General features: G+C 33.9%; 4 protein-coding genes across 4 annotated transcripts; 2 read left to right on the top strand and 2 right to left on the bottom strand.

Annotated features, from left to right (window-relative positions):
• Positions 1 to 32,647: 32,647 nt before the first annotated feature.
• Positions 32,648 to 35,800, top strand: LOC132547999 (NXPE family member 3-like). Its single transcript, XM_060211812.1, has 3 exons — positions 32,648 to 33,132; positions 33,860 to 33,912; positions 35,013 to 35,800. Exons 1-3 carry the CDS (start codon positions 32,648 to 32,650, stop codon positions 35,798 to 35,800), a joined length of 1,326 nt encoding a protein of 441 aa, XP_060067795.1.
• Positions 35,801 to 40,666: 4,866 nt separating this feature from the next.
• Positions 40,667 to 45,065, bottom strand: LOC132547989 (protein phosphatase 1 regulatory subunit 16A-like). Its single transcript, XM_060211805.1, has 7 exons — positions 45,015 to 45,065; positions 43,874 to 43,998; positions 42,955 to 43,089; positions 42,097 to 42,149; positions 41,624 to 41,682; positions 40,996 to 41,139; positions 40,667 to 40,768 (listed from the first exon to the last, which is right to left on the bottom strand). Exons 1-7 carry the CDS (start codon positions 45,063 to 45,065, stop codon positions 40,667 to 40,669), a joined length of 669 nt encoding a protein of 222 aa, XP_060067788.1.
• A 165-nt stretch (positions 45,066 to 45,230) lies between these two features.
• On the top strand, positions 45,231 to 105,256 carry LOC132547984 (protein O-mannosyl-transferase TMTC1-like). Its single transcript, XM_060211799.1, has 18 exons — positions 45,231 to 45,532; positions 51,647 to 51,824; positions 54,553 to 54,626; positions 57,312 to 57,494; positions 60,699 to 60,771; positions 66,094 to 66,197; positions 86,123 to 86,312; positions 86,572 to 86,702; positions 97,915 to 98,079; positions 98,529 to 98,642; positions 99,168 to 99,311; positions 99,501 to 99,712; positions 100,403 to 100,538; positions 101,873 to 102,017; positions 102,333 to 102,470; positions 103,666 to 103,794; positions 104,727 to 104,804; positions 105,046 to 105,256. Exons 1-18 carry the CDS (start codon positions 45,231 to 45,233, stop codon positions 105,169 to 105,171), a joined length of 2,622 nt encoding a protein of 873 aa, XP_060067782.1. The 3' UTR covers positions 105,172 to 105,256.
• Positions 105,257 to 110,384: 5,128 nt separating this feature from the next.
• LOC132547985 (calcineurin subunit B type 1-like) lies at positions 110,385 to 116,107 on the bottom strand. Its single transcript, XM_060211800.1, has 6 exons — positions 116,063 to 116,107; positions 114,548 to 114,642; positions 114,148 to 114,220; positions 113,253 to 113,489; positions 112,599 to 112,783; positions 110,385 to 110,781 (listed from the first exon to the last, which is right to left on the bottom strand). The coding sequence occupies exons 2-6, from the start codon at positions 114,548 to 114,550 to the stop codon at positions 110,731 to 110,733; spliced, it is 549 nt and encodes a 182-aa protein (XP_060067783.1). The 5' UTR covers positions 114,551 to 114,642; positions 116,063 to 116,107; the 3' UTR covers positions 110,385 to 110,730.
• Positions 116,108 to 119,041: the final 2,934 nt, after the last annotated feature.

A 119,041-nucleotide genomic window follows, 5' to 3' on the forward strand; every position in this document is an offset into this window, starting at 1 on the left:
CTTTTTCTTTAAGGTATAATGAATGCATCCAAATAATTGTCGTTGCAACTAGATACAAAATGCAGAGAGCAGAAACTTGATAGATATTCATCAGGTTCTTTATCATGACAAAAGCTCAAAGATTCTTAATGTTAAATTGAGATAAAAAGAACCATGAAGGTAAAATAATTGCATTTGTAGTGATTTCTCACAACCATGGAAGAAGGTACAGAAACTGCTAGTTTTTTTTTTACATATTTATCAACTGGACAGGTTATTACTCACAAATTAAGTTCACCAGATATACTGGTACTATTTATCCCAGTGTCATTTCCTATTTTGACAGCTGTTAAAGAGATATAATGATAAATGGACCAAAATGATGGGAACTAACATATATTATGGTATACATTTTTGGTCCATAGATATAAAACAGTAGCCCAAATATGTTCCAGAAAGTTACAAATATACATACTCTACTTCATATCTAAGTCAAGGTCAAATGTCGTATTGAGATCATATCATCTAACTGTACAATAAACTTTGTGCCCAGAATATACCTATAGGGAAGACCTCAATTTTCTAAAAAAAAAAAAAAAAAAAACACTCAACGAAATAATACTAAAACCTTTCAGAGGGATTCAATTTCTACATTCTACCCCTCAGTTACCTCTTACTTTCTTATGTTTTTCATTTATGCACAACTTTGAATTACTATCATCCCTATTGGATATTGTCAAATTCTAAAGAGAAATCTTATAGCAATCAACGAAATATTAAAACGCAATTGCGGCCATTTTTTTTATATAAAATTGTGTTTGTTGAAGACCTTTATAAGTGGTAGTAATCAAAGAAAGGGGAGGGAGTTCATAAGTTTGTGTTAGTCGAAATTAAAAACGTAACTCTGTTGTTTATTTTACAATAAACACTATCGTAGGAACACAATAAGAACACTAATTTTGTCGAATCTAAAATGTTTCTTTTTGCCTTTAAAGTGCAGTACATGCTGAGAAATATTTATTTCTTTACAACACACCACATGAAGAAATTTAACACGGAAATTAGCTACAGTACATTGTTATCATCTGGTTTTTTATTTGCAATTTCATAAAAAATTTTAGTTACCTATGGACAGTGACAGGCGTGTCCGTTCACCTTGACCGCCATTTCCATCATCACGTATCTAAATTTGATTCTGGCCATCATCAGTGCAGCTTGAAATTGATTGCTAACAAACACAGAAATGAAATTGATATGTGGGGGTCAAATTAGCAAACTTTTATGGTATTAATGAATGGAAACCATGTACTTCTAATTGCGGTCATAACCATACATGGAATATGCTTATATACATGAATGGCCATCTCAACACATATTTTAGATTCTAATTTTCACCTACAGGTGACTGAAAAAGATGTGATTCTAATCGCTTTACTAAATTTTAAGTAAAAACACAATATTTTCTTATGACGAGTTCATTCAAAGAGATAACATCCATACTGATTTTCTGAAATATATGAATGAATAGTCTCAGCAATTAGGGAATCTATACAAAACTATGCTATTACTGAGCATGAACTTTACCTGCTCTGCTCTACAATAATCAGTCAACCATGATTTAATAAAAACGACTATAGGTTCAAAAGTATTTTATTACTTGTTAAACAGCCAGAAATTCAAATAATAGCTCAGGAAATTAAAACGACAGGGAAAACTTTCTGGTCTTAATGACTTTGATCATTTCCAAAATCTAATTCAAAGACTTGATATGTTGTGGATTTATTCATGCATTTAACTAAGTAAACAAACATTCCATTTAGTACATGTAATTAACAACAACATTCCAAAGTAAAAAGTTGACATTACATATTCATTCATTCCTATATCTATACATCTATCTATTTACTGAATGGGTTTACCATCCGCTATAACGCCCTTTCCGCCTTTCGTCCAGTCTTTCAGTAGACGAGATAGAGTTGACAACTATGTTATTTTGCGTAAAAGTCCAAAGTTGTAGTAAAGGGGAGATGTCCACAGTCAAATTTGTATACGAATGGGAGAAACCGGAGGAAAACTAATACAACGTACATAGTAATACATAGTATTTATATAGATAGTAAGTTATATTACCTACGAATATATAATGATAAAACACAGGCAACAGATTTGTTTATTTCAACTTAAATTCATCACTCTTGATATAAGCGCGCGGGAGATCTTACTGTGGGAGGAAACTAGAGCACTTAGGGAAAACTTCAAATCGAAATTGAACCCAGGATGGCTAGGTGAAAATGGTTGCGTTACCAATACGTCATCCGACCAGACCTGATGATGCAGAAAAAGAGAAAGAAGAAAAAGCTGGATGATGATGATGATGATGATGATGATGATGATGATGATGATGATGATGTTTTCAACAGAGCTTTCCTTCTGTACACATATATAGTTGTACCTATACTATTAGGATGACATTTCGACAACAATTCAACTGACCATTTCGGTCTACGTTTCCACTGAAGTTTTGAAATTTTAGTGTTATCAGCGAATAGGTATGCTGATGATTTGTATTGATGTTGTAAATCGTTGATATAAATTTTTAAAAAGACGGCTGACCATAGACACTGCCACAAGGAACGCCACTAGATGCATCCATCAATTTTTGATACAGCGTTATTACTTAATTTTTAATTGCTCCATTTTTATTGTCTTTCATAGTTTTCAATTGTACGTATACAATGATAAATGTTTCTTCATTCTGATTTTGCTATTGTTTGATAGGTTTCTTGTATTGTAGGTAAAAAAGAAATGTTTGAAGCTCCATGGAGAGAGAGCATCCCTTCGTCGGAAAGATGTCCAAAACTGGAGGATCGTTCTGATTGGACATTCAAGTGTAAATACGTGTGTCCAGTAATGAATACCAACTTCATACTCTCGCTTCCCCGTCGTCTTCAGTTTGTACCGGTTTGCCCGCCATCTGGCGATGGTTATCTACGATGGGAGGTAACAAGTATGAACAATATCCCAGTGTTAGAGTTTAGAGATCCTTGTGTCGAGTCATTTATACATAAGAATTGTTCTGGTCTGCTGCCGGTACCAAATATTGTGCACTATGTTTGGTACGGTTTACACCACATGAAATTCGAACATTTTCTAAGTGTCTATAGCACGTACACTATTCAGACACCATGTTTGATATTTATACACGGAGATTTCCTACCGACAGGACTCTACTGGAGAATGATTCTAAGACTTGTTCCGAATATTATCTTCCTTCAACAAACGCCACCGGTCACTATTTCGGGGAAAGCGATTCATTTTATTGAGCACAAATCGGACATCACACGAATTGTTGTTCTCATAGGTAAATATTCTGATACTATTGTAATAATAGAAATACTACATTCAGTTCAGTGATAAAGAAATCATTCAAATTGAAATACATTGTATGATATATTCACATTTATTACGTTTTCTTACATAACTATGCTTTGATCACGAACAAAATACCCCGCACATATTTACATATTTCATAAATTAAAAAAAACCCACAGAAGGTAGGTAGAAAAGGCCCCTATCGCAACTTAATCAATTAATAACAATATTACTTTGCCATAGCAACAATGATAGTCTGCATGTATTGCAATAATAACGTATTCAAAGCGATGCAATTTTAAATCCATAGAGTCTTGTTACCAATTCATGCAAAATCATCTACTTAACCATTCTAAGTTAGACATTAAACGCAGTGAACATTATCTAATGTTAAACCAAAGATTGATGACAGTTAAAGCATATAAAAAACACATAACCTATTATTTACATAGTCGTGTATATTTATCTAACATTGTTTTTTCCATGGTTCGATATCAAAGCTTTCCCTGTATAAAAAAGGAATGTAGTCCAAGATTAAAGTAATATCTTCGTTTCCTTTGTTAGAGTATGGTGGAATATACTTGGATTTCGATGCAATACAGTTGGCCCCCCTCAACCCACTCAGACAGTATGCGTTCACCATGGGCACTGAGAGCGATAATGCCTTATTTAGTGGTATACTCCTAGCTGAACGGAATACCTCGTTTCTTCTTTTGTGGCTAAAAGGATACGATGTATATTATCCTAACAGATGGGGTTACAACGCTTTAAACGTGCCTTCAAAGTTGTCCAGAGAACACCCGGAACTGATTCACATAGAACGAAATAGGCTAGTGAATCCTACGTATGAGAACCGCCGTCAGATCTTCCAGGAAAACTTTAACTGGACCGATAATTACACGATCCATTTATATATTCGTCGTTTTAAGTTTCCTTTTGATATCGTTTCGTTTAGGACCATGAACAACACTCTTGGTGCAGTGGCACGATACGTTTTGTTTGGTCATAAGGAAATGTGTATATTTTGATTACGTCATTTCATATCAAAGGGAACTGTGTTTATAGTGAGATAGGAAAACGTCATCTCTGGGGACATAGAACTGTGTTTATAGTGAGATAGGAAACGTCATCTCTGGGGACATAGAACTGTTTAACTGGAATTAAGCCTATGGATCCATACTGAACAAATCATAACGTTTCTTATTGATGTTTTTTTTTTTTTTTTTTTTGTTATTTTTAATTGATTTTTGTTACAATTAGGAGATTGCCAATGTGTTATTTGATTATACGAGTATTACAGATGATCACTTGTCTCATCGGATCAGAAAACAAAGGTGTACGGACTTAGATTTGTTGTTTAAAGTTGCATTGATTTTTATACAGGCATATATATGATACAAATGAAGTTCAATTCGCATTTTGTTTGTAATAACACAATGACAAATTGCTTGTAGTCTGATGCCATATTTCCACGGGCTGTGGCGTCATGTGGTATATACAGAATCCTAATATATTTCTTGGGCATCAAAAAGCTTCTGCCCGAAAGAAACAGGTCAAGTTGTGTTTTCGCTTGCTTTAGACACTGACCTATGATGTAGTGTGTATTTACATTGTATTAGTGTTAAATGTGTGTTTTATGAGGTGTTTATCAAGCTGAATATTTCAATCTGTCAGAACATTTATTTTTTATTTTTGAAGTCTTTACAGTACTGTCATGTGAAGAGTGTCTTGCGGACAGATGAACAAAATACATAGTACACAGTAGACACACCTGACTAGTGCCCGAACACAAAACAGAATTTTTGTTTTAATCCGAATACTTGTCCAGGACTTGAATTATTGTTATATAACTTTAGGAGAGACATGTCATCAACATTTCTATCTATATTAAAATCACACACGGCTATTCTTACGTTTTCGGCAGTAGGGTAGATGTCACCGGTAATGTAATAGTAATTAAGCGAAACTCAAAACTTACACAAAAAAAAAAAAAAAATCAAATATCTATAATGTTGGTATGGTATCCTTCTGTATAATAATTTTTTCGAGTCACTTCTACACAAAATCATCGATAGACTAGGTCGTGGCATATTTCTTCATTGATCGGCCACAGAAATCACGATAGAAGCATGCGTTTCGAGGGTGGGGGCATGTGAATCAACATATTTGGTTGTGCTGTATTTGATGCAATTCTTTACTGTTAAGTAACATATTTAACTAGGATTACTTCTGAATAAAAGAAAAAGCAAGATGCATTGATAGTTTTCGCCAATGAAGGGTCGGCTGCGCAGAATACTCTGCTTGTTTGAGAGCTTGTTTGATCAGAGGTAGAAACTTGCCTACATCTAATAGTTATGGCTTATGAGTGGACAAATCGGTTGATTTGTGAAATGTGAACTAAAAATAAAATACGTTTTCGGGCACTGGTCAGGTCAGTCTAATAATCAAATACAAACTCGGGTTTTAGTGTCGACTTGTTCATCTGAATTTATGGTTAAATTGTATCACACTCAAGATATGCATTCGATAGTTGTTGACAACTTCACAAATATAACGATTTTTTTTTTACTCCAACCATAATAACAAAACTGAGCTAAAGTCCCAGTTACATTAATGGTCATCCTCCCGGAAAGGCGTCAAGAGAATGTTTGATATCGGTTTGTATATAAGTATATGTCAAGCTTCTAAGTGAATCTGTATGTCGATCGTGTTGGACTCGACTTTGTGTGAGATGTCTTGTCGTACCAGACTTAATTTGTTCCACGTGTATTACCATAAGTATGTGGCAATATGAATATAGTTGTTACCATCAGTACCTAAAATGATCGAACGTCAATCATGCGAGAAAAGTTTAAGTTTACGATTGGTTTACCGAACTCATCTTTGATTATTTTTCTCATATTCTTCAAAACATAACAAATTGTAAGTTGTTGTGCAACATTTTCAATGCGCTATCATCAATTCTCCTTGAAATGTCCACCTAATGTTTTTAGTACGTTCCTCTTCACGACTGGCGAAGATGAATAAAATGACGAAGTTGTCACATTTGTCTTTTCCATACATTGGAAAGGGACCGAATAGTCTTTTCTCTGCCAAAAATCTGAAGGCACCTGTAGAGTATGGCTGAAACTAATCAACTCTATAACATTTAGATCGCAAAAAATTCTCAAAATAGATAATGTAGCACAACTCCATATTGAAATGAAACTTACCACATACGAAGAAAGACAACTCTATTTTACATTATAAAAATTGTCGGGATAATAGTTCTCTTTTTTATTTTTATTTATTTATTTTTTTTTTTTTTTTCAATTTCGCCCAATTTTGCGCTAACTTTATTAAGCCTAGCTGTCTGCATCAATGGACTCACTTTTTGTTTCCACTACAAAGAAATGGCGGGAACATAATTGCTTTATAATTACATGATATGTTGTAAATTCAGAACGATAACTGGAGGCTCACAGCATGATTTGTAAATATGGATGTAGTCATGTTGTTCTGTAAACACGTGCTTTGGCAGTGACTTATCACAAGGGAATATGACGGACTCTATACTTATGTTTTATTCCTCTCAGATCTCAGACAGTAATAGTTAGGAAAGTACCAGGGTTTCTAGCACACGCACTCTCCATCTACACATTTCGTTGAGGTTTTATCGTAGACGTAGGCCTGCATACAGTTTGGATTTTAATCCTACGAAGACATATCTGGTGTTTCCGTGTGTATTATCCTTCGTCTTTGAATTAATATAATTGAATTGAATTAAACATATTTTATTGTAAATTATTTAAAAAAGGATCAGGCACAAGTTATTTCAACTTATAGTTGTCCTTTCCTCAATACATTACAAAACAAAAACACAAAAGACTATACATGTATGCTTTTTTTCTTCAAGAGATAAACAAATATTATGATTCATTTCAATAAGCTGAAACAATGTAGAATGGCCAGGTAAAACATCCTGATTGATATTTATAGAACAATGAATTTTCAATAAAATAATTGTGGATATGTTTGAATATGACACGTTCAAAAACCTTGCCAACAGTAGAAAGGAGAGATATTGGACGATAATTTGAGAGAATGTCTATCACCCTTTTTGAATAGTGGCATAACTTTTGCTGATTTAGGATAAATACAAGTAGACAATGACATATTAAATAATAACTCAAGAGGTTTACAAACTGAATTACAGACATTCTTTAACATATAATGACCGATTTCATCATGGCCCGAGGCTTTGCCAAGTTTCAATATTTCTAAGACATCTTTAATTTCGGCATAATTCACGCTGATAGAATTAAACTTTTTATTAATTTTTGGGGCTATAATGGGATCTGGGACATTATCCTCATCAATACGACTTATACTACAAAAATAATCATTAAATACATCAGCTTTATCCTTATCACTCATAATTATTTCATCCGTCATTGAATGAATCACTAGATTTCATTAGGCGTTTAATTAATCTCAAATATGCTTTTTGGTCGGACGAAGAATAGTTATCTATTAGCCCAAGGACATTTTCATAAAATATTTGTCTCTAGTACTTCTTATTGTTGACCTTATTTCTCTGAGTTTTAAACTGATTGATATCATGTTGTGTTTCTGTTTTTCTAGCTCTTATTCCTATATGTTTTCTCAATTCTGTTGTCATCCATGGCTTATCATTTGGTCTGATTGTTACAACTTTCGAAGGTATTGATAATTCTGCAAATTTCATAAAAACATTATTAGAAGTTTCACAAAGTTTGACAAAATGAAGTATTAAGACTCTTAAAAGTATGTATATACATGCATAACGCTCCAGTCAAGCTTAATAGATTAAATACAATCGTTTTATCGAAAACGAGAAATGCACAAATTTGGATTTTTTATCAGAATAATGAGATATTCATTACAGCTATTAAGTGGTGAAAATTAGACAGGCAAATAAACCAAGACAGGCGGAAAGGCTTGGAATGTTTAGTTTCATAAAAAGTTTTTAGAGGAAACAGTCTGGTATATTGAGTCAGTTTTTGATGACGCAATAGAACTTGATTGGCTTGCAATAGGGCTCTATATTGGGGAATGATTTTCTTGGAACTGACTGGACAGATGGATCAGTGAATATTTCTTCGAGTAACCGTTTTCTGGCTTCGGCGTCCAGAATCGGTGATGAATACGTCACTGTTTGTTCACGTGTACTTGAATTCGGGTTATCGGAGGTCATTAGGTTTAAAAGGGATGGCTGTGTATACAACGGCTGAGCACCAGTTACCTGGTCACGGCTGATTTCATTTACCTATGTGATCGAGATGTCTGGAATGTTGTCCATGCCAGGTTTACCTTTGTCCCCCACACTGAAGATTTCACAAAAAAAAAAAAAAAAATGCTGAATACGGCCAAATTACAATCTTCTAAGTCAAATTGTTCACATCAGTCGAAACAGCAGCACCTTCATATATCAATTGTCCAAACAGAAACTGTCCCAATTGCACACAAAATTATAAAAAGGGAAAAGTAGGGAGCCCGATCTAAACACGTCCTACACCATCGATAGTTAACACGAACCTTCATCTTTCCCAATGCCTTTTTATTCATCAAGCTGTATAGGGGAGGTTCTCTGTCATATTCTCACGGAGCAAAAAAGGTGATCATCCTGTAACATGTCTCCGAGGGACGAGTTTTTGTTTCTCTTCGGTTTCGAAATACTAATATAAACAGCCTGGCTGACCGTGTCTCGAACTAAAGCCTGTACCGTTACACCAGAATATCAAGGTTTTCAAGGTTTCAAGGTTTCTTTATTAACTCAGACACATGTATGTGTAACAAGAGGTTATTACAATTCAATTTTACAAAATTTAAGGAGCGATGATAGACATAATATATTGTATACAGTTCATTGGGTTAATGGACAATTGTTCCAAATCGATACAAAAAAACTATTACAATCAATATTGGCTAATATACCAAGTATGCTTAATATTACTTAATTTTTACAGAACGAAATTATAAAGTTTGATAATTTTTGTACAAATATGCTTATATTAATTAACAATTTTTTGTTAAATATTGTAAACATTCTATTCATTTTATAATAGTTTGGATTCGTATAGAAGTAGGACGGGATGAATTTACGTCTTAACTGTAGTACATTATCATTATTACAAATAAACAAAAAAAAAAGGAATTCATCACCTATACCAGTTACATAATGGACAAATTTTGTTCTCTCGCTGGACTTCTGTCCATTTTCCTGTTTCAACAGGAAGTTTTATATTGGAAGTTCTGAATTTACATATCACTTTCCACTCTTTTTCATTTAGACGTTTTAAATAATCTTCAATTTCGAAATGATTTTAAAATATACTGTATGATTGTCCTCGTGTTGAAGTTTACAACTGCTGAAACCAATTTTAAATAAACTGATCGTGTAATGTTTGTTTAACTTTATTCTTTAAATAGTTAACATTGGGTATGCATGATTTCTGATGTACCCAGACAAAACGAAGTCCGACACTGTCTAAAATACCTTTAACATAATTGATCCATTTGAACTGAATTTTTCCAGCTTCATGAAGAGAATACATTAGTCTGTACATATGACTAGATGACTTATTTGCATTTGTGATTAAATTATACAAAATAGGAATAACTAATGAGTTAATTGGTAACTTAATGTTTCTTATTTTTCGGTAAACAGAAAATAGGGCCTTTTTGCTTTCTTGCCAACGTAAAGTTCCCATTGTAATTAAAGACTACTCCAAGATATGAAAAAGAGTCTTGTACTTCCAGTTTTTGATTATATAATAAAACTGTTCTTTTTATTCTTGTCTTTCTTTTGGAAAATATGACAATTTTGGATTTAGTAGGACAGTATTCATGAAACTTATTTAACATAAATTGCAACCCTTCTGCTGTTTCCGACAAAAGAACAGTATCGTCAGCGTATAAAATAACGAACATTCTGAAATACATATCAATGTTATCACGACATAACCTTAAGTAAACATTCAACATCTTTCTCAGCGAAAAAAGTTTCAAGATCGTTAAGATATAAAGCAAATAAAAAAGGCGAACAATTTTCTCCTTGTTTCAACCCGATATTTGATGTAAACATTTGAGACATTTCCTTGCCTTTTTTTCACACATGATTTAGTGTCAGAGTACATGTTATACAAACTTGAAATATTTTTCCAGTAATGTTACTTTTTAGAATCTTTTTCCACAAACCGATACGCCACACCGAGTCAAACGCTTTTCTAAAATCAATAAAAGCACAATGTAGTTTCTTGCCTAAATGCAAATATAGAGATATTAATACATGTAAAATAAAGATATTGTCAGTGGTAGAATGACCTTTTTTAAAATCCGCCTGGGCTTTGCTGATAAGGTCGGTTTCATCAGATAGTTTATATAACCTGGTATTCAGTATCGATGTAAAAACTTTACCCAAGCATGAAACAGGCGTTATAGCTCTATAATTATCCAAATTCTTAGGATCGCCTTTATTTTTGTAAATGGGTTTGATTATCCCAGTACTCCAGCTTTCAGGTATTAGACCAGTGTCTAATATAATGTTAAATAGTTTAACATAAATTGGTAACATAGTGTCAAGTGTACTCTTCATGTACTCATTATATATATCATCTATACCACATGCTTTATTATTTTTCAAATTCTTAACAGAGTAGACAATCTCTTCAGTAGTGACTGGACCGTTTAATATGTTATCATACCGATTTCCCGCATTCAATTCTGGAACTTCAAAATCTTCATCTTCTCCATCTTGAAGATTCAAATTTTTAAAATATTCGTACAGATCGTCAATAGGCATGTCAACTTCATGTGAATTATTCCGTTTATCAATTATCTTAAGGATATCCCAGAATGCCTTTGGATCATGCATAGAAATTTTTCTCATTTCACTCTCAGTTTTTTCCTGAAACTTTATATAGCTTGCCTTAATCCGTTTCCTATATTCTCTACCCTTGTTAGTCATTTTGTTACGATTAACATTAGTTTTTGCCATCTTGTACATTTTCTTAGCGTCGGTTGTTTTGTTTTAGTTTTTTTAAAGAGCCAGATCCGCTCATCGACCGACATTATTTTATATAAAGAAATGTATGATTTTCTATTTTTCTCTGGTAGAAATGTTCTTACTAACCCCGTAATACCGCAATTTTAAAGAAAATCGCTACCAATCTATCGTAATAAATAGATTTAAAAAGAATTCGAAACGACCCGATGCTAAGTCATAATTATGCGGGAAGTCCTGCTCTCTGACGCAGAAGAAAGCGTGTTTTGACGGACTCTGAGGCGAAAAGAAGGAAGATGGCTGGTTCATACACTGTATCGCTCTCTGTTTGGCTCTCTCTTGTAGTATCACTCTAAAATCATATTCATGAATACTCTTATCATCGAATAATCGCTTTAGATAGATCCATTGCGCCGTGTTCTATATGTTCGTTACCGTATCGTAGCCCCCATTTGAGGGCCTCTTTGCAATTAATCGTATTTTGTCTCGTAATCTGCACGTTTTTGTGTCATATCTAAGCATTGAGAGATGTGATCAATAGATACGCTAGATGATTTCAGGATATATAGTGTTGATTACGTGGACGTACATGTACTACTCACCTCTTCCTCCATTTTCGTTGTGGTTCTGACCGCGTCTGAACGTATCGCGTGATTTTTCCTCATCAGTAGTCATATCCTGGTGTTGATTAATGAGACCGAGTCGGGCACCGATATCTCCGGTACCCTTTCAATTTCAAGTTCGAAACTTTATACAAGTCTTTATTTAAATATTATCTATTAGTAAACAACAACATTTCCAGTCAATAAAACATGAAAAAAATATCTATAACGGTGTGGGTCTGGCTCTTTAATCGTTCAAGCTTTTATTGTACCAATCAAAGGGCTACAGGGGTGCGGGGCCCCAAGAGATTCCTCACAAAGCATCTAATATATTAGGTTACAAATCTAGCAATGAAATGTGTAAAAAGATGTATTACCGCTCGGCTGTTACGAAGATATATAAAACTTATCCGAGTTTCTTTAAATAGAGTCGCTTACTGTACTACTTAATTTTGTATTGTAAAAAATCTTAAGTAGTTCATCGGATTAATAGCATAGATGTAAATACGTGAATGGGGGTACATTTGGCGTATAAAACCTTATGTATGTTTTGTTAGACACAGGTGTATGGTTGTATGTAAGTTATCCTACAGAGCAAGTCCGCTTTGTTGTCGTTATTGTACAATACGTATAGGGGTTTATTATTGTCTGAAATATGTTAAACATATATCAGACACGTTAAAATTTTGTTCATGTTTTTTTACGTAATATCGATAAAAACGATTGGAGAAATACAGTGTTGTACTGTTAATAATGTCGTAGTGATCTAAATATAGAAATAGGAGCTGCTATCTAAATATAGACCGTACGAAAGAATGGTGATTATTTTAACTTATCCCTTTCTTTACTTGCGCTGAATTCTGCATGTAATAAAACAGCGTCTTTTTTTTGTAAATTTTATTGTTTAATCTCTACAGATATTCGAGTAATATTATATCAGAACATTGCGCAAGAAACTCAGGACTATCAATAGATGTTATCCTCAATGGTTGTAAAAGTTGCAACGTAAATGATGATAAAAATCTTCTTTCCAGTTTCAATTTTATCGACAGTTCAAACACATTTATATATCTGTAAAATGAGTATGGATAAATGCTGAATGTAATTCATAACATGTGACTGTAAACTGTGTATAACTTATGATATTCCGATTTAAAAATGATAAATAACTTGAAATGTTAAGAGTAAACTTTATGTTATTTGATGTTGAAACTGTTATGATTTGCTTTCATTCAATGTTTACCGATTTATTAAGTAACACTAAATTATATTTATCCTTGATACTGTCACTGGGAGTGTGGAGAAAAGATCAAATTAGCTCTTTCTTAAATGTTTAATTCCGAATGGAAGGCACAACTTTTTTATACTGTTGGTCAAGACATCCGGTATCCATTACGAAATCGATCCAACTTTTCAATTCCCAACTATAGACTTTCTAGTACAATTTTGGAGACAGGAAGCTAAATATAGTTCACACTAAATTGAGTCAAAAATGTAGTTAATTGAACCATGATTTAATTTTATTTCGTGCTCATCTCACAGAAAGCTCAGAGTGTGGTTGTGATCATCCATGTGAGAATGCTTATCACTTCTTTTCTAGCTGTGTAAATTATAGTAATCAGCGGCAAATTCTATTTCAAAGCTTAACACACTGGACACAAACATCGATTTTAATCTAAATATCCTCCTTTGTGGAGATCAACACTTACCCGTTGACTTTAATGTGGAAATATTTAGAAATGTACACATCTTCATCAAAACCAGCAATAGATTTTAATTTAAGTGAATAATTTAATGTTCATTTTGAATGAACGAGGAGAGCGACCTTAGGTCAGGACTTGAAATATGTATGTTTTGTGTCTTCTTATTTGCCTTCATTTTTACTTGTTATAATGTGTGGAGAGGGCTTAAATAATGTTGTAATAACTTGTGCCCGATTGTAACGGGATGAGCATATTGTCCACTCTGATGACGGTAAAGCAACACAACACAGAGTATTTACATTATTTACAATATTTAATTACACTATACACTATTAACAATGGTTGCACTTCATACACACTCTCTCTCGTACATTCAACAAGGTCATAGATTAAAGGCATAAGATATATACAAAGTAACAGTCACACTCTATAAATGGGCAGTATTCCATTATTTCCCAAATGTTCCTGCTACAGTGACACCGTATACTGATGGGCTGATATCCACCACGGAGTAAGTGTCAGTACACATGTGATGTGGTCACCGTCACATAAAGACTGCCGGAACACAACAACCAGAAAAGTTCCAGAGCTATACATTAGCCAAATGCTGAACACAAGGTGGACAGTCTATCCTCATCATAAGTGCTGGCTGTGTCCCTCAACAGGCAACCCAGTACCCCAGACCACTTAGTAAGACATGCGTGCACCTCTGGCAGTTATCCCTCTCTACTGGGTTAAACTACAATAGATATAAATATAACCCTACATCGGTATTAAATCATCCCCAACAATTTACAGCAATAATATGGACATATATGAATATATATAATATGGTATAATACATATTTACAGCTAAATCAACTTCAATGTAAAGTTCACTAAAGTATGCCACACGACGCCTTAATATCTGTCATGCTGGCATGCACCCGTGCATACACGTGAGTGATATAACTGTATATAGCCAAATACAACCCTTTATTATATATTATATCTATATTTACAACTACATATATGATAATAAATAATTATAATACAACCAATGTAACCTACAGGTCATGTAATGCCCTATACACCCTAAACAATACAACACGTGCACCTGTACACACCTGTGCCACGTATCGGGTGGATATCTATAAATAGACAATAATATGAAACCTCGCTGTTTAACTACACAGCAGTTGAACAACATATATAAACATATCCACATATGGGGTTGTGTGGTCGGTACTCACCGCAAGCTGCAGTTTGCGTATATTGGTCCCATAAAGGTAATATATGCCCCGGTGAGATACCGCTACCCTCACATGCTGTTTACACCGGTAGTGTCCATTGTCTCTCCCCTCTAGTATACCATGTCGCACATCCCGTGCGCGTACAACAGTCTATGCGCGCGAAATACAAATAGGGTAGTACAAAGCTATGTAACACCGATCCATTTCCCTTTTTGTTGGCAATAAAACATGTTTAAACTAAAATCTTTTTTATAGTGTAAGATATAAGGGTATAATTATTTTTTTTCTTTTTTTATTACAAAATGCTGCAATCTAATTGATCTAAAAAATCATACCTCTATGAAAAAAATAAGCCACGTCCCCTCTTCGCAGGAACTAATCTTCCCCGGCAACATCAAAGGCTCATAGAAACCTTTGATCTTCACCTTCAACTTCCGGTTTGTGTCAAACTAACTGTCCTTAAAATTGTTTTAAAAGGAACCAAAATATACACCGTGCTACTGAAAACAAAAAAAAAAAAAAAAACAATAAAAACATTAAAGGAAATAATAATAATAATAAACAAAAATTTTATTCTGGCGTCGTCTGCCAAGCCTAACTGCCGTCTGCTACCTGAGCTTTAAAAGATGGCACACATAAATTTTAACCTGGGTGACGCAGGACTTCTTTCCCACTCTTCCGTTTCAAACTGTTTAACTTCGGCCAAAAACAGTTTTAAGTAAAACAATTAAAATTTCCATCCAGCATTCATCGCTTAGGTAAGCTATGAAAGATGGCCGACGTCTTCCCGCTGATCCGATGAGCTGACACGCGGGCGCTCATATGCATATCGTTCAGTTCATGGTTATTTCGCATATATAAAGTGCCACCATCAAATTCGTTTAAATTACTTCCTGATATGTTTTATTTTAAACTCAGTGGATTTAAAATCAATTATAAGCGTTGATGTATTATTTTTTAGTTTCATAGGGGTATGAAAAAAAAATTTGTTTGCAACTTTTGAATGAATCCGCTACGCGTATTGAGTAGATTCCTTTCGCGAGTATCTGATTACATCTAGTTCTTTGTCACACTGCACCACGTAAATATCTGGGACCTTTTCAAGTATGGGGTAAGGTGCAGTCAAATCTAGTCCGGAGTCATCTTATATGCACCGTAACTTCCTCGTCCGACTGTATGTTAACAATAGCCAGATCATTTGCTGATTCACGTTTGGTTTCTCACAGTATGACGATTATTTCAAGTTTCGAGATCTTTTCCTAAATATACTGCAGCATAAAAAGTAATGGAATAAAAACTATGCACACTATGATTAATTCTATTTTAAAATACAAAAATAAATAACACAATACATAAATTTTATTTCATGATGTTACAACACTTTGACGTCATAAAATATTCTTCTGCATTAACTGAAACAACAGACACTGACTCACTACTAATAAAAGACCGGTGTCATCAACGTAAACGCCAATGTAGTTATGACACGTTTGAAAAAAAAAATGCAGCTTTGGGTAATATTCCAAAATAATATCATTTACAGAGGAGTTTATTTAAACTTAAGCTTTCAACAAAAATTGCCCAGTCTTTTCCAAATTTTATTACTCAGACTCCCAATCTAACGTCCTGATTTTTGATCCGTGAAATATCATACAAAAGAAACAGCTCCTTATTTCAGGAAACAATTTCGTTCTCAGTTTGCTGTGATACATTATGTCCCTATAATCCAATATATATATGAATTGTGTATCCAGTCATTATGTGTATTCCTAATTACTGTGAAAGTCTTTCATTTATCGCTAGATAATAAACATTCCTTCGTTTTGTAGTAACATTCCAAGAGTGATAGGTGCCTTGTATTGAGTAGGCCTATACGATACCTACTCATGCGTGCAGGGTAATGTGTTCGACACCAATAAACCCGGATTTTCATTTTCATTCTATTTTTCCTTGAGCCATCCGACTCACAGGTTAAATAGCAAAAACATAATGTGGTACAAATATGAAAGAATGTGCTGTGATTTACTAGAGTGGAATGACGGTTGTAGGTCGGATATTCTCTGTCTACTAGCACTAATTAAACGTTACATTGAAGATACGCAATATACGTAGGACTCGAGAAATTCCCAAAACAATCTGGAATGTAATTCGTATTTCTTAAAACGCAATATGTTTCGTCTTACTCAGAACGACAGAAGGGTATTGTTTTCTCTGTGTACTTAAGCCAATCTTTGTTTAACACACTAACAATTCATTACACGGATATTCCAATGTATTCAGGATTAGCTAGCTTTACATGTCAGGACAATACACACGAGGAGTAAAATAGAGACAAAATCAGTATTAAACGTTTATACTGACAATTATAGAAATGCTTAAGATCGTATATTATCATAAGCATAAATACTTGTAAATATTTCAAGCAATCGTGATATTGAATGCTTCCAACGTCAATACATCTATATCAAATGTGTCAGATATTACACTTCCAACGAAGCGTCACTACATCTATATCAAAAGTGTCTGAGTTTACACTTTCAAAAGTAAAGAATAACAAGTATCCCTATCAAATTGAAAAAAATGTGAAAGTATGGCTCAGGAGAGAAAGCAATGTTGTAAAAATATCAAAATCATCCTTTCGAACGTGTGATGTTGATAATTCACAAGCATGTAAATGTAATTTACAAATCTCAAAGTATGCAATGTTATCCACTTCCGCCATAATGAACAATGGCGAACTGATTTGAGGGAGCGAGAACTGTGCGCTTACTCGGGATATTAAAAAAACTCTTATTTTACATCCACTGTGGCAAGTTGGTGAAAAATATCCATCGTACATTTGGAAGTTGGCAGAAATGATCAAATTATCATTTATGTATGTCAATGATAAAGTTACTTGTAAATTATGCGGACAACAAGGTAGCAATGTAACAGCCCACTTTCTGACACAATGTAATAGCCCACTTTCTGACACAATGTAACAGCCCACTTTCTGACACAATGTAATCAGTTAAACGAACGAGACTTATTATTTGACAGTGTTGTTAATATCCTTGGAACTACAAACTGTGTTGTTTTCGTAGAATTGGACGAAACAAGTATGGCAAAAGTAATACTGGGCAGTCGTGAACTTATTAATGTTGAAGATGATATCTGGGAACAGTTCATGATTATGAATAGTATCAGCATAGCAGCTATGGTTAAATCCCTACTTGAACACATATAATGTATTAAAGGACAATGATAACGGCTGAATAGCAATATATTTTGTATATAGTGTCTATTTTCTCAGTACTTTCTTGATCTATATATGTTTGTAATCTTCATATTTATGGAGGAAATAAAGATATCCATCTTTACATGTAGTGACGCTTCGTTGGAAGTGTAAACTCTGACACATTTGATATAGATGTATTGACGTTGGAAGCATTCAATATCACGATTGCTTGAAATATTTTCAAGTATTTATGCTGATGATAATATACGATCTTAAGCATTTCTATAATTTTCAGTATAAACGTTTAATATTGATTTTGTCTCCTCGTGTGTATTGTCCTGACATGTAAAGTTAGCTAATCCTGAATACATTCGAATATCCGTGTAATGAATTGCTAGTGTGTTAAACAAAGGTTGGCTTAAGTACACAGAGAAAACAATAAACTTCTGTCGTTCTGAGTAAGACGAAACATATTGCGTTTTAAGAAATACGAATTACATTCCGGATTGTTTTGGGAATTTCTCGAGTCCTACGTATATTGCGTATCTTCAATGTAACGTTTAATTAGTGCTAGTAGACAGAGAATATCCGACCTACAACCGTCATTCCACTCTAGTAAATCACAGCACATTCTTTCATATTTGTACCACATTATGTTTTTGCTATTTAACCTGTGAGTCGGATGGCTCAAGGAAAAATAGAATGAAAATGAAAATCCGGATTTATTGGTGTCGAACACATTTCCCTGCACGCATGAGTAGGTATCGTATAGGCCTACTCAATACAAGACACCTATCACTCTTGGAATGTTACTACAAAACGAAGGAATGTTTATTATCTAGCGATAAATGAAAGACTTTCACAATAATAAGGAATACACATAATGACTGGATACACAATTCATATATATATTGGATTATAGGGACATAATGTATCACAGCAAACTGAGAACGAAATTGTTTCCTGAAATAAGGAGCTGTTTCTTTTGTATGATATTTCACGGATCAAAAATCAGGACGTTAGATTGTGAGTCTGAGTAATAAAATTTGGAAAAGACTGGGCAATTTTTGTTGAAAGCTTAAGTTTAAATAAACTCCTCTGTAAATGATATTATTTTGGAATATTACCCAAAGCTGCATTTTTTTTTCAAACGTGTCATAATTACATTGGCGTTTACGTTGATGACACCGGTCTTTTATTAGTAGTGAGTCAGTGTCTGTTGTTTCAGTTAATGCAGAAAAAAAATTTATGTATTGTGTTATTTATTTTTATATTTTAAAATAGAATTAATCATAGTGTCCATAGTTTTTATTCCATTACTTTTTATGCTGCAGTATATTTAGGAAAAGATCTCGAAACTTGAAATAATCGTCATACTGTGAGAAACCAAACGTGAATCAGCAAATGATCTGGCTATTGTTAACATACGGTCGGACGAGGAAGTTACGGTGCATATAAGATGACCCCGGACTAGATTTGACTGCACCTTACCCCATACTTGAAAAGTCCCAGATATTTACGTGGTGCAGTGTGACAAAGAACGAGATGTAATCAGATAATCGCGAAAGGAATCTAATGTGTGTACTTGTAGGAGTATAAGAATATAAATTGGGTGGATTTTCATAATCTGTGTATCATTGCCTAGCTACACTTGAGCGACAACAGGGGTAGAAATGAAGATGAAATTTATTTTAGTCGTTACCATACTCATCGTTCTATCAAGCGGACAAGCTGAATCTAAAAAAGGTAAGGGCTTTTATACTCATTTAGTACACGGGGAGGGGGGGAGCGGGGGGGGGCTTGTAAATTTTTTGTAGATTTCAGATGGTTTTAGTTTCATTATAGTGGTTCACCACTGGTTGAAACAAACATTATTCTTTACAGGAAACTCACAACTGAACAGGACACGTTTGTCTTTTTTCCCGACTGTTCAAATTGAATTTTGAGTAGTATAATGTTGAACTAAATTCATAGTTGGTGTAAGATTGTGTGATATCATTCTTTTTTAAAATCTTATATAAAATGCTAACAAAATATCTATCAACCCAGATGGATAAATGACTTTCAGCAACAACCGTAAAACGATCTAGCATTTTAACATTTATTGATATATGTGATGATGTGATAAATAAATTTCACCTATTTTGGTACATTGACAGATAACTCCCCTTCTGACCGTAAGATGATAGCTGAACTGGGATGTCTATTGGAAAGCGTAAGTCAATTTCTATAATTTGATTTAGTGGCAGTCAACAAAATCTCTATACACAAGAAGAAACTTGAAATGATGTAACTGTACCAAGCAAGTTATACAAGTGAATTATTGTCTTTGATATGTCAGTCTGGCCTAATACAGATTAGTCTCAGTATGTTTGTTCGCTCGCTAGTTCGTAAGCCTGCAAAATGGTTGATGTCGATCGTAAGCTTAATTGCCTGAAAGTCTACGAAAAAAGTTGTGTAGGCTATGTCAGGTACAATTTGTTGTCTGTCAGCTTCCACATTTTAGTGTTCTTTTGGTTTTAAGGATTTATCCTGCTTTTAAAAGTTAGATTGCTTAAAATTAATATCACATGTAGGCTTTCGCACCATTAAGACATGGTGTCGTTTACGCCACCTTTTACTAAAAAAATGTCGCCAAAACACTGTCATTCACAAGGCTATGATGGCATTAAAAAAGTTATGTACCTAACTGCATTTATTCCAGAATTAACGACATTGAAATAATGTGTGTCTGAGATAAATATTACTGTATATAAATTCACTGTATGTTCTCTTTTTTCGTATCCTTTTTGTTCAAATAGGTCTCATCGTCTTTTATTTCCAAACTATATGTAATTAATGTACTTATATTCCGTTGGTGTAGTGAATTTCTCATCAGGAGGTTTCTAAAATATCATTATACAGTCAAGCACCCACACTCACCACCACCACCACACCACACACAAATATTGGATTTTCAAAATTATAAAATGTTTTTCGTCCAATGCGTTACAGGATATATAACATTATTTATTTCCCCTTCTTGAAAATTGCAGCGTGGAACCGTTTAAGTGTATGAAATGTTTGTGGGATAATCACAAGTTTCTGGACAGAAACCGCAGGATTTTGAGTATAAATTACAACACTAGTACTCTAATTTCTTATCTAACAACTCATATAATCCACACTCCCGACGTCTACTAATAATTTATTTATTTATTTATTTTTAGATTCCAACGATGTCAAAGGAACTATTTATCAGTGACTTGATGTTATACTTTAGCTTTAACACCACAGCAAGTGTATGTGACGTGTAGGACCGCAAGCGGAACTTATTTCATGTCACACACATACATTGTTTCGTCTGAAATCTTGTGCTACCTCAAAAGTGAAAATCCTGTGTGATCATCGAGATTGAAAGTCATCATAATCTACAATTCATTATTTAAAATGTATGTAAGATATCAAGAGTATCATTTTATTTGACGTTTTATCATTATATTATGTGAAGATTAAATTAAGTCGTGAAACTTGATAGGCCGTGTACATGTTTTTGTTTACACACATTACGTTACGCATTCGGACAAGGAAAACGGGGTAGAAGGGAAATAATTCTCCACTCCCTTTAGGGTAAGAAAGGCTCAACCTGCGGGTCGATTTATCAGCTGTCAAACACAATGCTTGCTGAGTATTTGACAACCAAGTAATCCCTCTTGAGATCCGCGGGGCCCTGTCTCACCCTCAAAGGGAGGAAATATTCCAGGAATCTCGACCCGAGGGGAAAGATGCTTTATATGGCAGACATGAGGCTTGCCAAACACATGCAACTTTATAAAATTTTTCGAGGTTTGAGATCCCCCATCTCACCACTAGGGGGTTAATGATTAGTTTGCATTATATTAGGTACTATACGTGTATATTTTTTTGTTTACAAAATGAATGAAAAATGATAGTGATACAGACGTTTTGAATATATTTTTTTTGACGATACGAGATTTTAAATGATTCAGTGCAAGACAAACAGAGACGTCCATTTATTTTTTTACATATACATTGTATATATAATGTGTGTCCGTACACTAAGGCTGGTCACGTGTGGCTCTTTGTATACAAAACACTTATAACTACGAATGTATCTAACAGTTCAGTGTGTATATATACACGTGTCTAACCTATATATCAATAGCTTAATTGGGAAGTATACTTAACTGTATTCTTATATGTGTACAAAATGAATAAACCCTATCCCACACTTATTTATAAGTCATTTCTAATTGTATATTAACCACGATAGAATCGCACTTTTTTTACTATAGAACAGCTCAACGTGAGCACAAATGTGCGATAGCTTATTTCGTCCAAGTTTCCGATCGTGCGCACATCGTGCAGACATCGTGCGCACATCATGTAAGGTTGTGCGATCCCACAACTGTAACTTCTCAATCGGTTCCTAGAGACTGACCCGCAGACAATGCCAACCAAATCACTGGAATAGTGTTTAAACGTTTCATTTACATGGACCTATATATGTGTTTTTATAATAATAATAATAATAATAATAATAATAATAATAATTGGTTTATTGTACAAATTGGCCTCCAGCCCACAGTACCATTCAATATTACAATATTTGACATCATATCATAGCATATATTTCATATATACAGAGTAGGATAAACATGTGTTTCCCAAGATGGCATTATTTCCATCAGTAACAAGCTATGTATATATAGTGACATAAGTAAATCGATCATGAACAAGTATATAAGCTATGGTAGTAATCAGGTTATTTCAGTCGATGACAACTAAACTGGTCAATAGTGCAACTAGTTAAGTCATAGTGGTCATATAGTCCACAGTTTAATAGATTTATGATCATAATTTTCACCTACTACACAGTATATAGGTACCAGGTAGGTAAATCGATTTCTCTGTTATTAAAATCAGTACAACAGTATCTCTTCTGTATATTATACACAAGCTGATTACTAGTTTAACCGTTGATACATAGTACCTACATAAATTTCTATACCTTCTAACACAAGTCAAGTAGATAATTTATACTGTAAACAGTTCAACTTTCCTCCTGATTGATCCAACAATTTCACTTTCTAGTAATAATTGTACAATTGAAATAGTACCAGTTTGTAATAACTTTTAAGTAAACTGCAGTATTTCTGACCTTACATCATTTGCTTTTTTAATAAAAATTGCAACATTCCTCATTAAGCCAATAATACGTGTTTTTATCTGTAATATATTCCAACATTCTGGTCGCCACAACATGACAATATCCCGTAAAGAACTGCCATCACTGGCAGATAATTTCAAGAAGACTGCGGATACCTAACCAACACTTGAGCACTATAGAGCAATGTCTGACATGTAAATGAACGATTCCTTTCCACATGGAGTAACAGGTTACCGATAAAATAAACAAGTTATTTCATAGTGCAAGACATGAGTGCGTTAAGCACTGGGCATATCTACTGTGATCACGTGACTGCCTTTTTATTCAGTGAATATACTTATGTCATATTTTTGCGTACATCCCAGGTATGATATAGCTTGACGTCATTTAAAATAATCAAATGACATCACACATTCAGTAATTGCAGATACAGAGCGAACATGGCTTCAGGGTTGACAAAGAAATGTCTCATTTTCAACCATATATTCTTGAAAAATCAATCATGTGATAAAACGGATTTTAAACTCGTTTCCATTTCATTTCTGATTCCTGGAACTCGTCACGTGTTTTTCATAAATTCACATAAAAAAGGAAATTCATTTAAGCATATTTGCTGTGCCGTGTTTCGAGTGTGATACTGATGACATAGGTGATGCATTTCATTATTATTTAAAGTTCCCATTTTTCTTAATATGTCAAAACTGTAAGGAATCTATGTAGTAAAATGAATAAAGTTGAAAGTTGAAAGTTGAAAAGCCGAGTGTGTATCAACCTTAGGTCGTTTCTTCCTAATAGTACATTCGATCAAAGCAAGGCATTTCTTCTAGGCAATAAACTTGACATGCTAAATATCTGTTCTGATGAGAAAAGAACTACTGGTTATTAATTGTTTTACATGTAGCTTGATTTCAGCTCCGTCGTCTGACAAAGTTGTTAGTATGATAAATTTATGCTAACTTTATACGTCGCACTGAGCAAAGCGATTCAGTGCATGTCAAGGTCACTATTTTTTTAACTGGTTCAAAAATTAGTTGATAGTTGATCGATAGACACTGAACATCATTCAAACTTAGATTCAATGGAGAATTTTAACGTAAATGTTGTTAATTGCATATGTGAAAATAATGTGTGTCTTTCCAGTTTCCTGACCATTCCAACTTTTAAATGTAGCTACCGACCCTAACTTTAGCTAGTGGTCTGAATCGAAGGAACGATGAAGATATGCTATACCGCGGTGTTCCTTCAAATAAAAATCATTAATTTAGATGATCTTTCGAACTACAAATGAAAACGCGACCGTTAAATTCTTGTCAGGGCCTGTTTCGATCCGGCTCTTATCATAGTTGGTCCTTTTCATCTCAACCATACCAAGATGGCTGCTCCCATTGCAAGTCGTATCGCGCCAGAGAGGGTGTATTCATTGGATGATAAATTCTATCCAGGTCTGGTCTGAAGAATTTTTGGATAATAATATTTTTGCATAAATGGTTTCGCTGACCGTATGGGGACGGGAGGACATGGCCAATAGGAAAACAAATATGAACAATGAGAAGACTTTTTCCTTTCATTTGGACAAAGCGATTTCAGTCAAAGCCACGTGAGTGATACATGCCCTATGGGGAAACTTGTTTTCAACATAACAGCAAGAAAAAAAAGCAAGAAAAAAAAAAAAAAAAAACAGAAAAAAGTAAAAAATCACCGTGTTGATTTTGTGTGTGTTTCTTTTTCTGTTTGTTTTGTTTTTGTTTGTTGGCGATCCCCAAAAGTATCGGTAAAATGAATGAGGCAAATTTACTAAGACGCTTGGCATATCTTTATACAGATTGACGTCAAACAATCTCTCGATACCTGTTTCTGGAAAGATAGCGACAGTCATACCATCAAGAGTTACTTTGGTACAGCTTTTTTTCACTGCAGTTAGTGAAAACTTCTACTTCTCCTTAAAGATTTGATGTTGAAAATCGCTGTATAAAATCCACAGCCATGGAGTATCATAGTGCCAATACATCAGACACAATGAGTAGAAAATAAAAAATTGGACACCAGACAAATAAAATAAATACGTTTAAGGAACATAAACAGAAAACATCATGAACGAGTAAACGGCAAATATAAATATCAGACAACAGGATCAAAGGCCTACTGTATCATATGTTGTATATATAGGTTTGATATACGGGAGATAGATTGTATAAAGAGTAGATCTTGGCCTAAGGGAGACAACTTTTGTTATAGAAAGTGATTATTATTTATTCGTACGAACTTCAGGTTAAGAAATGCAGAGTTGATTCCCGATTAGGAGAATCACAAAATATTCCTTGCCTAACATTCACCCTCATCACATGATATCAGTCGAAACCCGCCAACTTCTGCCCGAGTTCCAGATCGTGTCTTCGCTTCCATCAAATACTATTAATTCTTATTGTCATATATAACAGAATTTTGTATAATGCTTTAAATCAGTGGAAATCCGTGAACTAAACAACGTCCGGTAAGTGTGTAATGGACACCATCAGGTATGGATATAAAAGTCACTTAACCCTGCTCTTCTGACTTTGCTGAAGACTCTGGTTGTCTGTACACTAAGGTATTTCACAACCATGCAGAATTTGTACAAGCGTGCGCTAATAACTAAAAACGGGAGGGGGGATAAATAAGGATGGAAAATGTAATTATGAGCTAATGCTTTATCTTATATTTCCAGTAAAAATGATGGCTGATATCAGTGTTTATACAAGAGGTAAGATGTTCACACATAAGTCGAGTGTCGTTTGATTGAATCATTCACGTACATGTGCGTTGCCGCGTGACCGATTACTGGCCAAAATCCGAACGATTACCTCAGGTGATGACGAAGTATTAGTGACAATCTGTTGATACGGCAATTGAATTTCTTTTTGACCAATTTACAACTTAATGTAATGTCGTCAGCGACCATGATGGTATGTTTAGACATGCTAACACGCCGGCACGGAAAAGGCCTTACTTATCAAATAGTATCAACAATAATAAAATCGGTTTATGCAATAAATGAAAAGCAATATTTTTTCTTTTGGATACCTCTTTTTGCAACACGCTGAACTACAAGTACCTGTATCATTCGAAGCTCAGGACATTTAACAATACATTTCGTAATTCAAATGATTATTAACCTTACACGTATATGAATGTCAGCGTGTTAAGTTAGCCCTTTATGGTATTATTAACAATTGAACGTCGGTCAGATTGTATCTATTGTCTACATAAATGCAGTCTTGGTGCCAGAAAAATATTCATGACGTCCTTTAAAGCAAATGACATCCGCTGTTAAATTACAATGCCTGAAAGCAACATTGCTCACATTAGAAACCTGGTCAAGGAAATAGCTATACCTCAGTTTATGGTTAAATATATATACCATATTTCAATGCTATTTTGTGTAACAAAAAATCGTGTAAATTTGGACTTTCAGCGGCAAATCTATCGAAATCGTTGATAAGTTTTGATAACTCGGATGGGGTTTATATATATAACGAAAGAATTACATGATACACAAGCGTGCCATGGCAGAAATTCATATCATCACCTAAAAAGAAAAACGAAAGATATTCGATACATACGTGGGATATATATTGAATTATGGTTGTGAAATTTGGGGACATAATGTATTGCCACAAAGTGAGAAGGTCCATCTTCGTTTTCTCAAAGACTTGTTAAGTTAATGTAAAGAAAAAGTTTAATACCTCTATGGTTTCTTTGAATCAGGGAGATATTTATTATAAGTACAAAGTAAAATAACCAATGACGTATACAATGTTCTGGTACCTTTAAACTGTATTGTATTGGGATATAATAAATCTTGAAACTTGTAATGTTTTCAACGTTATATCAACGGTACAAACTTTCAGTGTTATTATAACGATATTATGCCCCCGCGATTGAAAGATCAAGTTCATTTTGTTTTTATGCTGTCTGTCTGTTTGTTGTCAACTTTAACCATGCCCATAACCATTGCACCGTAAGAGGTAGGGCTTTCATATTTGGCATGTGTTACATGTGACCAGACCCTTCCTGTAGTACCAAAAGGTTTGACCATATGATTTTAATTTTGTTGCAACCGGGGGCACAGTGTTTAATCAACACATCTTGTTTTAACGTTAAAAATGGTTATCTAACGTTAACTAATGTTAAATGTTAACGTTTTTAACGTATGTGCTCGTTTCACGTGAGTTCAATGTTAAAAATTCCAAGTTTATTAAAAATTGGTAGCGTAACTAATCCAGGTCCCAACTTAGCTCTATCTTATGGCGCTAACTTACATTGTAGAAAACTATGGTCCCAACTTAGCTCTATCTCATGGCTCTAACTTACAATGTAGAAAACTATGGTCCCAACTTAGCTCTATCTCATGGCTCTAACTTACATTGTAGAAAACTATGGTCCCAACTTAGCTCTATCTTAATACCCTAAATTAGCAGCCCGGGATCCTTACTTAACTTTATCTTAAAGCCCTTACGTAATAACCTTGGCCTTGACGTAGCTCTATCTTTCGGCCCTAATCAAATAACCTAGGGTCCTAACCATGCTTTGTCTTGGGGTTGTAATTTAATAATCTGGATTCTAAATCTAGCTGTGTCTCGGACTCTAATTCAATAACCTAGGGTCCTAGGGCCAAAATATAGTAACCAACGTCCTTACTTAGCTCTTATTTAAGGCCCTAACTTACAATGTAGTGTCTTAGGGTCCTAACTTAGCTCTATCCTAGATCCCTAACTTAGGTCCCTAACTGTCGTGTGGCTTGAAAAATGTCGACACAGCAGTAAGAACCAATCATTCGACCTGATGCGAAATTAATATACCTGTTCACTGCAAATAAATAAATGATACTGAAACTTTAATTAGAATAATTTATAACAATATTTGTCCGTCCTGCACTGATTTTCTAAACGGACATGTGTTAGTTTTGTATTCCTGGAAATTGATATTCCACAATTATCGGTAGGTCGATATTCTCCTTCTTAAATCGTCCTATAATACAGGGTTTTCATCATGCAATTTAAATAGTATGTAAAACTACAATAGCCGAATATACTTGTCCAGAATATAACAACCTAAACAGTCTGGTAAATCAATGTTAATGAACGAATTCAATTAGCTTCATGTTTGAGCACATATAGTTCACATAGAATGTGATTTTCTATAAATTATATCTATGTTTTTTTAGCTTGTACGGTATATGATATAAAGTGTCTTGTAAGCCTTAATGGACTGGGTGACAATTTTACTAAAAGTTGTGCATGTACTTGTTAGAATATTTTGATACCTGTATTACATTTTTATGTAAAAATTGACAAGTGACACTTTCAATGATATTTATTGAATCGAACTGTATAATTGTAAATACTGTATATATATATGTGTGTGTGTGTGGTGTGTGTGTGTGTGTGTGTGTGTGTGTGTGTGTGGGTGTGTGTGTGTGTGTGTGTGTGTGCGCGCGCGCGTGTGTGTTTTAAACCGTTTAGTAAACTGGAACTTCGTGAAAACTGAACAACTATTCACGTAGAAAGAACAGAGAGAACGAATATGACGGCGCCATCATTTTTGATTTCTGTTCCCTTACTAGCCTAATGATGGTCTATAGCAGAAATTTACATATCTAAGTGAAAACTGTTATAAGCAGAGGATTAATATTTTACTAGGAAGCACGTTAAACATCTAGACTGGAATTAATTATGAACACCATCTGTCGAAAGGTAAATACGATAGGATCGATGATTTACCAAACTGTTTAATTCGTCCATTCAATTTGTCAAGTTTACACTAACGATATATTTATTAATACCATTGATCACAAATAATGTTTTAACAGACCTGGCCCCACTTGTATAAAATCTCAATTTCAGATTTTCTCAAGCCCAGATTTTCCTCAGCTAATATCTCCTTGAAAATATCTTGTATGAAAATTCCTCAAGGAATTTCAGGACATCCTAGCCGATGACTTCCTCCTGTTCCTTGAGAAAATTTTATACAAGCCGTTTTTGAGGAGATATCAGCTGAGGAAAATCTCGACTTGAGGAAATCTCAAGTTGAGATGTTTTATACAAGTGGGGCCTGATACTGACTACAGGGTCAGTAAAACTACTTTGCCAGTTGGTGGTAGAATCACACCATATAATGAAGATTTACAGTTGTAGCAAAGTAAAATAAGAAATAAATTATTGGAACCCGAATTTCACCACAGAATATACATTGTAATGTCATTCTGCAGAATGCAATGTTCTGATGTCATTCTGCCGAATGTAACGTTCTAACTTTCTGTAACAGAGTTTAGTTTTGGTGTTATTTTGCTTATTTTACATGTAACAAAAAATCCGAGCATTTGTAGTTGTTTGTTGTCGGATAATAAACTATATTGTAAGACTGAAGTTTTTTGAGCTATCGCCAGAAATCATTATTTAAGAATTATTATTTAAATGCTACTCTTTCATCAAAACATGATTTCAAAACACAATTGTTTGTTGCCTTAAGCTTTGGTCAATATAAAAGCATGATTGACAGCCTTTAAGATAAAAGTGATAGTTACCCTTAATCAAGATCTGCTAGACAATTACATTTCTTTTGTTTATGATATTGACGTGTTCATTTTTCCTTTTACGAAAGTGACATTCTGCAGCTATGAATATTTCAGTCAGCTTTTAGTATTATTTTCTAGTTTCCTATTTCTACTGCGACTGAGCATTTCAATTACTTCCGGTTGCAAAAATGATTTGCCCGCCAATATTTTTAACCCAATGCTGTTAAATATTACAACAATGAATTCTCCGTTGGTGACCGTAGTAATGCGTTATCTACAAAGCTATTTTCAAATTAAAGGTTTGTCTAATTTTATACAACTAATACGGTGTCTGATATTTTTCCATAAATGAAACATGACCACATTTGGTTGAATCTTCGCTGGCCATTAACAAGTCGTAGTTATAATTTTCACCACAGTTTGATTTCAAGACGTTGTGACATAAATTTAGTCATAATTTTACTGTTTGACACCACTGAAAATATATAGTATTTGGTTTCCATGAAAGGTCTTCTGACCTAAAAGTAAGGGTATACCACACTGTAATTCAAGACGTAGCATGCCATTCCCGCAATTTCCTACGAAGTTGATTATTATCTGCTTTAGCAGGTCGTTATTTTTTTCAGAATCTGATATATCAAAAAGTCAGTGGTATAGTATGCAAATAAGTGACTCGATCTTTATAGTAAAATGTAATCCTATTCAAGGTACCCTTGTAAGATCAATACGTGTGCTTAAAAATAACAAGAGAATGCATTCCTTCAATGTACCTATTTTATTTTTACTAGCCCTTGTTTTAGTTATCCATTGTGTTTTTCCTACCTGGAAATGTCACGAGCTTGGAAGACTATTCTAATTCTGTGGTAATTTGAAAAAATAGTTCATAATGGAAACAACCTAGTAATAGTGTTATATCACCGTGAAAAGTGAGCTGACTGGTACCATTCGCATGGCTAAATTTATTAGAAATTCTACATGGATAGCGTGAATGTGTGTGTTTTATATTTCTGTGTCATATATATACTAATATAGAGGAACCCTACATCATTACAATGGTATGTTTATTATATTCATATTATTTTATACCCCTCTATGACGTGTACATTATATTGCGGTATAAGGACAGATTAATTATATTCTCATTACTTGTGTCAAATCCTTTTTATCTTTTGGAAATGAAATATTTAAACTGGAAAAAGGAGAAGTCCTTTGGGTAAAACTAAGATAGCGGAGAATGTCCTAATTGCATTTTGTTAATGCATAACAATCTCATATAATCCATGTACATGTATATTGAATTGATAATAACACATAAACATCCTTATAAGTCCCATATTACTGACCAGAGGTGGTGACAAAGCTTATAGGACTTGCTCTCATCAAATGTTTGTGGACATTTGCATGTTTTTGCAAAAAGGTTTACATTTACAATGTACTTTCCCTATAGTATTGGACCCTGCCCCTCTGACTATTGATGGGTGGACGGATGGATGATTGACAGTATACCCTGGGACCAGATACATATACTGTTACAACAGAAAATCTATTTGTAGGTGTTCCGATTGTAGCTGCATATGTCGGCGCCATATTGGATACTGAATCAAAGCGTCGAGCCTCCTTTCCCTGCGTATATACTACGTTGATGAAGGGAGATTTTGTTAAGATTGGGTGGAAACAACTAACTGAAATAAAGTTTTACAGATGTGTTATTTACTTTAAGTAAATAGTGAACGACGGATTGTGACCACATCTCGTGTTACCTTTGTGTTAAACTCCCAGCGTGCAGACAAGGCTATGGAACACTTCATCAAGAAAATAATATTAATAGGTATATTGTATTTGTTTGGCATAGCATGGATATCAAGGTACGTATATATATGTAAATATATCAATATGCCATGATATGCAGTTCACTGGATCTATTTACATGTTTCTCGTAGAATTATACGATGTATTTTAATTTAAACTTTATTATACATATTTTGTCCGTTTTAGTGACATGCCATTCGTACCAAAATAATCGTTTTTAATGTTTGATATTATAAAATTGATTTGAATATATACTGAAAATTTTAAAATACACATAGGTTAGATTTATCAAGATCTATTTACCAATTAATACGTGTTAGTCATTTTAGTATAAAACAAAACAATTATGCCATTTGTAGCCTTTGACAGGTATTTTTCTATTATTCTAGACAGTTGTTTCTTGTGTTGAACTTCAAATATGAATGCTATTAGCATATTAGCAAAGTAATAACATATAATGTTTGGTTTAGTTGCGCGAGTCCTGAAACTTTGAAGCAGAACCCTCTTACAATATACAAGTGTACTATATGTCCCAACTGATGAATACAAATTAATTATTGTAAGCGAAATAAGCTTGCCTTTACGAATTTTCATGGTGAAATTTATACGAGAAGAAGAAAGCGTGACTGGTCCCTGTTTTCAGATTTTTTTTTTTTTTTACATAAATCGGAAATAATGGTCTTTATCGATGAAAAGTTAAAAGTAAAGGTTACATGTATATACTAGAAGGCGGATGCAGTTGGATTATTCTTTCAAGAAATTAGCGTGAAACTACTTCTTGTTTACAGGCATTACCAGGTAGCACGAGTCACCGAACCAGACCACGTGAAACTGGTCGCCTTTGTTGATAACACAGTCACATCTCCTCTAGACAACTTTAATTATTACTTGCAAATACGTAATGTTACAAATATACTTCAAACAGCAAATGAAAAATTATCGGTTCTTAGCATCACCCAGAACCGAACTTCGTTTTATTTAGGAGAGATGATATCTGTACGTATTGACTTGTACAACGGCTATGGTGAACGCTTACATACAGATGGGGATCTTCTTCGTATATGGATGACGGACACGTCCAATAACGCCAATGTTAACGGCTACGTCACCGCCATCGGTAATGGTTCCTACATAGGTCAAGTGATGGCTGTGTGGAAGGGAAAATCAGTGATTAAAATATCCATTGCTAATACAAAGGAACAAATAGGCCTGGTGTTACAGTATGTAGAGAAATACGGACTACTTCGAAATATAGAAGCCACTTTTAGATCGGCGGATACGAACATATCAGAGAACACACAATGTAGTGTTAAACCAGTTTACGGAGAGATATGTAACTTTACAGAGGAGAACCATGGTCTGCATTGGTACTGCGGTCGCCCACGAGACACACAACTGACATGTCGAGATTGGAGGGCAACGACTGGCACCAATTGTAATAGCCTGAGCCCTATTGCTCTCAAACTATCAAGGTGATTATTTTGACCGCCAAATTAATATCAAAGGATTGAATGGAAATGAACAAATTTAATTTCCTATATGTGTCTATTGCTTGCTTCCAGAAATTTGCCTAATCAATCAATCCGTGACTTCCATAAAGATAAGGTCGTCATTCGCAAATGCGAAAGTTTCTTATTGATAAGGCAGTATAACAATCTGCTTTTATGCCTCGTCCACTACTATATCAATGTCTTCAACCAGATTTGGTATGAAACATCATTTGGAATGGGGAGTTCTTTCTTAAATTCAGGAAGTTGATTTGTCTGTAGGGATGAGGTCCAAAAAGGGTAGCTAGAAAATACTATGCTTCAAACTGTTACTCTTTTTATGCTTGAATGAATTTCAGTCAAATTTGACCTGAAATATTGCTGCATGTGAATTATCGTTTCTTAAATTAAGAAGTTGATTTGACTCCTTTGGATCTGGGGCGGGCCCCAAATGGGAAAGTTAGGCAATGATTTTGCTTCAAAACGCTACTCTTCCTTAATACTTAAGTGGAATTAAACCAACTGTGGTATGCAATATCACCGTGAGGATTAATCAGATTTGCCAGACAACCATCTGCAAATTCTGTGGTTTGTCCATCCATCTATGGATTGCCAGATGACCGCTAAGGGCCATGACCCTCTTGTTTGAAAGAATCTACTTGCTGATTTTCATCAAAACAAGATCTTCTAACTTCTATATGTTTTTTTTCAGATTTCACAAGAATATGATTCTGAATGACCTGCCGGCAATCAGAGTGATAGGAGGTAGGCTTTTAAATACTTCAATCAAAGTTGGTATTTTTAAACCATTTCAAACGAACGGTTAGTATGTGTGTTTCTTCTGAACCATACCACTATTCATATGTATAAAAAGCGGCATACTAGGTACCTTTAGTTCAACAACAAGTATACCCTGTTAGTTCAGTTTCAGACTCGAATCTACAAATAATGATGCACATTTTCTTTACTCGAGAAATGTTCCGCACTTTCGAACCATAATTTTCTCACTGTATTGCCACATGCACATTCCTAGCCATTCTCGGCCCCATTGGTCGTAAAGCTTATCGCTAAACCATCTGACAGAGTGAAACGAAAGTCAGTAACTCTGGGAGATCAGAATGATTTTCAGCTGGAGAGCCGGTAGCTCCGATAGTGAAACTTGTCAATCTGCACTATACATGTGTAAGTGCATGTATTCCGGAAAGTATTGGCGTGTGGCGTCTGTACTAACGACAAACTTGACTTGATTACATAATCTATTATGACAGTATTTATATAAAAGTGAAATTCTAAAACATTAATTTGAATGTTAATTTCCATCGCTGTTTACGTTGAGGGTGTCGTTAAGGAAACGGATGACGCTTACCTTTTCGGGGCACTTGGCCCTATTCTCCTTGTTCATTAAGTACCTTTTCTAGGATGTTTGTGTATTGTTTATATCCCTGGACCGAAAGATCTGGGACGTTTTGATTTTGTGCTGCATGTCTGTTTGTTTGTTTGTCTGTTGTCAACTTTAACCTTGTCCATAACTTTTGCACCTTAAGAGGCAGGGCTTTCATTTTTGACCAATATATTTGTTCGTTTTTTTTATTATAGTTTCTTCGAATTTGAGTTTGAAATACGATTCTGTTGTCAAGTCGGTTTTGTCTTCTTGTCATAAATACGTCTATCGCATTGTTTTTTTGTTTTTGTTTCTGTGAACTTTGTTACAAATGTTTATTACATATGTCTTTGTACAATATTTTTATACAGATTTTTTTTTTTGCAAATTGTCAAGTTTTACTAGAAATCATTCGATATAACAGTCAATGTGATATCAGTAAGTAGCTTCCCGAATTGTATTGAGCTAGCTGTATTCCTTTCAGATGACATGTTTGTACAATCCGATAAGTCTCCGTGCCACAAGCGACCGAAGAAGGACACATGGGTGGAGGCTTCCCCTTCTGGATTCTACTATAACAGCCGCTGGCGCGCTTTGGGATGCTCAAACAGACTGGATCACCCCCTTTCTACATCGTATGTTAGCTGTCTCAGTGGTTACCATGTGTTACTGATTGGAGATTCTAATCTCCGTTCATGGTTTAAACACATTAAAACTATGCTTAATATGACCATAACGACGAGACATTTGAATCGAAAATGGTATACGACATACGAAGCAGAAAATGTAAAGCTTAATACGTCTCTGGCTTTAGCTGTACACGCTAATCCGTTTTACGGCGGTTCCACAGCTCTACCGAAATCTTCCATCCAATCAGTGGCTTGGCAAATAGACCGAGTGCGCACGACAAAGAATATTGCTATCGTGATTCACATGTATCTGCATTTGGCTAGGACCGTTTCAGAAGAGTATCGGGCACATGTTAAAGAAGCTAAAAGAGGCATTGACAGGCTTTTAAAACGTGCACCCAATGCCGCCGTTTTTGTCAAAGGACCTCACGCCGTCACAGCACCGGCTTTCCAAGCACCTGTAGATTATATCAGACAGGTTCAGGAACAAATACTTCATGAGGAATTCAAAGATATCATTGATAAGGTAGTGTTTTTGAATCAATGGGACATGACAGCTGGAAGTGCAAGTGTACCTATCCATCCAAATAAGGAAATTTTGTGTAGCATGGTTGATCTTTTTATATCTTATTTGTGCAATTAGAGGTATTGATCATTTGTAAAAATTCTAATAAACTTTCAATTTTATCGATGAAAAATGTCCAAAGCCATTAATCAGAAAATAAGAAGCCGTCCCATAGACTGCTCACATATAACAACAAAGGTTGATTTGTTGCTCCAAGACATTACATCCAAACTTGTAGCTGAAACTGATGTCTTGGGGACGTGTGAGAAGTATTCGATGGGCAAAACATAATCAAATTCTGACACTGACAATCACTTGTATTGGTTAAGCATTACTGTACTCATCTCGTAATAGTGTAGCTATGAAAATGACGTCAGTTCTACATGTAGATTTTAGTTAGTTGCAGGAGCTGCACATAATAAATTAAAACCACACAGTCTCTCTTAAAGCATATTCATCCATGTGTCCTATAAAAATTATATCATACAAGCATGAAATTATTTATGATTTAATGCGTCACAGCGCAGTGGTCTGAAGTTATCATCAATGAGCATTTGTTAATGTAGAAAGTGGTAGTATACAACATTGAGGTTACAGGACGTAATTATGATACTGAGACCATCCTTCTGGATATTTTCATAGTCAAATGCGTTTATTTTATGTACAAATACCGAGATAGTTTTCCAAAAATATCTTTTAATTGAATAGTCAAATTTGCATGGGTTTCTTATCGTGATTAGCAATATAACCGTTTATATATACATACAGTTTAAAAAGTTCAATAAAAAATAATAAAACTTGTAATGGTTTCGTCTTACTTCTTACTTCAGTGTTTAGCCTATCATTATCCGTGGGTCCGTCCGTAAACAACTTTTGTTATCGCTATTTCTTGAGAAATACTGGATGGATCTCTTCCAAAAACCTATGTAGGTTTCCCTTTGTCCATAGTTGTGCCCATTTGATTTTGGGACTTTTCAGAAAAACAAAATGGCCGATGGGTGGCCATCAAAGAATCGTATCTGAAAGGTTTGTTATCGCTATTTTTGGAGAAATACTGCATAGATGTTTCTCAGATTTCATGTATATGTTTCTCTTGGTCCTTAGTTATGCCTGTTAGATTTTGGGATTGATAAAAAAATGAAATTGCCAACAGGCAGCCATCTTGGATTTCGCGGAGTAAACGTTTGTTTTCCTATTTCTAAAGAAGTACTGAATAAATCCCTAGGTCCCTAGTTTTGGTTTTGGGTCTGATGAAAAACGACAAAATGACCGACAGGTGGCCATCTTGAATTTCGCCAAGTTAAGATTGTTATTGCTATTTCTTGATAAATACAGCATAAGTCTTTCTGAAATTTCATCGTTCGGTTTCCCTTTGTCCCTAGTTGTGCCTATTTGATTTAGGGAATGATCAGAAAAACAAAATGACTGACATGTGGCCATCTTGGATTTTCACTTTGAAATATTGTTATCACTATTTCTAGAGAATTAATGCATTAATGCATTGCACCGTTGCAAGGCTACTGGTATCCCCATGGGCAAAAACTATGTGCCCCTCTCCTGTTCTAGGCTAATTGTATATGTTCTCATGTGTATACAAGAATTGAGTTTACCAGAGATCTTATCAGATAAAAGTTGCAAAGATCTTACCAATACTTCAATTCTGCATTCAGATACATTGGGGATGTGAAGTATTTGAATCACAACTATTTGACCATGTCCATGTATAATACTCATTGTACTCCAAGATCTTGAAATCGTTTAACGCAACATCAGGACTTATGAAGTGTCAAGTGGAAGCTTAATACTAAATTGTGTGATAGGGTGATCATTTCACTTTCTCTGTGCTAATTTTTGCTCTTCCAACATATGGTGTTTATATGCTGCGATTGAATCTAGATTTCCGTACCTTGCAGATTCAGTATCAATTTGTAATTCATTTGAGCAGACCTAGTTGTAAAATGATGAGAAATTTAAAGATCACTCCTTTGCTACCTACACATACCATCATAATTCATTTTTGTGTGGGTTGGTTGTTTTACACACAACATACAGAACACAACCCAACAAAAAAACATTGTGAGCAGTACCTCTTTGGGTGTCTAAAATAATTCTTTTGTTGGATACATTGCCTTATGAATAGCCAGGGTCATTTTGAGGCAGAGTTTCCTTAGCTGGTGGCTAACTTACTGAGTAACATAATGGAGGTCCGTCATTTGGACATAACTATGTCAGCACTGACTGGTCTGTTTCTCATCTTTCTGAGAAACACAAATTACCACAGGTAGTGAGATTGAACAATGCTTTATCTGCGGTTACATCGCCAATACTCTGAGATTGACCTGTCATGGCCTCCCTATCCTCTAACCTCCATCCTTACATTGAAGAGAAAATCTGTATAGACGTTTTACATCATAGAACTGATAAGCAAACTGATACATCTGTTGTTTTTAAAACTTTTAATATTGAATTCTAGACATTTTATATTTGTTTAAACATATCATCAGCCAGTGTTATCAATATGATCAGTGATAATACATTAGAATGAATCCCTACACCCATATATACTTAAACACACAACATTTACTGATGAAATCAGATACACACAATCCCTTTGACTGATGACATTAACAATATTATGGTACGCAAACACATACAGCTCTACTGTACACTCTGTCTCTCAGGTACTTGAAAAAATACCTTGTGTATCTAAAAATGTTAAAAAATACCTTGTGTACCTAAAAATGTTAAAAAAAATATTTTGTGTACCTAAAAAGTTCAAAAAGGCTTAAAGACAAACTCTACAACAGGTAATAAATTAAGGCATCCTATGTGACCAATATTTATAATACCAACTTTTGATTGATAGGTTTGGTTTGAAGATTTAGGCACATAAACACTGTAACACATGGTTGTGATAATGGACAGGACTATAAAACATGTATCAGAGGTAACATCAATGTGATTAAGGAATGTTACTTGATTTCTATAGTAATAACAGAGGTATAAATACCACAAAAAAAAAAAAAAAAAAAATGTGTCATCATTTATGTTGATTTACTTGTCAAATTGTGAATTCATTGCATTCCTATAAACTATATATCTGACTTACTACCTATTGACAAGACCATGTACTGTATACAGATATGATTTCTGACCTGGTATGTTACAGTCAATGTCATTCACCAGGGTCCACTTACACAATTCTAGTAGTCATAAAGACAAATACACATAGATACAGAAATCAGAGTTAAATTTACACTGAAATAATAAAAATTGCACTGGAGGTTGATTGATCCATCTAGAACACAAGATCAGAAATAAGTGGTAGATAACAACAGTAGTGAGGCAATGGTACTTTTCTGGTGAGTATTAAATGTAATACTTGTAATATAGATGACTTGGTAATTACATGATGCATAATGATTTTCCTATATCGTCACATGATCAACAAAATCTGGAGAGTGTAATCCTGTCCTAACAAACAGTAAACTTGAGGAGGATTTCTTTACACAACTAAAGTTTACATCCAGCTACTGTTCAAGTTACTTTGGGCAGGTAAAGGAGCTTGCACCTTGTAGACATTGGAACAGTGACATGGACTTACAGTTTGAATCACTCATTCATCAAATTACATATACTGGAGTTTTTTCTCCATATCAGAAAAGTTAAATAGTTACAGGAACAATTCAGCCTGTCTCATGTGATGGAAAAAAACTGATTGTCAACCCTCAAGTACAGGATTGACGGTTTCAGTGAAGGACTGAAAGAAGAATACTTCATGAACTAAGGGTTCAAGGTCATTTAACTCTATCCTGTAGTAGTCAATGACATAGGGGTACACTATATCACAGTCCTTGACCTAAAAGTTGCTAAAACTCTATACTGAAGTAGTCTACAAGGTGTTCAAAGGTCAAATGAACTTCTATGTAAATTTTATTACTCCTTGAGTAAAGGTTTTTATGGTTAGTGAAGATCTCTATACTGAGGTAATCAATGACACGGGGTTCAAAAGTAACTGAATCTTATATAAAATTTCTTTTTGAGGTAAGCATTCAAAGTTGCTTTTAAACTTTATTCCTTAGTAGTCGATGAAGTTGAGCTCCAAATGTCATTGAATTCATAAGTGTGATAGTCAATGACTTACATGTTAGGGGTTCAAAGGTCATCTATATTCATAGACCTTGAATAAAAGGTTCAGAGTCAATGAATATATACTATAGTAGTCAACACTCTTGGGTTTCAAAGTTAGTGAATTCTTGTAGATTTGACATCAGAAAGGCTCATATTCTTGAATTCTAAGCTCTGGTTACCCTTCAGGGATCAAAATCCCTGAAATCTAAGCTATGCTCATCCTTCAGGGCTTAAATCCTTGAATTCTAAGCTTTAATCATCCATAAGCAAATGGTTCAAAAGCAATGAGGTCTGTAATACAGCACAGTCATTCATCTGGTAGCTCCAAATATACAAAATCTTAAAATATTGATTAGAAGATGCATAAGTCTGACAGATCAAAGCCCACATATATTGATCCTTGTTAAATCAATCTGAACTGCTAGTTAGGCCTCTATCTTCATAAAACAAACTCTTGAAGTCCTAACTTACAGAAAGCTCTCAGTAATTCAATGAAACTTGTGACCTCTACTTCAGATATCACAATTCCTTCACTTCAAAATACTGTATATAGGGCTAAAAAACAGTGTTTTGCTTCAGGACAACTTAGCTATATACCATCCTCTAGAGATGTATCGGTCTTGTAAAAGTGTTTGGTCCAATATTCTTGATCCAAATCAACAGTGACCAGTAGCATTTCTCCATGACTCCATTGGCACCATTTACAGAATGTCAAAGTATAACCCCTAGAAAAGGTACCATGACATGGAAATCTGGTTATTTACTTTTTACATCAATTGTTTTTGACCCCGAACTAGGGTCCATACAACAGGGTCAGTGCTGCCACAATGAGAAGGAAGGGATGGTCGCGCGGCTGTTGCTCTGTGGTAATTCTGGTGTACCTGCCAGCACATCTCCGGTCACAGAGGCCATAGCCTGCAGAAGACACATTTTTCACAAATAAAACATGACAGTTTCTGTAACATTATGAAAGGCTGTTAAAAAGCTAACACTGTTAGGATAGTGTAGTTTATGATAGAATATATAAAACATCAATTTGCATTACACTTCCTACTGTATATTATAGACATCAAATCCATATACCTTGGTATTACTTTCATGTTGATAGCATGCATGTATGCACGATATTAATGTTTCCCTACCATGTTGGAGTCTGTGTAACTTGTTTGTCCTCGGTAAGGCTGAGCTTTCATTACATATGCTGACCCAGGTCGTGAAAAGTGAGCAAAATCAGACTGTTGTATACTATGTATAGATGGGTTAACATTAGCTGGATCTTCAGACACCTGCAATAAAAAGTGAAAACAAACATTTTCAAATTCGTTTAATAGTTACAATAAATTGTTAAACTTTCAAACAGTTTGCATGTACATTGTAGCTATAATACAAGTTTGTACATTGCTACAACAGTACAGGTTTGTAAACTGCAGTAATAATACAAGGGAAAAGGGGCAAGGTAATTATCATCATCTTTAGAAAATTATGAGGAAATTTGCAAACAACTATTATATAATGGACAAGTTTGAGTTTCTGGGTTGTTTGGTCAATATCAAGATCACTGTTATCAATATTATAAAAATAATTGTCAGCAATCTAACAGCTTCCATGAGGGATTATCATCAAACTTTGATGCAATAAAATGTGTAACAGCCTCCTGGGGCTGGTAGAGGTCATGTTTTGCTTTATTGCTTTGTCAATACTCAGGATGCTTGTTCAGTCAATTTAAAACATGACATAATAGTATGGCTACATTTTGCTATACAAACTTACCTTTTTTACAATATCCATTCGAATGAGGTCTCCTTTAGTTGTTCTTTTACATCCAGCAGCTTCAAAGTAATTAAATCATGATTTAAAGAGAAAAAGAAAACAAATTTATCTGAAAGCTTAAATATTTTTATAGAATACTTTAATTTCCAACTGTCCTGATAGAGAACATTACCAGTGAATAAATAGGATAGCAAAAATATTATTTCACACCTGCCAAAACTTTTATTTTAAAAGTGAATGATACCTAAAATACCTCAGTTTAGTGGAACACAATTTATGAACCAATACATAAATATTATATGCAAAATAAACCATTGATAGACAGAAAGATAATCTCACAGACTGTTCACAGTGACAAATGCAGTGTATAGAGCCTGCTCTAGTCGTACAGATAAGGAATATTAATCAACATACTTGCAACTGTATCAGTAGAGAACAATAGCTTCATGAAGGATAACTGTTCTAAATCTTACCTGCAAAAAATGGCCAAATTGCATCCAGTGCTGAAGCAAAGTCAACAGCTGTCCTAGAATGAAAAGAAAACAACATTTCCTTGACTGAATCATTGCTTAAGATAAAAATTCCCTTACAAGTTTTATATATAACAAGAAAACCATACAATTAAAAAGATCAAATCAACAAGGTATATATATATATATAATAGGTTTGTTGTTTGATACTAGAATATAAACAGAGAATTTCTGCTCAGACTAAGTTAAATGACGAAAATAAGAAAACAACTTGATAAAATACTACAACAGCAATTTATATATATATACAAATGCAAGTTATTAAGCATCGTGAAGAATCAGAAATGAAATGCTAACGCTTAATGTAACATATTACTTGAAGTTATTTGATGTATATATCCACATATACAGTAATTTAACCTGTAATTTTAACCAGTAATTTTTCTGACATTTCCACCAACATGAAGGGGTCATGATGGCTCAGTCACTTACAGCTTTGGCCCACGTAACTTCAGGTGAAGACCCAAGTTATGTGGTTTGACACTCCCTAACCGCTTATGTTTTTCAGGAAGCTGAGAAACAGACTTGTTAGTACTGATGTGGTTTTGTTTTTGGGCAAGACATTGTCTTTTGCTCTGAATGGCATGCAACAGGCCTCTAAGTGATATAGCCCCAAGCTGCTACAAGGAGGCTCAGGCTCAAATTGTCCCCGGCTTTTCACGGGGCAATAAACCCAGCAAATAACCATAGTAACATTCATACCAATTACATTTCAGTTGTCTGGCATATATGTACTAATATTTTTACACAATCTAAAAAGCTCTGCTCTGTACTGAAATTCTTGAGTAACATTCTGCTTACCTCCCTTGATTGTCTTTCAAATAGAGGTCAGGTTTATAATCCATTAATTTCATGATGACCTTTCCATGACCTTGGAAGGCAGCACAATGTAAAGCTGTCCAAAAGGTGTTGTTGTTACATACATTTATATCTGCTCTGAAACAAAAATACATTGATAGTTTTATAATAGAGAAATGCAAAATTGTAAGTAGGAATTATTTGATTGAAAACCAACTAATACAGTGACTAGGAAGTACTGCTCTGTAAATACATGTACTATGAGAGATATATTATCACTTGAAAAGTTAAATCACTGGCATTGATAAAAAATTTTATCAAATTGATAAATTCTTATATTTCACTGGCAAAAATGTAATAAAAACATCAACAATTACCCTGAAAAAATACATTAGTATTATGCTGTCAGGATGATATATCAATGATTCCCATTCAATAATCAGTATACAAATGTAAATTAATGATTTCATGTTCTAGAATACAGTTATATACAACAATCAAAATTAATTAATATTAATGATGAATGGTCTGATAGGATCGTGACACTTCATAGTATACTGACCTGGTGTGTGAATCCTTCAATATTTATGAACAATGCAACATCTCATCAGTATATATACATATAGCAACAGGTCATAGTATGTATCAATTAGTTCATAAGTGCATTAGTCCGTAAAGAACATCAGCAAGATATACATATCTAAATGAAAATTCCATATATGGCAATTTCTGATTATGACAGCAACAAAAACAAAATAAAATCAACAACATCAACATTGTTCATACTGATTCTATATAGCTCTAATGTACTGAAAAATCACCACCTCTCTTTGAATAACAGAAAACAAGAGACAATTGAGTTTGATAGTGATCATTATGTATAAAACATTGTGCCCTGTATCATAATGATAGCCATATATACCTGCACTCAAGCAGAACTTCCACGATTTCTGCATATCCCCAGAAAGCAGCTACAGCTAATGGAGTCATTCCATCCTTGGAGCGTTCATTGGGAGAGCAACCTTTTCTTAGTAGTTCCTTTACCAACTGTTATCAAGACAAAACACTCATTTTTGTATGACATACAATGTATTATAAATCAAATTTACAGATTAAATACAAAAAAAAACCGAGAAAAAGCAAAAACACAATCACACGTTGTTCATCTGGATAATTCACTGAGACCAAATCAAAATACATGTATGTTTCTTCACACAGTAAAGTAATCACGAAAGATAGTGTATACGTCCCAAACGGAAACAGAAAAACACAGGATCTCCTTTTTCAGGTACACCCCCTCTCTGATATGAATTTATGTTCCTTTCTCCCAAGGATGCTCAACACTTAAATTTTATCAAAATCCCTTGATTGAAAGTATATTTAAACAAAATGAAGCAAACTCATTTAGTGTAGTTTCATTTATCCTAATTGAATGACCCTGCTTGCCCCTTGGACCGAAAATGTTTGTCTCTAAAACGATAATTTAATGTCAATATTCACATATATTATGTTGTTATTGAACGCTCATAATTTTAGGAAACAATGTTTTAGAGTTTAAGACAGGTAGGTGATGGTAACTTTCCTTTGTAATAAGGGACACGGGCTAACATGAAAGTCAGGTAAGTAAAAAATATACGTCTTCTGACGTCGTGCGTATATTGCCTTTGATAGCTATTTTCATAGTTTAACCTTCTTTCTTATCGAGTTACCTCCCTTCAACAACAGCGTTTCATTTAACATATTTTAAAAACAAAACACGTTCATCACTTCATATATGAACAATTATACATTAATTACATGCACAGTCAAAACCATGCATCGACATCGGTGATTACATAAACGATCGTAAGATATCCATGCTTGTCCACAAAGACCAGCAATCGGATACTGTTAGTAGGCCTACAAGGTAACAAGTGGGTTAAGTTGACAATAGCAACGACTAATATTTGTCTCTCGTGGTGTCTTTTGTGAGTTATTGACAACTTACAATGAAGTCATGAAACCCAATCATTAATTGATACTATAACAAATAGTATCAAAGGCTGAGAACGACGCAAACTTACTGTCAGATCTCCGCTAGCGGCGGCGTTGGCAACACTCATGGAAGCCGCCATATTGTTTACCTGTGATACGTCAGTGTCACGTGACAATAACTTACCATGTGCTTGGCAAGTCAAAATACTATGCTGTCACAAACACATGGTCGCTTTAACTGTCGTGTGCTAAGCAGACGACATTGATGAAGTTGTGTTCAGAATGAATGTGCGTTCATAACCAAAATGGAGTTAAACAATAATATCAGTAAGCCGACAAAACGCTGTGAAAATAATTGGAAAGTGAGATTTAAATATTCTAACATAGCAGTTGTCATCGGCATTCCTGTTGCAGCAGCCATCGTGTGCTACATCAATTCTTTGGAGGGTGACTTTGTTCATGATGATATGTTTGCTATAAAATCGAATCGGGATGCTAGAGGTGAATCTTCCTTTTCTGAGATATTTTATAATGACTTCTGGGGAAAACCTATGAGTGATAAAACCAGCCACAAATCCTACAGACCTATAACAGTATTAACATTCAGGTAAGCTATACCGGTATAATAACCGTATAACACCACTGATACCATCGAGATAAACTTCACTGAACCGCGCGCTTTTGTATGGACTCGTGATTTTTCTTTTTTTTTTTTTTTTCAATTTCATCATCATCATCATATCATCATCATCATCATCATCATCATCATCATCATCATCATTTCTTTTACATCCGCATTATAATTGACATAGAAAAATATATATTAGGCCTAAATTCTAGCCATGTAGTAATAATGTGTCATCTGGTTATAACACACATTATTCTTATGTGATACATATTCCTCAACTACATATTGATGTTATCAAATTGGTATGATTTTGATATATGTGTTCAATATGTTTTCAGCTATGTAAATTTAACAACATCAACTGAACAAGTGCACCATTCTTTGTCACTGAAGTTAGCACATTAAAGTGTATTGTGCCATGAAGAAAGTGTTATGTCACATATTTAGTATTATCTGCCAGCTTTGAACAACTTTTTCAGGAGTTCCATGAACAGAACCTTACAACCTGCAAGTTAAGAAAAAAAAACATTTAACATCTTTTTTGTATCTCATATGGCATTAACATAAATCTTGCATAACAGACATTTTTGTCTGTCTATTACCAACAGTAATGAGAATTTTTATACATTAAGACTATAAATAAAATACAGGTACAAATGTATAATGTTATCCTTAATGTTTATTGTATACATTATATAAGATTGTTTACATTCTGAAAAAAATGCAGTAAATGGATGTTTTAAATGATGTTAGTTGCTGCATGCTGGCTAGCACAGGCCAAAACTGAGAAATACAGGTGTAGTTTGATCTCTCTGTAGGACAGCTTAATGGTCAAAATTGATTGAAAATGACACCCCACTGTGGTAATATGTATCACTAAATCCACATATATACCATTTAAGGTTGTTACTTTTTCATTGAAAATTTTCCTATGATTATTCCTGTGCAACAAACTCGTATATATATATATATTTTTTTTATTGCGTTAGGACATGTCCAAATATGTATAATAACAGTATGTTCTCAGGTCCCTTTGGCTACTGGTACTGGTGCAATAGTTAGATAATTTTTGTTGAGTATTTCTGTGGCCATTTTGTGTAGGTTATTTGCATTGATCACTGCAGATTTACTTTGCATAAGAGTAGGTCTTGAGACTGTGATGGATTTGTCTTTGTATGCATTTTAATCTAATTTTGATATGATTTCTATAATAGCTGCAATATGTTAATTTAGACAATGTATCACAGAATTGTTTAAGTTCAGTGTAGTATGTCTTGATTGCATTTTAACGATAAAAGTAAATATCTAATTTCCTCTATACAACATATTGACTGTGGAGATTATCTCGGGACCTCTTGAACAAACAAGGAAGTACACAAATGTAGTGACAGATTTCAAGTACATGTATAGACATCTCTATATGTTTATGTTTAATTCTAGTCGATACAGTTTGTCTAAGGCAGTAATTCTGTTCAATGTATTAAATCCCTTTAGGAAATGCTTATCTAGCTAGTGAAACCAACATTATGATGAAGGGATACACCTGTCACAGATATAATTAAGATAGTGTTGGTGTTTTTATAACAAATTAGATATTGATATATCTTGTACTTAAAATTGTATCAGTTAATCTTGTCAAAAATAATGTTTAGATACACATGTACACAGATTATATGCTAGCTAATATATGAATCTTATATTTTCCCTCCATTTTTACCCTTTAAGAAATCTTGTCAGTAATAGATTTAGACAAGACAGTATAAAATGGATGGGCTGTCATACATGTTTAAGCCTTGCAACATGTACCTTAGTTTCCTCAATACTGCATTGTGTTTGAGGTGAGGGTGCTAGGCTTGGGCTTCTCCCCTGTGTATTAAGGATGGAGGTCTGAGGGTCTTCTCCCAGGAACAAAGATGCATTTAAATGGCATTACAAGTAACATGTTTCCCATTTCTATTTGGTGTCAATTTCCTGGCATATTTTCAGCACAAATCATGTGGTTCAGAATCATTTCTCTCTTGGCACTGTGGAAGGAGTTGCTTTTTTTGGTGTAATTCAGTTCATTGACTTATTAAGTTGATAATTTTAATACACATTGAGGTAATTTCAGTATCAATTTAAATGTCAATATCATTTTTTTAAATATCCAAGAAAAAACAATCACTCCACAAAATCTCCTCAAAATAAAAATACATGCAATGATATAATGTACTTGAGTTGACTCTTTACAGCAGAAGATGATGCTTCTGCCTTGAATTTGACACTCGTAATATCAACCGCTCTATTTTTGTGGCTGTGGAGTATTGCCAACCAAGGAAGACTCTCTGTTTGATTAAACATGCTTGCCTACAATTGTACTTATACATGACAGTATCATCGTCTGTGTGAATTCCATAAATTTCAGATTGTAAACAACTGTAGATGTACATTGTTTGTAGGCATTTTACTATTTTTCTTGATTGTGAAATGATCATAATTCATAAAAAAAAATGTTAAGAAAAAAATTCCGAAATGAAATTTAACAGGGACTTTTACATATATAGATTGTTTTGTGCCTGTAAAACATCATTATTATTGTTTTATAGCAGTACCCAGGTCTTCCTTTTCTTCAACAAATGCAGATTAATTAACTGTCCATAATAAATTTTCAAAATCCAAGATTTCTGCATTCTTGAAACACAATCTTGTACACACAATATCATCACCTAACATGCAGATGATCCTTGAAGTTGAATTTGGCAGATCCCATTTTTTTAAGATATATATGTATCATGGCTGAAGGTTTGTTTACTATACATGTAGTTAAAGTCCGTATACAAGTTTTGATGTTTCAGCTGTGTTAATGCAATTGTTCACTGAGAGCATAAGCCTTAGATTTTGGAGGTAACCCTTATCCTTTATAGTCCCCCACCACTGACCATATATGGTAATAGGATGTTAAGCAAACATATGTCCATTAAGCATCTGGGATATTTTGATTGGAGAAATATTTTCGAGCTAACAAGTTGTCATGAACGTTTTTTTGCAGTAGAAAAACCAAACTTTAAACATGCCAATTTGACATGCACCTTGGTATACAGGTTCATGTTTACGGTCTGATCATTCCCTTTACAGTGCTCAGATTACATGACTCATGATAATAACAAGGAGTAAGGTTAGCATGTACATTTCAAAGGTGTTAAAACAGTATAGTTATTTCCATATTTGTACCCGTCAGAGAAGCCTGTATGTAACTTGTAATATGTCCTTATCAGTAACCCAACCTGTCTAATATATTACGCTTAACAGCACAAAATCAATGCTCTATTGTGTGACATGAAATTTGTAAATTTTCTAAAGAAGGACATTTTTTAAGGGATACTTTTTAAACGGTTAATCTTATTACAAGTTAGCATTTATTCTCTATATCATAAATACATAATTTTTGTTGGACAAATATAATGTAAATTTTCCAAAGAGGGACTTTTATGTTTTATGTGATACTGTTTAAACGAAAAAGGTTAATCTTATCACAAGTTAACAATAATACCCTATATCATGAATACCTGATTTTTATTGGACAAATACGATGTAAATGCAAACAGCTGAATTAAGAACAAGTGTTATTCAAATTGTGCACAGTGAATATTGATCTACTGTGTAGATGCAACTGTGTATTGTAGATGACCTCATTTAAAGTGTCTCTAATAATTTTACTGAAATACTAATAAAAACATTGGTGAGAATTCCTTATAGGTAAAAAACAATTGTCTTGAATTATACCACTTGTAGTTATAGATACATTGAATAGTTTTTCTTTATCCTTCTGAAACAGAAAAAAAAATATAAACATTTCATCATGGATGATAAAGTTGACATTATTGACCAAATGGTATTTAGCTTTACAAATATTTTACGAAATTACTTGAATTGCAACAAACATTAGTCATCAGTGTAGTTTATTGTTATATGTGTGCCTAACTTCCTATTTTCTAGTGAGTCTTTGTGTTGTTGGTACACCTTAGCTGTCTCAATTGTTACTCTGTATATAGTCTACTGTAAATTGTACCTGATACCAGGATATAATTCAAAGTGACCATTTAATTTACCTCGCCTACATTGCTGTAAGCTATAACGTATAATAGCTTTAAACACTATGGAAACTTCCCAAATTAGTCCAAAATTGTGTTCCTTATCTAAATTAAAATCTTTTGGCATGGCAAACGTATGTGGTATATATTGGACCATGGAAGTTCAGGGAGCATGGTTTACTAAACATATCATTTCTGAAAATAAAAAACTTATATGAGTAGAAAGTTTTCCTTATCTTTAAATATTGATTCCTGCCCAGTTTAATTAAGCACATGCACTTACAATTCTTTTGTGATGAACAGATCAAATGATAATGACATTTTCAACCCACCCACCCACCCCCAAAGAAAGAGAATGATAGACAATGATATATTTTTATCATGGATGCATAACTATTGAAAATATAAACTTGAAATAAGTTACCATCATACTTTAAATCTCTCTTTTATAAATAAAATATCATACAGTACTGCAGGACTTAATTATCCAGGTTACTTTCAGAATATTTATGGAAGTAGTGGATGCCCATTTGTGCCTGATAAATATCAGAAGCTTCACTGGTTATCAGTAAACTGTATAGTGAAGTGGTAAATGTAGCCGTGAAGTGATAACATTTTTTGATAAATTTGTACCCCCAGGACCATTCTTTTGTGCCAAAATGTCAACCATATCAATAGCCCAATATCCCTATACCAGACACTGGGTAGTGCAAAGATAGTTGTATCCATGTAAACAGAAATGAAATGCTTGAATAGGGATTTAACACAAATGGGTATGGTACATGTATGTAAACCAAGCAAGAAGTATACTAACAAGTACCTGTTGCTCTTTCCTGAATAACTTTTAAATGGTACTTAAAATTTAGCCATTTAATTGACTGCAATAAACCATACTTTCAATCACTTTGAATTGTACTTATATGTTTTTTTTTGGCAACAAAATAACAAGATAACTTAAGATAGGGGTTTGAAATTAGAAAGTTCAATATTGGTCCATCTAACAATATAGCAGCTGATGGTTTTACACAAAAGTTTGAAACCTAATTAATAAAATTGAATCATCAAAACTGCTTATGAATAACACCAGGAGAAAACTTTCTTGACATGAACAGGCATTTAATACAGTCTACTTAACTTCAAAAGGAATATTGCCCTTAGGAAAATTGAAATGTAAATCTATGTACAGAATTCCAAGTAACATTATATTTATACAGCTGTAGTATAATATTGATTGCTGCAAATTTCTGTGCAAAATATGATATAGCCTATATATAGAATTCACAAAATATATACCTGTCATAAACGACCATAAAGAGGATCTCACAGGAATCATGATAAATGGAAAGGATTTGAACTCAATTTGTTTAAAGTTCATGTAGTAGGAAAAAATATATTCTGAAAGTTCTTCAAAACATCGCTGAAGAAAACTAATAATTGTTGTCTGCAGAGTGTTGTATGCTTTTATGGACACATTCTCAAACGTTTTTTTGATGATGTGTATGGCCATTATATAAGTGATGGATATGATTAAAACTTTCTGTGTACAATGTACATGTATATTCAAATAATAGATATATTAAAGTACAAGAATAAATGCCTTTAATTCATTAATGTGATGGGTCAACTAGCATGTACACAATAACACATTAATGGTTGTGACATCTTAAAGTAATAATTAAGACTTATTATGAATGAGTATGTATCTGTAGTGTGTATCATCTGTAAAATTCTAGTAAAAACACAAAATTTTTATTTTCAATTGCAAAAATTGTGTTTCTTGAAGTAACATTCATTTGCATGATTATCATAAGGTCAGAACATATATCTATAATATATATTTTACATGTATATCTACCTTTTTAATTTTTGATAATGCATTTCAGTTAAATTTGATTATATGTTTTCACATATTTTCCCGGCTGTTTAAGTTTTGAAAATGTTGACTAATTGGTGTCTCCAATCTATAAAAACAGTTTGTTTATTATAAATATCTATATTTTACGTTCATAAACTTTTTTTTCAGGTGGAATTACTACGCCAGTGATGGTGATCCTTACATCTTCCATATGACAAACATTTTTCTCCATTCCATTATGACGGGACTTCTTGTCTATACGTGTTTGGATATTTTTCTTCTCCACCCTCGAGTTTGTCTAATGGCGGGGATCCTGTTCGCAGTTCATCCCATACATACTGAGGCAGTAAGCAATTGATAGGATGTTATTTAGAAGATATCAACAACTAAAACAAATCCATCCTATAGGACTCTATGTACTGATATCACACTTTAAACTCCCTATGCTTTATATAATTCCTATATGCAAATTGATTTCAGTCAAAATATTTTATAAAAGAATGAGTATACAAAGGCTTTAAAGCAGCTATGAAACCATCTCCTTGATTTCTTTAAGTGTAAAGGGGTTCTGAGTACCTGTCAAGGAAAAGAGTTATCCCAAGTAGTCAGGTAAGCGATTACACATTGACTTTTGTTGCCAGTGAGGGAATCAACCTGTGCTACTTCCTGTGTTGTTGGATCATCCTATGACTTGTTAGATTGTTTAGAGTTGATATGTCCTTCAAATCACTATAGACAATTAGATGTAGCAACAGGACAAAATAGAGGTGTCAGTCCCCTTCTACTGGATATGTGATGAAAATTAAGACTATAGGTTTAGGAAAGCAGTATCATGGGGCAAAGATCAATATAATGAGATTATTTAACAAATCCCTCCATTCTGTATATAATGTCTGAGGTAGGTGCAGTGAATACAAACCCTGCGATGATCATTACCAATTTTGTAGTGACAGTGGCATGATTGTTTAGGAAATTGTTTCTAAAGTACAAAATTGATATGACCTTTCAATAGTTGGTAATGGATATAACATAATTATCAGTAATTAGATCTAATTTTAAACTGATAAACTTTCAAAGTTTCCTGTTGGATTTTGATGAGTTAATAATAAGAGAAAGACTTCTCAGTGACTGTGTGTGTTGTCAATCCGACAGTGATGGTTACGTGTGCTGTCTTTCTGAATTCCAAGTCAGACACGATAGTTGTACCTCTTCAGTCTTAATTGTTATGCTGGTATTCAGATTATCCTGGTTATAAATACCTACGAGAATTAAATCATACTAAAAAAGATAATATAAAAATTAATTTACATAATTAACAAACCTGTTCTGTTTTATTTAATGTATTATAGAATTAAATCTACATAACACTGTGGTCATGAAAAAACTGACAACAGTGTCAGTAGTATAATTAATTAAAAACCTACTTATTTAACTGTTATGTACTTCTTCTGATAAATATGTAATTTTAAAAGTGGATGTGAAACCTTTTATACAAGTTCATTTACACTTTAGGATGACTCTTTTTTACCATAAAAGATCGAAAATCTACATGTACTTCGTTTTAAACGGAGGCTTAGACTCGGTCTAGGTAGTATTGGATTGTGACAGATTTATTGTCCTAGCTGTCTGACTGATACAGCAGCCAAATTAATGAACACACTCCTCTTAATAGTTTGTCTATATGAACCTACTCATCCCCAAACTACTCTATCATCTGTACAATACCTGTTAGAAAATATTGAATGAGTTTGCTGTACAACTGTTAATTTTTGCAAATACATTATATTTAAATTTGTAGGTGAAAGGATATTTAATAGGATGACTGCTGATCAAGATATGAAAATATCAATAAATTTAAAATTATGCTAACTATATGGCACCGTTTTTATGTTCAATATACAGATTATTTCTCCAAATCAGACACTTTAAGAAAAAAGTAAAGTTAAACCCATCATTTAAAATGCATTTTGATATTCACTTTAATGAATGTCAAATATGGTATTACTGAGTGTTGAATGGAAGCCTGATGTTTTGTCACTGTGCACAAATAATGGGGTCCAATAGTAAATAAATTTCCTTTGATTTGTTTCGAATAAAATGTTACTATTAGAATAAATATGCATTGATATCTTTGAATGTAAGTAAATAGTTTGGTAATTATGGTAAGGTATCTCTATTGATTTACAGAAAGGATGTTGTGTAGAAATAATTTGTTAATTATAGTAAATAAATCTGTATTCGCTAAAATGTCATTTAAAGGTTATGTCTACAAAGAAAATTGTTCCAAAGTTCAGTATGAGACAATGAAGTACTAATAGGTTAGGTATTGATTAAAAGTTCAATATAACATGGCTCTGATTTTAGGGTGACATTTAGTTAATGTTTTACTTATCCCTTGAAAAGGCTTATATTTTTTATTCACACATCTGATTTTCTATCGTATACTTGGATTAATGTCACTCTGTTGGCAACTCTTCACTTTATGGAGTTTGGGGATGAGAAGGTTCATATAGGACTTCACTGTAGAAGTAGTGGTTGTTTTGTTTTTTCTCACTTCACGCTGTACACCATTGTTAGATTAATACAATAGACGTAGTCTGTGTGTACTAAGTTTGTGGTCTAAACTGGAAATAAGTATGTATAATTCTACTTTATATATGGTTTAAGAGGACTATCATATAAAAGTACATGTGTACTGACATCTAGAAACCAAACTAAAAAAGTGCTGGAACTGCATTATGTATAGTATTGAACTATTGCAGTTATTATGAGTTATAAATGATTAAACTTGCCCTTAATGAGAATGTGAGCAAATCTACGATGTTTACATCTCATGCTGATTATCAACCATTTTACAGGTTTCTTGAGAGGTCCACTTATATGTTTTAACTACATTTCAGGTTTGCTTGTTGATGAAATATTTCTTAACAAATATCACAATCATATGTGTTTTGCATTGTGTATGTTCCATTTGAAAGCAAATGAAAGTATAAGGAAATTAAAAGCAACATACAAACCCTACGACTGGTCATTGTGGAAACAATTTTTGAACAACTGTTCTTTATGTATTCCAGGTATCAGGAATTGTTGGAAGAGCAGATATCTTGGCTGGGGTTTTCTTTTTGATATCATTGATTTTATATATCAAGTAAGTTATCAACTTAAATTGAAATTACAGAGAAAAAGATGTTGATCAAACATGGTGTTTAATGATCCTCACAAACAATCTGAAATTTATTGTTCTAATTGTTGTAAAAACATTATATCATTTTTTGGTAATGTATATTTTCTGAAACATAATCAACATATATATTCCTCCATCCAGGAACAGTACAGATTCATTAAGCTTTGTACAAATGTTTTCATGACACATCTCATGACTGTTAAAGCCATTATGAAAACAGAAAAAAAACAAGGTCTTTTGAAATGATTTATGATGTAGCACACCTATTTTACAGTGATATCACCATTTTACACCTGGTTGTAAAATGATGAATTCGTTTGATGCTGATGTAAGCAACATCTTTGTATTTAGCTTGAAGTAGTTGAGAATACTTTCAGAAAATGTATAATACATCTAAATGGTGTTTCCTGTCATTAAATTTTGAATAAAGATTTTAACGGTAAGTTTAACTTCAAAGAGATACATGAACAGGGACAACACTTAAAATAGTGGGAATTATAATACCTCGACAAAAGTTCAGGACTGTAATCATTATGTAATAAGGTGACAAAAGTACCACTACACTAACATTTCTCATCAAACGTTTTGTAACAACTAACACCTCTGTCAAAAATTGGCTCCACACAATAAGTGGTGTCTGTAGATTAATTGTATCTTACAACAGATGGTCACTATAGACAGGTAGCCTCTCACAACAGATGGTCTCTTTAGACAAGTAGCATCCTACTTTCAATGGCTTCATTTATAAAGTAGTCCCTCACATCAGATAGTCTCTATATACAGGTAGACTCACACATCAAGTGATATTTATAGATAAGAAGACTCTCGCATCAGATAGTCTCTATATACAGGTAGGCTCTCACAAGTGATATTTATAGATAAGAAGAATCTGACATCAGATTGTCTTTATATACAGGTAGGCTTTCACAACTATGGTTTTTTTTGACAAGCATCCTCTCAAGTATTCTGTCATATGGAATGGCCTTTATAGACAGGTAATACCCTTCAACTGGTAGTACATTTATCGACAAAAGTTTCCTAGATCAGATTGTCCCTGTGGACATGTAGCCTGTCAATACAGGTGGTTTCTCTAGACAGGTAGCCGCTCACAAAAGATTGTCACTATAAACAGGTAACCTCCCACAAAAGATAGTGACAAGTAGCCTCTTACTACAGGTCTTTTACACAGGTAGCCTGTCAGGAGAGGTTACTAAGTCTCTATAGACAAGTGTTAATTCTCACCAAACTCTGTGTGCCATCAAAATTATGAAGTTTTCTCTCCACTGACAAAGAGTACTGTTGGCAGTTAATTTTTGAACACAGCATTAAATTATGATTTACGAACCTCCATAAATATGACATTACACTGTATATGTATGAGGTCTTAGGTCTTTTTTCATCATCGTTGAAAGTAATCAGTTGACACTGTTGATATTTGTTATATCACTGTGTCTAGATATGTATATATTCTTGTCCCAAACCAGTCAGTCATCACACATATACAGTCACAGTATGGATGTGTTGTACAGCAGATATTGTCAGATACACACAGCTTTCTTATGCTGAATGTGTCATGCTAATGATATAGAAAGCCATTAAAATCATGTCTTGTGTAGAAACATCAAAACAGAAAACTAATTTGCTTCCCACTGCACAATGGTGTGATCAGAAATCTGATTGTCATTCACAAACATTTTAATTTGTTTAGGTCATCAACTCTTCCATATGGAGTTGGATTTCGGGGACAAATAATTGCCATGTTTGTGAAACTGGCATAGAAGCGTCTAGATTAATAGTGTTTGCTGTGACAGAAAGATTGGATGTATAAATGAAAAATGATGATTGGTTCATAGAATGTAGAAATATATCATTGGTATGATGCATAAAATCAATGGAAATGTTTTGAACTTGGAAACAAATTTTACACAGATTTGTGGAAGGCCCCTTGCATTATGTCTAAAGCAACTGGGGTAAAGGTATCTGCCTAAAGACACAACTTTGATAGGACTTTTCTGTGATTTCAGCTTCCTGATATATAAAATTCTCCATGGACGGAACTGAATCATACACCTCACATCAAGTCAATGAAGTTACATGAACATATGACATAATGACTGAATGACATTGAGTATTCGTAGCTAAGTCACTCATGGTTATAATTGAACTAAAATGTGATGGCATGGCATCTTTGATCAATTTTTCTTTTCAAACAATATTTTCTAAATCACAAAAAGGACTCGTGTCATGTTATTCGACCAATAATATGCATAGATATAGGGATACCAAATTTGTTCAAATGAATTACTTTGAATCTCTTTAAAGGTCACAGGGGTCAATTATTATACAACTTCTCAATAACCAAGGGGCTGTGGCCCATTATATTGGGCTGTATCATGTTGGGATGAAGGGCTACATTTTGACTTTAAGAAAGATTTCAAATGAATGACATTGGCCCACACCTAAGATAATTGCTGAATAGGTGAGCAATGCAGGCCCGTTAGACCTCTTGTTAAAGAGAATATTATGCTGTTTTTCAAATGTTATTTTCTTAGGTCTTCATGAAATATTCAGTTGAAGTTGGTGAAGGTAAAATAAAGGACATTAAATTTGTAATTTAAAATTAGAAAACAATTGCTTTGTGTTTGTCAGGAGTCTAGACATAAGATGGCAGAAGAGTAGTGTCCTGGTCCCAAAAGTACACAGTAAAAGTTTCCTGTGTGGAAGTCTGGTGTCTGCAGGAGTGGCTATGCTGTGTAAAGAACAAGGCATTACAGTCTTGGGGATGGTTGCTCTCTATGATATTCTAGTCTGCTCCAGGCCAGGACTGATGAGGTCAGTAAATAAAAATAGTGGGAAATATGTGGATATTGCAGATAAAAATTGATGTCTTCAAAGTATTTCTATCACTGACATGAAGGCCAATTAAAAGAAAAAAAATGTTCCAACTGCAAATATTCTGTTACACACTTTGAATAGAGGTGTTTCTATGCAGGAATGTTCACCTCCCAGTGGCATTAGATATTTCCCCATTGCATGTTAGGCAGATATCAGGTACAGTATATATCATATATCAAAATACTTGAGTGGGCGTTAGGTAACAGTAGATCCAGTGGAATATTGATATCATTCTGTTACATCCTATTTTTCAGACCACCAAGAATTAGATTAGTATTTTTTACAAAATTTTAAGTGATGATGATCACTGTAGATTTTGTTTTAATTTAATCATCTCACAATGCAGACACGAAAGGGGCATGTTTTACATTTGAGCTAGCTCAGTTTCAAAATGTGCTTTAATGTAAAATATTAGAAAGTCTCGGGGGCCTTAATAACAGACAGTCTTCCACTTCAATGTCCTTTACATATAGATTTTACTGATCCACATATTATCTCTGTATTACCAAATACTATGTCTTATTTTTCTTAATAAAGGAGTACAGTTTGATTACTGATATAGTTATATAACAAAAGTCGCTGAATTTTTTACCTATCACAACAATGAAAGTCTCAATTTAAGGAAGCTCAGCACAGTCCAGGAGCTGATATGAATTACAGTTTAGCAGAATGATATGATAGCATTATAGTATCTGATCACAATCCCCTTTAGCTATCCTTATCCTAGAATCAACACACACAGGTGTATATCACTGATAATCCTGTTAACTTATTTTAATGGTTTACTAAATGCGACGTTAAATCTATGATGATTTCTGTTTACTTTGAATTTTTAAACTCATACATATATCCCCTACCTGAATATTTACTCACCAGTAATCTGCAAGTGTTGAGGTCACTTAAAAGACAGGTCATAATTATATATGTCGTATCGACAAACCAAAGTGACCTGTTGCATTGACCTTTACATGGAATGATGTTTAATGAATAACTTGTATTTTTGGGTTTGGCCACCTGATTGTTGTTCAGAATATTTAATGCATTACTCACACCCAAGGTTGTTACAACTGTATCACCTGTATGAGCTTGTAATTCACTCTCTTTGAAAATTAAATCTACCCATATACTGCCTTTATGAACAGTCTCAATCACATGTAACTATTCTTGTTCGGATGTCAACATGGCACTCACTCTGTTCATTCTGCCAGATTTCTGATATCTGGTATGATTCAAATTTTTCATAGATTTGTTTTTCTTCCCATGACTTCCCCTGATGTATAAAATAAGACGTTTGAGGAATTTCAAATCATTAGCTAAATAAGTTTTGACACTTAAAACATAAATCATCTAATTTACAGAAATTACTTTATTCAAGGTGACAAAAATAAATCATTCTTTATTATTGCAAAATGATGGCTACCTTGACATCGAGATACTGTATTGTATAGAATATTTTAAGGAGATTGCTTTGTAGGTTAATCATGTAGCCAATTTTACCCTTATGTACAGGTGTGATGTAGAAAATTGGATATACATAATGCCTACAGAACTAAATGTATGTGCAGAAAATATGTATGTATATAATGTACTTTATGTAGATTTCTAAATTACTGCTAGCTCCATCTTTTACTAAATTGGTTTTAGGTGAAAAATTTATGAACCAGTACAACTTTAAATTAAATATGTGACTTTTTTCTTTAAAATAACTTTTCATGTTGTTCATTTTTTAACTTTGCAGTCTTATTTATCAATTTATAAATTTCAAAATCATAACACATGAAACTAAATATGTATTTTTTGTGATTGTAAAGAAATTATAATTCAGAATATGATTTGTACAATATATCAAATTACCTGCTTGATAAGATCTGATCATGGTGCTGTTTCAAATTAATTATATTGCTAGTAAAAAAATGATGTTTTACTTTCTGTATCACAACAGATATTGTAATATTTACACAATTGATGAAGGAAGACAATTTTTTAGTTTTGCCCTGTATGTGAGTCTAACTCATGATCTACGGCACCAAATGACCAAGCCAAGAAATTGCGAACTGCCTAGCTAGCCTCACACTACTAAGACAAATCCAAAATGAATGTTTGAAAGTTTTACTGATAGACAGCTGGAAAGTCTTGACATAATCATAGAGGCAAATTGTCTAAATACATGATAAGAACACCTAGATGACAATGTATATACATACGTAGATACTAATTTTACAAATAACAGATTTGAATGACCTATTGTTGTTGTACCTGAGTTTGATACAGATATTTTTGTATTTACACATTAATATCTATAATTTCCCATTGTTTACATCCTTCAGTAAACAATTTCATACCTTGTATGTTACACTGAAACAAAATCAAATTGAAATAATTGTTAAATGTTATAATAATTGATACAATAGGGAAGTTGTGGTGGGGATGAAATGAGGGATTGATGATTATATGGAAGGATGAAGTCCCTCAATATTCAAAACAGTGAGTTGGCTTTATGTAACATACCGATATATAGGTATATATATGTAAGTCTATGTACTTCCTTGTCCCTTTCAAAATCTTTCCATTTGAAGTTCTACAATTGTGTATGGTGTGTGAGAGGGGTGTGTGTAGCTGACACATTTTTTAACAAAGTCTTCCTAATTAGTAATGGATTGCAAATAATTGAAATTAGTTTAACTGCTAGGAGTGTACCTTGATTAAAATTCAGTTAATATGTATCGGTAATTAAGATTCCTTGGAGTTCATAATGAATATATATTACATCAAACCTCAAATAAAATCTAGAATATTAAAGTAATCATGTTATACTGATGACAACATTAACATCCTAATTAAACTTTATCTAATTACCATAAAGATTTAATTGAACCCATGTTTTATAGTTATCTCGTTATCTTAGAAACTATTCTGTTTCATTAACCATATAGCAGTAGTATGTAACATATAAATACAAGGTCATAGTATAGATGTCAAGACTATGTACTGGATCAGTGAACAGTGCTGTAGGCTTTTTGTTATTCCTTACATCTCTGTGATCTACTGCATTTAAAGCTTCTCTTTCTTCCTTGAAGAAAATGTCATTTTAAGTTACTAATTCATCACACTTGTAATAAAACCTCTGTATGTTTATTGTAGGATTTTAGAAGAAAGGAAGTTATATGATGGATGTGTACCGCTTGTAAAAAGGATGGGAATTTTATGTTCAGTGGTAAGTTACAACTCAGTTACAGATATGCAGAGTTACAGATATGCAGAATTAGGTATTTTATCAAATGAATAGATGCATTATATGTTATTTTTAGGTTTCCTCTATACAGCATGTGTTTGTATATAGCATGGCTAGGTATCTTGGCTGCTTCTGTAGCGTTATAACATAATTATATACCTTGTCATTTCCATTTTGATTCTAAGAAGGCAAAGTCCCAAGACACATAAAAATCCGGAAAAAGATGATAAGAAAAATTGATTCAAGAAAATCTAGTCATTGTCAAACAGTTCCTGCCAATTCCTAAACACCATAAAAATGGTATATTCAAAATTTATTTGAAAGATTTTTCAAAATCTGGTATTCTGTCATGCATCCTAAGATCTGATGTTTGGAAAAATAATGTTGACGAAAGCCTTTTCTGAGAAGTGAGCTAAATGGGGTACATTTGTGTATCCACAGACAACACAAAATCATAAAGAATCCTTTGTTTTCTATGTTACTAGGGTTTGTTGTTCATTCTCAATGAATTTTATATTTACTTACAACACTTCACTAAGTTTTGCTTGTTGCTTCATACTTCAGATACATTGACTTAAATGTAAAAGGAGTATAAAAAGGAGAGATATATTTGGTGATGTTTTACTGTTTATTTTTTTGAGTGGTCCAGAAGTAAGGTATCATTATACGTACCATCAACCAAGGTGGTCCTCTTCCTTTGTTATCTCTTTTTCATTGATTCTAAAGTAGGAAATGATGATGACTTACACAGATAATATGTGTAAATAGAAAATAAGTGTCACCTCAACATATTGACTGAAAGTACTAGAAATGATAAAGCTTGTTGAAAAATTACGTAGGTTTGTTCAACAGGGTACTGCTACATCAGTCTACTTTTTTCACAAATCACTATGAGTAAATAACAACTGAGCAGATTTTGACTAAATTTTGTCAGAAGCATCATTGGAGGAAGAGGAATGTATTTTGTATCCCCCTCCCCCCCCCCTAGGGTTGGAGTAGCAGGGCCCAAAAGGGGAAATTGAACAATTTCTTTAAAATCCTCCTCCTCTTATAAGAATGATTGGATTTTGACCAAACTCATTCTGAAGCATTATTGGAGGAACTGGAATTGAATTTTTTGTAAAAGCGATGGGTCTCTGTCCCTTTGGGCAATAGGGGCGAGGCTAAATAGGGGAAATAGAGCAAATTCTTTAAAATCTTACCTTGGAATAATTGGATTTTGACCAAATTCAGACTGAAGTATTGTTGGGGAAAGGGTATTTTGTATAAACACTGGGTCTCAGCCCCTGGGGGCAGGAGAGGTGGCTGGGACCAAACAGGAGAAATTGAGCAAATTCTTTATAGTCCTACTTCTTCTGTAAGAATAGATGGACATTGCCCAAATTTGGGTTGAAGCATGCTTGGGTAAACAGGAATCAATGTTGTAAAGACATCAGGTCTTGGCACCGTGGGGCAGGAGAGATGGGACTAAATAGAGGAAATAGAGTAAATTCTTTAAAATTCTACTCCTTCTATAGGGATGAATGGGTATTGCCCATATTTGGTCTGAAGCAGTCTTGGGTGAAGGGAAATCAATGTTGTATAGACATAAGGTCTTGGTACCTTGGGGAAGGAGGGGTGGAACCAAATAGGGGAAATAAAGTAAATTCTTTAAAATCCTACTCTTTTTGTAGGAATGAATGGATATTGCCCAAATTTGGTCTAAAGTATTTCTAGGTGAAGGGAACCATTTCTGTATAGATGGTTAGTACATCCCAGTAGGGATGAGGGGATGAGGGCCTATTTGGGGAAATTGAAACTCTTAAAATTCCTTCTTCAGTTTGTTCTGAAGCAATCTTTCTTATTAGTGAATGTGACTTCTGTTTGACTACAAAGCTAGGAGCTAAGAGGGAAATTATATCAGAAATTATTTTTCATGTTTGAAATTCTGTAATAAAAGGCTGAAGAGCTTAATTAGCCAGGCAAGAGATACAGGCCCCAAGGGCCTCTTGCTTTTTATAAAAAAAAATGTTTTCTATTCTTGATAGATATAACAATATGATCAAAGAATTTTGCATACTGCTATCTACAGTATATGTATGACACTTTCAAACTTGCACAATAGTAGTCCCTTTAAACAAATAAAAACCTGAGTATATATAAGGAACCTATACAAAGCATGTTTTGATGAAGGGATACCAAATTGGTTCAAATGAATAACCTTGGCCTACTGTCAAAGTCACAGGGGTCAAAGGTGTTAAGAACTGAAAACTTGTCTTTCAGTGTACTGAGCAAACAGGCAAGCAATTCAGTCCCATGGCACCACTGGTATTGATAGATAGTATTACGTAATGTACAAGAAAATTCAGACAAATATAGTTTTATTGTTCCCATAAACTGAGAAGAAATCAAATGCACTTGTTCATTCTGGACAGCACTTATCACCAAGCAGATAATTTACCCAATATTGCAAGCGTTTTATTCGCAGCAATTATTTAGTTTTTTATCAAGATCTTGTCAACCTCCCATTCCTTTGCAATATAAGACACGCAATGTATATTGCAATGTAAATATCTATTGCACTTAAGGATAGGACAGTACGTGACAGATCTATGAAAATTTAAGACTTCCCTTCATATCAAATTGTCCTAACTACATGGAAATCAGAAGATTTATGCATTCAGAGTTAACTGTGGTGCTATACTTACTTAAAATGTTTATATATATGTTCAAACAGGCTTTATCATTCATCTAGACTGTTATGAGAATTGGAATCCATTTCTCTCTGTTTCATTAGTTGGCATAGATTTTTATTATTGTTTAGGAATAATGATAAGGTTGTACATAACATATATATTTGATGAACAATGTTAAAGTAAATAGTTATTACACCATGAAAGGTATGTCATACTGTATTAGTCGACTAATTATTGATATTTTGAATGGATAACTTGATGTTTTTAGTACACCAAGCCTTCATGACTCAGTCAATAAAAATGCAGACATGACATTTGCAAAAGTAATTATTTGAGACAAATTGTACTTTTATTGCACCATGTACTATACTGGACCAAAATAATTGTACCAAACACCATATTAGGGAATAGAAAAGAGCAATGAAGGTTATATAATCATGTTAAACTATGTCCCTTTATCTTATTGACTTAACAATCATGTAGTCTAGACCTAAAGAGGGTAAGAAAATCTATATAAATACGACCCAGTTATCTTAAAGACCATTTGTTATAGCAAATGTCAAAATTCACAAACAAAGTACATACATTGTAAGACTGATGTCATTTCTACCCAGGATTGTAGCTTAGTATGAGCAAGTCTTCCGAGGTATGATATTTGCTCAGTATGAGTCAATTAATCCATCAAACTTGAAGTTTGAAATACAGATTAATTTGAAGTTAAGCATGCTAAGTACACAATATAAATCTCAGTACATCAATGCACGGTTAGAGAATCAATAGTGTTGCTTTTTATCAAGTGTCAGCCTATATACCCAATGTAGATTTGAGTCATAAAGTCTTACTTAGTGTCTGTGGTAGGTCAGGCGGTGCATTGGTCTTACTTAGTGTCTGTGGTAGGTCAGGCGGTGAATTGGTCTTACTTAGTGTCTGTGGTAGGTCAGGCAGTGAATTGGTCTTACTTAGTGTCTGTGGTAGGTCAGGCAGTGAATTGGTCTTACTTAGTGTCTGTGGTAGGTCAGGCGGTGAATTGGTCTTACTTAGTGTCTGTGGTAGGTCAGGCGGTGCATTGGTCTTACTTAGTGTCTGTGGTTGGTCAGGCGGTGCATTGGTCTTACTTAGTGTCTGTGGTAGGTCAGGCGGTGAATTGGTCTTACTTAGTGTCTGTGGTTGGTCAGGCGGTGAATTGGTCTTACTTAGTGTCTGTGGTAGGTCAGGCAGTGAATTGGTCTTACTTAGTGTCTGTGGTAGGTCAGGCGGTGAATTGGTCTTACTTAGTGTCTGTGGTTGGTCAGGCGGTGAATTGGTCTTACTTAGTGTCTGTGGTTGGTCAGGCGGTGCATTGGTCTTACTTAGTGTCTGTGGTAGGTCAGGCGGTGAATTGGTCTTACTTAGTGTCTGTGGTTGGTCAGGCGGTGAATTGGTCTTACTTAGTGTCTGTGGTAGGTCAGGCAGTGAATTGGTCTTACTTAGTGTCTGTGGTAGGTCAGGCGGTGCATTGGTCTTACTTAGTGTCTGTGGTAGGTCAGGCAGTGCATTGGTCTTACTTAGTGTCTGTGGTAGGTCAGGCAGTGAATTGGTCTTACTTAGTGTCTGTGGTAGGTCAGGCGGTGCATTGGTCTTACTTAGTGTCTGTGGTAGGTCAGGCGGTGAATTGGTCTTACTTAGTGTCTGTGGTAGGTCAGGCGGTGCATTGGTCTTACTTAGTGTCTGTGGTAGGTCAGGCGGTGCATTGGTCTTACTTAGTGTCTGTGGTAGGTCAGGCGGTGAATTGGTCTTACTTAGTGTCTGTGGTAGGTCAGGCGGTGCATTGGTCTTACTTAGTGTCTGTGGTTGGTCAGGCAGTGAATTGGTCTTACTTAGTGTCTGTGGTAGGTCAGGCGGTGAATTGGTCTTACTTAGTGTCTGTGGTAGGTCAGGCGGTGAATTGGTCTTACTTAGTGTCTGTGGTAGGTCAGGCAGTGAATTGGTCTTACTTAGTGTCTGTGGTAGGTCAGGCAGTGAATTGGTCTTACTTAGTGTCTGTGGTAGGTCAGGCGGTGAATTGGTCTTACTTAGTGTCTGTGGTAGGTCAGGCGGTGAATTGGTCTTACTTAGTGTCTGTGGTTGGTCAGGCGGTGCATTGGTATTACAATCACCTTTCATCTAGGTGTCCTGGATTTGATTCTCAGAATGATAATATATGGAGTCACTTGTCCAACCATTTAAGTCTCCCATGAGTACTCAGGTTCTCTCCCACAGTTAGACCCTTCACACACATCTGGTCCAACAGTAGTGATTAATGTACATTGGGAATACATAGTCTCACTATTGTTGTAAATAAATATTACATGTAAGAAATTTAGGTCTTGTTTAGTGTAATCATTTGAATTGGACTTGGTTTTTAGATATGATTTTAGTTGTTTCTATGTGCAAAGTTTGAGTTCTGCTCATTATGTGGTTTGAGTCTTGCTCAGTGTCAGGTTTTGAATTATATTGTTTTGCTCAGTTAATTGATAGATTTGTCAAGATAAATACATCATCATAAAATTTCTTAATATTGTGATTTAAGTTTGGTCCATCAATCTAAAATGAAATATTTAATATTGGTGAACACAATGGCAGGCTACAATTTTGTTTTCTTTGTCCCTAGGGAATATGTCTCCTTATGTTCCGTGTATGGATAATGGATGGACAGATGCCATTATTCCAGCACCAGGACAATCCAGCCTCATTTTCACCACAACTCTTAACAAGGTATGTTTAAGTAGAACACCTGAACATTCCTGAGAGGTTCAAATTGTCTGCTAACTTACAATCACTAGAAAAGGCATATTGTTTTGGTTTTTTTTTTCAATTTCTTTTATAACATTTTTGTATCAAAAATATGATCATTTGAATGTATGAATGGTAAAATTAAATCTGTGTTTACAGGTCTTTTTCATTCCTGGAGTGAAATTTTCAGAGGATGTGATTCAATATCTAAATGAAGTAAAGTGCAAGATCATCTAAAACAGTTTCTCATGTCAGCTCGACTTTTCAAACAAAATATAATAAGTCAGTATCTAATATTGGTTTGTATAAACAGTCTGATGCATCACTAATTAGAATGAAAATGATAACATAAGACCATTTGTTGAGAATTCCTTTCTTTACATATAATTTCATCCATACAAAATCATATTTCCTTCTGTCACCATTTTATAGTCATTGTGTAACTCCATGTAATTAGAGATGTGTAGATAATCAACAGGTTCACATGAGTTTAACAGTCTGTTCAGTGTCACGGTGGTAGAGCACATGATTCAAAGAAGAGTGTGACATTAATTGACCACAAATTACATGAAGCATAAAAAGAAATATGTTGTAATCACATAAGAAATAAATAAGATGGTAGGATAATGGCTTTTTGTCAGACATTCACATTTGTTAGAATTACATGGTCTGGCTCCAACAAAAGTTTTTATTAGATAATTTTGCCTGTATGCTATTCACTGATGACAGAATGATAAAAGACAACAGTAAAATTTGTATTGATGTGTCACCCACATAATGTTCTTTCAGCTTCAAGTCTGCATTATCTTAACAGCTTTTGTGCAGGTTTTATTGCCTGCTTTTCATTGATAAACAACTGTTAAAATTCACTGTTTCTCACTTTGTAGTAGGAACCATTGTCACAGGGAAAAGAGAACTTTCATCTTCTCTCCTATTTTTCTGCATTTTTTGTATGACTGATGTCAACCTGTAGAGTAGATAAGTTCAGTTTTCGTGTTCAGTAAACTGTACATTCCTCTAGAAACAGACACAAAATTTTGAAAGCAAAAGTGAAAAAACAACATTTATTTTGGCCGCCTATAGCTGAAAAGTACTGATCTGTATAAAGTGCTTAAAATCAGGTGTGTTCTTACACAAACAACTGATTGTCTCTATAGATACAGTTGCACTTGATACCTTTATAACTTCAGTGTACTGGTATACACCTGACCAATTAGTGAGTTTATGCTATGGTGCAAGATTCATTGTTCAAGGTCACAGAGGTCAATCTAATGTGTTAAAGCCTTTAAACAACTCCTAACACTATTTAATATATTCAAATGAATGATCATGAACCACTTCAAAGGTCACAATTAAAGGTGAAATGTGTTTAAATTTCAAAACAATTTTTCCTCAATAATCAAGAGATTTCAGAAAGTGATAAGGGAAAACAGTTCACAAACTTGCAGGAAGGTCTGTCACTTTTACTGAATGACCTTAACCTATATTTTACTGGGGTCAAATGATCAAACATTTTCTAAACACCAAAAAAAGACATAGAAATAGGATACATTCCTTCTTTGGAAGTCCAATAACTTTGCAGACCTAAAGATGTTCGTAATTCTCAATAGTAGAATGATTTTACAAGCAACATTGAGTAATAGGTGAATGCTGCAAGCCTGCTGGGCCTTTTGTAAGTTAATACAAGCAGATCCAAGTAGCTATTTCAGATAATAAATTCAGATAAATATAGAGAGGTACATTTGTTTGCTTGCTTTAAGAAAATCAGTTTATTTTTTACCTCTCTGTATGATTGTTGTTAAAAGATGGCAACTTTCAGCATACACATTTTTGATGGAATCTACTAATTCAACATTTTTATCATTTGTTTATCATATTTATGTAAATTATCACTGCTTTATGGAAAGAAACATACATCTGTTTGTTTTTTAGGTAATCAAAGTATCATTTCATTCTTAACTAGATGTGATTAGATAATCTATTGAACACTTTGTATGTTTCAGAAGTAAGAACAAATAAAAGATATGTCTCGGTGTAACAAAATTATCTTAGCTGTGTTTTATGTTTGTTCACACGCTTTTACTTTCACGATGAAATGAAACATCACTAATTCAATGCTGAATATGCTTTGTTAGTATTTCAACAATCATTTATTTATTCATTTATTCAGGACCACAAAAAGGCTATGGCAAAAGGAGATTAGTGTAAATGTATAACAGTGTACATTTTATCAGATCAAAATGACAAATTAAGGTTAAAGGTCACAAAAGAAAATCCCCTGTGGCTGAATCACATGATATGCACTGGTGTGGGCCCATAAACAAGATTTATACAAGATTAGGTATTGTCACTGTCTGGGTAATGCTATGGAAACACTTGAAGAGGAATGTCATTTAGATATTTTAAAAACCAAGTCATAAGGATTATAATGTTTACTAAACTCTCCTCACTTTCACTGACTATCTGATAATGACTTAGGACAAATATTTGACAAGATTTAACCAGTTGATCTCTAATGAGGCCACTTAAACTGCAATTTTCTAAATCAAAGATTAGACTAAGGCATCTAAGTTGACATAAAAAGAACAAAAAAGTCTTGTGTGTGGCTCTTTTCTCACAGTTTTTTTCTTATTTCAGTTAATTTGTTTTTTACATAAGCATACACGTACATACATGGATTAACAATGAAATTTCATCACTGATAACTGTACTGCAGTTCCATTCAACTCTTTGTGGATTCATGTCAGTTATGTATCCATTAAACAAAGTACACATGTATTGATCAATGAGTTTATAACTGTGAAGACACTGGTTGAATTGTCTAAGGGATTAACCAACAGCTATGGCCCTACCTGAGCTGTGAGACTGGAATATTTCAAAATAGTCATGCCTGAAAAAAATGGAGAATAGAAGCAATTATTTAACAAATTTTGAAATCTCTCTTTGGGAATTGGGGATCTGCAGTTGCACGTTTTAATTGATTAAAGTCCAAGATGTAGTTTCAAGGATAGTAATGGAATAAAATATATTTGTGAAATAAAATGTAGGAGATCCTGCTGATCCTAAAGGTAAACAAATTAGTGAAAGTAATTGACCTAACCTTTTAAGTGGAGAATATGATACAATATTAAAATTTGAATTCAGCCTGAGGATCAAGCTGGTTTCATTTAATTTCAAGTTATATACAAAGCTTTCAAGCTCAGTGAGACCCCAGTTGTACAAAATTGTGTTTTGCAGACCAGTTGATTCATAGTCACTGCATATTTCAAAATTCATTAAAAAAATGATCATATGCTAGATCAATTGTGCTCCTCAGTAGTCAAATTGGTATAATGTTTTGGGTATAGATTATTTTGCTTTGAATTTCTTTTCAGTGACAGCAAATCAGGTTTATCTACTAACCAATGGTTAATCTCTATATTTAAGCTTTGGCCAATCAGGGTCTGGTTGTTAGATTTCAAGCCCAGAGTTCTGAGGTTCCTGGTTCAAATCCTTGAGTCTGACAAGGTTGCATTTTCCTTTTGAGGCTGTCTCAATATTTGGTGTAGTTACTGATGTCATCTAAGCGGAATCAATGATTATATTTCTAAGGCACTTTCAAACTTGATCTCTGCAGACTACTGTAGCTGATTTTTTTTCAATCTCTTACCAAGTAAGTGTTACATTTCACCAAGGAGCTTTTCCAGAGAAGTCAAATTGATTTTCAATTATACTCAATTGACAACATTTTAAGATATAAAAGCTGAAGAAGCCACTTAATTGTAGGAAATTTCTCTTTAACCTACAAACTGCAAGGTACTGTACCAATCCAGTATACACGATAGATGAAATAGGCAAAACAAAAGCGTGCTTGCCATAGGATGTCTTCTTTTATTCCTTCATCATCCTTGAAGCAGGGTTTATCATGCATATATTCATATTTCACCATATTGCTGTTCTACATTATTGACTTTTTATATATAAATTACATGGTAATATCAATTATCCAATAATTCTGAGATGAAATAATTATAGTTCTACAGTTTCTTGGAGTTCAGAAGGCTTTCTGTTGAGAACATAGAGACCTCAGTAGATGACATTTCTGGCACTGTTTCAGTTTCAATATCTCCTGTAACATCACAAAGCTGATGTCTCAGTTGGTGAGGGTACACGTCCAGTCTCAGTTGGTGAGGGTACACGTCCAGTCTCAGTTGGTGAGGGTACACGTCCAGTCTCTGTTGGTCAGGGTACACGTCCAGTCTCTGTTGGTCAGGGTACAGGTCCAGTCTCTGTTGGTCAGGGTAACCGTCCAGTCTCTGTTTGTCAGGGTAACCGTAAAAGTCTCTGTTGGTCAGGGTACACGTCCAGTCTCTGTTGGTCAGGGTACACGTCCAGTCTCAGTTGGTCAGGGTACACGTCCAGTCTCAGTTGGTCAGGGTACACGTCCAGTCTCTGTTGGTCAGGGTAACCGTCCAGTCTCTGTTGGTCAGGGTACACGTCCAATCTCAGTTGTTCAGGGTACATGTCCAGTCTCTGTTGGTGAGGGTACATGTCCAGTCTCAGTTCGTCAGCGTACACGTCCAGTCTCTGTTGGTCAGGGTACACGTCCAGTCTCAGTTGGTCAGGGTACACGTCCAGTCTCTGTTGGTCAGGGTACACGTCCAGTCTTAGTTGGTCAGGGTACACGTCCAGTCTCAGTTCTGAGCTTCCAGGTTGTCTACTGTCTCTGTGTTACCCACAGATGAGACAGATCACCAAGCTTCTTATATTATACTTGTCCTTGTATATGTCTCAGTCTTATGCTGGATAGGATTCAGCAAAGATCACAGCGTCTGTAAATTTAAAGGCTATGAATTCAAACTGTGTCCTTGTGTATGTCCCAGTTATAGGTTGGAATGGATTCAGTCAGCTGTAAATTTTAAGATTGTTAGCTGTGTCCCTGTGTTTGGATAATTTAGCTGTCTTGTGTCCTGTGGATGTACAGCAGCCTTAGATTGGACGAACGTCTGTAGATTTAATTGGTCACTATTGATTCACTAATGACAGAAGGCAGTGCTGTGTGATTTAGTTCATCAATCTATAATAGTGCTATTATATTGTAACTTGTGAATCAATAAAACAATTTTGTAAATATGCTCCAACAGAAATAGGAAATGTTAGCATTCCACAAACTAGGTTCAAAATCACGTCCTTGTTCTTATATTCATGAATGACAAGATAATTCTTTTCTCATGTTTGGTTTATTGTTGTTGTTTGTTTGTTTTGTTATCATAAAAGGTACTCAAGTTTTTTTTTTTATATTAAAATCAGCTTAATAGAAATCATCATTAAAAATGATAAACAAAGTAAGATGTGATGGTAAGTGATTATTACGATGCTGTGTGATGATTTACGATGGTCTTTATTGGTGTCTCATTCATTTCCCAGCCATTAAACTGCCGTGATCTATGATGGATGGAGTGAGCTGATTGTTTTTCTATGGGTTTAAAGCTCTCAGGGAATACACAATATATCAGTATACAAGTACATCTTCAAGATGTCAGTTTTACTGGTCATTTCATTGCCAGCCTTCCACAAAGGATATCGATTTGTGTAAATACATAATGTATTTGGACACATTGGTTTAAATTTAAACCAGTTATCTAACTTTGTAATATACATTGTATATGAATTATCTATGGGTTATGTTTGTAAAAAGGAAAATGTTAATTGCCTGTAATGTTATGACCTCTTTCAGATTATTGTCGTCTAAATGTCACTTTATTCTGTTTATAGAAACGAAAAACATCAGACAAATTTTATGTGATTGTGAAAAACACTGGGGTTAGGGGGAATACCTGCAATCCACACCAGTCCTTCTGATAAAAATGGTAATTATATGATATATCTGAGTGTAGAAGTGGAAATTCATTGTCTGTAAATCAGATGATGTTATGTTAATCAAATGATTAATAAAAGCATTTATGGTGTTGATGTTTATCAGAACAGCTTGACCATTTTGGATGGTCTGTAGTCTGTATCAATGATTATAGATTATCACTGACATTATGTGTTTAACAGAAATTGAAAGATGCAAGGCTGATAATGTATTGTACCCTTGTATAACAGATCAGTGCCTGAAATACACTGATACACTCTAAGAATTACTTATGAGTCTGATTGTAAAGATAAGTGACTAGAAAGTTTGGCTAGATTCCAGTCCAACGTCTTGAGAGTGCTTCCAAGCATTCAATAAGATATCTTTGTTCTGGTTAGTACAGTGTCATCCCAGCATTACAGGGTTAGGTGCCACAGCATAGTACTTACACCTATTATGGTTGTCAAAGTCATCTTTTTCTACCTGGTTTGTACATTAAGCTTCTGTTGGTATATGCTTGTTGAAATCAGAATGCATCAAACCATGGCTAGGAAAAATGCCAATCCTAGCTTAAAGTTGTACATATGACTTTATTGAAAGGAAGGATCTTGAAAGTTACTGAAAAGTGTATTATGCAGTTGGTATATACACTGCATGAATTTGATATTACAACCATTATCTAGAAAGCACACTGTGAATTTGAAGACTGTCAGATGTGATCCTTCTGTACTTTACATGATTGTTGTATTTTTCGGAACGGTACTGTCAGAATCCTTACAGATGAATCAATACACTGAGAAATATTCTATTCTCTATTGCATGTATTTTATTTTTCTCATGAAGAAATCTATAAAATGTTAATAAGAAATTCATGAAACAATTTAATTTCTGCTTTCATCCAGTGAACCTGTTAGAATATGTGGATTTAATGTGACTTGAGGAATCATTACAGAGCCTCTTCAAGTTAAGTCCTTGCATTTCTGCTACAGACAGTGCACCACAAAGCCATATTGTATCATAAATGTTACCATACCACAGGAACTGTAGACAAAACTATAACCTCTGGTTATGTCACTAGAGTCTTATCATTCAGTGATAATGTACTTTTAATGTAAATTCTGGGTGATCGAAGAATCATATATCCCTATACCTTAACTTTAATTATATACAGACTCTTTTTTTTTTTTTAAGTCTTAACTGGGATTTTGCTAAATAACTTTCTTATCAATTACTTCAAGTTCTGATCTGGGAAGAATTTTTGCTAAGCAATTCTTTTCCCATATGGAAAATATGTACATTAAGTAGAAAAAAATACTTATGATAATAACAAGTTTTGCATATACTCTGGTGATATTAAGTTAACAATGCCAGAAGTCATATTTTGGAAGAGTCAATAACTTGTAATATAACAAAACATGATATTTGTGAATACTTTACCTAAAAAGATGCCACATTAAACATCTTTATTAAAGACGTATTAACATGAATGACCGCAAGTATGAATTTTTGTCAAAATCAAATTATTTGTGGTTCTGTGGCTTACATTGTGTTGTGTAGAAAAAGTGTAGTAATGGACATTTAATTAGAGCATTGATACAGAGAATGAAAGAAAATGTATGAGGCTTGTATCACTAAACTCCAGCGTTTAATCAGACTAAAATGTAAAAAGGAGTGTGTTCATCAAGTTGTAGAAACTAGCACCTATTTTAGAGAAACATAGCATTGTATAGGTTATGTTAACATAGATACAGATTGCAGAGATGGAGGAAAGAAAGTATCACAAAAACTATGTAGTAATTATAGTCAGGATAGCAGGAAAATGGAAATGGAAAAACTCATGGAGTTATACCGACTTCAAGATATCAATGGTCACTAAGAATCAAGAAAATCACAAGAGCCAGGGCAAGCAGCAACTTCTCAAGGCCTAACCCTGTAGCTTTAGACTGTCTGGATACAAAGAAAGTGGTAGTTAGAAACATTTGAAAAACGGCCAATTTTCTAACGTTCATGTCAGGGATGATTTAACACAACACAAAAAAGAGAATGATAAAAGGAAACAAAATGAAGACAGGACTAAAAAACAGATGATGGATTTATCTGCAGGGTTTGTAGCCCACCCAGTCAGAAAAGACAGATTATAAGTGTAGAAACAAAGTGATATCACAAAATAGAATCATACTTGTACTGTGATACATAAACTTTAAATAACTTTAATTTAGCAGAGTTCATAGAAAACATTCTCATGTTATAATAGTTTTAGTATTTTCACTATGAACAGTCATAGGGGATACTCCTTTGCATGCTCACATAAACAGCTTAATATGCATAGCACTTAAGTTTCAGTGACATTGAGCATCATGAAAAAACGCATGTCATGTGGTGGAAAATATTTCTTTTTGAGAAATATGGAGGTTGTTACTTTTCAAATGCATATCTTTCTCACAGTATTCAGTCTCAGTGATAAAAAGATTTAGTTCTTTTATACAAGTGGTGACTAATAAGAGATATTATGCATGCTGAACTAATAAGGAAATATAATACACAAAAAATTGGTCTTAAAATCGAGTTCATATGCAGCAACATTATATACTTTGAGTATGGATGACTGCCAATACCTTCCGAGCAATAAATGATCTGTGGGTGTTAATGGCCATTGGAAGTTCCTTTTCAGTCATCCAGTGGATTTAAGGTAGGAACATGGGGGTATTTTGAGGTAAAGGATTAGTGAAGTATGCCAGGGAGCAAAAGGAGCATGCATGAGTTCACTTCTACAGCTGTGTATAAGTATAGAAATTATCGGCTTATGATGAGAGGAAGCACCTTTACAACTCTAGATAATATGGACGATATAGAAATGAAATGAAATAAGTTATCAGATTCACCAAACCAAAATAATTTACACGCATGTGATTTTTGTTGTATGGGAGAGGAGCATATTAGAATATTTGGATCGTCATAAAAATCAATTTATTAGTTTTGAACACTTTCCAAGGACACCATATTTCCCTCTGACGGATGATTCTGTGATGTTATCTAGAATGCAAATAAATACCTAAAAAGTCTCGATAATTATAGTAGTTATCAATATTGGTGATGAGGAGATCTGAGTTTTAATCTAAGTGTTGATATATATATAGGTTTTTAAATGTCTGCTGTTTAGGGCTTGAATGGAGAAATTGTAACACATTTTTTTCAACCAGTCCATCTCCAAATCTTTTCTGTTTAATGATACCAATTAAATATTAATTGAACTTCACGAAGTGCATACTTCCCTTTATCATTAGTAGTTACTTAAGATTGCTCTAAAGGTGTAAAAGTCAAAGGTCAATAAATAAGGCTACTATTACTAATAGCAGAACATCAGATTCCTCACAATGAGTTAAGTTCTGTTTAAGTGAGTGTGGTTCTTTAGCAGACCGTGTTTGCTAGGTATCTTTTTCTGGTCCCTGAGGTATAGGCAAAGATCAGTGGCAGACTGTTCTGGTATATTCTGTTATATATTTTTCAGCTTCTGGTATGATGTGATTTGGAAATAGTCGGTGTGGCTTGTATATACATGAAGTGTTAAATATGATCCCTGTCATTCTTGTTTGGCTTAGTTGGAAGAGCAGGTTGATTATCACACTGGAGACCTGGGTTGGATTCCTGGTAGTAGCAATCAATAGGAGTGTATATTTTTCCGGTTTTATTTCCACATGGGTACTCACTGTGGTGAAAATGAACAGGGAAAATTATGTTTCCTTAATTTTGTTGTAATTCTTCCTGCTAAAGTCGGACAACTTTGGACACTTGTTAGTTTTTTATAGTGAAAATGACTATAGGCCATATTTGTTTACCTGGAAGACATATAGCTGTATTTCTTCATGGACCAAATCACTGCAGACACTCTTATGTAAATGTATTACAATTTTTTGTACTTATGACAAATAGGCAAATGCATCTTAGAATATAAATATTCTAATTATCTTATGTGCTTTCTTCTTGTTGATATTGAATTTGTGTTGGTGAGTCATGCCTGTATTTTCTTGTGATATTTGCATTAAATTGAAAGATTAACAAGTCATTATAATTACCAAATAGATACAGTGTCTAATCACTATAAACCTGCAAATCCAGTCACCGCTGCAGTTTTAAAGCCAAAGCTGCCAGGTTCAGACCAGCTACACTCCCTGTTCACAAAAGATTGATCATTAGTAGTGTGGGCACTACTCAGTTCCTGTGGGAGGTGCAGTTGAATTAGCCTGGCAAACTATTACTGGCTCTGTCTTATCCCTCACAAAGTGAAGGCGGAATAATATTGTTTAACTGAAGAAAAAATTCACACCATATTGTTTAGTCAGTGCTTCAGTAGGGGTTTAGCAGTGAAGATGTTATGAGCTAGATTTCCTTGGAGGGTCTCAGGATTTATCGGCAAAATCCTCCATCATAGGAGGAATCAGCAATTAAATTGTAGAATGTTTTTAGCAATTGTTTATTGGCAATTACTGGTGTATAAGACTTTAGCAGTGTGACAATCTTATGGATTATGATTTTTGTCTCTGTGGATTCTGACACATGATGTGTCAAAATTCTGTTTCAAGCAAAATCCTTCATTCTGTAGACCAATGAAATATTCTAGATGTAAAACTTACAATGTAAAAAGTTTATTAAAACAATAACACAAAAAATAGAGTATTGTTCTGTGCTCTGAGAAATTTTAAAGGCTAGACACACATACAATACTATTATTACCATAGTGATTCTGCAATAAGCACTCTTCTCGGGGGGAAACACATTATTTCTTGAAATCAAATTTAGAGAATGGGCCTAGTACAAGGTAATGAGATTCATTTATTTGGTTTTAGATGAACTGATTTTCGGAACAACGGTATCCAATGTAATTGAGCTTATTATCATGCATAAATTGGCTTACTGCCATATAAATAGTAATGTTGTTTTATTTTTGTTATACATGTAATTGATAATGGTTCAAATAATTGCGAACTCTAGAATTCAAAATTAATTAAATCCTTAGATCTTAACCATGAAATCAAATTTTTTACAGTGTGTGCTTTTTCTGATCTTTCTCAAGTGCAAACTGTCTGTAATAAGATGATTATAGGATTTATTAAAGTATTAGTTCTATCTAATAACAGATTGAATTTATTCATGGAACATCCACCAGTCATATGAAAAGTATGAGATAATGCTTAAAAGGATTGGTTTTCCTATTGAACAGTTTTTAAGAATTAGCTGCTTACTATGAAGTCATTAGTAACTTGTCTAATTTTTTGGGAACATGAAATTGTTTCCTTGTATCCAGATTTAAATGATGAACATGTGTAGAGGGATAAGCAGCTACAAAATTTTGATATCCCACAACATCTGATTTCATAATTTCATGTAAGGTATTATAGTAGTTTCATATTTTCCTTTGTTTTATTGATAATGTTAGAATAATAGTTTTGTTGGAATACATCAATACTGTCTTGTTGTTTAAGGTAACTAAAAGGAAGAACATTTTTAGTGCACTGTCTATGATGAATGAATTCATGACCTTCCCAATTGGTTTAAATTGCTTTAGCTAAACAATATCATGATGCAGATACAAAATTTATAATTGACTGAAGGTCTATCGTCATCTTTTGTTTAAGATGTATTTATTCTCATTAGGATCAGGGGAAAAGGCATGTTTTCTTTATATTTAAACACCCATTCTTCCCAAGCATGTAATATAACAGGAGGACAAGTTGACAGCTGCCTCTGACAGACTGTAGAGAATCAATACTATCTCAGTTAGCAACTCTTGTAAAGATGCTAATTGAGGATGAAGCCAGCAGTTGAAGACTATTCTGTCTGAGTGTTCTCTTGACCATTTCAATACACAGCTGCTTCCCTTGTCCATCTTAATTGCAGCTGAAACTGTTTGGTATTTGCTATCATATATATAAATTGTCAATCCCAGACAGACCCAGGGGAAATGTGTGATATTGCAGTTACCCTGATGATCAGCCTGCATTATGAACAGGAACCCCAAAACTTTATAGACAGCGTATATAAAATGCTCGGAAAGAATTTTAGCTATTTTATATGTTGTGATGTTGGCCAATAATGAGAAATATTGCTACACCCATTGACAATTACTTTCCTGTTTATGTGACTGACTAGCTATATAGTGGAAAGACACACTGTCTATGAGGCTCTACAAACACAGAAAGATTATAGAATCCCAGGAGGTCTCTGTTTGTGGAAGATATATCAATCTGAACCATTATATGTCTGTGTAGGGAGTCATACCCCAGTATTCAGCCCAGCACTTGTCTGGTGGTACCAATACCAGATTTATCAGCTTCTGCATTAACTTATGTAAATTCTGTTGTGGTGAATGCAAGAGCTGTGGTGTTTTGTACTTATTTACTAAATGAAATTTGTTGTTGCAATCTAATTGTTAGCTGACAAAGACATGCGTCCAATTTGAATGTTTGTGGGGTTTATTGACAATGATTAACCAAGGTCATTTTGAGGCGGTGTTTGCTTTTAGTAGCTGGTGTCTATCCTACTGAACAACATACAGGAGGCCAGTCACATGTCATCCAGAGCAATTAGAGTGTCTTGTCCAAGGACACAATCATATTGACACAGACCAGTCCATTTCTCAGCTTCCTAAGAAACACAAACCACAATGGGTAGTGAGTGTCAAACCATTCAACTCAGATCTTCATCTGAGGTTATATTCAATTTGAAGTATTAGAGAATGAATCAATGAATATAGTAAAACTCTATTGAAAATGTTTTTGCTTCAGTATCTTTATTTTGTGTGTGTATTATCTTTTAAGTGTAAATACATGTAACAAAACATTTAAGAAGGTAGAGGATAGGTGTTATATAGCATTATATAGAGGATAGGTGTTATATAGCATTATAGTTTCTGTTCACTTACAAATAACAGAAATAGTTCATCAGTGATTAAACATGTCACTTAACAAACAAAATGTTGTTCAGTATTATTTTTTTGTATACAACATTTGAAGTGGGATGATTGTCTTCTTGACACTTCTGGTATGAGCATTCAAAATTAGTCCTTTCACATTGATTTCCAGACAAAGGTAATTTTCCACCTTCAGTCAAATAATAACTGACAGCAGCAATTCACAAACTTTTCATCAACAAAATATTAATTTTGGAACAAAATGGATATTCACATAGGAAATGTGCTTTATCAAATATATTCTTGTATTAAATCTTTTGATGGTTTGGATTAGATGAAGCAGAAACAGCTACTATAGGTTTCAGGGATTTGTTGTTATGGCATTCCTGGGGGATTACTCTTCCTAGCTAGATTAGGTCCAATCAATAGTGATTCAAAACGTACAATTCTCTATTTGAGTTAATACAGGTACCTTCATTGAATGCAGATGACAGTCAAAAGAACTGTCCTTGCAAAAGGATGAGAGATGTTTATCATTGGTATGGACGGTATTATGCTTACACAACACAGCAGGGATACAGACAGGACTTTGTGTGACTGACAAGCATAATATAAATAGGAATATGTTTGCTCTGACTGTAAGTTAATCCCGAAGGACATGGTTTGTAATAGTGAAAGCTAAGAGCTATTGGGAAAACTGTCCTTCTGCAGTGACATATAAATCAAATTTATTTGAGGCCCAGTTTTATAGGTATATCAGATTTTGAGGTAGATTGTGCTCTGCCTATATCAATTGGACTGGATAAAGTTAATCTTAATATTCATTGACAACGTTATTGCTGTAGAAATAGTGAAATCAAATTGTTACTAATATGGCCAAGAGACTCCATAGTGATTTGAACGGATGAGAAAGAAACCCAAATAGCAAATCATTTCCTCACAGCAGGAATATAGACACAAATTGAATAGACCATTCAGGCGATGCCCCTGCCGTATCTGACATAGATACAATATACATACTTCAGGCGGAAATGACAGATGGAATTATGAAAGCAAAAAGATTTGATTTCCAGGTTTCACCCTGTTACTATATTGATTCCATAATAACAAGGTCAAGGTCAAACTATCAAATGATCAATTTCGTATTTATAGGTTTTATTTTCAACTTTACGGAGCAAAGTGGATAGAAAAAAATAGACATATTACCGAGCTATTCCTCTGGAAAGCTCTTTTGGGGAAATTCAGGGTAACCTTTAAGTTCTGCTCAGGAAGTTTGGGAATATTGACAGATTTAATCTGGCACAACTCATGCAAAATCTAGGCCACGATTGAATTCTAGTGATGTCGCTTCCTACCAGTGGGGATCTGACAACAACATTACCATAAAGTATCACCAGTGGACATAATAGAAATATCAACCTTCATGTCATTTATGAAAAATAATAATTTTTCAATGAGACCTTTCTGGCAGTCTTTAAACTTGCTCATGCTTATTAAATCTTCACCATTCTATCTTTATCAGAATTATGTCCAGCATGGATGTCATGATGTTGGATTGTACAATGTCAGCTTTCATATAGCTGGGGTAGTAGGGAGATTTGGAACACCGAACTTGTCAGGCTTAAAATCATACTGCTTTACAGTGGTCAAAGAGCTGTTCTTTCTTGTATATGTAAAGATTGATCGGTAAGTGGCTAATGTAGAGAATATCTGTAAGGTCCTCAGATGCAAGGACAGGAATGTGTATTGTTCAATAAATTTTGTGACTTTATTGTAGTATCGTAACAACAATGCTACATCTGGAGGTGAAACTAATAAACTTAATTGGCTGGTTTTGTTTCCAGCAGTTTGCCCTTCAAGGTTGAAAATGATTTAGTTATTCCTCGTGAAAACAAAAGCAAGTTAACCTAGAGATGGGCCCTGGATATCCCCATGGGTATAAGGAAGAGACGTTTAAGACTGATAAAAGCTTTGATTATTGGAAACAATATGATATGATGGAATGGTTTTAATAAAAGCTATATTTTCAGTTCTGTATACCACAAAGCGAATCATCTTTAGAGTCATATGAGGTGTTCAATCTTTGTATGTTTTTATCTAAAGAGAGTCTTTAGTCCAGGTTTGCTGTAACAAGTGCTACCATGTTTAAATTCATTGGAATTGACATATTCAAAACTTATCTGATATATGAAAATAACAAAATTTCTTAAAATATGATGTTAATGTGCCTCCCCATCTAGACTTATGTGGTTTTTTCCATCACCTTGGATTTTCCAAGGCCACCTCTTAGGCTCCAAAATTGATAGGCCTATAGCATCACTGACAACTCCACGAAAGAAGAAGAACACATGTTAATACAGTTTATATCATTGTTCTGCTCTACTGTATCTAAATCTAAATTTGTATTAATAGGTGCTATTCACTTGTGTTTCTTTTGTACAATCTCAAACAGTCATACAGATATAAAATGGTCTAGCTGCCTCCTTCTTTTTTTCACATCTCAATCAGCTTCAGAGTCACTTGGGACATATCCTAGCTTTTATGCTGATTTAGCATACAGTCTCACTTGTTTCTCTCTCTAACAGATTCATATCTTCATAAATCTCAATATGAAGAAGTATATATAGGATTGGCATGGTGCTGTCAAGATTTTAAGTTGTTGTTGGCTGAGATGAGGATTAAATTCACAATACTGAAACATCAGCATGACAAACTGTGGCAGTGTTTATCGTAGCTTGAACATTTTGAAAATGAAAAGACATGAAATTGATACTAATAAGATTAGATGTTGATAGGCGTAGTCTGTTTATCAATAGGGTTATTATCTTCTTGTGAATAATTCTGATTATTCACAGTGTCTGGGCTATCTTAACAGTTCTCAACATGTCTCATAATTTGATCCCTGTAGGAAACTGCTACAATAGTTTGTTGTCGGGAATGATATGGAATATTTCTGCACTGTGACCTTATACTGTTTCCTACTGTGGACAAGGTGTTAGGTATATGACTGTAATTAATTTCTGAATGTGGTCCCTACACCATCAATAAAAACATCAAGACAACATTATAGTTTGCTATTGTTCACTTCACGATCATATCATCACCTATAGGTCTATAGTAGTAAACAGAAAACCCTAACAGATTGGAAAGTTAAGATCTCACATGACTGATTTAGTATTACACCTCCCCCTCCTCCTGTAAAGTATCCTCAAATGTCTAACAATTTCCTTAACATCCACCGAACATCAAAATACAAACCTTGTATTTTATACAAAGTTTTATTGACCATATATTTTGAAAATGAAGAATGAAACACATTGACTGAGTGGACTTTGCAGATGATTGGTCATAACGTCAATATTTTATAACATGTTTAGAAATTAAATCACCCACACTTACATATGTAAAGCCGGTGACATCAAGTGAAACATAAAACATTTATGCTAATCAGCAGAATGGCCAAAATACTGTTATAGTAGACTGTAAAGCCCTCTTACTGACATTTCACAAAGAGGAAAAGCTCTGTGTTTAAATTACAGCTAGACTCTAGTTCAGGTTTATGTTTTCATCCCAATCATTATAGATTGATGCCTTTGATTACAGAATTTAATATTTATATCAGTATGGTGAGAAAATAGTGTTTCCAGATCAGTACGTGTAAAATGGTTCATAAGCCCACATACTGCCACAGGCAGACAGTGTGCACTTACAATTGTAGTTAAAGGATTTAAATTTCAATTCAACTTCAACAAATTCTATCAACTTTTGAAATGTTAATGGGATCGGACAACAGGTTAAGACTTTTGTAAGTCCAACAATACTTGAAGCTTGAAATTATTGCTGTGACCTAGTAACAGATAGCATATTTTTGTACTCCGTTCATTACGAGACATGAAGCAGGTGCTTGAGTTCATGTTATCCAGAGTTGGCAAGTTTCCCTGATCATATCTGGCTACAAATTTTGTTAGCAAAATTAAATGGACTTTTGATAATTCCTAATTTAGGTAGATTTATAAAACTTTATGTTTAAAACCATTTCTAATTTCATTAGATTGTGGATTTCATAAATGGTAGAATGAAACACTTCACTAAAGAAGATGTTGAAGAGGTTTTATTATAAGGGACTAGAATTATGTTGCAAATTCTCTAGTTCAAAACACTAAAGCTGAAGGTTGAAAGCCCCAAATTTTCTATGTGGTGATAAGAGATCACTACAGAGATGGTTCTTCTTACTTGGCTATTCTCAATGGTTCTCACCTGTTGAGAAGTCGATTAACTTACCTATGGCATTCATTGGGGATTAGTTTCTATGTTTTCATTTTTACTGGATTTTTTTCTGCTTCAATGGGAAGAAAACATGAATGGGATCCATGCAAAGACCATTTTCTACAGATAAACATGAATATTGATGCTTATTGGTTTCGCTTCATTGATTTTTCCTTAGAAATTGTTAGTTTTACTGTAAAAAGTAGCTGATAGGGTTTTTATATTACCATCACCTGTAAGGGTAATGAAATGAAAATTTAAACCAGACACAAAATCCCATCGAAATTGTGAATACAAATGTTTTCACACTGTAAGTGACATTGTATGTTGTTTTTTGTTATGAGACAAATGGTTGGAAGACCGCATGTTCACACAGTTTCACCAGAGGGTGGTGATAAGTCCTTCAGTGTTGGCAGTAACTCAAAGCCCTGTGATTTTAGATCTGTGGTTTGACACACCCTGTTGGTGCAGTACGTGGTTGTTTGTGTTTCTCAGGAAACTGAGAAATGGACTTGTCTGTGCTGTTGTGGTTTGTCCTTGAACAAAACACTTTATCTCATGCAATTACTCTGGATGGTTTGCAACAATTTGGCCTCCAGTATGTCTTTCAGTGGGATTAAGCTATCAGCTCCTACACGGAAACACTGCCTCAAAATGACCCTGGCTTTTGAAGGGGCAAAAATTACCCAGCCAAAAATCACACACCCACTGCCTGTTTCCTGTTAGTGACTGTCTCATTACATGTGGTATATTCAGCAAACAATTGTGGTTTCGTGTAAATTAAAAGAAAAAATAATAATTTTTTCTTTAAAATTCTTGTTCTTAGTCAGCATATGTATAAAATATCAGAGTAGTAATCACATTACCATTTAAATTCTAATTGAAGAGAGAGGATGAAGACATAGGTGGGATCAATTTCCCATACAAACAAAAGAAGGATTTTCATTGCTGTAATATAAGCTGAGTTTATTCTTAAAGTTTGATAATTATTTATTTCTTATGAAAAGAAATACCTAGCTTAAGAATAAGAGACTCTTTATTTGAACCAAAATGTGCACAGATATGTGAAACCTTTAACAAGGACTTTAGAACCTAACACTGGGTTGCTTTTATAATTCAACAATTACGCCATCCTTTCCTAAAATATAACATTTAGACTTATACACTTTTGACTGAAAAATATCAAGGGACTGTTAATTGGTCGGTTTTCGACTAAATTCTGGGACAGGTATAACCTCTGAACTTTGTTGACAATTAAAGAGGCCTTTTGTTAGATATAGCAACTGACAAGGAAGTTAATGTTAACAATGGCTCAGAACACAATTAGTAATACACTAATAAACTGATTTATTTAAGACAAAAGATTATTGTATTCCTGTTCCAGATTTTAATTTTCATGGGGAATCCGTCTGATGCCACAGTATATTGTAGTGTTCAAGTTTATACTGTTTTGATTAAATAAAAATTGTCTGAAGTTTCCATATTTGAGAATATTCTTCGTAATCTATTTTTGAAAGTCATTTTCCATGAAATGTAATATCCAGTGAATGAGATACACTTTTGTCTATCCTCATTAATAGACTAATTAAATGCTTTTCATCATTGGTTCAGTCATCCCTGTGTATCCATCCATACTCCAGAACAATTTAAGGAATTATCCAGAAGCTCGATCAACATATCACCAATATAGATCCTTAACTACATAACACACATTTTTGGATTGATCCAATGTGAAGATGGCTGCTAGGGGCCATTTTTGAAATTGACATTAGAACATTGTTATCACTATTCCTCCAGAATTACTGGAGGGATTTTCAAGAAGCTCCTTTCAGTAGGAGTGCTTGTTGTGCAAGCCACATTTTCAGATTGCTCTGAATTTAACATGTCTGCCATTTGCCATGATGGATTTTAATATTGAAAGTTTATGATTACTTTTCCTCGAAAATGTCTTATGAAGCATTTTTTAAGGAATTGAAATACAGTATTGGTCTTAACTATGCTGCTGAGTGAGTGGCCAATGATGCCACACTGCAGAGGGCGCGATGATGCCACATTGCAGAAGGACACCATTGTGGTATCTAAATTCTGAACTCCCCCCTCCTTCCTTAACACCTCACTCTCAACCAGTATGAAATACAAAATGATGGTGGGTTGGCAAAGTTAAAAGAAAAAAACCCTAGTTTGTCTGAGTGAGACAACACAAGTAGCAAGTAGCTACTACAACTTCCTATATGAATAGAAAAGTTCAAAGTCCACTTTTTCAGCTTTATTCTTATATACAAGATAACAATACAAAGAATCATTTTGAATGTGATATTTTACATATTGCTCTACTTGAGCATATTACCTTTAATTTGTTTACAAGAAGTTATAAATAGAATGTAGCAAAGAACAAAACAGAAAAGATATGAAAAGATTATCCTTGGTGGATGTGAATAGACCCTCCTAGTGTGTCAGTATATAGAGTAGATAAAACAAAGAGTAAATAAAACAAAGAGTAGTTCTGGTAAGTAAAACCTGATTTCTTAAAAGTATGTACAATGATGTGGGGGTAATGACCACCAATTCTAGGAACACCAGGCTTCAAGGGTTACAGGTTTACTGCTGCTTCCCTAAGTCTTGCTGCTTGTGCTGTCTCACTCAGACAAACTAGGGTTTTTTTCTTTTAACTTTGCCAGCCCACCATCATTTTGTATTTTATACTGGTTTTGAGTGAGGTGTTAATGAATGAGGGGGGAGTTGAGAATTGACATTATCACTGAATTATCATCAGGCTTAAGTGACTTTATTTTGGAGATTTTGTTTGTTTTTCAGGTTGAATTGTTCTATTCTTTGCTGTATTACTTAATACATATCTAATGCAGCTATTTCTGTATAATGGTTTTGGTCTATTTCCAGGTGTCTGACATATTCTTACCTGTGGATGTACAATGGTCTTCTCCTCCTGTTTCCCTCCACACTTTGCTATGATTGGCAAGTTGGTAGCATCCCATTGGTTGAGAGCATCTTTGACACCCGTAACCTTGCAACCATCTTATTCTTTGTTATGGTTGCTACACTGATCTGGCACTGGTGGAAGAATTTTGATGTGAGTGTTTTGAATGTCATACTCTATAAAACCAGTGTTTGGTACCTTGTAATTGTTGTGACTGCCAATACAAACATTGGCATATGTTATAACTATAATTTAAGTGCTTTATTGAAGAGTAAGCTTTCAATGACATTCCTATTGAACATGGGTTCAAGATGTACTGGCATTAACAAAACCTCCACAGAACCAGTGCTGTTTGTTGAACTTTTCAAATAAAAGAACTGCACTCACTACAGAGCCTTTATTTCCATTTCAGTCTTTGTCTACCGGTGGAGGAGATGTCCTCTTGACCAGCCTTCTGCTACTGGTGCTGCCCTTCTTGCCTGCCTCTAACCTACTGTTCAGGGTCGGATTCGTACTGGCTGAAAGGGTCCTGTATATTCCCAGGTAAATACAACTCTGTGATGGTGGGTCTTGGCCTAATGAGACGCGAGAGTTGGAGAGACGGGCCCTAATAGGGGAAAAAGAGCAAATCCTACAGTAGAAATGATAAGATTTTGTCCTAATTTGATCTGAAGCATTCTTTGGTGATGAATCAAATTTGCCTTATGGGCCTCTTGTTTATTTCCTTATACAGTCAAGATGGCATCAATCATTATATATCATTAGAGGGTGTTTTAAATTGTTTAAGAACATCACATTAAAACATTTGAAATTGTCTCAAAATAAAAGGATGCATTGTTTACGTTTGAAAAGCAAAAAGATTTGAAAATATTTTAAGTGCTTTTTTCGTCGTTATTAGCTGGTATATATTCAATATCAATAATCTGCAACTTTTGGCTTATCGAGCCTGAACTCTAATGATCTTTCACACGCTGTATATTATGGTGTACACTGCAGATGGTTAGTGAATTATTGTCAGCGATTCATTTCTTTATACCTTTCATCTCTTTAATGATCAAGATGTTATGCATTAATGTGAATGATGTACATAGAGACACAAACAATTATTTTTTTCCCTGTAATTCTGTATTCTGAATTTTTATCAAAACTTTTTATTTGTGTTAAGAATAACTTTTGCTAGTTATATTAGTTGATTCATTTGAACTATTAAGACTGCAATAGATTGTTTTTTAAATTACATGTAAACTTTGGCACTTTCATTTGAGTATAAAATGTATATGTACATGTATCCTTTTTAGAAAAGGAACACCGTCCGTTGTTCCGTATAGTTGATCACTGAAATAGACACTTTGAAGACGTGGGTTCTGTATCTTTATATGTAGTTTATGTTTACTTGGTTAAAAGGTTTTTAAGTTGTGTATCTCACTCATTATCAAGGTAACATTCAGTGCAGGTACACAGATTTAAATGATATTATATGTTTACACATAAAAATCGTCCAGTAAAGTTTGTGTAGGTGTAGTTTGTTTTATTTACAGCTGTTGTATCCAACTTGTGACTGAAAGGGCCACACAAAATTTATCGCTGAGATTAACACCTTCATGGACAATTTGATTTTGTTTTATTGTAACTATGAATTTTTTAGAATGGCAACATGTCCCTGAAATTTAACTAGGTGAATGTTAAATTTCATTCACAGGTATATAATATGATGCTTGATACGATTTAATATCAAAAGCTTTACAATAAGGACAAAATATAGGGGGCTTGAACTGATAGCACTCTGAGATCCTATTGGATATACCTGTGGTGGTAGTTATTAATTTAGAACCAAATAATACAATTTTTTTAAATTTCATCCACTCTGAGTTAGTCCTTAAAGAAAATCCATGGTATCTGAACATAGTGTTTGTATACTTCAGGTCAGTGTGTTTAGTAAATATTGAAAAAAATATATCTTGTCATGGAAGTAAAGATAGATTGACCCTATGGAGAAAACTAAGTTGTCAGCTTATGTAATGGAGGAATTTACTCTGTTCTATATTTGTCAGGAACTTAATTTGCTTCATTTTAAACATGGGAGCATTATTGAAGCAGCCAAATATTAAGTCTGCAGAATTATGTTTAGAGAAAAAAATAATTTAATCTTCTGTTTTTTTTTATTCAAGGTCACAAATGTGAAATGTTTTCAAATTACAGATAGCTTTTTGTGAAGAGTTGTTTTAAAGACATTTTGTCAAAGCCATTAAATGAACAGATGAGACATCAATGAAATTGACTTGTGTTAATTACTATGATTACATTACAAAAATATGTTAACACATTATGGCAACAGAAAAAAATCCTCTAAATATTAAAAATTAGCTGCATATCTTTTTTTCTAATTTACAATATACTTTTCTAGGTGAAAACAAAAGAAATATGAATAAGTGTACTAAACATTAAAATGAATATAAGTTATAACTAAATTATTTCCCCTTATAATGATGATTTTTTTTTTTTTTTTTTTAAATTAATCATGGTTGCCATGGTAAACCTGACATTAGAATGACAATCTAAGCTGTTGTTTCAGACTTGAAAATGTGATTACCTGGTATTCATGATGGTATTCTGTAAATGTTGACAAGATTGAAATATTAATCTGGCATATTTTTTACAAAGGTTCTGTTTGAAATTAGGTTTTTAGGTAGTTTTCTTATATGAATTAAGTCACTATCAATGAAGAAGTTACAAAATTATTGATGCATATGGTTATTCAATATCATATTCATTATTAATTTACTTTCTGAACTGCAAGTAGATACATGTACTGGACAAGAAAAAAAAAGCCAATTGGTTTGACCATTTAATGTCACACACAATTGTAAAATTTGATTGTTCTAACATATGCCTTAATATTTCCTGGCGATCTGTTTGTCCAGTTTTTATTCTCATTTTATCACCATTTTATACTGCTTTAAGTCTGTATGGTATCTCCAGCTATACAATGATACAAAGGTATTTAACCATGTGTATAGTTTGGAATAGAGGACAAAAATTCTCTTAACCTCAACAGGTATATCCATTCTTTTCAAAGGTGTGAGATTTTCTTCTCTCACCCTCAGGGTTGAGATAGGGGATTCCCCACTCAGGACAATGGTTAATGACGATATAGTTGGATTCACTGATAACTCCTGTTAACAATACAGCCTCATCAACAATCCTAAACTATGAGACTAAAAAAAGCACATAAATGTACTATTATAAATGATTCCACTATGAACAGCTACCATGGCAAGCTAGTTAGACTTGTAAATAAACCACAAAGACTCAATATGAATTGAAATTGGCCGTTTTTATTAACGACATATATATGTAAATGTACATAAACTCTCATGAATGTACATCATATACCAAATTTTCTTGTTAACAATGTTATGAAAAACATTAAACAAGTTTAAGATGGGGGTCAGAAAACGCCACAGAGATAACTTTCCCTAGGTGCAACCTATGGGTAAGGAATCTAGGTCAGCAGGGTTATATGTCAATAGGCATGCAACCCATATGTAACAGATAGATAAAAGGACATCAGCACCGATGTATCTCTATTTATCTATCAACCAGATTGTATTCATGCCCACCATGTATGTATGTTTAAATTAAAGATTGAATTGATGTGTTCAAGGAAATAAACAACTCAGTCAGGTTTGAGAACAGGTAACAAAACTGATTCAGCCTCAACACGCACGTCTTTTTACAAGGGAAGTTAATAGCCCAGTAGAAAAATAATAACAGGTCTATACTGTAATCAGAGCTGCTTAAGTTAAAGACTTTGATCTCTCCTTTTTGTTTAGAGAGGCATTCATCTCTGAAGGTGTGATATATTCTATAAAGGAGTGGGGGGTAATTTCTGTACTTCCTTGTTTTATATTGTTCACACAATATGAGTTTGCCTTAGCAGTAAATGCACTATTTGAAAACTTAAACACTGCCGATATCGGATTTCTATTTTTATTTGCATTCAAAAAGATATATATCTTTGTCTGACAAATAAACATTTTGTACATTTCTAAACATAGAAAAAGTCAGCCAAATGTTGACACCATTAATGGACATCTGCATACTGTTATTGTAAAGTTGTCTAATCAGCATAGTATATAGCAGGAGTAGTATCAATTATTTAAAGGGAAGATTGGTGTAGATGGAAGGCACTAGGATTGGGACAGTAAATTTAATTGTCTCTGTTTCTGCAGATGCTAAGCATTGATCTTCCTTCAGGTGAAATTGAGGTGTATCCTTTAAGTTTGAGATAAATCATTGCTTAAGGTAAATTGGTATCAAATCATACAAGCTTTAATTGTTTGCAGCTACTATGCTTACACAATCTTTCTAAAAACCCTTCTTTAAGAAATTAAACTAGCTATGCACAAATCCTGTAGATAGCGTTTATTGGTAATACACATGTATATAGAAGGAGATCCGTGACTAGACTTTAACAGGAAATGGTTCCAGAAGACGCCCAGCCTGTGCTACTGTGATCATGAGATATTAGATTGGGTGATTGTAAATTGACAGAGTGCTGACTCAAAATACATCCAGTCTACGAATCAATCAGGAGTCCCTTACTGTGATGCAGTTATACTAAATGTATTGTCTGCAGAAGTAAAGATGGTAAAATATCTGTCACCTTCTTACTTAAGCTTTGTTCATTATATTACTAAGTGGTGTTCTTCCGTACAATTGGCATAACAGTGATTGTTACAATCTGGGGCTAAACTTATTATTGACAAACCTCATCAATTTTGTAAATCTTCTTACTGTCAGAAAAAAAAAGAAAACATTTCTTGTTGAAAAATTTTGAGAAATTGAATTATTTAAATGCATTGGGAATTCCTGTTTCATTATTTTTTTCCAACAAGCTCTGGAATCATGCGCTTGTTTCATATGCTCCCATTCTACATTGTAGCATCAACTGGTGGATATTTCTGCTTGGTAGTAGCTAGGCTTTTGAGTATTCATTAATCCTTGATGGGCATGGTTTGACAAATAGCATGCTTGTGTGAAGGACTTTTAAATTGAATCTGTCCTTTATATAATCTATTCTGGATACCCCAAAACCCAGGGCACTGATAATTGTATCTTGCTGGAATGAAGAGCAACCAGGTTTGTTCAAATGAATCACCTTTATAACCCACTCTAAAGATTGAAGGGGTCAAATGTGTAGGAATCCTCAAACAACTTCCCGTCACTGATCAAAAGGCCAAGTGTCCTGATATTGGGCTCTGTAGCATGCTGGAATGGAGGGCTGCTAAGTTGGTTTAAATCAACTACCTTGACCCAAGTTGAAGGTCATTTGGGTCAAATGTGTTGAAATCTTCAAAAAACTTCTTTTCCCAATGATATTTGATTCATAGCATGCTCAAGGAAGGGCATTAAAACTTTGTAAAAACAAATGACCTTGACCCACAACTTTGGTCAAATGTGGTAATTTCTTCAAATGAGGTATTCTCCATACCCTTTATGCCCAGGATCCTGTTATTTAGTTAGTAGCGTCATGTGATCAATATATCCTTGACCTACTTCATGGTAACCAAAGTCAAATGTGTTAGAATTTTCAAGGGTTTTGTCTGAATAAACAAATGATCTAGGGTGTTTTTATGTTATAGCCAGTATCAGGGTCAAAGTGACCATCAGAAGAAAATTTAGTTTTTAATTTTGTACAACAAAAACAATATACTGTACACTGTTCATTTTTACCACTTAAAGTAATACATGTAATTCTAGCACATTTTATTACAACAAAACATTTCTTTGGTTAACCAGAATCACAATTTCTGGTTACCCTCCGATAATATTGACCCTGTTTTATCAGTTACTGTACGGCCTGTAAATCAATGTTAGTCCATTAATTCACTACAACACAAGACATCTCCTGACAGCAACACATTAGACACATTTTAAAAAACCAGTTTGGCATTGCTACAGCTCTAATGGTCTCTAAAGATGTATTCTTCATACAATTCTCAAATAAAATTGATCATTTTTTCTTGATTTCGTTTTCTTTTGAAGTAAGAGTAATTTCAAGATAATTTAAAGTCACAAGAAAACATAGCTAAATTTTCTTTCAGGTTAAAGTTTGAAAATTGTCAAGTTTTTTTTATTAATTCTGTATAATTTGATATGAAAGTCATTTCATATGTGGATTTTAATTAACCAAACATCTTCCAAAGTCATTTCGGAAATACTATAATTTTCCATAAAATTTTGTCAAATCTGTAGAAAAAGGATTATTGTTTAACAATACAGATTGAAGCTATTTTGGTGTAGATGTTAATCATTTAGGCAAGTTATTTTAAGCCGTTAAGTGTTGCTTTAAGACCTAGAAAAAATTGTGCAATACTACATTTGTAGTAAGACTTAATGCACTTCATAGCATTTCAAGATTCATAACATTCTTCTCAAGCACTAGTAAGGTGTAATACTGTAACTTGTCCACCTTTATAAGAAAAACTGCCTCTGTAACAAATGGATTTGGTCCTAGGCGTACATATCAGTCTCATCAAATAAAAGGTTGTTTTACACAGAAACTGTTATTGCAGAGATGATGAAATGTCGGGAGAAATGCTAAAGGGCAATATAAACAAACATTTTCACTTTCATAATTTTTTAATAATTTAAAACCAATTAAAGTGATAAAAACTGTCCTAAAATTTCTGATTTCCTTAGGGATTCTCCTTGTCAGTGCTCTAACAACATGTAGCAGTTTGGTTTGAAGCAACATTAGGAATATGTTCACTGTGTGCCATGTAAGAAAATAAGTATTACATACATGAAAAAATTTACCATATTATTTACACAAAAATACAGGGAAAAAAACAAACATTCCTAGGTTTATTTTCTGTGTTTTCCAAAATATCAAAATTTTTATTAATAACTCTGCATTTGCATTACCTCACCTCTAAAATTGAAGACACTCAGCAAAGAATTAATTAACGAAGCCTTAAACATTTTGAAACGGTAATGATCAGAAAGTGTTACAGACTGATATGAGGTGTAGTTGATAAAGCTTCTTAAAATTACAGGGTATCGTTAAAGTTCTGCTATCTCTCACAAAAAGTGGAGGAGAAAAAACACTATAGAGCAAACAGGAATGAAGATCAATATCTGGAGAAAGTGTTGTAGGGCTTCCCTCATTATAAAGAGATGTAAGATATCGTAGAACGTCTACTCTAAGGTCTTTAAAGTCTGGTTAGTTTCCTGTTGAAAATTTTAACAATGAAACAGACTTTCCTGCTGTGGATACATTGTATTTTGGTATTAATATGAAAACTCTTACATTTTCTACATTTATCAGGTTCAAACAAAAAAAAAAAACATATATATGTAAAATTCAAGGAAACATTACTTTTGATATATTTCAAAAAGATACTAATTTGGATCGCATTGTACTGTCAAAAGAAGTAATACGGATGTGAGACTTTTATTAAATGATTTTTGAGGTGATATAATTATGATTTTATTATATTTTGATATATCGGGTACAAATGTGTCAAAATTCATATTCTAAGATACAATGATTTAACATTTAATAGGTATGATTGCTTTGGTTCTTCTGATGTAACAATACTATAACATTGTTAAAGCTTGCATTGTTTAGGTAACAACACCAACTATAGATATGTGATTTTAACTACTAGGTTCAACACAATGCTGTCAGAATTTATAGAAAAATTATATCAAGTCTTGCTTTTTCCTTCACGCCTCTGCATAGAATGTAGCAGCCAACATGGTGGCATAAAAAAGGTCATTGATGTAAGGATGTAGATAAAAGTGTTCTTGTGCGATAAAGTGCTTTAACATTATATGTCAACCATGTTTTTGTAGCTATACATCATTCCAGTACCTTCATTTATGTGACAGTCCTAAATGTCATCCACAGGTTTTATTACTGCAGCAATATTCTTCTTGATTCTATAAATCAGTCAATTTTAACATGGTACTTATAAATCAGTAAATTTTAACGTGGTACTCAGTCAGAGGTATTTTATTTTCATTGAAGAAAGGATTCACAGTGTTCCCTGTTATCAGTTTCATACTGAACTTGTTTAAAATAAGATTGGAACATTTGGAACTACATAAAGTGTCTGTGACACACCAGTATATATGTTTCCATTTAATTAACCTGATAAAGCTCCAGAACATATTTAGATGCGTCATTTGACATGATTTTCATATACAGAATTTTTTGTGCCTGTTTTTAGGTCATCTGACCTGAAGGGTCAGGATGACTTATAGCTATCATGTTTTATCTGTTGTCATGCATCAAGCATACACTTTTCATTTAAATGACTTATTCTCAATAACCAAAAGGTTCAGGGTGCTGTTATTGAGGCTGTAGTATGATGGGATGAAGGGCTACCAAGTATGTTACAATGAATGACCTTGAATTACTTCCAAGGTCACAGGGGTCAAATATGTTAAAATCTTTTTAACAGCTTATTCTCAACTGCCAAAAGGTTCATGGTGCTGATATTTGGCTGGTAGCCTACTCAGATGAATGGATACCAAGTTTGTTCATATGGTTGACCCTGACCTACTTTGAAGGTCACAGGTGTCGAATGTGTAAAAGTCTATAAATGACTTCTCATCAATAACCAAAAGACCCAGGGTGCTGTAATTGGGCTAGTAGCCAGCTGGGACAAAGGGCTACACAGTTTGACACAGTGTGTCAAATATGTCAAAATCTTTAAATAACTTCTGTTCAATAACAGAAAGGCACAGGATGCTGCTTTTGGACCCGCAGCATGTTTGATAAAATTAATTACTTTGGCCCATTTTCAAGGTCACAAAGAACAAAAGCATAAAAATACTTAAATGACTTCTTCTTATTAGCCAAAAGGCCCAGAGTGCTGATAATCAGCCCATAGCATGCTGGAATGAAGGCTTACCAATTTTGTACATGTGATTTTTATTTTCTCATTCTATAGGTCACATGGGTCAAATGTGTTAACATCTTCAAACAACTTCTCATTAACAAAAAGGTCCAGACTGTTGATATTGGTTTTTTAACATAAGTGGATGAAGGGTTACTTATTTGTTCAAATAATAGACCTTGAACTTTATTCAAGATCTCTCAGGTTAAGTGAGTTGAGATCATATTTTTTGATAGGTTCAGAGTAATGGCATTTGTGTTGTAGCTTGTATAATGAATAGGATTTCAAGTTTGCAGAACATGTTTTTATGAACTATATCATTATTTAGGTCACCTGAGATCAAATTTTATGGTGACCTATTGTGATCCTGTTCGTCTGGCATCATCTGTCGTGAGTCCCTGAACATTTAACATTTTCAACTTCTTCTGGAAAACTAAGGAAACAATTATTTTGCAGAATCCTTACATTTGAGGGGGTTGGGGTTCACATTTTTGGAATTTCAAAAATCATCTTTTCAATACCACCTAAAGTATGGTAGGATCATATACCATGGAAAATTGTAAATTTCATGACACCAGTGTCTTACCTTTCCTCTTGGGGAGGGGGGAAATTTTGCAATAGTTTATGTAGTAAAATTACATTTTTAAACAGAAGTTGTTTAGTTTGTATTGGAAATAATTCAGTCTTGGTATCTGGAGACAATGTAGAGTAATAGTTTGATGGTATGCACATATTGATCCTGACTTACCCCAAGGGGCTGATGGGCAGGGCCAAAAGAGGTCAAACTCACTCAATTTTCTCAATCTTCTCGATACCCAGATATGATAGAACCTTTTAAATACTGTCCCTGGATGGAAGTCATAGCATGGGATGGCAGTTAGTGTTTGACATTTGACTTTTGCCTTGCATTTACATTGGTTGAAGTTCATGTTATCTTAAATTGTTAGAAAGATTATTCCTACGACATTCAAGAACAACAGCATGTAACTCAGGTGACCATTAAGGCTCTTGGGCCACATCTCTGTATATGTGCATTGTTTATTTGTAAATCAATAAGCAGATTCCTTATTTTGATTTATCTATTTAAATGTCACTTATCCATGTACATGTTTACTATACATCTACAATGTCAGTCACAGTTTGTATTTTAAGACTTATGTTGCTTCAATCTTTCTTGCTATAAATTTGAAATATGACTCTTTTTATATTGAATACTGAATATGCTTCCAAACCTTAAATCTTCCTCAATGCAATAATAAAAAACCTGTTTATACTGTTATAAAAAATAAACAGCTAGATATTGCAGTCTATATGATCAAGTATCTCACTGTAGTGCAAGGACATGCATTGTACATGAAATATTTTCACAATTATCAAAGTAAAAGATGACAAATTATTATGTGTTCAGTTTCTTATAACAGGTATCACCTGACCAAGATACATTGAGCAATACGCTATAATTGATTCTCCAGCTTTTTTTATCTGTTTTATGAAACACTTTACATGAATAAGATGTCACACCTGGCATAAGTTACACTGTACATTATAACTTTTTGTGGCCTTGCTTCAATGAATTTTGTTAAAATTTCCAAAGTTATTACTTCATTTATGTTAACGGATGGTAGTGAAATTTAATGGTTTTTAATATTATAACTGCAGACTACGAACCCCTAATATACACCCTTTTTTTATTTCATTCTAAAGTTACGTCTACATTATATTTCTGATGTGAATTCAGAGATGGTTTGATTAGATTTTTTATCTTGTTCTAGCAAATTGTGAATAACTTTTTGGAGAGCTTCAAATATAAAAACATATATTAATGTCACTCATGAATATTTAGAATATCCAAATTAAACAAATTAAAAAATAGTGTTTTTTAAGATTCCACTTTATAATACTAGCATTTTAATATTTCGAGGAACATTACCTTGAATATATATGTAATGTCTGATTCATGAATATGATTAAGATTTTTCCTACATTATGTCAAGTGATGCTCTCCATTAAAGCAAATGGTTTTGATGAAGGGGTAAGCCTTTGCCTAAGGGAGGAGAATATTTTTCATAAAAAACTGTAATTTCTATAAGGTGATATCTCCAATAATAAGAGATCAGTGTAAGCAGGTGTTCTTGAAAACAAGAGGTCTGTATAAACTCTGTATAGAAAGAAATAGGTGTCTTTGATAATGAGAGGTCTGCATTAAACAGGAATTTTTGATAATAAGAGTTATTGCCTTTTATTAAACATTTGTGTCCAGAGAACAATTCTAAATTTCTTGTATTTAAACTTGAAAGTCAGTGCCTACATCCCCTTAATCATAGAGTTATTGCCCTTTGCTTGGTGTATATATTGATCATGTAAAGAGGATGTGCAAAATACCAAATTCAGGGACTGCAACAGGGTTGGTGCCTTCTGTTAAAATTTAATATTGTAGCATAACGTTGCTTTCATTATTCAAGCTATGATAATGAAACTTAGTGTATGCACTGGTCATACTGAGATGATATACAATTTTCCAAATTAATTACAAAATTATTGCCCTTTGTTATAATTTTGTGTCCGATAGAGTGTTTTTGGGAAGCATTCATCAGTTTCACAATGTATTACAGAGTTATGTCCCTTTCCTCACTTTATCGTATTAATTGGTAAAATGTCCTTGAAGCACTTGTTTACACTGTACCATACAATGTTGTAATATTATGTTTTTCAAGATAATTTTGAGGTGTAGAAGAGGTTTAAATATAACAGTATCATTTATGAAAAAAATGCATTAGTAAAATAGTTTGTAATTTTACCTCTATTAGTACTAATTTAAATGCTCAATTTTCTTCTTTCACCAGTTCTGGCTATTGTATCCTGATATCACAGGGTGTTCACCAGCTGCTAGAGAGATTTCCAACCAGGAGATTCCACCTACTTACCAGCTCTGTTCTTGTACTTCTCATACTCATGGCAAAAACCTGGAACCAGAACTACACCTGGATCTCGAGGGAGTCTCTCTTCAGGTAGAGTTTTTATTTTTTCAGTCTACTGATGTGTATTTGTTTCTTTCAAGTATCCACTCCAACTTCCCGACTTAAACTGATACAGTATTTGATAATCAATCCTTCTAATATCGTTTAAAAATAATAAAGAAAGTTACAAACAAAAACTGATATAAAATTTTAAATGTTATGTAATGATCCCAGGTCTAGGAATGATTTTTATCTAAAGAAAATTTATTTTCTTGGATGTTATTTTTCAATTTCAAATTACCTTTATCTTTCAGAGAAAAAATGTTACCAAACTTTGAATTGTTGACTTTGATTTGGTGTAAAACTCATCCTCATGACACTGCTGTCAATTTTTGGTGTGACCATTGTCGAAGATTATTTGTTTTAAGAATGTTTTACTTATTAGAATAGTATTAGATAAGTTAGACAGTATACCAGTATACAATTTTTGTACCTTACAGATCAGGGGTGAAGGTTTTGCCACACAATGCCAAAGTTCATTATAATTTTGCTAATTACCTCAAAGACAAAGGGTCGCTGGCTGCTGCAACATATCACTATAAGATTGCAGTTGAGTAAGTATGAAAGGTGTAAGAAAATATTCCAGGTAACTGAAATAAGTCTTATTGTCAAATCACATTCCAGGCCACAGCAAAACCACAAAGTTATTAATAAGATTGCTTATGAAGTAGAGTTCTTGCATTTTTTCTGTATTTTAAACATTTCATAGTGACTAAATGTTTATTTTCATATATGCACATTAACATATTAAGAATGAACAGACATTGCATACACAAAAAACCATGATAATCTCATGAACCTTATTATGCTGTAATTGAATCATTAGATAACAGCAGGTTATAATTAGCCTACAGACTAGCTAATGGACAACAATATATAGTGAAAACTGACAACAAATAGTTGTGAGATTAGATGACTTTACTAATATCATAAGAAGACAATGAGAATTTTAAACCAATTTTAACCTCCTCTGCTCAAAAGGTTAACAGATTTGCATAACAGCTTAGGTGTAAGAGAGTTGTCTCCCTTCTATTAGATTGTGTATTTTGTCACAACATTTTGTAATTGTTGTATATCAGGTTGTACCCAGACAACCCTAGTGCCCACAACAATCTAGGGACACTGCTGGCCAACAAAACACAAGCTGAGTACCACTACAGACAAGCACTAGCTCTGGCTGAGGATCACAAAGGGGCTTATGTCAACCTAGGCACACTGTTATTGTAAGTGCACAATGCATACTGATGTGAGGAGAGCTTTTTGATAACCTGAACTTTAAAAATTATTTTAGAGAAATGAAAACCAAAAAAATGAAAAAGAAAAAGAAGTACATTGATGGAATAATTGCTGTGTTAATTATTTTGTATTGAAATTCTAAGGTACAAATACCATTTTTCTTGGATCTTTTATAGCAACAGAGGGGAACGAGAGCTTGGTATAAGCCTTCTGCAAAGAGCTCTTGAGCTTGATTCTAGATATGAGGAAGCTTCTGTAGCACTAGCTGGAATGATGATGGAAACCCAGAACTGGATGGAGGCTGACAGACTGTTCCAATCAGCATTGACCAATAACCCAGTGTCTGCTCAAGCCTACCATAACTATGGCACTTTTCTGTATCGTAGAGGTGAGTGCTAATCACTGATCTATTAGACAGGCTAATTGTCCAGTAGATAGATATGTATCAAACCTTGACCTTTCCATCAGCTGAATGAGTACAATTATTCATTGAGACAACACTCGGAGAAGGAAATGCTGTTGAAACGTTAGGTCAAAGTCGATAGTCATTTTGTGCAATTACTTACCTCCAAGGAGACATCTATTAACTGAATTAAAACTTTCTTAATTTCTGTTCTTTTCAGAGTGTGACATCAAATTTTAATGAACAATCATGAATGTTAATGAAAATATGTAATGCATGAAAATTCATGGACTATTCACTATCACATTCCGAAGAACAATCATGAATGATAGATTAATTTGGAAATTATTCATAAAAGAGTTCATAGAAGGTATTTGATGAATATTTATGAAAAGTTTTTCAAGAATCAAAAAAATACTAGTATTCTTAATAGTTCATGAATGATTAATTAACACTCATTAGCTCATTAACACCATCTCACACGGGCTACATTGCCATTTTATAGTCAGTGAGTTGTCAGTACCTATTTTAAGGAGTTTTTTTTAAATGGAAAACATAAAATAGCCCATGTTGTTTGTATAAACTTGTTAACTACATGTATGTATAAAATGGCATTGCCCTTCTGGTGATTAATTAATATTTGAAATATGATGGGGATATTTTCACTGTCCACAGGAGAGGAGACAAGGGCCTTAGAGTTTTATCAACGAGCCGTGGATGTGGACCCAACCCACACAGTATCAATTATTGATGCTGCCCGATGTCTGAAGAACCAGGGCAAACTTGTCCAGGCAGAGACCCATCTCATAGAGTGAGTTTGTTATAGTTTGCTGGTTTGGCTTATAGGGAATTATAAGATTATATTTCAGTTGAGTGCAATGGCAACAAAAAGTACAACATGTTTCTAACAGCGCATTTCCCTTACTTGGCACACAGATGGTAAGGAAGTCTAATGGTTCCGTCTATCAGCAGACAAAAGATGGATCATTTCCATTCGTAGTATAGTAAAATGTATTTTGCTTTCAGACAACTTCTTCTTAATAGCAAAGAAGCTTAGAATCATGGTGTTTGCTTGGAAACTTCACTGAATGAAGCATGACAAATTAAAAAAAGTAAAATGAATTACCTTAATTCATATTCAGGATCACAAGTGTCCAAATTTGTTAAAACCTTCAAACAACATTATCAGATTGATCAAAAGGCCTAGAATCCTGAGATTTGGCTGACAAAAAGCCCTTTATAGGAAAAAACAAATTATATGACACATGTTCATGGTTAAGGGTCAGATTTGTGAAAATCTTCAGCCAACTTATTTTGATTAACTAAAATGCCTGATAAATCTTGCAAAAAGAAATTACCTGTGTAGTCATTCCAGGTCACATTAATCAAATTTGTTTAAAACTTCAAACATTTTGTTCTGATTAACCAAAGGACCAGAATCATGATATTTAACTGGAAGGTTCCCTGGATGAAGCTGCAAATTTGCCAAGACATAGCCTTTTATCATATTCAAGGTCACAAGAGTCAATTTTGTGTATCGTCTTTGAATGTTAATGATGTGAATTGTTGATATATTTAGTGAAAAACATTGAATACCAGGTGAGCAACACAGGCCCATTATGTCTTTTGTATATCTTATTTTCAGGTTTAGGTAAGTTTGCAATTTTATCCTTTCCTAGAAAATAGAAAAATGTAAACCATTTTGATAAAAAAAACCCTACAGTACATTATGTAATGTTAGAGGACAGAATATAGGAAATGATAGAACAACACCTGAATACAATAAGTCAAAAGTATTAGATAAAACAAGTGTTTGTTTTATTTTTTTGACAGTAGATAGTCATACAGTAGTATTGACAATGCTTCCTGAGAACTGAAACAATCTTTAAGAATGTAACCCGGGTAAAATAGTAGCCGCAATATACCACTTAGCTAGAGAGAACTTTTCTTTAGTTCAATTGGTTGAGCGACAGACTAGTAAGCCAGGGGTCCCAGGTTCGATTCCTGGTGGAGGCGTCGAGATGAAAAATTACCTTTGTTACAAGAACATGACATGAAAGTTAATGACCATTATATGTTTTTTCATTCTTGAATACTTGCTTAACAGTACAGCTGTACAGACAATTTGGTATCGGTGTGTTTTAGGGCCCTCAAACTGAAGAAAGAGGATTCTACTGTGGACATGCTAGGGGTGATTTACTTTGAGATGGGACGTAGCAGAGAGGCAATACATCTGTACGAGGGCATTTTGAAGGACAGTCCAAACAATACTGATATCCTCTTTCATTATGTAAGGATCAGTTTTAGTTAAAGTTACAAGCAATGATTGATATTTATGCAGATAAATAGACTTGCTTGCTTGAAAAGTTTCTGTCACATTGTGCTTTTAATCAAACCTTTATTTATGATTTAATTTCTTTTTAAACTATTAGCTTGTTTTAATCATTCTCTGACGGACGTTGACAGCATCACCCAGGGAAGAATGGGCTTATTCCATGGTTAACAGTTTGCTTACATGATTTTGTCTAGATTTTAACACTTGTTATTTACTGTTTGGAATAGATCTTTAAGTTAGATCATTCAAAACATGTTTACCAATCAACAGTCACAGGTGCTAGCGAAGAATTTGGAGTTTGGGAAATCTGAGGCTGCTCTAAACCAAGCTATACGCCTGTCTCCCAACAGTATAGAGATTCTTACACAGATGTCAAAGATCCTTGGACAGCAGGCGAGGCACAAGGAAGTAAGTATGTCTTAAACAGTTTGGCCAGCCCAGATTAGTCAAAGATCCTTGGACAGCAGGCTAGGCACAAGGAAGTAAGTATGTCTTAAACAGTTTGGCCAGCCCAGATTAGTCAAAGATCCTTGAACAGCAGGCGAGGCACAAGGAAGTAAGTATGTCTTAAAGAGTTTAGCCAGCCCAGATTAGTCAAAGATCCTTGGACAGCAGGCTAGGCACAAGGACGTAAGTATGTCTTAAACAGTTTGGCCAGCCCAGATTAGTCAAAGATCCTTGAACAGCAGGCTAGGCACAAGGAAGTAAGTATGTCTTAAAGAGTTTAGCCAGCCCAGATTAGTCAAAGATCCTTGGACAGCAGGCTAGGCACAAGGAAGTAAGTATATCTTAAAGAGTTTGGCCAGCCCAGATTACAGGTCACTTAATGTCACAGATCATTTTCCTTTGTAGGTTATTGACTCACCTACTTTTGAATCAGTTCAAGGTCACTAGCCCAGGTTACAGGTCACTTTAGCACAGATCTCAAGGTCACTTTTCTGTGTAGGTCATTAACTCAATTTCCCTGTGAACTAGGTCAATGTTAATCACTCATATTACTGGAAAATGTAGGTCACAGATGGATTTCCTGTGTAAGTCAATGGGCCACTCCCTTAGCTTATCGGTAATTGTATGTAGAGAAATTGATTCATCAAATAAAACAAGGTAGAAGTTGGGAGTGTGGGAATCCCATTCACAATATAAACATTACATAACTTTTATAAATTAACTTAAAGGTAAGAAAAGTGTAGGATGACTGTCACATTTAGCCAGTTTAGATGTACTGTTCAAACCTGGTGTGAATCAAATGAAAAAACAGAAAAGCAAGTTCACTTTGCATACATTTTAAATGTATAATAGGTAACTCTATGTCATATAGGTGAAAGATAAATAGCAAATTATGTTCAGAATGCATAGGAAACTGGCTTCTGTTATGTTACGGAACAGAATACACTTTCATGAATATAATTATTCACATTAATTGTGCTACCCTGAAACTTACTGATTCACACACCAGATCAGGAATCAGTGGACATTTAACAACAAATATTGTTTATAAAATGTAAGCTTATTAAGTTCTATATTTATTGTTTACTATAATGTAGAAGACTTTGTTCTATATGATGTTTCTAATGCTTACAAGTAATGTCATTGTTATCCACAGGCGTTACCCTATCTAGACCATGCAGTCACCGTAGCCCAGAGGACCAATGATAGACAAGCCCTGGTAGACCTCTTCAAGCAACATGGTGATCACAACAAAGACCTACAGCAATACTCTGCTGCTATTAAGGTAGGCATTGAAAGTAGAGTGTTTCATGGTAGGCAATGACACCAGGATGTGTCAAGATAGGCAGTGACACGAGGGTATGTCAATGTAGGCAATGACACCAGGATGTGTCAAGATAGGCAGTGACACTAGGGTATGTCAATGTAGGCAATGATACCAGGGCGTATCAAGTTAGGCAGTGACACAAGGGTATGTCAACAGTAGGCAATGACACCAGGGTGTATCAAGGTATGTCAATGTAGGCAGTGACACAAGTCTGTGTCAAGATAGGCAGTGACACCAGGATGTGTCAAGATAGGCAGTGACACTAGGGTATGTCAATGTAGGCAATGATACCAGGGTGTGTCAAGATAGGCAGTGACACTAGGGTATGTCAATGTAGGCAATGATACCAGGGCGTATCAAGTTAGGCAGTGACACAAGGGTATGTCAACTGTAGGCAATGACACTAGGGTGTATCAAGGTATGTCAATGTAGGCAGTGACACAAGTCTGTGTCAAGATAGGCAGTGACACCAGGATGTGTCAAGATAGGCATCGACACCAAGGTTTATCAGGGTAGGTATTGACACAAGGGTATGTTAATGTAGGCAGCAACACCAGGATGTGTCGTGATAGACAGTGACACAAGGGTTTGTCAAGATAGGCAGTAACACAGACTGCAAGGCAGGCAATGACACAATAATCTCCAGTAACAGGCCATACATTGATTGTTTAACATAAGCACCTGCATGGGATCCTTTTTCATATATTGTTTACAAAAATGGGAAACTAAAATAAAACATTTGATGTTTTATACGGCACATATGATCTCAAAATAATTGTCAAAATAAATGTAGTGATTATTCCGTGCTCAACAGATATCAGACTTAAACCTTCAGTGATTAAGGTGCCTTGGTCTGTTTTCCACTGAAAATGTATCTTGTTTGTTAACAGAGTTTCAGTGAAGCCTTGAGACTAGGAGGAGACACTCCAGGAGTCCACCTCAACTTAGGAGCCTTATATCACATACTGGTAGGTACAACCAACAATTCATTAATACATTAACATTGTTAAATATCAGACTGATTGTGACCTCATTGCTATTCTAGTATATACCGATAGAATGTGAAGAAAAAGCTCAAGTGAGCACTATTATTAATAGAATGAGAACAAGTTTGATGTTCCCTTTATTATCTACATGTGTATCTGTTTTATATATGTAGCAGACTTGTGAATATATAATAAATGATTTGGTTGTTTGTTTTTATTGAAGGGAAACCATACAGAAGCCAAGCATCACTATTTACGTGTTCTTTCAATGGATCCAAGCCACAATTTAGCTAAAGAAAATCTCCTTAAGTTGGAACGCCTCCAAAGCCAGGAAAGATCACGATTGTGAGGGGAGATAATCCATGTTCAAAATTCAGATTATGGAAAAATAAGACTGTGATGATAGAAAAAAAATAAGATATTGTAGAAAGTAAAGAGTGCATGTTCTTGTTTTGATCTTATGTATCAATATTAATCCCTGTGTATACAATTATTTTTCATTCTGGTGTTTTATGATGCCATTAAGTCACATTCCTTTGATTGTATTAGGAAATAAGTTTAATTAATTTTCTTTTCAAGAAGTCTTTCTACAAATGTGTGGTGGTTTATATCTATCCTAGACCTCAGTGTTGTACAATTTGTTTTTTCTACCATTATCTCTACATACAGAGCCTCATTGCCAAAATTTCACTAAACAGGTGGTGTTTCATATGGATTACATGCATCTCCTTGTACATTTGATAGCAATGGAAAATATACTCCTTTTAGTATTCTGTTTTGTCACAATGCAGATTTATCTGCTCTTGTGTGCAGGTGTTGATCGTTACATCATTTGTTTATGTGGGTAACCTCATGAAAAAGAAATCATTTTCTCACACAAACTAATGTTAGAAAAAAAATCATACTTGCCCACAAGAGCAGATAACTCTGCATTAGATAAAGACAGAATTGCTAGCATTGTCTTTACTTGCCACTTTATTGTAGCTCAATTAGTCAGTGAAGTATAGAGAAATGTATGCAGTTGTAGGCCATTCTTGTCATATTCCTCATGTCTCAATACAATGTATTGTTTGTTATATTATCTGTTTTCTCATTACATTGCTGTTTGCTGAAGTAGATGTATTAGGGATGCATGTAAACTCTTTATGTAAGTTGGTAAATGATGTCTACTTTATTATTTTTAGAATGAAGTAAGATATGTTTATTTTTTTCTTAATTATGTAAGTCAGATCTGGTTTATATTGTATCAATGTATATTTTCCTTATTGTTTGATAATAATTCTTATATATGTGTGTCTCTTGATAAGATGCATCAGTGTATGTTATTTCATATGCCTATCAAATATGTTTATTGTTCTGGCTTCATATATTGCAAACTTTCATTTGTGAGGAAATATCCTCTGAAAGATTTCAACAAATCATCTTTAAACATGGCAGGCTTTATAACCAAGACATGAAGTGAATGTTTCACATGGACAATATTTGAAGGCATTGTAGCCCTTTGTGCATGTTGTAATAATCTTGCCTAGGACCCCCCTCCTTTAGTTTTAAACTGTTTTTCCTGAATTGTATTTTAGTCCCACAACTTTTTATTAAAAAAGAGAATCTGTATCTTCATCTTGTCTGGAGATCTCGTGTCCCAGTTTTTAACCAATCCCTTTGGAAGTTGGTATGCTTTATCAGCCAATTTCTTTTAAACTAAACTGTAGTTTTGATTAGTAATGCTTTTTCAATGGCACTTTGGATATTTTGGTAACATATTCATATTCTCATGCATTTCAGTACAATAATGTATCTCACTTTGTTATAGACTGATATTGTTTTGCCAATGTCCCTCTTGTTACACTTGGACAAATATCTTCAACCTCTACAGTTCTTTTTTAGTTTTTTTTTCATACAAACTTGATTATTTTTATAGTTATTCATTACAACATCGAAGAGCCTGCCTCTGGCTATCTAGGTTTAGATTCACATGCAGTTATTCATACAATTGTACCACGAATATCATAAATATTTTTAAAATTTCAGTTTATTAAACAATATTCATGCAGGCTGTGAAAATCTGCTCCATCCATTTATATCGTGTTAAAATATGCTGTAATGAGATATACATATTGTCAACTTGATACTCGCATGTTCTTTAACGTCATAACATATTTCCCGTAATGAGATATATGTTCTTTAATGTCATAACATATTTCCCGTATTGAAATTCACTTGACTATTGGATGTAAAACTGATCATGTGATACATGTTTTTCGTGAGATAGTTTAAAGGCCAGTAACAGAAAGCTTTAATAAAGAAAATATTGTGAACGGAATATTTTTCATTACTGTGTATGTGGAAACTTTTGCCACAGTGTATCTTTTGCCTAGCTGTTTTAACCTCTTTGCAAATAGGGCAAAAAATGAAAATCAGTTTAAAAAAGTTATAATGTTAAGGTTGAAGAATTTATTTTAAGATGATTTTATTTCTATGCAAAAATGAAACTTTATCACCGGGCAATGAAAAAAAATCCAAACAAACAAGCAAACAAAACCAAAACCCCACTAAAAGCATTAAAACAAAAAAGGGCAAATGTTTCTTCATATACAGTATCAAACTGAATATTTCTGTTTTATTTTAAAATGTCAATTCCATATTCATAATCATAATTGATTATACAAGTGTTTCCCCATGTGGAAAAAGTGATTAGCATTATTTGATAATTTAGTGTAAAAATTGAATGCAAAACATTTGTACAAATCACGTTCTTCCTACTATCAGTGTTTTGTTATTTGTAAATGAGTGTATATAGAAATGATTCCGATAGGTGCTTTAATTCATCTCTAGTCAATATATTTCAATCATATTATATCTACATGATGTATATTAATTTTATGTATGTTAGTATTTCATAATTTGTAATATACGAAAAAAAAAATCATTTTATCAGAGTGTGAAAGTTTGTATTCTGTTGAGTACAAAAATGAATGGACCAAAAGTATAGTAGGCCATGTTTAATAAAGCTCCAAAGTTAAAATCTTCAGAACGAACATTTCATTCAATAAGACGTGTATTATTTTGTGTTCATAGAAATTAATTGATATGTTTTCCTATGGTTTGCAAACTGTAAATTTTGTGTATAGCAACCTGTAGGAAAATCAGTTGTTAAATCTACTGTGTGCAAGGAGACCTCAGAGACTGTGTGTTATGGAATCTAAAAATCAGCAGTTAATTAACAATTAAATCTGAAACAGGGCAATGTATTCCAGTTAGTTGCATAATTAGGTACTAACATGTTTTATTTCTGGCTATGGGACATGAAGCAAATTGAAGTTTTTACTTAACCAATCACACAAATTGACATCTCTTTGATTATTTGATCAATATTATTGGTGATTGGCAAGGCATGCAGTATTTCATGATAACTAATCCAAGACTAGAGATATTTGGTCACAGCATAATAATTAATCTCAGGTATGACATTTTGGTAATTTTTATCACGTCACAAATATTGATCCTTGCATGTATGGCATAGGAACAGGTTCCAAACTAGACATATTAAGTTTTTGTTTTCACAGCCTGGTGATTGATCCCAGGCAAAACATATCAGGTTTGTTTGAATATGGCACAGAGATTGATCCCAGGCTAGACATATTATGTATGTTTGATCATAGCATGGGTGTTGACCTCAGGTTAGGCATATTCAGGTATGTTTGATCATGGCATAGAGATTTATCTCTGGCTAGGCATACATGTACTATGCAACCATTGATACATTTATGTCATAGACTTACTTATGGTTACCCTAGATATTTGTATGTCAAAGATTAGCTAGGCTACCTTTGATGTTTGTATGTCAGTGACTTACTAGGCCAGCCTAGATAGTTGTGTGTCAAAGACTAAATATAGGCTACCCTTGATGTTTGTTTGTCAAAGACTAAATAGGCTACCCTTGACGTTTGTGTGTCAAAGACTAAATAGACTACCCTTGATGTTTGTTTGTCAAAGACTAAATAGGCTACCCTTGACGTTTGTGTGTCAAAGACTAAATAGGCTACCCTTGATGTTTGTTTGTCAAAGACTAAATAGGCTACCCTTGATGTTTGTATGTCAAAAAACTTCTCTTTAGCTCGATTGGTTGAGCATCAGACTAGTAAGCCAAGGGTCCAAGGTTCGATTCCTAGCAGAGGCATAGAAATAAATAATGACCTCTGTTACATTTGTATGCCAGAGATTTGCTTAAAACTACCCTAGATGTTTGTATGTCACAGATTAACTAGGCTACCCTAGATATATGTATGTCACAGATTAACTAGGCTATCCTAGATACATGTATGTCACTGACTTACTTAGGGTTACCATAAATACATGTATGTCACTGACTTACTTAGGGTTACCATAAATACATGTATGTCACTGACTTACTTAGGGTTACCATAGATATTTGTATGTCAATGACTTACTTACGGTTACCATAGATACATGTATGTCACTGACTTACTTAGGGTTACCATAGATATTTGTATGTCAATGACTTACTTACGGTTACCATAGATACATGTATGTCACTGACTTACTTAGGGTTACCATAGATATTTGTATGTTTTGCAGACTGTCTAGGCTACCCTAGATAATTAAGTATTATTAATACATATGTACCTGTATGTAAAAAATGTATAGTCTTCTCTAGATATTTGAGATGATTTGTTAAGAAAATGGAGTTGTAAATTCAAATATCAGTTGATATTAAATCGAATTTTGCCAAATGAATATGTTAATTGTTACCAAAACCTGCACATATCAGCTGTTTATCATATATCTTATTTGCCTTTTGAATAAAATAAAACAGTTTCAGAAAATTATATGATGAATTATTTATCAAAATTATTTGAAGTGTGAACTGTTATTGGTACTGTACTTGAAATTTGACTTCATGACACAAACTTGACTTAAGCACTCAAAATTACCTTATCAATGAATTGCCATTATGACCTTGACTTTTCACCATATGACTCTGATCTTAAAATCAAGGTCATATTGATCTCAACTATGGCTTTGATACCTTCTTTATTATCAATACTGTCAGCATCAATATTGAACAACTGTGATCTTGACATGGTGAAATAGACAAAAGTACCAACCAGTACACAGATTTTAAGATATACCAAAGCTTTTGAGAAAAATAGTGATAATTGACCCTGCAATCAAAGACAGTCACTTTGAAGTCATATTAACACACCTACAAACTAAAAGATTGTTAAGCAATGAAATCTGCTACAGATGTTGTGTGACAAATTATATCTTTCTTTAAAAACACCAGCAACAGAGGTGCAGAGAGTAAAAGTGATTAAAATCCCTGGAGTATCGAGGATGATATGACATCTGAATTAATATTTTTACAATGATTTGAAGGAATTTCAGAAATATATTTTGGACTTCAAGTGAGATATTATTTTCAATGTCAACATTTAAGTGAAGTTAAACATTATTTGTGTTGAACACTGTGCAGGTTTCATGCATGAAAATAGTTTCAGAAATACCTGCCCTGGAATCAAAATAAAAACTGGAAAGCGAAAATATTTTCATTAGAGACAGTTTAATGCAATAATTGTAAACAATTATATAAAGAATGTATACAGCCAGTGAAATGTCTGTGCAGGTAAATTATACCCCTCATTGCTGAGATAAAACCTTCATGTTTACATTTAATGGTTATGTAGATTATTTATCACTGCAGAATTCACCTTTCCATATGAACAGAAGGTTGCGTATACAAACATATGTTTTTCCTGCTTAATCTGTGAAGGACATAGCTGCTGGGTCATTCATATCTGTATACACTGGAGTCCAAAGAGATATCAGAACTGCCCTTTGCCCAAGAAATAAAAACAATGAGCTACTGTGATAAGCTTTCCTGTATCTTTCAGAAGAAGTCAACTGTCATTCTGTCTACAATTTCCTGGTCACCAATCATCTGTAAAACAAAGCATAGAGGCATCAAATCACCGATAAACTAGGGTTTAATACAACAGAATTGTGACAGTTTCTACAATTACTACATATTGATATTACACTCCAAATGTTTGAGATAAATATCCAGAGGGTGATAGGTTCGTAGAACATGAAACTGATTTAACTGGCCAGGCTTTAAATTATGTCACATAATATAAACCAGAGGCCTAGCGACCTTGATGGTCACCCGAGATAAGCAATATTGAATATAAAGGTTAAATATAGTTATCAAGTGTCATGAAACATAAATTGTGACATTGAATAAAGTAAGCCAGTGTCAATACATGCATACACCAAAACTGTCATTCTATTCTGATAATTCTTATAAAGTTATTTCCTGTGGGAAATAACCAGCGTTATGCTCAAAAATGCATTTTTTCAATGAAAATTACAGTAAAGTTTAAAAAAAAAATTCTCCCCGGGAAGAAAAGTGAAACTCATTTTGGTAATTAAAGCACCTTAGGATGCTTCCATTCATGAAGAGCATTTGATTCTAACATATCTGGGTGTTGAGAAGAAGAATTTTGAAATTTGAGTCAATTTGACCCCTTTTGGCTACTTCCATCAGCCCCCAGGGGTCAGTCACGATAAAAATGGGCATACCATCAAGTCATCATCCTTCACTCATAAATCTAACCAAGTTTGAAATATTTCCAATGGAAACTAAATAAATTATGCTCAGAAATCTAGTTTTCCCATATAATCTATAGTAAACTTTACCTCCTCCCTATGGGGAAATGTGAGACCTTGGGGCCATGAAATTCACAATTTTCCATTCATGAAGAGTATTTGATTCTACCATATCTGGGTGTTTTTGAAATCTGTGTTAATATGACCTCTTTAGCCCCACCCCTCATGCCTCTACGGGGTGGGGACTGTATAATTCAAAATTTTGGTTCATCTTAGGTCAGGCAAGGTTTCTGCGAAATTTCATTGAAATTGGATTAGGGGTTTTTGAGAAGTCAAAAGTGATAAATTGTTTACAGATGCACAATGAACAGCGCACTATGCTGGATGAAGGGTATTAGAATAGGTCACCATAAGACTTTGTCTCAGGTGACCTAAAACCACGCAGTCCACACTGAGTGAAATAATCCCATATTGACATGCAATTTGTAACATACATGGACGTTTGTGGGATTTTATATTCTAAATGGTTTTGATAAACTACTTAAAAGTTATTGAAACCTTATTACAGTGTCATGAACATTGCCAATTGGAGATTTTTCCTGGTGCAGAAAGCTGGTAGTGGAAAAATTGGATTCTGGTTTGAACTTTGCAATAAGTGTAGGGAATGAGTGCTGTGCTAGTGACATTTCATCTTCACTAAAGATATCTAGAATGGTTCCAAAATTACAACCAAAACAAGGTAGTATTAGAATAACAACAAGAATAAATACAGTACGTGTCTTCTCTAAAAAGGGAGTAACTTGGATATAAATTATGATAACTAGCCATATTTACACAAATTTAATGTTATCAATTTGGTGTGAGGATCTATGAAACAAACTTTAGATTTCTTCACTTTGAATAGTCTGAAAAAATACTTTACTTTTCTGTTTTGATGTCATTTGGGCTCTGTTACTAAAGTCCTCATAATTACATAATATTACATGGAAATGCGATATCATTTATCTTCATCATAACATATTATTTGAAAATGTTATATTTCATTATCATTTCTTGACAACAAAAACAAAATTATGACAAAGATATATTCACACAGCATTTCAATAATAAAATATTGTCAAACCTAGCTTAACAATTCATATTACAAACCTTTTCAAATTCTGGAAATGTTATCTGGCCCTTGGTTTCAAGGTCAGGGTGATTTAGAGCTTTGAATGTCAAGGCCAGAATGTGATCATCAGAGATAGCAACAGAGTAGAATAACTTGTATAGGCGGAACATTTCATCATGTGTTAAAGCTTCACCGCTGTAGATGTTGAAAAGGTCAAAGATGACTGTAAGAAAAAATAGAAAATATTAAGATGTTACATGCTGACATTGAAAAGTGGTATGGATATGAAAACCTATTGTAAAATTCTAGTAATTTAAATTTTTATGGAAATTTGAATATTCACTTCTTCCCCAATGTGTCTTTGAAGTCTCGGCATAATTATTAAAATGATTGGTTCATATGAATTAATTACCATGAGGGTAAACAGTATACACTGATGTTTCTTCCATCACTTTGAAAAGGGTTGGTCATTTGTGAAGTCAGGATGAACCTATCGATCACTTATTTTGCTTTGTAAGGATTCCTTACACATGTAAAGTCTTGAGGTCTTTTTCAGTATTAGTTTCTGTATGTTTATCCTGATTTATGACTGCAATTTTGCATTTAACTCTACACTTATATGAATATATGAAGTCCAGGTTGCCTATATAGTTAAGGGGAGATAACTATATCAACAAAGCAAAAAAACATACACTTCTTTTTTTCTCCGGGTGAAATCCGATCACTAAGTAAGGCACATACACGTAGAAAGGTTTTGGGGTAAATTTTCAGTGACCGCTTGTCTAGTAAGCTTGCAATAATTGGCGGAGCTAAATCACTTCCAGCAAACTCTACCATAGTTAACATGTTCTCGTATGATATACCATCTGTGCAGTCAGGGTCCATGTCCCTATAGCGTTTCATTAATCTTCCCAGTTGATTCTCTGTGACTGAAAAACATGGAATCACGATCAATTATTCCCCGTGTGCCTGTAAATATTATGAAATAGAGTTAAAGATTTAACTTTTCTGAGGTGGCTGTCTTGACTAGTTTTGGAAAGCTACATGTGATAAAGGTCTTCAGAGAATAGACAGCCATTTTATTTGTATCTAACACTTAATCCTCAGTGTGGACACACTACTCAATGTTTATCCTTTTTATAAGTGAGACTATCCAATTTCAATTTAAATTCCAAGACTTGATCAGAAGAAAGTGCAAATCACTTTTTGACAAATTGATACAATGAATCGAGTCATTTCCAATCATTCTTGCTGATGTATTTATATCAATGTAACAAAGGTCATTATTTATTTCAAAGCCTCTGCTAGGATTCGAACCCTGGGCCTCTGGTTTACTAGTTTGACGCTAACCAATTGAGCTGAAGAGAAATTCTTTCTAGATGAGCAGTATATTGGGCCTAGTATTTTACCAGGGTTACATTTTATGAATATTTGAAATTAGGATTGGGAAAATGTAAATAATGAATGTATGTCTCAAGAGAGATCACAAGGACATTATAAAAATTGAATTTGCTGACATGTTTCAAAGTCACTAACTGGTTGATTGATCTTATACCAACCCTGATGTTGTTGGGGCCAGTTACTTACAGGGAGTTGATGACAGCAGATCTTGGATTTCTTCCTTGCTCAAAACATCTTGCAAGTTGGAAACTTCATTTCCCTGAAAGATCATATAAATTGAACTGAGCAATTTTTTCTTATATAATTTTTTTGTTTTTGTTTTTGTTTTTGTTTTTTTTATGAGAAAAGAAACGTTTGTTGGTATTCATGGAAACAAAGCAAACATACCATGGTGAAACTTATTAAATGTATTACAAGAGAGAAGACACCAATTTTATGTTCTTCAATATTAGACATCAATAAGACATACAATACTATTTTTTGACAGTCTAATTACTGTTCCTTCAAAATCTACTCTTGGATGAAAAATAAATCTACTCTATAGTTTTCATCTCTTTTACTGACAGTTCAGTATTGTGGAACTTACCATTTTGTTCAATTTAAGACGAATTAAATTATGGTAATTGGTTAGAGTTTGTCAATCAGGGTATTTTCCTTTCTTCAAATTTCATCATTAAGTAACTGAAATCAATAACAAAACAAGCAAAATGTATTAATATTATATACAATGTATCAGTGAACAATACTTATCCTCTGATTAGTTGATTGTCCTGGGATCATATTGTAATATCTGAAACAGGTAATAATCCTAGGTAACTCAATGAATAGTACTGGAGTTATAATGTCAAAATAAATTGTCTCTTTATTGCCATAGTGACATGACCTATTTACATTTTAACTGGAAAAAAATATACAAAACATAACAAGCTAGAAAGCTGACAATGATTTTCTAAATATAGTAACAGTGACTTTGTCCTTTACCTCAGCCCAAAGACAGTGAAACTCGAACTTGTTCAAATTATTTTAATGCTTTATGTGTGTGTCAAGTTTAATGATAATCCCTCCAGGAGTGATCACTAGATGATGGACAGATGGAGAGGAAAACTATTCCCCCTCCATCCTCCCCCCCCCCCCCCCAGTTTCACTAGTAGGGGATGAAATAGCACAGTCATATAATAAAGCAGTGTCAGAATTTGAGTTTGATTGTTCCAAGAGATCACAAGGTTTTTAGCAGAAACTAATTTTCCATTTTGTAAATAGTTATCTATCACTGGGTAGTTACTTCAGGAAGGGAGAAGTGTACAAGTAGGGAGTACACTTGGTCACTTTAGCAGCCCCTACTAGAGGTGTTTTCTTAAGGCAAGCGATACAGCATCTACCTTGCAAGCGAAAAATCATAGTGTCAAGAATTAAAATCAAATTATTAATTTCCCCTTGGTCAAGCGGTAGAATGACTGGCTAGGTTATAAGCTTGAATCCAGGCAGGGTGTTTCTTATTACTCATTCATATTGCAGTTGCATGAACTAGTGATAAAACATCATAAAATGATTAAAAGATCCATCTTATATTTCACTATTAGTTTATGTTGGACTTAAGAGATACATGTAATGACTGTAAAATAAAATTATAATTTTATAAATGCTGCTGGTTAATTATGGTTATTATATAATATGGCAGAGATTCGCCAAGTTTAATACCTCACAGCTGCTGTAAAGCATTATTCTAAACATATGATTTTACATACAAAATTTCAGTGTAATCCTGATCATAATACTGGTTTGTACATGTTTATACATAATAAACTGGACTCATCTCTATTTGAAATTCTGAGCACCACGAAAGCGAAATGATGATGTTTGAAAATAACAATAAGCGCTCATAAAGAGGTAAGTTAAGTTACGTGATCATTGAAAATCAATCAAGGTATACGTTTTATTCTGAGCCGTGTTAAGTACGATACATTACCTCTACTGAGATATCAAACGTGACACGGTACGTGTAGGACCTGATTTATATCCGTTCCAATAAGGGAAATAACATTTTGTATTTAAAAATCGCTAGATCGGAGAGATATTGTATAATACATGTAAAATATCTTACAGTGATGAAAAATCGAGCTACAGCAATCGATAGAGCATGGAAACGGTTGTTTACATCTTGTGTGGTTATTCGTACCTTCAAAACTAAAGATTTCCGTTCTTTTTTTAGCCTGTCGTTTTCTTCTTTACACCAATTGTCGATGCCTATGAATTTATCATACTTATGGTTTTGTTAAATTGTAATTACTAATACTATTTTGGGAGGAAGAATGATAGTTTATTGGCAGGTAAAAACGCCATAATAGGGGATTCCCTCAACGTCAAATTAAGAAGGACTCCTCTGTGATATTTTGACGTCACTTCCTGTTAATTAACTCGCAGGTGGGTGAGGTCAGATCAAGCATAAAAACAGTGGGTGTTTTAGAAGACCTATGGACCTTTGCTGACTAACGCCAGTGAACACATGAAATAGGTGGCCGATGTACGTAAACATCGGTTATGTGGTTTTAATATGTTGAAGAGTCAACACCACAATCTGTGCGACTTGCTCAACTTCAAGTCGCGCCAACACACTCCAGTTGAACGTTGGGGACATGTTGTTAACATCTGGTGCTACAGTCATATTGCTTAGTTAAAACAATGTTTTATAATTGAGAGGAATATCTCTTTCGTGAGTTGATGGATCGATGAAACTGATCAGTGGATTATACCTCTGTCTGTACCTAGAAGATCGTCCATCATACTACAATGATTGCGTTGACAGTAGCAGTGTTTTTAATTCAGGTAAGAAGATCTGACAGGTGTCTGCAATAGATATCATATCAGACAGCTTGGCTGAGATAAAACTTACGTGGCTTACTGAAAGTGTTGTGTATATAGAATTAAGGGTTTTTTTTCGCTATCCAAACAGGAAAAAGAAACTGTTGATATTACAACATGTACAATAACGTTACAAATACAACTGTAAAACATGCCAGAGCTGAGTCATAATCAGATGTCATTTTATGCATATCATCCCAAACAACATGCAGTGAGAAGGGTGTTGCCTACAACTTACCTCAACAGGTTCACATGTATATATATAAAAATATGTAATATCAAGCCATATAAAGCAGTAGTTGGGGTCAATTATAATCACAGCTAACAAGCCAACTTGGTGGTCATCAGACAGAGTAATTGTTTGATCTATAGTTTTAATTTGTATGTATTGAACACCATTCATTATCGTATTTAATAAAACACTTTGCGAAGTTTTAAATATTCATATAAGCATCAAAATGTTTGTGTAATACATATATTATATCATTCAAGACATTTCTTTTCGAATGATAGTTTCATTTGAACCACAAGGGAATGTGGAATAAGTCAGTTACCTTTTTATCTGATACTTGAACACTACTGAAATTACTATTTAGTACAATATAAATATTTAGCAATATATTTTTTATATATGAAGTGCTCAATTTATTCCTATGTAAATGTGGATGCAAGATCCAAACTTATTTATACTTCTGACATTTGATTACAAAAGTGTCTCATTTAGAATGTATGTCTTACTACTAGCAGAAAAGTCTACCAGGTATTTGTTGGTAAACTATACTTTAATGAGTGGAATATACACCTTCAAGATTTCAACCCTAGCACACAGGTTACTTTAGACTTAAGCTTGTATTTTGTTAATTTGTGGAACTTTTTATATGGTATACATGTTTAAAACTTTTATATATAAGGTTTGTTATTTATCTAGCAAGTGTCTGTAAACATATTTGCTTCTTTATCTTTTATTTTATCTTATTTCCATGGAAAGACTTTTTTAACAGTTGTGTTCATATTCCAGACATCAGAATGGCTGTATGATTTCTCATGCATTATCTGCCGGAAAAATTGGGGAAGTTACAAGATAGAGAAGTGTATACTTAGTTCACTTGCTATCTTTTCACACAATACTGCATACCATAAGGATTATAACTGACTTGAGGCTATATACTGGTACACAACTTCCTGGTTATGACATGTCCAGTTGTGTCCAGTAATACAGACAAAGTAGAAATATAGAGATATTATCCAGCTGGGTGCCTTGGGTGTTTCTCCATTCATAGCCATGGCCTGCCATTATAGAAATTCTACTGAACTGATTACATCTTTACTTTATCTTTACTTTTGTTTAGTGGAAAATCTGTTATTTGATATTTTGATATGTGGATAACACTGAATATGAATATGGAAATTTGATGGCATACTATGACTGGACTGTCCAATAGGGCATGCTATATCTTACAATATGTCATCTCTCATGCATTAAGATATGCATGTGAAGTATAGCTACATCTTGGGCACAATTACCTACTTATCAAACTAGTGATAGAAAATTGCTTAAAACCCATAATCAATTATCAGATGAAATTTGATAGGCTTTTCAATGTAGTTAATCTATTTCATAATCAAGTGACTGATTGTTCAATATTTATAGAAAGAGGTACATTTACCATTGCAGTAATATTTTGTGTGAACTAAAAAATCAAATACATTTAAAAACTTAAATACGACTAAAGACATAAATACAAATGAAAAATAAAATACCAACCACACTTACAAAAAAATGCAAATAGAATTTGCATATGAATGAATATGATTGGCAATTGATATCTTTATTTATGAAGTAGTATGAATTTTGTTTTTGAAAAAATCAAGAAAATATTAAGGCACCAATGATTAATTATGAAAAATAAAATCAATCATGACATGAGGTGAAGTTAAATATTTAGAATATAGCTAATTAAATACAATTTTACATGACATCATCATCCCAAACTCACTTCAGCCCTAAATAATGTCTTCATCAAAAATAAATTCTGGAAGCAAAAAAGAGACAAATATTACAGACTGATTTGGTGGTGAGAATATTTTAAGTTTTGAAAAGGAACTTGTTTGTTATTTACTGAAATTATCATACCACAAACACCATAATATAATGGAGTTATTCATGTACCAGCTAGACTCCAAATTATTTATGACACATCATTGGCCCAATTAAGATAAC

Source organism: Ylistrum balloti, unplaced genomic scaffold, assembly GCF_031769215.1.
Source record: "Ylistrum balloti isolate Yb309-2 unplaced genomic scaffold, AGI_CSIRO_Ybal_v1 Utg369992, whole genome shotgun sequence".
Taxonomy (NCBI): domain Eukaryota; kingdom Metazoa; phylum Mollusca; class Bivalvia; order Pectinida; family Pectinidae; genus Ylistrum; species Ylistrum balloti.

Bases quoted from the DNA above. Each gene is read 5' to 3' on its own strand.
- LOC132547999 (XM_060211812.1), top strand. From the start codon at position 32,648: ATGATATCTGTACGTATTGACTTGTACAACGGCTATGGTGAACGCTTA. The intron at 33,133-33,859 runs GTGATTATTTTG...GTTTTTTTTCAG, and splicing joins ATTGCTCTCAAACTATCAAG to ATTTCACAAGAATATGATTC. The intron at 33,913-35,012 runs GTAGGCTTTTAA...TATTCCTTTCAG, and splicing joins GGCAATCAGAGTGATAGGAG to ATGACATGTTTGTACAATCC.
- LOC132547989 (XM_060211805.1), bottom strand. From the start codon at position 45,065: ATGGCGGCTTCCATGAGTGTTGCCAACGCCGCCGCTAGCGGAGATCTG. The intron at 43,090-43,873 runs GTATATATGGCT...TTTTTGTTTCAG, and splicing joins GAAGTTCTGCTTGAGTGCAG to AGCAGATATAAATGTATGTA. The intron at 41,140-41,623 runs GTAAGTTTGTAT...TTTTTATTGCAG, and splicing joins GAATGGATATTGTAAAAAAG to GTGTCTGAAGATCCAGCTAA.
- LOC132547984 (XM_060211799.1), top strand. From the start codon at position 45,231: ATGGAGTTAAACAATAATATCAGTAAGCCGACAAAACGCTGTGAAAAT. The intron at 66,198-86,122 runs GTATGTTTAAGT...GTCTATTTCCAG, and splicing joins TCACCACAACTCTTAACAAG to GTGTCTGACATATTCTTACC. The intron at 99,312-99,500 runs GTAAGTGCACAA...GATCTTTTATAG, and splicing joins AACCTAGGCACACTGTTATT to CAACAGAGGGGAACGAGAGC.
- LOC132547985 (XM_060211800.1), bottom strand. The intron at 113,490-114,147 runs GTAAGTAACTGG...CATGTTTTTCAG, and splicing joins TCTGCTGTCATCAACTCCCT to TCACAGAGAATCAACTGGGA. The intron at 110,782-112,598 runs GTTTGTAATATG...TTTGTTTTACAG, and splicing joins CATTTCCAGAATTTGAAAAG to ATGATTGGTGACCAGGAAAT.